The 127,340-nt window shown below is 43.0% G+C and overlaps 4 protein-coding genes, 1 long non-coding RNA gene and 1 other non-coding gene across 15 annotated transcripts in view; 4 read left to right on the plus strand and 2 right to left on the minus strand.

Annotated features, from left to right (window-relative positions):
* CHEK2 (checkpoint kinase 2) overlaps window positions 1-4,326 on the minus strand; it is a 47,470-nt gene extending 43,144 nt beyond the window's left edge. Inside the window, exons 1-2 of one of the 3 annotated variants that reach the window (XM_049619786.1) lie at window positions 4,196-4,326; window positions 1,723-2,053 (exon numbers count right to left, since the gene is read on the minus strand). In XM_049619786.1, coding sequence (XP_049475743.1) covers window positions 1,723-2,047 — 325 coding nt within the window. In that variant the 5' untranslated portion in view covers window positions 2,048-2,053; window positions 4,196-4,326. Of the gene's footprint in view, window positions 1-393; window positions 479-1,722; window positions 2,054-4,195 lie in introns of those variants that run through there. The other 2 variants (XM_049619785.1, XM_049619788.1) reach the window with 2 other exon arrangements.
* A 112-nt stretch (window positions 4,327-4,438) lies between these two features.
* Window positions 4,439-20,408, plus strand: HSCB (HscB mitochondrial iron-sulfur cluster cochaperone). Of its 6 annotated transcripts, none has more exons than XM_049619802.1 (6): window positions 4,439-4,763; window positions 6,488-6,584; window positions 6,935-7,024; window positions 7,647-7,791; window positions 11,683-11,730; window positions 20,166-20,401. In XM_049619802.1, exons 1-6 carry the CDS (start codon window positions 4,528-4,530, stop codon window positions 20,255-20,257), a joined length of 708 nt encoding a protein of 235 aa, XP_049475759.1. In that variant the 5' UTR covers window positions 4,439-4,527; the 3' UTR covers window positions 20,258-20,401. The 6 variants fall into 6 exon arrangements, with proteins under 6 accessions (XP_049475759.1, XP_049475760.1, XP_049475761.1 ...); XM_049619805.1 differs by lacking the exon at window positions 4,439-4,763 and adding an exon at window positions 4,784-4,872 and having other exon boundaries at window positions 20,166-20,322; XM_049619803.1 differs by lacking the exon at window positions 11,683-11,730 and having other exon boundaries at window positions 20,166-20,408.
* Window positions 20,409-35,203: 14,795 nt separating this feature from the next.
* CCDC117 (coiled-coil domain containing 117) lies at window positions 35,204-48,031 on the plus strand. Its single transcript, XM_049619801.1, has 5 exons — window positions 35,204-35,529; window positions 36,202-36,252; window positions 40,950-41,174; window positions 41,617-41,754; window positions 45,050-48,031. Exons 1-5 carry the CDS (start codon window positions 35,348-35,350, stop codon window positions 45,285-45,287), a joined length of 834 nt encoding a protein of 277 aa, XP_049475758.1. The 5' UTR covers window positions 35,204-35,347; the 3' UTR covers window positions 45,288-48,031.
* On the plus strand, window positions 39,657-39,760 carry LOC125914940 (U6 spliceosomal RNA). Its single transcript, XR_007455492.1, has one exon. It is a non-coding gene; the product is annotated as a U6 spliceosomal RNA (small nuclear RNA).
* Window positions 48,032-50,657: 2,626 nt separating the features above from the next.
* XBP1 (X-box binding protein 1) lies at window positions 50,658-55,512 on the minus strand. Its single transcript, XM_049619791.1, is given in 6 exon segments — window positions 50,658-51,799; window positions 52,114-52,197; window positions 52,200-52,259; window positions 53,268-53,402; window positions 54,180-54,276; window positions 55,232-55,512. Coding segments are annotated over 6 exon segments (1,176 nt in total). The 5' UTR covers window positions 55,474-55,512; the 3' UTR covers window positions 50,658-51,241.
* A 10,941-nt stretch (window positions 55,513-66,453) lies between these two features.
* On the plus strand, window positions 66,454-97,305 carry LOC125914501 (uncharacterized). 3 transcript variants are annotated; one of them, XR_007455323.1, is made up of 3 exons: window positions 66,454-66,585; window positions 89,964-90,041; window positions 97,091-97,305. It is a non-coding gene; the product is annotated as an uncharacterized LOC125914501 (long non-coding RNA). The 3 variants fall into 3 exon arrangements; XR_007455325.1 differs by lacking the exon at window positions 66,454-66,585 and adding an exon at window positions 82,854-82,934; XR_007455324.1 differs by lacking the exon at window positions 66,454-66,585 and adding an exon at window positions 87,408-87,572.
* The last annotated feature ends 30,035 nt before the right edge of the window (window positions 97,306-127,340 follow it).

A 127,340-nucleotide genomic window follows, 5' to 3' on the forward strand; every position in this document is an offset into this window, starting at 1 on the left:
TAAAAAAAAAAAAAAAAAGAATAGACATAGATCAATAAAATATTATTGAAAAGTCCAGAAATAGACCCTCGGATTTATGGCCAAATAATTTTTGACAAGGGTGCCAAGACCATTCAACAGAAAAAGAATAGTCTCTTCAAGAAAGTGCTCAAACACGGGGTGCCTGAGTGGCTCAGTCGGTTGGGCAACTGATTCTTGATCTTGGCTCAGGTCATTATCTCACGGTTCATGAATTTGAGCCCCATGTCAGGCTCTGTGCTGACAGTGTGGAACCTGCTTGGAATTCTCTCCCCTGTTCTCTCTACCCCTACCCCACCCTCTCTCTCTCTCTCAAAATAAATAAACAAAATAAAATTTGAAAAAAGGATGTGCTCAAACAACTAGGATACTCACATGCAAAAGAATAAATGTGGACCTCTGCCTCATACCATAAACAAAAAGCAACTCAAAATGGATCAGGGTAAGGTCTAAACATATAAAACATCTAGAAGAAAACAGGTGTGAATCAATAACTAATTATGATAGCTCCTAATGGAGCATCATATACTTTATGCTGTTCACCCTATCAGGATCCTCAGATATATGTAATCTCACTTTTAAAACTACATGGATGGAACTAGAGGGTATTGTGCTAAATGAAATTAGCCAAAAAAAGACAAATATCATATGCCTTCACTCATATGAGGAATTAAAGATACAAAACAGATGAACATGCAGAAGGGAAGCAAAAAGAATATAAAAACAGGGAGGGGGACAAAACATAAGGGACTCTTAAATATAGAGAGTAAACAAAGGGTTTCAGGAGGGGTTGTAGGGGAGGGGGGGAATGGGCTAAATGCATAAGGGGCATTAAGGAATCTACTCCTGAAATCATCGTTGCACTATATGCTAACTAACTTGGGTGTAAATTCAAAAAAAAAAAATTTAAGTAATTAATTAAAAATAAATAAATAATAAGTAAATCAATAAAAGTGATGCAGCCCACTCACCCTTTCTCCCCTTATCTGTTTCCCACCCACCATACATCAGCCCCACCCCTATCTTAAAACTATGGCTTAAATGAGTACAAAATAGCTTCAGATACTTACTTCTCAATTTAAAGTTGTACCTATAAACATTCCTATATTATTTCTCCATTTTCTACTGTTTCTTTTTCAGGTCATCAAAGTTGGACATGAAATAAAGAGTGATAAGGTACAAATAATACATTAATCATTCACTTTTAATATTAAAATGCTATTTCAAACACACACATAGCAAGGCCTTCCTACTGGAATCAGGAAGTGTCAGAGAGGATGAATGTATTTAAACTGCAGGGTTGACTATTTTGAGATAAAATCAAGTAACAGTCAACAAACAGCCTTACATATTCTGAAACTGTAAGAGGGATGTTCTAAAGCTGCCACAGGAGGGGTTAAGTGGTGAAGTTTCTGTGATGAGTTCAAAACTGTCTGCAAGTTTGAATGAATCAGCATTTTTCTTGGGAAAGGGTCCACTGCTCTCCTCAGACAGACAGAACATTACAGACGCCCAATAATACCTGTTGAAAGAATAAATGAAGGGGGATCCACAGCAAGTGAGAGTCAGTAAACTCCCCCAAAACTGCTTTCTTGGTTCCAACTTTCATCACCTTCCAACTCCGGGATCATTCCAGATGGTCTTAAGCTTTCTGTTACAACTCTCTACAATTAAAATATTACACAATATAACCAAGGGTCTTACCAAGATTGGTGAATCCATCCTGAAGAGCCCACAATCGAGCCCAAGGGGCAGGGACAGGCTCCTCCGGTTCTTGGTCCTCGGGAATCGAACAGAGTTCCTGGGTGGATACCGTGTCTAAGGAGCTCAGAGTCCCCGAGCTGGAATGAGAGGACTGGCTGGATGTGGGTGCTGTGTTGGTGGAAGAGCTGGACGTGCCCTGCGAGTGTGAGGAGGAGCCATGTGTCTGGGAGGAGATGCCTTGAGACTGCGAGAAGCTGCCTTGGGACTGTGAACAGGCACCACTGCCATGGGGCGGCTGACCCTCCACATCCGTCTCCCGAGACATTACGACCTCAAAAATAAGTGGCCAATAATAAGATAAGTTTCAAGGAACAAGACTTGAAGGTCAAGAGTGAAGGACGGACATATTTACATCAGAAAAAAAAAAAATCCGGAGCATGCATGTTCTGCAAGAGTTAAAATTCTAACAGTCCATGGGAAGCCTGAGTGGCTTAGTCAGTTGAGCATCCGACCCGTGATTTCGGGTTAGGTCATGATCTCACGGTTTGTGAGATGGAGCCCCACATTGGGCTCTGTGCTGACATGGAAGAGTCTGCTCGGCTCTCTCTCCCCCCCTCTCTCTCTCTCTCCACCCCTCCCCCTCCACACATGAGTGCACACTCTCTTTCTCTCTCTCAAAATCAATCAACTTTAAAAAAAAATTAAATATTTCAAAAATATAGATCTAAATAGATCTATAGTTCTTGTGGGCTGAGGTTGCCATCAGATCACTTTCACCAGATGAGTGTTTTGTAGGGCAGCCACAAACCACAGGGAAAAGAAAGAAAAAAATTATTTGAAGGTTATAAATAAGCTAAAAGCAATTAACTAAGTTGGGGGTGGGAGGAAAGACTGATAACAGCTTACATTCATCTAATTTTTTTAATTTTTTTTTTTTTTTAATTAGGAATGAAACCTAAAAGGTATTCACTAATACAATCAACACTACACTTAAATTTCATGTTTTGGAACAAGAAAGAAAGGGAATGTTGGTGTGGATTGGAGTAGAAGATGATTAAAGAGAAACTATATACTAACTCACTGCACCACTCAAGAGGTGACCATTTATGTAAAATGTCACTAATGCCCCTCCTCCCCCAAACCTGCCCCAAGACTGTGCAGACCACATCCTGTTTGTTCATCTAGATTCCTTGACTCCTAACTAAGGGCCAGGCTACTTAATGAGACAGAACACAAAGAAGACTGCTCTAAACAACTCCACCTAGCACTTTGTGATGCTAAGTTACTATGCTCATCTTTTCAGCATCCTAAATGGCCTTCCAGCCCAACAAAATTCTGCAGAAACCATAAGAGGTTCCCACCCTTGTTTAGAATTAACTTGATGGACAGCTTAATAACAGAAATTATAACAAAGTCAATCCTTAACTTTAAATCCCTAATGTGATTTTTATAAAGAGGGGAGAGGGGCATTCTCTCTTCTCCCCAGATATCCATACTCAGGTATTCCTCCAGGAGAACATAGTAAACATTACTCACACTGACATTTATATAGCTTTCCAAATACAAAGATCCTGATGACTTCTTCTTAAGCCACACCAGTAAGGTGATGCCAGAGCTGAGTACGCCAGCTCTAATACTACCTCGGTCAAGGTTGCAACCTCTTTCAGCTTTTTGAGCGAGACTTCTCCACCCTGAAAACTGGGAAAAGACTGAGTCAAGTAGTGGCTGCTATCCTTGCTTATTGGTAAGGGTCCACCGAACGGAAAACACATTACTCTCAGCCATGAGGAGGAAGTATATGGAAAGGTTAGAGGCAAACAAATCTGGAGTAGATAGATCTTGAGGATTAAATGAGATGACACATGAACGTTCCTCCCCCAGCAATGCTTGATAATTGGGAGAACAGAATTCCAGTCCCAAAGAATCAGACAACCGGAAAAGGGTTTACAAGTGTAACACATTTTTTTTTTTTTCCAAATAGAGAAACTGAATCCCATGGTGGACTGGTGCCCTCCTACCCTCTCCTCGCCAAGCCATCCCACACACTTACTTATGGACACTCGCAGGGCATCCTCTTACACAGGTCAGTGTGTTTCCAGTTCCTGCAGCGCCTAGCAGCTAAGAGTGAGTTCTCAATAGGTTTTTTTTCGAAATTGAATCTAAAATATGGTAATAATTACTAACATTTATATAATCTTTACAAAGCAACTTCCCTCTGATTTTGAAGAACACAACTTTGTTCTTTCTTACCATGCACGTCTGGGCCAGTTTCAGCTTGTAAGCAACAGGGGAAGTGAACTTCACCTCGAAGTTCATCTACGAAGGAAGACAGTCGCCCACGCGTTCCTCTCCTCCCCCAAACCAAGCTCAAAAACCAAAGTGAAAATTCGGGAGATTCAGCTCGCATCAAGACCCCAAGAACGGGAATCGAACCCCCCAAACACCCAAGAGAAAGTTCCCCGCTACGACTCACCGCGTGAGCCCACCTGCAGCCACACGACTCACAGCAGCCGCAGCCAGCACTGTGGCGCTAAACAAGCACATACGAACTCCACCCTCAGCCAATCAAAACAGCCCTCCGCCGCCGCCAGACCAATGAAGAGCAGCCGATGTGGTCGTCTACGCGTAGCCTCAATGCTTTCTGGGAGTTGTAGTTTAATATGAGGAGCGGGATTCCCAGAATCCAGGTTCCCCCGGGTTATCCCGCCCCCTTAGCTGCCCAGCCAATCAGCAGCAGTAGTCTGGTTGGGCCCTCGCTCACGGTTTCCCCCCACAGGTGACCGTGGCGAGACAGGCCGCGGCCAGATGTGGGGCGGAAGGACCGGCGCCTTGCTGCGGGTGTGGGGGCTGTGGCCCGCAGGGGTCCGCGGGCGGAGACCTCTAGGCTGCAATGCTGCGTCTCTGGCCGGAAACAATTCCCCCCAGTGTTGGAACTGCGGCGGCCCAGGGGTCCCCAAGCGGGGAGACGGGTTCTTCTGCCCACAGTGCCGCGCGCTGCAGCCACCTGACCTCACTCGAGATTACTTCAGCCTCATGGACTGGTACGAAAGGCGGTTTCAGGAAATGCGCCGGGCGAGAGACACATCCGGGACTGGCGAACTAGCGTGGAGGGCCGATCATGCTTGGGAAGGAGAAGGCGGGACCTGTTAGGTCGATGGGCGGAGCCCTGGAAAACTGGGGGCGGGGACTGGGAGGGTGGGATTGCGGCCGGTGAGAGAGGAAATTGAGGGGTGGGCCTAAGGATAGGCTTTTGATCGATAGAGACCAGAATGGAGGGAGGACTGAAAGGGCGGGGATGGAGTTCTGGGGGAACTGAAGGAGGCTTCAGTGGAGGGAGGGTTGGGACCTGAGAAGAGAAGCTGAGGGGCGGGGCCTGAGGGAAATGAACTGGAGTGCCAGGGAAAGCAGACTTGAAGGACAGGGTCAAAATGGTTAAAGTTGGAGTGAGGATTTTCAGAAAGGGGTACTGAGGTGTTATGCAAAATAAGGGAGTAAATGAGCTTCCAGGTTTGTGAACACATGGAGATGTTGGGAGAATAGTGCGCCTAGAGGGCTTGGGAGCTCCCCGGAACTTTCCACCTACGCATCTCTTCCATCTGACTGCTCCCGAGTTACATCCCTTTATAATAAATGGGTAATCTAGTAAGAAAAACAAACAAAATAGGGTGTAAAAGCACCGAAAAACTGAACGTTGTGGTCTGAGTCTGAGAGAGAAGGGAGATTTGGAAGGAGAGAGACTGAGAAATGACTTTTTCCTGTTTTCCTCCAATGGTCGAGGAGCTTGGAGAGAGGTGAAGTTTGGACCGAGCTAAACTATTATGACAGGGCAGACTCCACGAATAGAAAGTGAAAGGGACTGGGTTAAAATAAAGTGGGAGACCAAGATGAAGGGACCTCGCCTCTCAAAAGATCTGGTGGGATTCGAAATGGTCCCCTTAACTCTGGGATCTGCCCCTGCCAGTCACTGCATACTTATGATGGGCTGCAGTAACACTATCCTTTAAGTTCTTGGAACATGCCCATCTCGTTCGCACCTCAGGGCCTTTGCATGTTCCCTCTGCCTCTGCATGACTTTTTCCTCTCATCTTTGATTATTTTTTTTTAAGTGTATTTATTTACGTGGTGGGGTTGGGCTGGGCAGAGAGAGAGGATCCCAGGCAGCTTCCAGAACACAGGGCTCAAACTCATGAAGCCTGAGATAATGACCAAGAGTGTGTCGCCTAACTGTGCCAACCAGGCACCCCTGATTATTTTTCATCATTATTCAGGTCTCAGCTCAAATGTCATCTCTTTGTCCACCACATCTACCCCTTTCTCTGACCTTTTTCTCTTTTTTTTTTTTTTTAATTTTTTTAACGTTTATTTATTTTTGAGACAGAGAGAGGCAGAGCATGAACGGGGGAGGGTCAGAGAGAGAGGGAGACACAGAATCGGAAGCAGGCTCCAGGCTCTGAGCTGTCAGCACAGAGCCCGACGTGGGGCTCGAACTCACGGACGGCAAGATCATGACCTGAGCCGAAGTCGGCCGCTTAACCAACCGAGCCACCCAGGCACCCCTTTTCTTTCCTTTTTTTTTTTTTTTTTTTTTTTTTTTTTTTTTAATTTTTTCGACCCTTTTGTCTTTCATAGCACCTACCACTTTTTAAGGTTATCTCTCTCTCTACATGTTTATTGCATCTTCCCCCATGAGAACAGGAACCAGGCCCACAGTATAAAAATACAAAAATGTTTGAGGCATGAATTTTATCTCCCAATTTCCTTACAGCAACCGTGCCTTCGCAGTGGACACAGCGAAGCTCCAGAATAGGTACCAGCAGCTACAGCGTCTTGTCCACCCTGATTTCTTCAGCCAGAGGTCTCAGGTAGCCTGTTAGCCACCCCTAATCATACCCAAACACTAGTGCGTGGTGGGGTGGGTAGCCGTGGCTTTGCAGTGATGTGATTATCAGAGACAGAGCTAAACAGCCAGCTCCTCCCGGGGACAGCTTGACCCCAGACTGCCAGGCCCTGGATCTACCCTGCACTCACAGCTTTTACCTGACTTCCCAGAAGAGTTAGAACCCATCTGTTGAAAATAAAGACAGCTCATCCCACACCAGTTCTACTTTGATGACTTCCTTAGGTGCCGGCCCATCAGCATTTTATGAAACAGTTTGTGAATGTAATGTGGCTATACCGATGGTAATAAGATTATCTTCATCTCCACTAACAGACTGAAAAAGACTTCTCAGAGAAGCATGCGACCCTGGTGAATGATGCCTATAAGACCCTCCTGGCCCCGCTGAGCAGGGGACTATACCTTGTAAGGTGATTTCCCAACCCTTCTATGCCTGCCTACATGGTATCCATTGTGCTGTGGGACAGCTGCTCCCCTGTATTCAGCAGAAGGGTGCTTGAGACCTGAGTTAGTCTAGGGATCCAAAAATAATTAGCCTCAAAGATACTGAATGGAGATAGTTTTCTCTGAATACTTGTAAATCTGCTTGCCTGATTGCATTTTTTTTTTTTTTACCATTTTCTCTAAATTTCAAGGGTTGGATGGTGATGGCATTTAGGGAAGAGTAATTTGGGTTTTTGTTTGTTTGGTTTTTTGGTGGGGAGGAGCAGAGGGAAGAGTTTAGCACCTTAGCATTTTAGGATTTAGTAGAATCTTTACAAACATCTAGTTCAGTCTCCCGAGTGGAGGAATGACTCCTCCAGGGTTACACAGTCCCAGGGAGCAGAGAGGAATCCTGTCCCAGCTCTCTTATGTCAGTGTGACTTTCTCATACCCTACCTTCACACTCTCACTATTAAGACAGTTCCGTGTTTTGTTTTGTTTTGTTTTTATGCATGGTATTCTGTTCTGAAGGGTGAGTAGGATTTATGACTCTGGCCACAGTTTCTTCAACTAACCTTACTTTCTCTGCTTCATGTCCCAATAGCTAAAGCTCCATGGAGTAGAGATTGCCGAAGGGACAGATTATGCAATGGACCAACAATTCCTCATGGAAATAATGGAAATCAATGAAAAACTTGCAGAAGCTCAAAGTGAAGCTGCTATGAAAGAGATTGAATCTATTGTCAGAGGTAAAAGATAAAATACCACTGAATGCATTTTATTGCTGTTGTGAGTACATGCCCAAGGTTAAGTGGAGAACGAATATGAAAACTACATATTGGTCATCATAATGATTCAGGGAGTGTGTTTTTTCTTGATTATACTGAAAGCAATTTTGTCTGAAGTTTAGACTTGCAACATCCGTAGCTTGCCGGAAGGCAGCCCTAAACCAAGAATGTAATAGTATTTTGCAGATTGCAATCCTCCTTCCTACCCATGACATCATTTAAAAAAAATGTTTTTATTTACTCTTGAAGGAGAGAGATAGAACATGAGTGGGGGTGGGGCAGAGAGAGAGGGAGACACAGAATCCCAAGCAGAATCCAGGCTCTGAGCTGACAGCACAGATCCCGATGCGGGGCTCAAACTCACAATCTGTGAGATCATGACCTGAGTGAAGTTGGTTGCCCAGCCGACTGAGCCACCCTGGCGCCCCCGCATGACATCATTTAGATGTTATTATTGTCTCTGACAAAGATAAATAGGGCTTTCTGTGCACTGACAGTGTGGAACCTGCTTCGGATTCTCTCTCTCTCCCTCTCTCTCTACTCCTTCCCCTGGTAAAATAAATGAATAAAAACTTAAAAAAAAAAAAAAAAAAAAAGAGCCTGGGTGGCTCAGTTGGTTGAACATCCAACTTGGTCTCAGGTCATAATCTCATGGTTCATGGGTTCGAGCCCTGCATCAGGCTCTACACTGACACCTCAAAGCCTGGAGCCTGCTTCAGATTCTGTGTCTCCCTCTCTCTCTGCCCCTTCCCCCCTTGTGCTCACTTGCTCTCTCTCTCATTGTCTCAGAAATAAGGAAATAAACATTAAAAAAAAAAAAAAAAAGAATAAATAGGCCTTAAAAGTTCATGGAAATGCCCAAGGTCACCTTGCAGAGCAAAGACTGAAAAACTGACTTCTGATCTCATTGCTTCGCTTTCCATCTTATTGCATAGTGTATCAGTCAGGGGTCTCCAGAGAAACAGAACCAATAGTATATATGTATACATGGAGAGAGAGAGAGAGGGAGAGAAAGAGAGAAACCTATTTTAAGGAATTGGCTTACATAATTGTGAGAGCTAGCAAGTCTAAAATATGGAGGGCAGACCAGCAGGCTGGGAAACTCAGGCAGGACTTCTATGCCCACATTATCAAAGCTAATCTTTACTTAAAGTCAACTGGCTGTAAATGTTAATCACATCTACAAAATACCTTCACGGCAACATCCAGACTAGCATTTGACAAGACAACTGGACCATAGCCCAACCAAGTTGACACATAAAATTAACCATGCCATGCACAAAAGTTTCCAAATTCTCCCGATTGTATGCACGTATGTACTTTCACAAACGTTTGTGGCATGCCTACTATGTATCAAGCATTGTGCACGACACAGTGAATAAGAAACACACCGCCGGCCCGTGTCTTCATGGAGTTTATATATTTCAACTCATTGTGTCCAAAATGGAGTTCATGAGCCTCTCCCCTCCCTCCTGAAAAAAACTACTCCTCTGCTGATGTTCCCTAAGTAAATGACACCATCCAGTTGCAAAGTCCAAAACACTGAGGAGGCATTCTTAACAACTTATCCTCCCTTACCCCCGTAGACAGTCATCACCAAATCTCGAAATGCCAACCTTCTAAATGTGACCCAAATCTGTGTTTTCACTGCCAGCACCCTGTTCCAAGCTACCATTCATTCTCACTGGGACAACTGCAGTAGCTCTAGACTGGTCTAGCTGTACCCTCAATCAAATATATTCCTACATTGTGATTTGTGTGATCTTTTGAAACCCAAGTCTAATCACATTACCCTTGGTCTTACTTTAAAATTTAACTGGCTTCCCAGTTAAAGATCAAAGTCTTATGGGCTTCCAGGGGCTTCTTCCTCCCAATTGCCTCTCCACCTTAGGCACACAGGCTATTTCTAGTTCTCCATCTGTATCAAGCACCTTTCTACCCTAGGGCCTTTGCACAGGCTGTTCTTTTACTTGAAACCCTCTTCTACTTCTAGTTAACTCTTCTTGCTCCAGATCTGGGGGCAATCATCCCTTCCTCAGAGAATCCTCAGCGAACCTCTTTATCTATACCTTTTGACAGTGGACACTCCCCCCTTGTAGGACCAATCACAGTTGTAACCTTACTGTTGTACATGAGATTATTTGACCAATTTCAACCTCCCTCCCTCCTTGGACTGGAAGTTCTGCAGAGGCAGAAATTGTATCTGCTTTTTGGTCCCCTCATATCCTCAGCCCATGGAATACTATTCCACAGGGTATATTGGTGTATAACAGGGACTCAGTAAATATTGAGTGAATCATGATCAAAGAATTACTTGTTTAAAAGCAGTAAAATGACAATTGGTGAGGGGAGGTCTATCAGCCAGGAGTGTATCAACAGCCTTACACCTGGGTGGTGTTGGGAGAAGAATTCAGTGCTTGCAATTAGAAGCCCCATCTGCACAGCTTTGGAAGGCAGAGGACTATGATGCTGTACTGTAAGGGAGTCTTGGGTGCACTGTCAACACTGCCACTGAATTTATGTGTGACCTTGAGCAAGTGACTTCACCCTCTGAGCCTCAGTTTCCTTATCTGTAAAATGGAGATAACATCAGTACTGGTTGTTACAAGGATTAAAGTAAATGAAATAAAACATGTAAAACGCTTAACAGTGTCTGGCCTGTAGCAGGTGCTCAGTCATTGGTGGAGGTTATTCTATCCCTAGAGTAAATGTCTGGTTTTGAGCAGGTCACTGACCTTCATTTAGATTAATTCCTAAGTTTCTTTCCCTATAGGCACCTGCTAAGGCCCAAGGTTAGTGAGTGCGTATTCGAGGGCATAGGGCTAGTTAGATCTGGGACAGAACTTCAGAGCCTCTAGACTCCTAAGCCAGTGTTCTTTTGCCAACACCACATTGCCAGTTTCCCGCCACTGTATGAGAATCTGGATACTTGGGGTCTGTTCCCAGCTCCTCCACTCAACCGACCATGTGACCATAGGGCCATCTCCCGATACCTGTAACTGCCTGCAATGCGGATATAACATGTTTGAAAATGCTTTGAAAGCAGGCACCATATAAATGATTGATACTATTTATATCTGGAAAACACACATAAAATTCTTCATTTTCTAATGAAGACCCAGCAGAAACATCAGGTGGCCACTTCTCTACCTCCTTTGGCATCTTCTCTCTTATGGTACAACATAATCTAAATGTTTCATTTTCCTGGGCGGCTGTAGAAGTTGCAAGAGATTGCTTGAAACACTGTAATGCCCTGCCCTAGGCAATCCTAGCTTGCTAATTTTCTCCTGCTTGAAATCTGGAAGATTCATACTACTTGATGGAGATAATCAAAGCATTTCCTTGTCCTGTTTATTTTATTTATTTATTTTTATGACTCTATAGCCATTTTACAAGACTTAGTGATTGCCCTTCAGACCTTTTTTTTTTTTTTTTATGTTTATTTATTTTTGAGAGAGAGAGAGAGAGGGACAGAGAAAGAGAGACAGAGGATCCCAAGAGGGCTCCATGCTGACAGCAAGGACCCTGATGTGGGGCTCGAACTCACAAACCGTGAGATCATGACCTGAGCTAGAATCTGCTGTTTAACCAACTGAGCCACCCGGACGCCCCACCCCTCAGACCTTTTGTAAGTAGAAAAACATAATGTAACTAGGGTCAGCTGCACCAAACAGGAGCTGTCTTCATGGGACATGTGGAGACAGAGTTTATGAGGCCTTACCCTGGAATCTAAGCTCCCTGTTGTGTTGTGTTGTGTTGTGTTGTGCTGTGCTGTAACCAGCTACAAAGTGTTACCCTGACATCATTAGTCTATTTGAATAGAAAAATTAAGATACTGATTTTCTCTTTCAGCTAAACAGAAGGAATTGAGTGACAATGTGAGCAAAGCTTTTGAACAAGGTACTTTCTTCATTTCTTGACTTTCTTAAATATGAAAATAGATTGTAAGCACTGAGGTATAACCATTCAATAAGTAGCTATTATATATCCATCCTAGGATAGGTACATGAGGAGCTATAAAATATAGGCAAGCCTACATTTCTCCCTTCAAGGATTCACAGCCTTGCTAGAGAACCAAGTGGTATGCCAAAAAACAGTGATATGCCAGAGAAAGATTAGATGAAAGTGCTTCTATTCCCCTTTAGCAAGTAGGAGAAGTGAAGGTGAGGGTTGTAGGCTGAAGCCAACAGAGACAGATCCTGAGGGCAAGGCTACACAATCAACATTTGGCAAAGCCTGCACACTCCTTTCTTCTGCAAAGCCCAGGAGGAGAAGCCCGTGGCAGAGCTGTGCCCAAATTACAAATATGGGCTATTCATCCTGGTCCCCATTGCTCCTGGTTCCCAGGTTGAAGAGATTGGGTCTTTTTCTAGCTATTTTGAAGCAAGAACAGTCTTTTTCTCCATCCCAGACTTATGCCACCCCTTAAATAACAAAATAATGGCCTTTTACCCTTTACCTGAGAGATCATTTGATTGTGGGAAGAAAAAGGCCACTCAAGCTAGCCCAGATCAAAAGGAGATTATTATAATGAATTGGGACTATCTCCCAGAATCCAAAGAGAAAGTCCCTGTGATGATTATAGTACATAGTGTGATAAGAGCTCTTCTGGGGCAAAGCCTGGGGACCAGAAAACAGTCTGGAACCAAAGCTGTGGTCACGGACTCGGTGCCTCTGGCAATTCCTTTCCATCCTCTCCTCACTGTAAACCAGCTCCATCACCTTCCTCATTAGTGTGCAGTGCTCCAAAATGCCCTCCCCCATGGGATGACTCTTTAGTCCTCCTTGGTCTATTACCTTATAAGAACAAAGACTTTGACCATCTGATTAGAGTCCCCTAGACCCATCTCCGGATTCCTGAGAGAGGGGATTTGATGGAGCCAGATGCCCATTGCAGTCCAGCTAGTGCTGAGGGCATAGGCTTATACAGTGTGCCGCCCAGTTTGCAGGGACTGTAGGAGCCCATTCTGAGGCATAGGCAGAGGGAAGGTCTCTAAAAAGATGTGAGAGAAAGCTAGATTAACAGCAGAAAAGTCTGGAACCTAGCCTGATACATCTGCCTGAAATCCATGAACCCAGCCCACTGGCTAAGATGTTCACGTATTCCACCATCTCCTAGCACATGTTGGCAGATTTTTATGTTTTTGATTATGAAATATAATTTTTAAGAAGACTACACAATACATAAGTACAATTTAAGGAATAAAAACAAAAACACCCATGTCCCTACCGCTCAGCTTAAGAAATAGAACATGCACAGAAGATATACAAATGGCCAATAAGCACATGGGAAGATGTGCAGCATCACTAATGATTAGGCAAATGGAAATCAAAACCACAGTGAGATACTACCTCATACTCATTAGGATGGCTATTAGAAAACCCAGAAAATGACCAGTATTGGTGAGGGTCTAGAGACATTGAAACCCTTGTGCACTAGTGAAGGGGATGTAATACAGTGCAGCCACCGTGGAAAACAGTACGGTATTTCCTCAAAAAGTTAAAAATAGAATTACCATACAATCCAGTAATTCCACTTCTTTTTTTTTTCTTTTTTTAAGTTTATTTATTTGTTGGAGTGGGAGGAGAGGGAGGGAGAGAGAGAAATCCAAAGAAGGCTCTGCGCAGAGCCCGATGTGGGGGTCAGACTCACCAACTGTGAGATCACGACCTGAGCCGAAATCAAGAGTCAGAGGCTTAACTGACTGAGCCACCCAGGCACCCCCAGCAATTCCACTTCTGAGTTTACCCCTGAAGAATTGACTCAAAGAGATACTTGCATACTGTCAAAGATAAAGCCATATACTAGTTAAAGTTGTAAGGATAGGTTTTAATCAGTAATAACTATCGCCATAGGGAAAAGAGTGCGGTGTGAACCGAACTCCAATTTGTACAGAGATGACTGAGCATTTTAAATTAAAGGGAGAAGGAGGGAGTAGGGAGGGGGGTGAGTGTTGTCTCAGTAGAGTCTGGGAAATGAAAATTACAAAAATGGGAAGGTAGTGGGGGTTGGTCCATGTGAAACCGACCTGGATTGCTAACTGGGGCTTAATTAGAGTGGGGCTCAGACACTAAGAGACAGGCCCTATTTTCTAGTGTTGGCTGCAACAAACAGTATGAAAGAGACAGCAAGAGACATTCTTCTTTCTCGGAACAATGGAAGTCCATTTCTCATTCGATCTCCCTTTGTTTATTAAGGTCTAGCTGAACCATCTGTTGCTACTTGGTAGGAGAAGATATTTACTGGATGACATGAGCAGTCAGGCATTTAATGAGGAGCATCTCTATGGAAACAAAAAGAAAAACAAAGATTAATGGTGGGAGCAGACTATAAAGCCAGTTTCTGAGTCCAGAGGGTGGGCAGTCACTTAAGACTCTGAACTCTTAAGCATCTTTACGTGGTGGTATGAGGATGGCAATGACAATCTGATAGATATCTTAGTTTATAGTTTGAATGCCAGTAGTGATGGCCTAGACATCAATGTCACAGTCATGGCTACTTCCCAGAGCAGAGCATGGAAGACACAGGAGTTCTGGTGGATTTTCTGGGTAGCCCAAGTGGCAGCAATGGTTGCCCACACGTGATTTGTAGTGACAGGTTCTTTGATGTTTATATCAAGTTGTCTGGCATCAGCTTACAGGGCTTTTTCAGATCCTGGAGGAAAGGGCAACCACAAGACAAGCTGAGTCCCAATAAGGACCTGGGCAGTCAGGTTTTAGTTCTCAGTGATGCCAAGTCAGGAGAGAAGGAGAAAAATGGGAAACAGAAATTTGGAGAGTTGTAGGCAAATATTGAAGGAAACTAGGAGGATTAAGAATTTGCTAAGGGCTAAAAAAAAAAAAAAAAAAAAAGAATTTGCTAAGGGCTGACAAAATGTGTAAGATGGCAGGAAAGATCCAGTTCGGTTTTCAGGAAGATAATAACCTCAGAGACAATGAGCAGAAATAGATTCCGGGTGTGACATACTTTTCCACTGTCATGAAATTTCTCTCTACAGTCACCCCCCTTTTTAATCAAATGTTATCAGTGGGGTGCCTGGGTGGCTCAGTCAGTTAAGGCTCCGACTCTTGATTTCAGCTCAGGTCATGATCTCACGGTTTGTGAGTTCAACCCCCACATTGGGCTCTGTGCTGGCAGCTCAGAGACTGCTTGGGATTCTCTCTCTCCCTCTTTCTCTGCCCCTCCCTCCCCCCAAATAAAATTAAAAACTTAAAAAAAAAGGTTATCAGAGTAAGAATAGTTTTGTTTGCAAAATAATTTTAGTTTCATTAAAGTTGGCCTAATTATTAGCATGAGTGAAATGAGAATGGTAATCACCCATACAGATTAAGTTTCCTTTATGGAACCTTTTATAAGGAATCTCAGATTGGACTTTAAAAAGCCTCTTAATGCTAGGAATTCAAGTGAAGAATTCACTGTCAGACATCACCTGCACTACCTATGGACTTGGGTGAATTCCTCTTTTCTCGAGGTTTCCCAAAACATCCTAAATTTCCTGGGCCTATTGGGAAATGACCTACTTTACTCACCTGTAAGGCTGGGAACCCTATAAGCCAGGTGCCAGCCCAGTTTTTTCCTAGAGGGCTTTGTAAGCTTGGCTCCATAAAGTCAACCTTACCTCCTTAAAATTGTCCATTCTGTCTGATTTTATGCATCATTTTCAAATGTGACATTCCTATCAAAGCTTTGGTCATAAAACCAATGTTTTAAATTATGTTCTATTCTATTGACTATTTTCCTGAGCCTAGCAAATAGATATAGTGCCATGAAAATAATAGTGTCTTTCTCTGATGGACTTATTTTGCTATGCATTATACTCTCTAGTTCCATCCATGTTGTTGCATATGGCAAGATTTCATTCTTTTTTTATGGCTGAGAAATATCCCATTGTGTATATGTATATACCACTTATTTACCCATTCATCAGTCGTGGACACTCGGGCTGTTTCCATAATTTGGCTATTGTGGACAATGCTGCTATAAACATCAGGGCGCATGTCTCCCTTCGAATTAGTATTTTTGTATTCTTTGGGTTAATACCTTGTAGTGTGCAATTGCTGGGTCATAAGGTGGTTCTATTTTTAACTTTTTGAGGAATCTCCATCCTGTTTTCCAGAGTGGCTGTACCAGTTTGCATTTAAGAAACAAAACAAATGAGAAGTGCCTGGGTGTCTCAGTCAGTTAAGCATCTGACTTCAGCTCAGGTCATGATCTCATGGTTCATGAGTCTGAACCCTGCATTGGACTCTCTGCTGTAAGAGCAGAGCCCACTTGGGATCCTCTGTCCCAATCTTTCTCTGCCCCTCCACCGCTCCCACATGTGTGTGTGTGGTGGGAGGGGGGGCAGTTATGTGCACTCTCTTAGAAATAAATAAACGTTAAGAGTTTTTTTTTAATAAATCAAACAAATGATTATATGGGAAAAAAAGAGGAAGACAAACCAAGAAACACACTTCTAACTATAGAGAACAAACTGATGGTTACCAGAGGGAAGGTGGGTGAGGGGATGGGTTAAGTAGGTGACAGGGATTAAGGAGATGAGCATTGGGTGTTGTATTTAAGTGCTGAATCACTAAATTGTATACCCGAAACTAATATGACACGTTATGTTAGCTAACTGGAATTTAAGTAAAAACTTAAATAAATACATAAATATTTTTTAAATGTTTATTTATTTATTTATTTATTTATTTATTTATTTTTAAGAGAGAGCACACACACAAGCAGGGAAGGAGCAGGCATAAAGGGACACAGAGAATCCCAAGCAGGCTTGCTGTCAGCACAGAGCTCACTGCAGGGTTCTAACCCATGAACCATGAGATCATGACCTGAGCCAATATCAAGAATCTGTGCTCAATCAACTGAGCCCCTAAATATTTTTTTAAAAACAAGACTAAAACTTCCTGGATCGTTAAGTCATAAACCCATAGGCTTTTTTTGGTATTTTTTTTTTAGTATGTATGTATGTATGTATGTATGTATTTTTATTTTAAAGAGAGAGAGCACAAGTGGGGAGAGAGACAGAGAGAAAGAATCTTAAGCAGGCTGCACCATCAGTATGGAGCCCAACACAGGGCTCGATCCTGTGACCCTGGGATCACGACCTGAGCCAAAATCAAGAGTCAGACGCTCAACCAACTGAGCCACCCAGGAATGCCCCCCCCCCGCCCCAATGGCTTTTTCTTTAGAGTTTTGAAAATCCTAACTTCGTTTATCATTTTAGTCTCAGGGTTATTTAAGCAATGCCATCAGAAGGCTATACCTCAGGAGTACCTGGTACAATCTTTTTTCGAGGGTCTCTGAGACAGGCCCTTTTTGTTAACTACAGTAGTCTGCCATGCCATGTAGCTGGTTGCAAGAGCTTGTAGGAAAGCATCAGCGTAAAGCAACAACTCTCTGTGGATATCAGAAGACTTAAAGTGACCACAATTAAAGACCTGATGAAAGATCATTGTAAAAATACTACGGTTGACAGGGAAATGTGGTTGTTTCTGTAAGTCAGCACATTGTGAAGTAATAACTAGGCTTATCACAATATGCAAGAACCTATTATAGATAGAGCATTGACAAATTTCTGGGAACTTTATAAGATTTCTAAAATAATAGCATTCTACCCATACAAATATAACCTCCAGAAAGTTAAGTATCTCTTCTTTGACAATGCTTCCCATGTAATATAATTTCATCGAATAAACCTAATTAGTTTAACATCTCTCCTTTTAGAAGGTGAGAGAACAAATCCTTTGAGGTTCTCCAGGGACCCTCAGAAAATTCAAACTTAGTTTTAGGTCAGGAAGACTTTATTTAGAATTTGATTTTGGGAAGTTGTCTGAAGTGTCGAATGCTTTAAATATTTTAGGATCATAGGTCATTGTGAAACAATACTTAGTTATCCACTTAACAATGTGATGATAAAATATTTCAAAGGCAAATACAAGCGGTAACATGAAAAATAAAGATCCTTAGCTCCAAATAGAGAGAAGACTCTTCTCTGAAGCAATGAAGGACATGATAAAGACAACATGAAGCACAGGAAGTTACTTTGATAAGACACACAATGTTTGTTTCCTAGGCAGATTACTCAAAAGGTTAAGAAAAATATTTTGCAGTCTTTTATTAAGAGCAGACCAATGACCCAAGGAACTTTGTCATTTTAACAGAACGAAAACCAAACTCTGGTTTTCTATCAGTGCCCTATTGACGTTAAAGTTCATTTCAAGGGGCGCCTGGCTGGCTCAGTCAGTGGAGTGTGCGACTCTTGATCTTAGGGGTATGAGTTTGAGCCCACATTGGGTGTAGAGATTACTTGAGAAAAATAAAATCTTAAAAAAAAATAAAACTAAAAAACTGAAATTCATTTCAAAAATATGTATAAATCCACTTAATCTTAACCAGCTTTGACCTCACAACATAAAATTCCTTTTCCACAAATGCTCTACAACTTTCAATATCCATTCATATTTTGTTGTATTCCTTCCTTCCTTCACATTCTACTTTAGGACAAAATTACTCCTTTATCTTAACAGAAACATATTCTTCATTCTTCGTGTACTTTTCATATAAAAACATATCCTACGTTTCTTCCAATCTTTGTACCCTGAAGTTGTAGTCATATTTTTTTATATATTGATTATAAGTTTTAACCATTAGTAAGCTTTATTTTACTAGGAAGTAGACAATTGAGAACTATAATATGCCAGTATTCTGTAGTAGTAAGCAAATTTATGACTATACCATCTCATAAACTGTAGAGGTATATATGCTTCCTGTAATACATTTTTTTTTTTTTAATATGGCAAGAACATGTTTATTAAGAGACTCAAAATCCTTGGCCTCTCTGGACCATATAAAAATAAATAGCCAATGGACACCTAGGTGGCTCAGTCAGTTAAGCATCCGACTCTTGATTTCCACTCAGGTCATGGGATTGAGCCCCAAGTTGGGCCCTGCACTGGCAGCATGGAGCCTGCTTGGAATTCTCTCTCTCCCGCTCTCTCTCTCTGCCCCACCCCAGGTCACACACTCTCTCTCTCTCTCTCTCTCTCAAAGTAAATAAACATTTAAATATATATATAAATAAATAAATAAATAGACAAAAATATATAAATTTCGGGGTATCTGGGTGGCTCAGTCAGTTAAGCGTCCGACTCTTGATTTCAGCTCAGGTCATGATCTCACGGTTTCGGTTTCATGAGTTTGAGCCTGGCCTGGGCTCTGTGCTGACAGCAGGGAGCCTGCTTTAGATTCTGCCCCTCCCCTCTTTCTCTCTAAAATAAATTAACTTAAAAAAAAAAAAAAGTATATAAACTTAAACTTTTGCTTAATAGTAAATGTTTTAGTAGTGCCTGTGTGGCTCATACAGTTAAGCATCATTCTTCAGCTCAGGTCACGATCTCAGCCCCGTGCCATCAGGCAGGGTGAGTTCAAGCCCCACACATCAGGCTCTCTGCTGTCAGCGCAGAGTCCACTTGGGATCTTCTGTCCCCCTCTCTCTGCCCTTCCTCCGCTCTCTCTCTCTCTCTAAACAATAAATAAACGTTTAAAAAATAGTAAATGTTTTAGCACTTTATCTTATTTAGAAATTATTTAGATATTTCATGAATATCCATTATTTAACTTAGTTTACTTAGCAAGACTAAGATTTCAAGTTGCCAGGAAGATTTTGGACATGATTTTTAGGCAGCATATTATAAAACATATTTTTTGTTGGGATAAATAAAGTTTGTCAGAATGATTTTAATTTGAGTAATATCAGATTTACCATCTCTAGAATCTTAAACATCTAGTTAAATATAATATTAGGTTATTTGACCAGTAAGTCCAAATAGAATGAAAATGTATGTTTGCATTATATTTAATGTTAGCAACTCTATAAACATGCCTATTTTATTAAACCCAACAATATCAAGTTAGTCTTATTTACCAAAGATTTATACAAATTACGTGGCAATGAAAAATATTTGAGTTGGCTCCTATAATTCTGGAAGTTTTAGAAGACTTCGTTTACATAAGAACTTCTTTCTAAGCAAATTAAGATACAACTCCTTTAAGGGATTTTATAAATTAATTTGGTAATCCCATCTGGAGATAGAGAAATATCATTCATATATATACATATATATATATGTGTATATATATATATATATATATAGATAGATATAGATATAGATATAGATATATGTATATATATAGATATATATATAGACACAAATACAGATAGTTCAGTTTTCATTTTTAAATTTTATCTGTAAGTCAGACTGGCTACCTTGGTCAACAGAGTTGGTTTATTCTTGTCTGAAATGAAGCCTCACATTAATGTCTCTGTTTATTTCAGATGATTTTGAAAAAGCCAAGGAAATTTTAACAAAGATGAGATACTTTTCAAATGTAGAAGAAAAGATCAAGTTAAAGAAGATACCTCTCTAATGATTACTAGTTTAAAAGTTTTAAAAATAAAGTTCTTATATATTTCTTTTCTGGCTTCTGCTAATTGAGACTAGAGATGCTTTGACCGCTTATAGCATCTTAGTTAAACCCGTGGCTCAAACATCACGGGATGTCAAAGTTTGTCATGAGAGGAAACAGTGTAGGGAGAGCTTGGGTGGTCCATTCTTTGTGTGATATTTAATACAGCATGCTCCCCCTCTAGGCCAGTAAGTGAGGAAGTGGGGATGTGGCCAGCTCGAGGCCCTGGAGAAGGGGTTGGCAAGTTTTTACTACAAAGGGCCAGATAGCAAATACTTCAGGCCCTGTGGCCCATACTGCCTCTGTTGTAACTACTCAACTCTGTCATTGCAGCTTTTGGTCTACAAAACAGGCAGGGGACTAGATTTGGTCCAGGCTTTCCCAACGTCCACCCTAGAACTACATCTTCTTTCTAATTAGTAGTGCCCTTGTTACCACAAATTGCATTCAGTTTGGTAACCATGCAGAGCTGCCTAAGAATCTCTCAGGCCTACATTTCAGAATGTAGACAATATTTATTACCAGTTAGTCTGGTATTTAACACCAACCCCATTTCCAGCTCCACCTTGGTGGGGTTGGAGCAGTTTTAATTTCTTTCTGGACAGTTGACCTCTCTTCTCTATTCCCCCACTCCTCTAATCCACCCAAAGAGCAACTCCTGCTTACTCTTTTGGATCCTTGGAAATTCAGATTAAGTTCTTTTTTTTTTTTTTTTTTTTTTTAAATTTTTTTTTTCAACGTTTTTTATTTATTTTTGGGACAGAGAGAGACAGAGCATGAACGGGGGAGGGGAGAGAGAGAGGGAGACACAGAATCAGAAACAGGCTCCAGGCTCCGAGCCATCAGCCCAGAGCCTGACGCGGGGCTCGAACTCACAGACCACGAGATCGTGACCTGGCTGAAGTCGGACGCTTAACCGACTGCGCCACCCAGGCGCCCCTCAGATTAAGTTCTTGATTCATTTCTAGAAAGAAAAAAATGTCCCCCCTTTTTTTAAATCTCTGGATTAAGGAAGATTAAAATAGAAAATTCTGCTTAAAAAATTCCAAGAACTGAATGGGTGGGTCAGTCATTTAAGCATCCAACTTTTGATTTTGGCTCAGGTCATGATCCCAGGGTCATGGGATCAAGCCCCACATCGGGCTCTGCTCGGAGTCTGGAGCCTGCTTAAGATTTTCTCTCTTTCCCTCTGCCCTTGTCCCCCACTGGTGTGCTCGCACTCTCTCTCTCTCTCTCTCTCTCTCTCAAATAAAAATAATAATAAATAGAAACAAATTCCAAGATGGGTGCCTGGCTGGCTCAGTCGGAGGGACATGTGACTCAATCTCAAGAGTTGTGAGTTTGAGGCCCACATTGGGTGTAGAGATTACTAAAAAATCAATAAACTTGAAAGAAAGGAAAGGAGAGGAGGGGAAGGGAGGGGAGGAAGGAAGGAAGGAATCTGAAGAAATGACAACTCTTGGAGAGAATTACTTGTTTATAATTGAAAAGTGAGAACCAAGGTTTAACTCCTAGAGCTTAAAGCTGCGGCTCTTTGGGGCACCTGGGTGGCTCAGTCAGTTGAATGTCTGACTTCAGCTCAGGTCATGATCTTTGGATTCATGAGTTCGAGCCCTGCATCAGGCTCTGTGCTGACAGCTCAGAGCCTGGAGCCTGCTTCCGATTCTGTGTCCCCCTCTCTCTCTGCTCCTCCCCCACTCATGCTCTGTCTCTCAAAGATAAATAAACGTTAAAAGAATTTTAAAAATTTTTTTAAAAACTGACTCCTTTGCATCCTCCCTCATCCTTGTCTAAGAAATTTACATCTCATGAATCCTAATCCTGTTACACTGAGTTTGTTAACATTTTAGGATTTATGGATCTTCTGAAGGCAAATTAACCACAGCAGCTGTCTGGCTTAATGGTATTTAGGAATATCAGCACGATCACCAACTCTCTCACATTTTAGGAGGAGAATGAGTGATTTGTCTAAAAACACACAGGGAGTCTTTAAGTAAACAATTACAATGCAAGCAAATGTCCTGATTAAATTGGGTGCTTCTGCAAAGGAATAGGAGATGACAGCAGTGCTTGAAGTACTTCTGCAGACAATCTTCATTCCTCCTTCAGAACAATGACCAGAACCAGCACAATCTGACCACAAAAGGAGATCAGATAAACATCTTTGGAGGAATTTCAAAGAAACTTTTCCCCTACCTGTTGCCATGAGTTAGGAAGCTCACTATGCCTCCCGGCAAACTACTTCTGATTTAAGGGATTAAAAAAAAAAAAAAAATTATTTCTGAGTCTGGGATTACTTTTTTTTGTTTTTCCTTCACTCTTTCAAATTCTTTCCCTGTTAGTGTAAAGTCTAAGTTTAGTGGGACTTCTAAATCCAGGAACCTTTGCACGTATTCCCTGACAAAGCCCTTATGGGGAAGTATACTTCCTGGCATCTGCAAGGTTAGTAGCCCTATTTGGATTAAAGGTTTTTTTTATTTTTTTATTTTTTTAATGTTTATTTATATTTGAGAAAGAGAGAGACAGAGTGCAAGCAGGGGAGGGGCTGAGAGAAGGAGACAGAACCTGAAGCAGGCTCCATCCAGGCTCTGAGCTGTCAGCACAGAGCCTGAAGTGGGGCTCCAACTCACGGACCACGAGATAATGACCTGAGCCAAAGTCAGACGCTTAACTGACTGAGCCACCCAGGCACCCCTCTTTTTTTTTTTAAGTTAAGTAATCTCTACACCCACTGTGGAGCTGGAACTCACAACCCCAAGATCAGGAGTCACATACTCTTCAGACTGAGCCAGCCAGGTACCAAGTGAAACAAATTAAGCACTCACCTCCCTCCCCACATTATTCCCAGTACAGAAAAAAATTATCAGAACAATAAGAGGTTTTGATTAATTTGTGATTATTTCTTCTCCAACTCTGCTGTTCAGACAGGCCCAGTCTTGTGGATTGGATGGGTCCCCCCAAAAATTTACATGGTGAAGCCCTAACCCCCAATGTGGCTATACTCAGAGATGGTACCTCCAAGGCATTAAGGTTAAATGAGGTCATAAGGGTAAGACTCTCATCAGACAGGATTCATGTCCTTATGAGAAAAGATACTTTCTCCCTACACTCATGCACTAGGGAAAAATCTTGTGAGAAAGCCAGAGAGAAGGCAGCCAGGAACAGACTCCTCACCGGAAATAGAAACTAACCATGCTGGCACCTTGATCTTGGATTTCCAGCCTCCAGACCATGAGAAAATTAACTTCTATTGTTTAAGTCACCCAGTCTGAGGTATTTTGTTATGGGATCTGACCTGTCTGATACACCTGGATTTGAATCCTAACTCTGCCACCCATTTGCTTGAGTCCACAATTACGCTAAGCTTCATTTCCTATCTTTAAAATGGTGATAATAATACCTGTTTCACAGGATTGTTGTAAGGATCAAATGAAATAAATTATCTAAACAAATTGTTTAGCCCAGTGCATCGCATATGGGAAGCACTGAAATGTGACTTTTAAAATTATAATAACTACTGGGGCACCTAAGTGGCTCAGTTAGGTGACTGACTTTGGCTCAGGGTCATGATCTCACAGTCCATGAGTTCAAGCCCCATGTTGGGCTCTGTGCTGACAGCTCAGAGCCTGGAGCTTGCTTCAGATTCTGTGTCTCCCTCTCTCTCTGGCCCTCCCCAGCTTTCACTCTGTCTCTCTTTCTCTCAAAATTAAACAAAAATTAATTAATTAATTAATTAATTAAAAAAAAAAGTTCTTTAACATTTTATTTATTTTTGAGACAGAGAGAAACAGAGCATGAACGGGGGAGGGGCAGAGAGAGAGGGAGACACAGAATCGGAAGCAGGCTCCAGGCTCTGAGCCATCAGCCCAGAGCCCGACGCGGGGGCTCGAACTCATGGACCGCGAGATCGTGACCTGAGCTGAAGTCGGCTGCTTAACTGACTGAGCCACCCAGGCGCCCAATTAATTAATTAATTAAAATAAAATTATAATGACTACTTTTATTATTTGGCAACAAAGTCATATCTTTTCGCATCAGAGTAAACAATACCCCTTCAGCAGAGTTTCAAGCACCTATTTTGTGCAAGAGAATGTTCAGCCCTGGAAGAAATACATAAACAGATGCTTCTTGTCTATTTGAGGATTATACCAATAATCAAAACAATAATAAAAGTTCCCATTTGCTGGGGAGACTGGTTGGCTCAGTCAGTAGAGCATGTGACTCTTGATCTTGGGGTCATGAGTTTGAGCCCCATATTAGGTTCAGAGATTAGTTTTAAAAAATCAGTAAAAAAAAAAAAAGTTCCTATTTGCTCCATAGTTACTATGTGTAATATTTTGCATGAATCCATCAAATTACACCCAATTCAGCTCATTTCACAGATGAAGAAACAAGCTCCCAGAATATAAGAGTCAAGAGCCATGATTCAAACCCAAGTCTACCTCAGCCTGTGCTCTTAGGGAGGCTGAACCCACCAGATTAAGTACCAGCCAAGAAGATAAAACAATTTGTACACCAGGGGCCATTTACCAGGGCCCACATCATGCCAAACAGAAGCAGGACTTGACCCAAGTCCCTATTTCCAAGGCCTGCATATACAGCTTCACTGGGCATAGGGAGGGATCGCTCTCAGGTAAGAAGGTTTCAGGGAAGAGGGGGAGTGGAGTCCAGACAGGCAGAGAGAAGCTGTATCATGTGTCCCCAAGCCCCATCCCCTGGTTGAATGACTCTCTAGGAAATCTCACAGGACTTGGTATATCGTCCTTACTCATGGCTACGATGTATTACAATGAAAGGATCAAAAGCCAACTCAACAAAGGGAAAAGGCACATGGGATGAAGTCCAATGGCAACCAGGCACAGGCTTTTAGGGGTCCTCTCCCAGGAAGTCCCACAGGGCACGCTCATTCTGCCAGCAACAAGCTATGACAACCTCTGTGAAAATGTCATCTTCAAGGGAAGCTCATTAGAGACTCAGGACCCGGACTGTTTCTTGAGCACTGGTCATATGAGCACTGATTGCCTAGCATGTGCCAGAATTCTAGACTCCCAGAAGGAAAAACAGGTAGTCAGCATAAACTACATTGTTTCTACAATTTAGGTACAGTGGGCCAGTCTTATCAATCCTGGGAATAACTACACTCTCCCCAAATCCAAATTCCCAGCCAAGGGCCAACCTTGTCAGCAGGCCTTTCTAAGGATACGCAATCTCAGGACTGCTATGTTAACTTTTTTTCTGCGCAAAAGCCAAGGGCATTCGCATCAGAGCAGAGGGAATTCTATAACAAATAATCCAAAAGCAGAGAGGAAGGCGCCTCCATTGCTGAAGGGCTTTTTCCCATCTCTGTGGCTGCCACCAAGCAAAGAGAAGGATACTGCTCTGAGTCAAGATAGCAGTCAGGCCTCCTAGGGTGTTCAATAGCAGGTGACAGAGCCTGTGCCTGACTTGCAGGTAAAGCTTTACTTTGACAAAGAATTCTTCTGGTTCTGTCACTTGTTATGTCACATGTAGAATGTATCAGAGGTGGTCAGATAAAAAAAATACAACACACCATCTTGTCCTTTCTCGGGGTCACAGTCAGGAGGCAGAAGAATCATCAGAAATGAATCATCAGGGGCTCCTGGGTGGCTCAATCGGTTAATGTCCAACTTCGGCTCAGATCATGATCTCACAGTTCATGAGTTCAAGCCCCGCGTCAGGCTCTGTGCTAACAGCTCGGAGGGTGGAGCCTGCTTCAGATTCTGTGTGTCTCTCTCTCTGCCCCTCCCCCGCTAATACTCTGTCTCTGTCTCAAAAATAAAATAAACATTAAAAAAAATTGTAGTTGGTTAAGCATCCAACTCTTAGTTTCGGCTCAGGTCGTGATCTCACGGCTTCGTGGGTTGGAGCCCGGCATCAGGCTCTGTGCTGGCAGCATGGAGCCTGCTTGGGATTCTCTCTCTCTTCTCTCTCCCTCTCTCTTTCTCTGACCCTTCCCCACTCATGCTGTCTCTGTCTCTCTCTCAAAATAAATAAACTAAAAAAAAACAAATTATAGACCACATCACCGTATTATGCAGGTAAAACATCTCTGGGTAAAACTTCATTAATAAAGTTTTGGGTTTTTTAAAACACACGCGAGGACTGTGAAAACCAAGTTTAATGAGTAGCTAAGAATTTGTACAGTAGCCCTTCCATTGTTCTTGGAACAATGTGGAAACAAGGAAGGTATTTCATTTCTCAGACTAATTGCCCATTTATTCTGCCCCGGTAATGGACACCGAAGAAACCAAGGAATTTCGTGGGTATTCTCATTGACATTAACTCCAAAGAGCCGTGTGAGAATCCCTAATTTCAAGCCTACTCTTGCCAGAATCCATTCTACAAGGTGCTCCAAGAGTTTAGAGTGGGAGCGCTTGTCATTGCCTGCAATCTACAGTAACTCCCCTTCTGGCTCCAAAAACACCACAAACACTTCCTATACTGGAAAGGTCTGTTTGCATGCAAAAGATGGCAGTTGTTATTCGAGAAAAGGACAAATGTATGCAAAAATTTGGAGGTGAGAGGGAGGAACAGAGAAATTCAATGGAAAACAGAGGAAAATCCAAACTGCTGGCTGCAGACATCAGGTAAGGAGTGGGAAGAGATGAAGCTGGGAGGTAGGCAGGGGAGGGATCCTGAAGGAATAGGAGTCTGGTAAGGAAGCTAGACCTTCACCCGAGAGTAATAGGGAGTCATGGAAGGGTTTAAGGCAGGGGAGGAACACATCAGGATTGCATAGTGGACAAATATCTCTGTCTGTGCTATGGCTAACAGGCTGGAGGAGCTAGAGTAGAGCAGGAAGACTGGCTAGGCGGTTCCAGCAAGGTTCATGGAGCCTGCAGGGTCATAGTGGTACCAATATCCCGCTTTCTGCAAAGTCCTACTTGCTTATGGGAGGAAGCTGCCACCCACTGGGACTGTGCTTACCAAGCAAGTGATATTATCTGTCTTGCCCCTTCTCTTCTGCCCCAGGCTCTCTTGTTGATGTTGACCTGAGAAGCCACGTGTAGATGCCTCATCACCACGATCAGTGCTCACCATGACCATGCCAATGTCAAGATGACCCAGTTAGTCAACTAATAATAAACAAGGAAAAAAGTGGACAGGAGACCTAGACTAAAGGAGACTCGAGAGACAAGGAAACCTAATGCAGTGTTGAATCATGATGCCATCTATAAAAAGACATTTAGAGACACTTGGGAAAATGTGATTACAGATTAGGTGATTTTATTTTTTATACATATTTTAAAAATTCATGTATTTATTTTGAAAGAAAGAGTGAGAGCAGGGGAGGGGCAGAGAGAGAGGGAGAAAGAGAGAATCTCAAGCAGGCTCCACACTGTCATCACAGAGTCCAATGTGGGGCTTGAACTCACCAACTCCGAGATCATGACCTGAACCAAAATCAAGAGTTGGACACTTAACCAACTGAGCCACCCATGTGCCATGGGTGTTTTTAAAGAATTATTACTTTTGTTACGTGTGATAATAGCATTTGGTTACTTTTCTTTCTTTTTTAAGCATTTGTTAGAGATAAACACTAAAACATTCACAGATAAAATATGACTCTGGGATTTGATTTAAAATAATCATGAAAAACTCCCATGACCTAATACAGTATTTCCTATTTACATATCATACCCCCTTATTATCCTCATATGAACTTTTTTATTTTTTAACTTTAGAGAGAGAGCGTACACAAGTCGGGAAGAGTGGCAGAGGGGGAGAGAGACAATCCCAAGCAGGAGAGCCTGACACAGGGCTCAATCCCTGACCCTGGGACCATGACCCAAGCTGAAATCAAGAGTCAGACGCTTAACTGACTGAGCCACCCAAGCACTCTTGTACACATTTTTTTCATACCTGTAGTCAAAATATATCAATACTTTTATGATCTGAACATTTATGAACAAATGCTGCTTTTGAGAAGGTGCCCTTTGGTGGCTGGGTGGCTCAGTTGGTTAAGTGTCTCTTTGTTTCAGCTCAGGTCATGATCTTATGGTTTGTGAGTTCAAGCCCCACGTCAGGCTCTATGCTGACAGCACAGAGCCTGCTTAGGATTGTCTCTCTTCTTCTCTCTCTGCCCCTCCCCTGCTCACACACACACTCTCTCTCTCAAAATAAATAAATAAACTTTAAAAATAAGATAAAGTAAAAAGTTCCAGTTATTTTACCTCCAAAAGATGCATTTATTCAGGAATAAAAGAAAATTGCAATTTGGGTGAAAAAAGCTGCAGCAAAACCATAGGCAAGTCCAGGGAACAAAAAGTCCCTTTTTAAGGAGAAAAGGGATATGTCGTGGGGGCTGTTACAAACTAGAAGTCCATTGGAGTAAACTGGGAGTTCAAAGTATGGTGGCTTTTCATTGGCTGAGCTGTTGCCTGATGAGGAAAGCATCTCTTCCTGGGCTGGAATAGTAGAGTAGTATCTACCTGCAAGATCAAGTCTGGCTTTTCCTGTTGGGTTTGCAATTGACTACAAGTAGTAGGGCATGAGAGCTCCCCCTGCTAAAACCCCCCCGACTTCATTTTTTGGTGTGGTTTCCCATTACTGATTTTTCACACGACCCATTTCCTAGTTCATAGATGGCCATCTTTTTGCTGTGTCCTCACCTAATGTGAGGGGCAAGGGAGTTTCTTTCATAAGAGTATTAATCCCATTCATGAAGTTTCCACCCTCATGACCTAATCACCTCCCAGAAGCCCCAACTTCTAATGCCACTACATTAGGGGTTCATATTTCAACATATGAATTTGGTGGTGGGGGGGTAGGGGTGGAGGGAATAACACAAACATTCAGTCCATTGCACTTGTCATATTGAACATATTTATTTTGAAAACATTTATCTGGGGTACCTGGCTGGCTTGGTGGGTGAATCATGCAACTCTTAATCTCAAGGTTGTGAGTCTGAGCCCCACACTGGGTAGAGACTACTTAAAAATGAAAAAAAAAACCTTGGGGCAACTTGGTGGCTAGTTGGTTAAGTGTCCGGCTTTGGCTCAAGCCATGATCTGACAGTTCATGAGTTTGAGCCCTGCATCAGGTTCTGTGTGGACAACTCAGAGCCTGGAGCCTGCTTTGGATTCTGTGCCTCCCTCTCTCTCTGCCCCTCCCCTGCTCATGTTCTGTCTCTGTCTCAAAAATAAATAAACATTAAAAAATTTTTAAAATTAAATAACATTTAAAAAATCTTAAGTAAAAACTAAAACCATGTATCCTTTGTCTGACTACAAAGTAACACATATTCCTTGGAAAAAATAAAAGCTTAAAATTTACACCCACAAAGTGCAAGTTCTGATAACCCCACCCCTCATGGGTCATTGCCATCAAGTTTGGTTTGGTATCTTTTCTTCCAGAAAGGATGAAGCTTAATACTTTTGTATTAATATCCTGTGAAGGTTGTTTCTTGCTAAATTCTATTAACTACTGTGATTAATTAGGTAGACAAATTACTTATCCTCTCTAAGCTTTAGCTTTATCACCTTTATATAGAATCGTACGTGTACCTGTGGCCCTGTTATGAGAGTAAAATGAGAAAATGTGGAGTTTGTGTGTGTGTGTTATTCACTAGCACACAGATATGTGTGTGCACATGTTACTGAATGATCTGTCACAGCCACTGACTCAGGAAATGAACAGGTGAGCTCTGGCGAGCTGCTCAAACAACTGCTCTGTCCCGGGATATCCCATGGGGGCTGGACAAATCAAAAGCATAGCTGCTGCTTGGGTTTGCCAACACGGTTGCTAAACAAACTCTGATAAACTCATTGCAAGGAAAGCTGATCACTCAAAAGTCAAGGATCTGGAAAAGAGAGAGAAATTTATTTTGGCAGAGGTAGAAGACTCAAGCCTTAACACCTGACCTTTCCAATTGCAAGATGGATACCTAGAGTTTTATAGAAAGAGTTTCAGGGGGGTACCTGTAAGAAAACAAGCAGAGAGCACGTGATCGTGGGTGGGATTTGGAGTGTTCAGCCTACCAAGGGCAGGGAAAGGGATGTGTGGGGTGTGGAGGTCTTCTAGGCATTCCACTGCTATCAGGGTTTTACTGGTCTCGTAAATGGAATGTTCTGGTAATTGTGAATGCCTCAAGAAAGGGCAATAAGAAATAACTGTTTGAAGTCTATAAATGAGCAAGACAGCTTCTGTGTACACATGCACGCAAATAAGAAAAAAGACTAGAGGTGGGCCTGGGTGAATCAGTCGAGAGTCAGACTCTTGATTTTGGCTCAGGTCATGATCCCAGAGTCTTGGGATCAAGCCCCACGCTGGGCTCTGCACTGAGTGTGAAGTCTGCTTGGGATTCTCTCTCCTCTCTCTCTCTCTCTTTCTCTCTCTCCCTCTGCCCCTCTCCCTACTTGCACGATCTCTCTCTCTCTAAAATAAAATTTAAAAACAACAAAATTAAAAAAGAAAAAAAGACTCGGAGGATATTCATATAATGGAGCTCCCTGTGGGATGGTACTAAGGCTTTTTATTTTTATTTTTTGGCTCTCTATATTTTTATCACCACCTCCACTCATTTTCTACTAGAGTCTGTGTTAGTTTTATAACCAGAAAATACTGGTTTTGTTCTTAAAGACGACAGATAAGATGAGTCACCAGGAGAAGAGTCAGGAGGGTATTGTCTAAATGTCTGTATGTCTGACCCAGCAACTGCATGAGAGATTGACTGGAAGTCACTTCAAAGAGGCAGGCCTGGATTGTCACTGAAAAGAAGAGATGCTCTCAGCAGCCACCATCAAATTCTGTACCCGCTCTTCCCAGTCTACTGTAGGAGACGATGCACAATAATCCTCAGTCTTTTGCTTCTAGGGTCTGAAGTCCCAAGGAGTCTGTGTCTCACAGAGACACAGGGCTTTCTGCCAGGGAATTCAAACAGATGGAGCAAAGCCTAGCATGTTACGTCAGTGTCTAAGGTTGACGTGGGGTTGAACTCCTTCACTTATACATAAGGAAACTGGGAACCGCAACTTGCCTCAATGTTCTTATCTGTAAAATGGGGAGTAATAAAAGCATCTAACTCATGGCGTTATTGTGAAGAATACTTGACCTAATATTCGACCTGCAAATTGGAAGAACCTAATAAATTATTAATTCTAGTACATTGCCTGATAAGGGATATACAACTTAGTATAGAAGTGTGAACTAAAGAATGAATTTGGATGGGCTTTCAAGAAATACAATTAGGTGGGGGCGCCTGGGTGGCTCAGTCGGTTAAGCAGCCGACTTCAGCTCAGGTCACCATCTCGCGGTCCGTGAGTTCGAGCCCCGCGTCGGGCTCTGGGCTGATGGCTCAGAGCCTGGAGCCTGCTTCCGATTCTGTGTCTCCCTCTCTCTCTGCTCCTCCCCCGTTCATGCTCTGTCTCTGTCTCAAAAATAAATAAAACGTTAAAAAAAAAATACAATTAGGTGGACAGTGGTTTTACAATGATATTTAGAGTATGACAATTGTAGAGGTCAATGCCACAAAACAAGCCACTTTTGCGTGAATGTTATTTTAAGTTAAAATAGAGCGTCTGGGTGGCTCAGTCGGTTAAGTGTCCGACATGGGCTCGGGTCATGATCTCCCGGTCTGTGAGTTCCAGCCCCACGTCGGGCTCTGTGCTGACAGCTCAGAGCTCAGAGCCTGGAGCCCACTTCTGATTCTGTGTCTCCCTCTCTCTCTGGCCCTCCCCGCTCATGCTCTCTCTCTGTGAAAAATAAACATTAAAAAAAATTTAAAAAATCAAAAAAAGAGAGCGAAACCCAACAGATTTAAGAAAAGCTCTTTACCACCCCCTAAACTGCTTGCTTTACCAGGAAGAGAGCCATTAACAGAGATTCTTCTTTACCAAGAAACTTACATACATAATAAGGGAACCTTTGTTTTCCAGAAACATCTCCCTACACCTTTTTGCTAATGGTCTCCCTCTCACTTTGTATCCTTTTTGTTTCGTTTTATTTTTATTTTATTTTATTAAATTTTTAAAAATGTTTATTTATTTTTGAGAGAGACAGATTGCGCATGAGTGGGGGAGGTACAGAGAGAGAGAGACGCACACAGAATCTGAAGCAGACTCCAGGCTCTGAGCTGTCAGCTCAGACACTCAGGCTCAAACCTAGGAATCACAAATTCATGACCTGAGACAAAGTCAGATGCTTAACTGACTGAGCCACCCAGGTGCCCCTATTTTTTTTATTTTTGAGGGGGGGGGTGTTGGAGGGGCAGAGGGGGGGCGGATAGAGGATCTGAAGCAGGCTGTGTGCTGACAGCAGAGAGCCTGATGTGGGGCTTGAACTCAGGCACCGGAAGCTTATGACATGAGCTGAAGTCAGCCACTTAACTGTCTGATCCACTGAGGAGACCCCCCCCCTTTGTGTCCTTGACCCCCACCCCTCTCTTTACCTCATATAAGCCCCTTTTGTTGCCTATGTTTGGAATTTCTTATCTATGCGGATTCCCCTATGCACAAAATTAAGTCTGATATTCTCTTGTTAATCTGTCCCATGTCAATTTGATTCAGTCCAGCTAGAGGGACTTGAAGGGCAGGAGAAAATTCTTCCTCCCCAACACTCCCTTTTCATAAATATATATTTATATTTACATGTGTATATAATATCATCTGAAAGGGTATTTTTTCAGGGGAAGAATGAGGTGGCCATTTGCAGAAATGACCCAGGAGACTATCTTTTATATCCAATTGAGGTAAGTAGGGTGTTACCTTATGGAGGCAAAACTGGATTCTAAATGCCACTAAGAAAACTTAAACCTAATCTAGGATATTACATTAGGCAAAAGAGGTTCATTCTTTTCTTTTTTTTTTTTTTTTTTCCTTAGACTATAATGAGGGCAAGGGAAATGGAGAAAGATGAAGAGAATTTGGAAGCATTTCACAAATAAAGCCCATAGGAATTTCTAAGTGATTAAGTATGGGGGTGAACAAGAAGGAGGCATCAATGATGACGCTTAGGTTTTGGGTTAGAAACAGAAAAGCATCTTCTGACAGCTGTAACTGGCTTGGTACTATCTACAACATAGACTTTGGTGTCTTCCTTTTAAATTTTTTTTTAGTGTTTATTTTTGAGAGAGAGAGACAGAGCATGAATGGGGGAGGAGCAGAGAGGGGGAGACACAGAATCTGAAGCAGCCTCCAGGCTCTGAGCTGTCAGCACAGAGCCCAATGCCGGGTTGGAACTCACGAACCCCGAGATCATGATCTGAGCCAAAGTCGGACGCTCAACTGACTGAGCCACCCAGGGGCCCCAGTATCTTCCTTTTAAACAACTTCACAGGACATCACCATCAAACAAGGACTGAGACATGACTTTGACGGATCAAGATAGAAACAAGACCACTTCGTAATCGTGTCTGAACACAGACAAAAATGTGAACATCATGCAAACCACAAAATTGGCCAAACATCCCCCTAGCTAATATGAAGGACTGTTGCTTCCTCACCAGGTTTAGCTTGCCTTCATTCTTCCCACCTTCTTGAAAAGACTAAGTTACCCAATCATAGAATTATCCTTGTTTTCTGACAATATAATTTCTAGAACAAAGCCCTGCTTCCTTGATCCTTCCCCCCAAATCACCTAAGACAGTCCCAAATCCTAAAAGAAGCTTTTCCTTTTTCTTCTCTTTTTCTTTTTCTTTCTTTTTTTTTTTTATGTTTTCAGAGAAAGAGAAAGAGAGCGAGTAAGCAGGGGAAGTACAGAGAGGGGGGAGGACAGAGACTCCGATGTGGGCTCTGCGCTGTCAGCAAAGCGCCCAGTGCCGGGCTGGAATCCGCAGACCGTGAGACTTTGACCTGAGCCGAAGTCGACGCTAAACCAACCGAGCCACCCAGGTGGCCCTTGAAGAAGCTTTTTCTTTTCTTTTTTTTTTAATTTTTTTTTTTAACATTTATTCATTTTTGAGACAAAGAGAGACAGAGCATCAATGGGGGAGGGTCAGAGAGAGGGAGACACAGAATCCGAAACAGGCTCCAGGCTCTGAGCTGTCAGCACAGAGCCCGATGCGGGGCTCGAACCCACAGACCGCGAGATCATGACCTGAGCCGAAGTCGGCCGCTTAACCGACTGAGCCACCCAGGGGCCCCAGAAGAAGCTTTTTCTAACACCTTCTTACCGAGACACTCCCTCACTGTAAGCAATCAGTAAATCTATCTTTGTTCAATTACAGGTATGTTCTTGGTGGTCTTTGGCTAAAGGGCATTTAAGCAACTAGACTGGATGATACTGTCATTCTGAGATGGGAAAAATGGTATGATCAGTGGTTGCGGTGGAATAACTCTGCTGGGCCCTCTGGCCAGAGTGTCTGTGGATCCAGTCACAGGCTGGAAGACTTGCCAGTACCTCTCACAAGCCTCCTGAGGTTTTTCCTGATCCGCCAAGCAGGTCTCACTAAGGAAACACTAACTTCATTTACATTAAAACGTGGAAAGAAATAATAGCTGATGTTTAACGAATATGTGCTATGTGCCAAGAATTGTTCTGGTGCCAAGCATTGTTCTAAGGGATCTATTCTTTGCTTGTTTTTTAAAGTAGGATTTACGCCTAGTGTGTGGCTCGAACTCATGACCTGGAGATCAAGCGTCGCAAGCTCGCTGAGCCAGTCAGCCACCCCAAGGGCTACATGTTTTTATTCATTTAATTCTCTCATCAACCCTAAGAAGATAGGTACTATTATTACCAGGTTTTACTATTGAGAAAACTGAGGTACAAAGGTGTGAGAATTGGAACCCGTTTCACACTCAAGGCCCTTCAGAGCCACCCTCCAACCCCTGCCAGCTAAGCCGAGGCAGCCATCTTGTTTGTAGTCCTCTTCGACTGCAACTCCCAGCACCCTTCGCGACGGCAGCTCTCCACACACAACAAATCCCGGCGTGCCCCTCGGCGGCCCGGGGTGGAGGGTTCTAGAAGGCGTGACGTGGGGTCGAGAGCGGGCTCAGAGGCGGGCGCCTCTCGGCAGTCGCTGTGGCCGCAGCTGCCGGGCCTGGGGACGCGGGCGGCCGGGGCCGCGGACGCAGCCTCCTCGTCTCCCCGGCCATGGCCGCGCTCGGCCGGCCCTTCAGCGGCCTCCCTCTGAGCGGCGGCCCGGACTTCCTGCAGCCGCCGCCGGCCTTCCCCGGCCGGGCCTTCACGCCGGGAGTGGACGGCGCCGAGCTGGCCCCGCGGCCGGGACCCCGCGCCTCCCCGAGCAGCCCCGGCGGGAGCGCGGCGCGCGGACGGTGAGGAGCCGGCGGGGCGGGCGGGCGCGGAGCTCCGGCTCATTAATCCTCACGACCCTCCGCGGGGAGGGTGGGGGGGGGCTCCTGAGCCCCCACATAGCAGATGAGAAACTGATCCCCAGGGACGTTAACTGTAAGTCGCTTGGGGCCACACAGCCCGGGAGTCCGGGGAGGACCGCGGCAGGCCTGCGCTTCCGAAAAGTGAGCAGACTTTGCCGAGCTTGTCCACTTCGGGCCGGGGGTGGAACCCGGGCCGCCCGGAGCCCGGCCGTCCCCTCGGCGCGGCCGCCAGTGCTAACTTTCAGGGCTTCTCAGACACACACTCGGTCTCTCATCTGCAAAGAGGGACAGAAATGGGTCCTGCTAGTGAGACCGTGGAAGCAAAGTGCTTAGCACAGTGCCTGCCCCTAGAAACGTTTTCCCCACGTCGGCCCCTCCGGATTCATTTCCCACTCTCTCGACAAAGTGGGAAGTTGAGATTTCAACTTCTGACTCGGTCGGGACCACCCAACCAGACCGACCTTGTGATCTGGATATCCAATCCCAGTCAGGAAGGAAGGGGACAAGCCAGTACTTGTGGCATTGGCAAGGTTATTGGGGAAAGGAAGAGTGGATGCCGAAAGCCCGGGCTCAGTAAATTTCTCAATTGACTGATTTTGTTTGTTTCAACAGTGTTTCAGTTCGCTGTAAAAAGAAACACAAGCGAGAGGAGGAGGAGGATGAGTAAGTTTCAGGTGCCATTTATTCACTTTATGGTCATTTCATCTATTTTATATTCCCAGTTACCTAAAAGTGAAAAGGTGAAACATTAGGTATCTGTGCAAGGAGGCACAGGGAACTGCTAACGTCTGTCGCCTTTTAGGGAAAGTAACTGGGTAGCTGGCCTGCCGGAGGGAGACTTCTCTCCGTAATCCTTAGCAATGTTTGAGTTTTCATCCATGTAAATATTATTACGTGCAGAAAGTAAAAGAATTTCAAGTGTGCAAAAGGGTAAAAATTGTAAAGTGTTAGAGTGCATGCTCCCCTTTTCTCCACAGATGCGACCCCTGTTACCTGTTTCCAATTTCTCCTTTGGAAGATAATCTAAAAACTTAACGAGTTTATAACTGTATATACCTCAGGTTTTCTACATTTCTAAGAAGGTAACTTCACATTGTGTAACACTTGGATCTTTCCATTTTGCTATCCTGTGGCTTGTTGCATATGGGCAGGTAGACTTCTACCTAATTTCTTCTGCAACATTGAATAGAATTCTGTTGTAAGTAGGTATAGATCATTAACCATTCTCCTGTCCATGGCTTTCTAAATTCTTTCTAGTCTTTTGCTTTTACTGTAGGTTAAATCTACCATGCCCTTCTTTTTTAAAGTTCCTTGTAGGGGCGCCTCGGTGACTCAGTCAGTTAAGCGTCCGACTTAGGCTCAGGTCATGATCTCTCGGTTGCTGAGTTCAAGCCCCACGTCGGGCTGTGTGCTGACAGCTCAGAGCCTGGAGCCTGCCGGATTCTGTGTCTCCCTCTCTCTCTGCTCCTCCCCTGCTTGCGCTCGCTCTGTCTGTCTGTCTCTCTCTCTCTCTGTCTCAAAAATAAACATTAAAGGGGCACCCAGGTGGCTCAGTCGGTTAAGCGGCCGACTTCAGCTCAGGTCATGATCTCGCGGTCCGTGAGTTCGAGCCCCACGTCGGGCTCTGTGCTGACAGCTCAGAGCCTGGATCCTGTTTCAGATTCTGTGTCTCCCTCTCTCTCTGCCCCTCCCCCGTTCATGCTCTGTCTCTCCCTGTCTCAAAAATAAATAAACGTTAAAAAAAAATTAAAAAAAAAGAAATAAAAACAAGATTTAAAAAAAAAAAACATTAAAAAAAAAAGTTCCTCGTATATATGTACAAGTAGGTTAATGGATTTCTAGATGGGGTATGGCATGCATTTTAAATTTGAACAAGAGTTGTTGCCAACTTATATTCCTTTTAACAGTGGAAATGGTTGCTTCTCCATCTTGTCACCAGAACTGTATTTTCAAACTGTTTGTTTGTTTGTTTTCAAACTTTTTTTTTTTTTACCCTCACTTCCGGGTAAATAATTACATCTCCTAGACAGGCAGTGTAATAGAAAAATGAGTGAAAGAATCTCTCAAAGAAGATATCGAAATGACCAACCAAAAGAAAGGTGTTCGTTTAACTTTATCAGTCTTTAGGAAAATGCCTAGTAAAAGCCGCAGTGTGATCTACTTTACCACCAGATATTGGAGCACCCGGTAACTCTGCAATACTATAGATGAGAATGTAAATTGGTACAAGCACTTTGGGAAATAGTTTGGCATTATCTAGTAAGTTGAAGGCATACCTACTCTGTTACCCAAACGTTCCACTCTTGAGTAGGTACACACTCGCAGCAGGAGGCACGTACAAGAAGGTTCATAGCATCCTTGTTCATAATAGCTCTAAACTGGAAAAGACCCATAGGTCCCTCAACAGTAAAATGGGTAAATTAAATTCATACAAAGGAATTCTATTCAGTACAAAGGGGCAAAAGAGAATGTATTGCATTTATCAACATGGATATGTCTTATAAGCATAATATGAGCAAAAAAAAAAAAATCCCAAGAATGTATACAGTACAATTTCCTAAGTATAAGGTTGAAAGCCAGGCATAGTTTTGCCCTAAACATTGTTTAGGGATGCATATTTACGTGCTTGATAATGTATTTTTTAAAAGAAGTAAATACTGTAATACAGTGTTTACCTGTAGGATGGAGAATATAGAGTACCATTTTGGGATGTTGGCAGAGGTCTGTATCTTGAATGTTATTATTTTTTTAATGCTTATTATTTTGAGAGAGAGCAGAGGAGGGGCAGAGAGTGAGAAGGGAGAATCCCAAGCAGGCTCTGCACTGTCAGCACAGAGCCTGATGTGGGGCTCAAATTCACAAACTGAGATCATGACCTGCACCAAAACCAAGAGTCAGATGCTTAACCGACTGAACCACCCAGGCGCTCCTACAAATGTTATCTTTATGGATGCATATTTTCTAATTATTCATTGAATTGTGTAAGTGTAGGATTTCATAGTTAAAATATGATCACTGTTTTAACTTATATCTTGTAAATTAAAGTTACGTCGAACATCTTTTCATTTAATGCATTCGTGTTTCATTGTGTCAGTTCATGTTTGTGCAGATTTCCTATTGCCGTATTGATCTTTTTCTTGTTCATCCATAAGAAATCTTTACGAAAGAAATCAGTAGTTTGTTATGTGTGTTATGCTTCCCCAAAATTTGTCATTTGCCTTTTAACTTTGTGTAGGTTTTGTTTGTTTTTTGGCCAGCAGAAACTTTGGATTTTCTAACTTTTTGAAGCACGCTAAATAGATTTGTAAGTTGTGTCAGTTTAAAAACCATCAGGCCAGACAGGATTTAGGTTCTTAATTGCCTTGGGATTGCTGCGCATACATAGGGACCTCTTTGCCCTTGTCTTTTGGAGTACTCTATAAGACATACTTGAATAAAGAGTCCCAGTGTTAAAAGTTTGAAGCGTAAAATCTGTTGGCTTAAAAAGTTAACCACCTTTGGGGTGCCTGTCTGGCTCAGTTGGTAGAGCATGCAATGGGGTTGACAGTCCAAGCTCCACATTGGGTGTAAAGCTTACTTTAAAAAATAAACAAAACCATCTTTAATTTACAGATGAAGAGATTGAGGCCCTGAGACTGAGGAACTTGACATTTGGATATCTAATGCGTACTGCCCACCTGCCACTTCCATAGCTCTTATCTGTACTTTGAAGTCTTTTAAATCACATTTTCTTTGGAGCTTAATTATCATTGATCTCTAATTACTTGCAAATGGACCTACAAGGCATGAGATAATTTAGTCCAAATTGTTGGAGGTTAGAGATCAGAACGCAACTCTTACACTCAGTTGCATTTCGTAGTTGAATTATTGGATGTGCTAGGAAATTATCTGTTCTCTCCAGATAGATGTATTCTTTTTCTTAGCTGGTTTTGTGTGTATAGTTTCTCCTGCTTTCCAAAACACCACACCATAAAACTATCCACTATTACAGAAATATTTGATGTATAGCTAGACATTTTTAATACTTTCTTATCAGTTAAAACCAACTATAAACTAAACATATTATTGTGCTCACTTCAGCAGCATGTGTACTAAAAATTGGAATGATAACAGAGATTAGCGTGGCTCCTGTGCAAGGATGATACACAGATTCGTGGAGTTACATATATTCAGATTATAGCTACAGTTGTGAGCATAGCATAAGATTTAGAGTTGTTGAATCACTATGTTGTACCGTAAACTAATGTAACACTGTATGTCAACTATGCTAAAAAGAAAAAAAGACCTCAAAAAACTAAACCATTTTTTAAAAACATTTAATAGTTGATTCCAATAAAAGTCTAGGTTCAAGAGAGCATTGTCAGATTTTATATTGCCAGAGACTTTAATGTTGTTTTTTGTATCCTTTTTTTTAAAGTTGATTTTTGTAGTTGTACCGTGAACAGAAATTTCTTGTAAAATACATACCACTTCCTTTGACCTTCAGTTTAGAGAGTCAGAAGCTGTGGTAACCATTAACAAATTTTTTTTTTTTTTTTTTTTTTTTTTTTTTTTAGTTGCAGAGCTGTGTTCTGTTTCTGACACTGCACTTGCTGATGCCCAAGCAATAAAGTACTTCTGGTCTAAATACTTAAATAGAATAGGACCAGTTGTCTATTTTATCTGCTTCAGAGTGTTTTCAACTAAATTGGGCATGTTGTAGTACATGCAAATACTAGTTCATGGCATAAGCTTGAACTGTTGAACTTCCTGTAAGGAGGCCGCAAGTTCCAGTGAGAATGGCATAAGAGCTAGGACTTGGGAGCTTTGGTGTCTGGTGCCCAACGTGTAACTCTACCTTATATGACAAAGAGACTCAGAGCCAAATCATAGTCTCTGACATTCTGGAGAGGATCAAGAGAATCATCTACAGCCTATTGGAACATACCTGATCAAGCATGTATTTTCGTCCTGCAGGAGTATAGAACACCTGTAGACTATCTCCCCATGTGGAGCAAGCAGAATTGTGACAAAATATGGCTGGTGCTGAATTGCTGCCTTGTGGTTTTGGTTTCTGTACTTTCCACGTGACCTACCCAGAGCCAAGTAGGAATGACTTTAAGTTCCCACATTGACTACTTCTGATCTGAGAAAGCAAAATCTTGCAGGTACAGTCTGATACAGTAGAGAGCAGTAGAAGAAAACATCTCAAGGAGGCTGTCAAAATGGCAAAATGCAAAATTCTCCATCTTGCAATCACACACTATCAAAAATTAGAGTTTTTTGTATAAGAGTTTAGGCATAGGGATTAGACATAGGGATGATAAATGTTTTATTTATATGATTCTGAATTTTCATTGATTTTTTTTTTTTTTTTTCAGTTGTCCAGTAAGAAAGAAAAGGCTAACTGAAGCAGGGCTGTGTGCTGGTCCTAATGACTGGATTCTTTGTGCACATCAGGATATAGAGAGTCATGGAGTAAATCCGTGTACTAGTGGTCTCTCTGCACCTGGCATGTTAGATGTAATTTGTGAAGAAATGGATCAGACAACGGGAGAACCACAGTGTGAAGTTGCCCGAAGGAGGCTTCAGGAAATTGAGGACAGGTAAATGGGTAGTGTATGTTGCTGGCTTCTTGTTGGTCTCATGTGCCATCTCTGCTCTCTTAAGCTAGTCTAATTAGTCAGTTTGGTCATAATGGTGATCCTCAATCTCTCAGACTATGAACTCAAAGTTTACACATTCAATGTTAAAGTAAGTTCTTCTCATAGAACTTTGCTGGATGTTAGTGTTTCTGAATATTAATTTTTGGTTTATGGGAGTTTTCAGGGACATGTTCTTCAAATTTGATTGCATCTGATGTAAAACTTGTGTTAAATACTGAGTAACTCTTCTGCCTGTACTTTCTTCACTCAGCCTCATGTTTTACTTGATCTTTTCCTATAGCATCTGTTGCTTTTATTATTATTTTTAAAATTTTGTTCAATTGCTACAGTACATAACAGCTTGACTAATTTTTCTTTCTCTGCTTCTGCTGCCTTTATTTAGGATAATTGATGAAGATGAAGAAGTTGAAGCTGACAGAAATATTAACCATCTCCCCAGTCTTGTTCTTTCTGACACCATGAAAACAGGTTTGAAGAGGGAATTTGATGAAGTCTTTACAAAGAAAATGATTGAGTCCATGTAAGTGTTGGTTCCTGGTTTCCTTTTAATTGTGATCTTGAAGGGAGACCTGGTGGTGTCTCCTGACAAGGCCCGTGCTATCCTAGTCTTGTCTCCTGCTCGCCATGTCTCCTGCTCACCAGCCCAATGAAAGTACAATAGGTTTTCTATTTAGCTTAGTCTGGATACAGACTTTTTTCTTAGTTAACTGTGGGTGAACAAGATACTGTGCATGGACAAGTTTGAAGTATACATACCTTCTTAACCTCAGATTCTTTTGAAGTTCTGAAGTGGGTGACCATCTAATACTTCGGGATGGGAGGATTGACAATATACTATTCTCTTAAAGTATTGTCGTAGGATATGGAACCACATTTCAAAAGCTCTTGTTTACCAGCCTCTCTCAGTTGTTCAGGAACACCATTAAGACCTAGAAAACAGGTGCCTGGGTGGCTCAGTTAAGTGTCCGACTTCGGCTTAGGTCATGATTTCACCACTCATGAGCCCTGCATCAGGCTCTGTGCTGACAGCTCAGAGCCTGGAGTCTGTTTTGGATTCTGTGTCTCCCTCTCTCTCTGCCCCTTTCCCACTCTCTCTCTCTCTCTCTCTTTCTCAAAAATAAATAGCATTAAAGAAAAAATTTTTTTAATAAAAATAAAAAATAAAAAGACCTTAAAAATAAACCAGAAGAAATCTACCATCAGCCAAAACAGTTACCACAAAGGCCACAATCCAAAGCTCGTGTTCTTGTCTCACAGTGGATAGTCTCTCAGGGCTTTAGCTCTAAGCCAGTTTGCTCTTAAGTTAGACCCAGTTTACTGACCTCAGGTACCTGGATTCTTAGAGCATCAGAGTAGAAACGAAGAAACAGCAAGTGAGAGCAGTACAAACTCATAGTAGTGAGTAGTGACAATACAGTGTGAGGACTAGAGCGGAAACTAGAAAGCACACATAACCTAAAAAGCAAAGCAGCCTGGGGCCATTAACGTAAAAACTAATGCTAGTCTGTAATTCCTATAGTCCTTGAGCTTACAAGATCTGAAGCCATCATTATCCACGTGTAAAGTAATAGTCAAGTCACAAAGTGCCATTTAGGTGTTGCCTGGAAAATACCGTAGACAGATTTGATACTTTGTGAGGGTAAGTGTCAGATATCTAAAAAAACCTCTTAGGACACCAGCCCCAGTGATGCCAAGCAGATGAGGCATTATTGCCTTTGGCCACAGTGGGTTCAGCTGCTGCTTGATGTTAGATCACAGAGGTTTTGCATTAGCCCCCTAGCTTGAGCTTATAATTAACTAACCAGCCCTGAGAGTGGGTAAATAGCCAAGAGTAAACAGGTCATTTTGCCCTACAACCTAAAAAAAATAGCACTTTCTGCTCTCAGTAGTTTTCCAGAAGCTAACCTTTGGGAGTATTCTTCATTGTGGTTTATTTAGTTTTATTTGCCTTTAGGTTCCAGAAACCATCAAACCATCACTGGATGGAGGAGGACTGAGGGGCAGGCAGGCCCTGGCAACATAAATCGTTTAGACTTATTGCAAAAAGCATTATACTTCATAGTTATACTAAGCAAAAGGTATACAGAGATGCTTTTAATGTGTTTGGTCAGTGTTTCATTTATAGTTTAGGGGCACCTGGGTGGCTCAGTCGGTTGAGCATCTATCTGACTTCGGCTCCGGTTATGATCTCATGGATCGTGGATTCGAGCCCCACATCGGGCTCTGTGCTGACTGCTCAGAACCTGGAGCCTGCTTCGGATTCTGTGTCTCCCTCTCTCTCTGCCCCTCCCCCTCTTGTGCTCTCTCTCTCTCTCTCTCTCTCTCTCTCAAAAATAAATAAACATAAACAAATTTATAATAGTTTAGTAGAAGATGGTAGCTCATATCTACTAATATTAACCACAATTTGAGAAACGTATAACGGCATTGAATCAAGGGCCTCTGTTTTTCTTTTTTTAATCTAATTTATTTTTTATAGTTTACATCCAAGTTAGCATATGGTGCAACAATCATTTCAGGAATAGAATCCTTAAGCCCCTTACCCATTTAGCCCATCCCCCACAACCTCTCCAGCAACCCTCTGTTTATTCTCTATATTTAAGAGTCTCTTATGTTTTGTCTCCCTCCCTGTTTTTATATTGCTTTTGCTTCCCTTCCCTTATGTTCATCTGTTTCGTATCTTAAAGTCCTCACATGAGTGAAGTCATATATTTGTCTTTCTCTGACTAATTTCACTTAGCATAATAAGGGGCCTCTTTTTCACATTGCATGTTTATATTGCTTTTATTTTTAAATATTTTAAGTAATCTCGGGGCACCTGGGTGGCTCAGTCGGTTAAGTGCCCGACTTCGGCTCAGGTCATGATCTCATGGTTTGTGAGTTCGATCCCCACGTGGGGCTCTGTGCTGATGGCTCAGAGCCTGGAGCCTGCCTCAGATTGTCTCCCTCTCTTTCTGTCCTTCCCCCACTTGCCCTCTGTCTCTTTCTGTCTCTCAAATATAAACAAACATTAAAAAAAAATTTTTTTTAAGTAATCTCTATGCCCAGTGTGGGGCTTGAACTTAACAACCCTGAGATCAAGAGTCACATGCTCTTCTGACTGAGCCAGTCAGTTACCCCTGTGTTAGTTTTAATCACAGCATCAGTACAGCTGGTTGGTTTGGTTAAAAATGCATGCAGAACTGTAAAATTATATGTATTTGAGTGTCTTTCTAAAGATCTGTTTGGATCATCACAAGTCTATTTTTTTTTTTTCTTTCTGTTTTTAGTTTATGTACTTGGGGCACGTGGGTGGCTCAGTCAGATAAGCGTCTGACTCTTGACTTCTGTTCAGATCATGATCTCACGATTTGTGAGTTTGAGCCCTGCATGGGTCTTAGCGCTGACAGTGCAGAGCCTGCTTGGGATTCTCTCTCTCTCTGCCACCCCCACCCTTTCCCCTCTCACTCGCACTCTCTCTCAAAATAAATAAAATTTAAAAAAAAAAAAATAAAGTTTGCTTACTTATTTTTGAGAGAGAAAGAGAACGAGCAGGGGAGGGACAAAGAGAGGGAGAGAGGATCTGAAGTGGGCTTTGTGCTGATAGCAGAGAGCCGGATGCAGGGCTCGAACTCAAGAACCATGAGATCATGACCTGAGCTGAAGTTGGATGCTCAACTGACTGAGCCATCCAGGTACCCTACCCCATAAGTTTCCTAGTTTGATGCCATCAGTTCTTAACTCTAGATATTTGGTAGCAAACGTTAGCTTTTCAACATGTATCCTTTATTTCCGTATCCTAAAAGTTTTGATAAAGTCTGTGTTTTATGTCTTAGGAGCCGTCCTTCCATGGAGCTTGTGCTCTGGAAACCTCTCCCTGAACTCCTTTCTGATAAGCCAAAGCCGTCATCTAATGCTAAGAACTACACAGGAGAGAGCCAAACCAAGCATGCAGCTGCCGGCACTGCCTTCCCTGGGAGAACTGAACTGTTCTTGGAACCTCGGCAAACAGGGATGCCTGTTTACAGTGGTTTGGAGACAGCCGCTTGCACAGAAGAAGAGATGGAACTCTAGAAACCAGTTTCTATGCTAAAGTTGTCAAATTTTAGAAGGCTCATGTATTTAGTCGTGAGCCTACTTGTATAGTATAGGGACTTGAAAGTTTTATAAAACGGGTGTAATAATATCTCCACCTGTGATTTGGGGTGGGACTCTCATTTTGGGTAGCCATTTCTTGAATCCAACTTTTTGCCAAGGAAGCTTGTCTCAAGGGAAAAGCAGTTTTCCAGGGGGCTTATTAAGGGAATGTGAAATTGCGGCCTGCAGAGGCAAGTATAAAAGCTGTGTATCCAAGGGTGACTTCAGTCATCTGTTACATTATCTAAACCATTCAGATAATCAGAGAAAATGCAGATGCTTGAATCTGAAAAAGATGCATTAAGAAAGAAGGATGCTCCTACTATGACTGTGCCCTGACAGTTGAGTCACAACTTCCATCTATGGATATAGGAGCTCTGTTTACAATGGTGACTGTGTATGATTGGGAAGAGGAGGGAGAAAAGCAGTAGCTTAAGCCTATTGCTAAGAGATTTAACAGAGGCTCTGAAACTTGTATGTTGTCCGTTCTGTGTATCTATATTGATTTAATAGCTGGTAGCACTGTGGCTCACCTCTTAGCCTCTGCAAATGCAGTGAAAATAGAAAGAAAAGGTTTTTCCTTCAAGGCTTTTTTGCCTTGTGCTACTGTTGCTCCTTGGTTTCCCTTGCACAACACTTCAGGAGTGTTTACAACGTAATTAACTTTGAACGATAGTTAAAAAGTGATTGTGAGGTAACCCATGTGTAAATTGGCTACGGAAGAAAGTTCCCTTAAGTAATCCCAAGGAACTGCCGTGTCAGCTAAGCCCAGCATTGATAGATATTTTTAAAAGGTTATGCCTATGTTAGCAAGTCGAGTATTTTAGTGTTAACGTAGAAAACAGTGACAGAATAATGAACTGAGAACATATGGGTGAGTGACATTGAGATGTACTGAACTAGCCACTTTGCCCGGTGCTTCAGCTGTTGGTGCAGTAAACCTCAGAGTTAATAGAGAACAGCTTCCTGCTAATAGGACATCTTCATCTTGAGGAACTAAACCAGGCTCAAGGTGTCCTTTGGGGATAACCAGGATTGAAGTTTTTTTATTTCTCAGGAAGGGCTCTTCTGTGTGGCAAGGACTCAGTAGTGCCGATTAAAACAACACTTCCTTTAGTGCTACAGAATCTCCACTATAACTTATTAAATGAGTGTAATAGTGTAATACTGGCCCTTAAAACACAATGGGAGACCACCCCAGTTCTTTTTGTTCTGTTTTGTTTTCCGGGTTTCTTCCTCCTTTGTAGGAATCAGATATCTTATGTAGAAAAAAAAAATGGTTTATGCCAAGTAGAGGTGACTTTTGAGAAACCAGCTCCCAGGCATTTTTGAAACCCATGCTGAAATCCCTCCCCTTGTAACAGATGGCGTAGAAGTAACAAGTCTGTTCATTGGACTGTTTCTTCCTTTGCCTGTTGTTCCTGCTTTCTCTATTTCTGTCTGGACAGTCAGGAAAAGATTTAATGTTTAATATTTAAACAATATTTAATGTCTACACAGTAAAATTATTCGAACTTCAAACCAGTATTAAAACCAGTTGGAAACCAGCTAATAGTTTCTTAATCTCAGATTTAGAGATGAATGTAAACTGTATTCTGTTGAAATGTGCAAGTGTTTGATTCATGCTGTTTGAAAAACTCCTGCCTTTAGGTCACTGTTTAATGGGACCAACTTACAAAGTTTGTAGCCTTAAAGAAATCGCCGTGCTAAAAAATTTTGTTCTGGTGTAACTTAAAAACGTGAAGTGACCATCCAGAATTTGGAGTTCGTCCCAGTGTTAGGGTGGAAGGGGTGACGACTTTCCAGAGAAGGACCCAAAACACACTAAGAGTGTCTTCGATAGGAATTGTGGGGCAAGCCTCTGCTCGAAGGTCTGTATGAGGAAAAGGAGGAACAGCTCCAAAACAAGGCTCTGATACCACTGGTAACTATAGGAGAGAATTAAGAATCTGTTCATTAAAATCCAAACAACTTGTTTCAGGAGTCAGATTATCTGACGTGATTAATTATTTCTGCAGGAAAATGGATGTTTAATGCTCCTTTTTAAACTTTATCCTTTTGCATATGTTTGTACAGAAATTTTCTTCATCCTTGTGGTGCTTATTCATCTGAGCCGTTTCCACAGTCTCCATGCCTCTGCTTTGTTTTTCTTTGTTTTTCTTTTATAGTGTAAGGCTTTTGCTTTTGCCTTAAGGTTTCCCTAGGGAATCAATAGGTCTTTTCGTACAGCTTTGAAGCATGGATCAAACATTGGCTTATTATGCTAATGTGTGAAGAGAAAAACTATCTAAAGCAGGTGAGCTTTAATGAACAAATGTATATTTTCTCTGAGTTTGAGTAGGTGTGTGTGGGTTTTTTTTTTTTAATATAAAGTTAAGTCCAGTTCTCAAAAATATTAATCAGTCGTTAAAAAAAAAAAAAACTCATTTTCAAAAAAGGTGCAAATGTAAAATTTAGAAAAAAACAAACAAACTAGGGTGTGGGGCTAGAACCATGAGAAGAAATGCTTATTTATAAGCAGGTTCGTTAATTATTTTGGATTTGAAATTTGGTTTCATTATTTAATAGTGACAAGAATGGTGTAGTACTAGGAAGGTTCTGGAAGATGCTGTCAACTTTAAAATGAGAATCTGGTGTTTCTGTATTTTATTGTTTTCAATAAAACTTCTTAAGTGTTTTGATTTTGAGGTATTTGTATTCCTGCACATAAGTAAACAAAATTAGCGACCTCTTTCTTTTAAATTGTATTTAAAGCAGCATTCATATTAGTGAGGGGCTTAAGTTTATTTTGAAGAGATGACTGTGTTGGGTTATAAGTAAGCTTCATAAATGAATTAGCTATTTCCAAAATAAACTAGGTTTTGCCGTTCTAAAACCCACAGAATGCTTTCCACTCTACTTAGCAATTTGCTGCTGTCAGTCACTAGCATTGATTGGCAGTCGTGACTGATTGCCAGTATTCAGATGGCAGTAGTGACAGTCTTCAAAACTGTTTAAATATAGAGTTGGAAACAGTATATGGACTTCACAGCATTTTTGTTTTTACAAGTTGGGGACCTTTAAAAATAGGGAATAAGAAAATTGCATGGTATTTGGTTAGTGGTCATTCCCTATGAGTTGACAGGTCACTGGGTGGCAGTGTTGCCTGCATATTTACAATCTTGATAACCTTGAATCCCTGAATCGTGGGCAGGCGGAGTTAAGTTTGGGGTGCAGTTGTGGAAAATTCAGGATATTGTTTTTCACTAAAATTTGGAAATCACAGCTAAAAGTTACCTACCCTCGTTATTTTACAGATTTGGAAACTAAAGCTTAATTAGTGAATGACCTTTTAGTATTAGAATCAAACTCAGCAGGTTCAGTGTTCTTCCTACTTGACCACTGGTTTTACAGTCTTCTCATAGAATACCTTAAAATGTCATTTAAATTTCATTGAAATAATCTACGATAGAGTGTGGTTCAGTCAGTGTGATACTAAACTCCTTGAGAAAATACAGTTTTGTGTATATCTGTCTGGTCCAAATACTCTGCCAGTGGCATTTTAGAGCTCAGTTGCATGCATTTAGACTACAGCTCCAGCAAGACAAGGATGTTGTCTTTCAACAACTGATTAGTGGGTAAACAGGCCCGTCTTCCTGTCCTTTAATGAACTTGAGAAGTCCCCAGGTAAAGATTTCATTCTTAGCATATTAGAATTTAACTGATAAAATCTTTCTGGAGTAGGCAGGGTTACCTTTTGCCTACAGTTCTGTTCCTACCTTATGTCTGCTCCAGTAGAATACCTAGTAGAAAAGCAAGGGGGCACATATACATTGGTGTTACAAGACCCAGGAAAATGGTGTGCAGACATTTGTCGCCTGATTCACTTTCAGTTATGGACAGCCCTCTGCATCTAATAGAAATCTTGCTTTGGTTTTGCAGAAGGAGATCTTGATTTTTATTTCTGACCAATTTGTTTCAGTAAGATATCCTTAAATAACAGGTGTTTTGTCAAGGCTGAGCAGTGTTGAGTCATTTTCACCCATCTGTGCAGGAAATGAAAACCCTGAAGATCAACGCAGGTTATGTATGTCCTGTGTTATCCCTGTTCGTACAGCTGACTCTTTCATGTGATGTCATTCAATGTAAATTATTTGAGCCTCAATCTCCAGATGCTTCTGCAATTATGATGGAGAGTGGCTAAAATGCATCTGTAATTGCATTTGCCTAGACAATCCCTAAATAGACACCCAGCACTTAGGTTTTCAGTTATAGAAAATCAGGTGATCAGATTTTTAATCATGGGGACAGCTGGAGGCTGTTGTACATTTATAATACAGAAACTGAGCCTAAGCAAGCTTGCATTGCTAATAATAGGATTGAGCTCTGGCCTTAGTGACCAGGGATTTTAGGCTGTCGTGTGGACATGCCTCCAATCACACCAAACATATTCCCTTATACTTGGCTGAAAGTATAGCCTGCTTTGTCTTGCTGCTTGGGATTCTTTGAATCCTTTTGTCTACACTCCTTTACTTTGACCTCTCCAGTGGTAGGCTTAATATTGGCACAGGATGCTGGCATAGGTGAAATGATTTCTGAGGGAAGCCCTTCAGTACCTTTTAAGAGGATTCCCAAGGAAAAACGCACATGAAGGATGAGGTTATCATCTCTATAGCTTTGGGGTAATGTTGATGTGTCGGATTTTTCCTTGAACAGGTTCATTCTGTGAAACAAATTCCAGGGTATATAAAATACTGTAAGATTAAAATCCCTAAGTGGATTAGGGGAAAATAGCTAACTTTTGAGTGCTTGGGATGGTGCCTAAGTGTACATATACCAAGAGCTTATAATGTATCACCTCTAGCAACCTTTAGATAGTGACTATTATGCCCCTTTACAGGTGAGAAAGTGATATTACATGTCCAGGATTATCTGGCAAACCAGTGGCAGACTTAAACTTGAGTCTAGAAAACGTTTATCCCTGTAAAAATGCCAAGAGAATCTTGATATGTAATGGCATGTTTTTCTCTTAAGATGGTATATAGCAAAATAATGGTTAAGTGTTCTAGCTTGGTCACTTAACGTCTGTAATATTGGCCAGTAAAGCTAAAGAAGCTCAGAAATACAGTAACTACTCAAAGAATAGGTTCCTATCACTTATGGCAGCCAAGAATCAAAGCAGGCAGTAATTAAGGGGGTAAAACTTTCCATCGCTTTAAAAAGTGGCATGCTATGCTCCCTGAAGTTGGATAAATTACTATCGTGGCAATCAGTGAAACAAAACAGTAAGACTTAAAAAGCCCAAGAAGAAATCAAAGAACAAAGACATTGCATTGCACTTTTTAATTGCACAGGTAGTTTTAAATAAATGGAGAAAGCACCTTCCAAAAGTTACACTAGCAGGGAAAGATTTCATCAAGCATTTACATAGTAAATTTCCATAGTTTTACAAAAGATTCTTGATCTTTACTTGAACTGTACATGAGGGAAAGGAGTCCCCTCAGGTAGGTGTTCTGCTTGCAGAAGCAAACTAAAGGACCTAAAATCGGAGACAAGCCTGGGATGCCAAGAAGGGAGAAAAATTATAAAGGGCCATTCATAAATTCCATGTCTAAGACACTTGTCCAGTGACCCTTACAGGAGAATTTTAGGGCAAACTTCTGCCCTTAAGATAAAGGTACAACCTCAAAAGCTGTGATTCTAGATTATAGTAATAAATCTGAGTACCTTGGACTGCTGGATGACAAAAGACAATACTTGGGGTGACCTATAAAGTTTGAACAAATACTTTAGAGGAATTCCCTAGGACTGTACACCCTCTACTTTGGCTTTTTGAATGAAGCATAGGCTTCTCTGCTATCTTCCAGGCAGTGTAATAGTCAAGGAAAAGGGCAACAGCATTGGATCATTCCTTAGACACTAATCAGCTGGGGAAAGAGTTCATTGGCAAAAGTGTCCTCCCAAGAATGGTCTACACCAAGCAGAGAGGACATGTCGCTGAAGGGGGAAGGGGAGCCCTCATATCCACAGTCACTATAAGCATCCAGTAGACAGGAAGATGGCTTCGGGCAGTGGCTGGGTGAAAGTAGATCTGAGGTGCCCAGTTCTGGAATGAAGTCATCTTCTACAAGTTCTTCCTTCACTGAGACAGTGAATTCAGGGTGATCTTTCTCTGAGGGGCTGAAAGGTGCTTCCTCAATTTTCACTACCACATTTGCTTGGCTCTCTGTCTCAGAGGGTATCTCTAAGACGAGGGGCTTGGTATACACGTGGTCAAAACGAATCAGTTCATTAATGGCTTCCAGCTTGGCTGATGACGTCCCCAGTGACGGAGAAGAGGAGGCCGGTAAGGAACTGGGTCCTTCTGGGTAGACCTCTGGTTGTTCCTCCAGGCTGGTAGACTCTGGGGAAGGACATCTGAAGAACATGACTGGATCCAAGTTGAACAGAATGCCCAACAGGATATCAGACTGCAAGAGGCAAAAATTCAATGGAATCCAATCATTAGAATGCACCCAAGAATCTACCTTAGAACACTACTAGGTCCCACAATGTAAGTTAATTATTACGCAATAGGACGACCTCCTAGACCCACAGACCCATTTACCTACGCTTCACTCTGTGCTCTAAACCATCCGCAGATAGGGAAGACCGTCAATATTCACTTCTAACCCAACCAAAACCAACTTCTCCTGCCCTCCTCTGCCTGGTTAGGGATATCAGCCATCAAACAGATGGAATTAACAAGTTATAGACCTCTTCACTAAATCCCGATAACCCCTACCTCAGAGTCTGAAGAGTCAACACCGTCAGAATCCATGGGGAGATGTTCTGGAGGGGTGACAACTGGGCCTGCACCTGCTGCAGAGGTGCACGTAGTCTGAGTGCTGCGGACTCAGCAGACCCGGCCACCGGCCTCGCTCCATTCCCCTAGGAGGAAAGACCACCGTGGATGAACAGCTCAAACTGCTGAGTCCTCAAGGAAACACTCACCAGGCAACTGTGGTTCTCTACTTTCAAGAAAGCTAGAAAACTATTCTTTAGAGCTGAAACCTTTCCCTTACCTTTGTTACCTTTCCATTTTATGGAGTCCTCCACAAGAAGAGGAGGAAAGGTTAAGACTAACTTCATTGTCATTTTCTATGCAATGAAACATTTTCACTCCCCAAGAAAAGATTCACAAAGGACTGAAATTCTTAAATAATATCTTCAGAGATGTTCTCCATAATGTTGTTTTTTTTTTTAATTTTTTTTATGTCTTTATTTTGAGAGCGAGACAGAGCACAAGCAGGGGGAGGGGCAGAGAGAGGGAGATACAGAATTCCAAGCAGGCTCCAGGCTCTGAGCTGTCAGCACAGAGCCTCACACAGGGCTTGAACCCACAGACTGTGAGATTCTGACCTGAGCTGAAGATTCTGACTCACTCTGACCGACTGAGCCACCCAGGGCCCCCATCCATAATAATGTCCTTAATAAAGTACTGCAGTGCATTTAGGCCCCAAATCTTTCTGGACAGCAATTTCTTACAGACTAGAACGGCCCTACTGTCAATCTTAGACCACTTAAGTGATCTCAATAAATGGGCCAGGTCCATACATTAAAACCCATGCATCACCTTCTATCAGAGGGGTGTCACCATCAAAATGAATCCTTTCCCTACTTATTCATATTCATCAAAAAACCACTCTAGTTTTAGTAGCGTTCAGTCAGATTTGACTGGCTCTGTTTCTCTAGTTCTCCTTAATGCTGACATGGTACATTCTGTTGGCTATCAGTATTTGTTAGTACTTGCTTTGAGAGAGCTGTGTAACTTATTTTAATTATTAGGCTCTAGTACTATTCACTACCCAGTTGAAAAATGAGTTTAAGTGTCATTAAGGGGTCATGTCACTTAGAACCAGTTCTCACACAGGACATCAGATATAGGAGACAACTCACCTTGGTCTGGGTCTCTGCCTCCTCTTCAGTAACCAGGGCATCCATCCCCAACCGCTGTCTTAACTCTTGGTTCTCCACTACAAGGCCATGCGTCTTCTCTCGTAAAAGCTGATTTTCTAGCAAGAGTTTCTGGTTCTGTGAAAAAGTTCGTAAGAAGCTTTTAAAACATCCAGTTCTTTCACTTAAGGGTCCACCTGGTGAAGTTTCACTACAGCTCGTTTCCTTTCCTTCTCCTTCACCTTTTGGAAAACAGACAGTTGTTCACAGTAGGTACTCTAAGGAAAGGTCATAGTTATGAAAAATAATCTAAGAAGTGCCATTTTGTGGGGTCACAAATACCACAATGCCTCTAACTACTAATATAGACCCAGCAAAGGGTGACTTGTGACTTTAAATATAATGGCAAAAAAAACCCCTATCTTGAACTAGCAAGTAATAGAAGTGACAACAGCGAACCATAAAATCAAAATATGTTTGCTGGCAACAATTTAAGATTAGGTAATCAGTGGACCACGGAAGGGGAAGGGAAACGTTAGCAGACTTTTGGCCAAGCCAGGAAGGGTCTCAGGTTTAAGCGACAATTTCCTATCTGCTTTTAGGAATTTCTTAGTACTAACTTGATAAACGTAATGTTGTTGTAATGTTGTAACTGGTCAACTTTGAGACAGATCTCACATGGATGGATGCCAGCAGGTCGAAGCGGGTGATCACGTCTGCTCTCCTCAAGCTTCACCACTTAACCACTTAATTACCTAGCTCCCCTAATTTAGACTAGTTTAACTTCCAATTAACTGTCCAATTGTATTCTAAAGAGACGGAAACAACTTGGGATAGGCAGCAAACATCAGAATATTCACCAAGGAAGGATGTACGAGCAATAAAAGGTAAGAGTTCGACCTTAAGTATTTTTACCTCTTCCTCCAAATCTACCACTTGCTGCTCCAGCTCACTCATTCGAGCTTTCTTTCGGTCTCTGGCAGTCTGAGCTGCCACTCTGTTTTTCAGTTTCCTGAGAACAGAAGAGACATACCACAGAGTCATTCCCAAACCTTATTTATATCTTTATTTGAAAACTTGGCCAGCTGCTGCTTTCATTTTCGCTTACAGTATACGGTAGACTAAGGTAAAATACACTCCAGGCTCCTCCCCTCAATGAAACGAAACAAAAAATACAGCATTTTTCATGGATTAGCTTGAAAAACTGCTTCATTCTTCCCCATATTGCGTCATCCACACCCCCGTCGCATCCCGGCCACAGCAAGGACGCTGGACACAAATACTACTCATCTTGCATCATAAGAGATTTCCTCCTCCCCTTTTTTCACTCCCTCGTAGAACTCAAATAAGGGAGAGGCGGATGCCTCTCGCCCTTGCCGATATTCTGGGCAGTCCCGGGACGCCTGGGCCCGTGTCTGCTCAAGGAGGCATTTATGTCACAAAAGGCACACTGATCACAGAAGAACTAACATTTGAGGAGAGGTGAATACGTGGCATTTCTCGGCCGATCTTTCCAAAGACCTCATGAAATAGATACCATCTTAAGAACGCGGAGACTAAGTTTGACTAGTGAGCCTCACAGACCTTCCAACAATTGTCATTTCGGCTCCGCGCCTTCCCAAAATAGTAGGTAAACCAGGAAAAGGCTCCTCGACTCCCTGCTACTGCCCAAATTCAGAAACACTGAATGACAGGTCTGCGGTCACAGAGCATGAGGACTCGGAACCCATGTGCCCGAACACCCAGCTCTATGTATCTCTGACATTAGAGACAAAATTGGGCTAGTGGGGGATTAAAAAAAAAAAAAAAAAAAAAAGGCCTAGGCGGCCCCGCACTCCCGACTTCCTGCCCCGCCCCGCCCCACGCCACGCTGGCACCGCACCGGTCAGGCCAAGGGCGCCCAAGCGCGGCAGGCGGCCAGTCCCCGGCCCCTCGCCCTCAGCGTCCGCGCTCCGACCCTCGCCCACCTCCGCAGCGCCTTCTCCTCGGGACTCAGGTGCGTGAGGCGCTGTCGCTTGCGCGCCTGGGGTGGCCCTCCGCTCGCCGCCTCCGGGCTGGCCCCTCGTTGGTCCGGCACCATAAGTGGCAGAGCCCGGCCGGCCGGGGCTCTGGCGGCGGCAGCGGCAGCGGCGGCGGCGGGCTTGCCGGACAGAAGCAGCACTTTGGGGGCCCCGGCGGCCGGGCTCTGCGCGGACGCCACCACCACCATGGCCCGAGAGTGTGCACGCCAGTGCGCGCCGCCGCCGCCGTCCTCGGGGCGGCCCCGCCGCACCCAGACTTTCTACGGTCGTGGCCCCCCGCGATTGGCCAGCGCCGCGTGACGCGTGGCCGCTCTCGGCACCCATTGGTCCGGCCGGCCCCTAGCAGGCGGGGCCTGAGCGTCCAGCGTGGCGGCTGCGAGGCCCAAGCAGGAGGGGGCGGGGGCGGACCGGGAGGACCCCGGGATGCGGCCTGGAGGGCCTGGAGTTTCCGGGTCTCTTCTGCAAGGGCCCGGAGCCCCGCGGAATTTCCTCGTCGGACGGGTTTTTACCCCCTAGGCTGAAGCAATTCCACTTAGAACGACTGTGTTTAATTCCAAACGAAGAGATTTCCAGACTGATGATTTTATACCAAGACCGCTTGTCACCAGCAGGCTGTCACCTCTGCCCAAACATATTTTATGTCGTGCGCCACGTCGGGCTCCAAGTGGAGCGGAAAGTCGGGAGAGCGCGCCAGCGGGGCCTTGGATTAGAGAAAAGCCTGCAAGGAATTCCGCGAAATAAAGAGTGTTTAGGGAATGAGATAGCGCGTTTTATAACTAGGCTTGGCTCTTAGGTGAGGTTTCATAAACTGAGGCTTGTGATCTCCAAGTGGAAGGAATACATGCAATTTTAATTTGCATTTCTAAATTTTCTATTATGAGCATACTTTTTTCATTTCAGGTGTTAAAACGAGGGTCCCGGGGTCTACCTTCATCCCCCCTGGCATGCGGAGAGGATCGAGGCTCCTGCCCTGACAGCTCAGGAGCAATTTAGGCACATAAATTTATTAGACTCGAGAAATCCGTGGAATCACTCCCCACAGGCATGTTCACTTCTTTTGAAGCAAATTACAAAATGTTAAGTTCCCTGGAATTACAAAGTGATACTTAACTTTAGCAAGTACTTACCGCTTCCCCTGTGCTTAGCACCGTAATGGGTTTCCAGGGATGCAAACATTAGTGAAACTAGCTGGTGGCTGGCACTACTCAAAAAGTGAAAAGATAGAATGGGTCTAGGTAATTTTTCAGTGTCATTAAGTCGGATTAGCTCTTCAATTATATTTTGGTGGGGAGGAAACAGGATAGGAAGAGGGAACTAAATCAAATCAGTCTTTTGATATACAGATCCGTTCTCAAGAGGCACAATTTCTGTTATTCCCAGAACTGGGCCATGAGTCTCCCACAGTACACTGAGCTTGTGCACCTCAGGGCGACCTGAACATACACTGCTTCAGAGAACTGGAGAAGAGGGTTGGGAGGTGATCAGAGAAGCCCCTGTTAGTTCAGCAGGGTGTACCTGAGTAACCATGTGGAGAAGGGCAGAGAAGAAGAGGTGGATGGAGTGCGTTTTGGTCTTGGTTAATGGGGTAGAAATGGAATGTTGAAATTGACTCCTCCAGTTTTGTTTTCAAGGCTTTTTCAAGGCTTTTATCTTTTTTTAATTTTTTTTTTTTAACGTTTATTTATTTTTGAGACAGAGAGAGACAGAGCATGAACGGGGGAGGGGCAGAGAGAGAGGGAGACACAGAATCGGAAGCAGGCTCCAGGCTCCGAGCCATCAGCCCAGAGCCCTACGGGGGCTCGAACTCACTGACCGTGAGATCGTGACCTGAGCTGAAGTCGGCCGCTTAACTGACTGAGCCACCCAGGCGCCCCAAAGGCTTTTATCTTTTTGATAAACATTTAAAATCATGCTCAAAAACAGTAATTTGACCCAATGCAGATTACTATCCATGAAGTCTCAAACACTGAAGACCAAACCTTTGAACAGTTTCATATCCTCTTTGTAAGAGTAATCTGATGTTTCTTGCATCAGGTGCCATTAATATTTTAAAACATTTACTAGGCACTTGTGATAAGAGATATATAAAACACAAAGTTCTTAGTCTTTGTGAAATGCAGGAAACAGTAATGAGAAGCCATAGGTCATTAAGTCTAAATAGATGTCAGTGTAAAACAAAACAAAACAAAACAAAACCCAGTTGCAATTTGAAACTAAAATTCAAAAACTGCTCTAATGTGGTAGCCACTAACCACATGTGGCTATTAAGCACTTGAAATGTTGCTAATCTGAATTAAAATTTGCTGCAAATGTGAAATACATCCTCAGTTTGAAAACTTAGTATGAAAAAAAAGAATGTAAAATATCTGGTTGATCAATTTTTATATCGGTTATATGTTGAAGTGATAGTATGTGTGATATTTTGAGTTAAACTGCTTTTTAGAAATTGGTTTCACCTGTTTCTTTTTTTAAATTGGCTACTGGAACATCAAAAAATTTTTTTTTAAATCTTTATTTATTTTTGGGAGAGAGAGAATGTGTTAGCAGGGGAGGAGCAGAAAGAGAGGGAGATACAGAATCCAAACCAGGCTCCAGGCTCTGAGCTGTCAGCACAGAGTCCAACAGGGGGCTCGAACTCATGAACCATGAGATCGTGACCTGGGTTGAAGTCAGACACTCAACCGACTGAGCCACCCAGGCATCCCTGGAACATTTTAAATTATGCAAGTGGCTTGCAACTGTTTCTGTTGGATAGCACTGGTCTATATGATATCAATGTGGGAGATGACACAGATAAAGAGAAGAAAGGGAAATGAAAGTGTGCTAAGGTTCTTGCCTGCCTCATTCAGGGAAAAGCAATGCATAATGATTAATCCTAGATGCTATTAGAATAAGTAGATGTGTTAATATTGATTTTAGAATTGGGGTGCATGTACCCCTAAGGATATACAAAGGTTTCCCAAGCAACATGTGGGTACATGGATAAAATCTCTTTTCCAAGGTCCAAATCCTTGAGAATGGTACCTCTGAAGCAGATTCTTTTTCCTACCTTGTTTTTTTGGTTTGTTTTGTCTTTAAATGTTTATTTTTGAGAGAGACAGAGTGCAAGTGGGAGAGGGGCAGAGAGAGAGGGAGACACAGAATCTGAAACAGGCCCCAGGCTCTGAGCTGTCAGCACAGAGCCCAATGCAGGGCTCCAACTCGTGAACCTCGAGATCATGACTTGAGCCAAAGTTGGACGCCCAACCGACTGAGCCATCCAGGCGCCCTTGTTTTGTTTTGTTTTTTAAGTAAGCTCTACACCCAATGTGGGGGTCAAACTCATGTCCTCCAGATCAAGAGTCACATGCTGTAACTACTGAGCCAACCAGGCACCCCTCACCTTGTTTTTTGAGTTACCATTCTTGCATTCTGCAGAATGCAGAATGCTCTTCTCACTCATGTTTAATCTTCCTACGGTGCTTTGCCCTGAGGTAGAAAAATCTCAGGAGGTCTATGGGGTACCTGGCTGGCTCATTGGTAGGACACGTGACTCTTGATCTCGGGAGTTGGGGTTGACAATTCAAGCCCCACGTTGGGTGCAGAGATTACTTAAAAATAAAATCTTAAAAAAAAAAAAAAAAAAAAAAAGGAAAAGAAAAATCTCTGAGGGTCCAAACAAATAGGTCAGTTTAACTATTAGTGATGGTGTTGAGAAAGGAAATGACAGTCATCAGTGAGTATCAAATCTCTTTCCAGCTGCACTGGTTCTGATTTTTTGTTTTCTTCTTCTTTTAAATATTTATTTATTTATTTTGAGAAAGAGAGAGAGCACAAGCGGGAGAGGAGCAGAGAGAGAGCGACAGAGGGAACAAAGAGCTCTGACATACTTCTCACTCAGATGCCTTACTCAGACTCCCCAATTAACTTTTTACTGTGTTTGCCTGATCAATCCCTCTCTCCCTTCTCTGTCTGTCTGTATGTATGTAAGAGTGTATTCGTTTTTTTCCTGAACAATTTATGAATAAGTTGCAGATAAGATGCCCCATTACTCCTAACTACTTCGCACATATTTCCTAAAAACCAAGGCATATTCTCTTCATAACTGCAGCACAACCATCAAAATCAGGAAATTAACATATGTATAGATGCAACATCACCATCTGGTCCTCGCACTCCATTCAAATTTCTCTGATTGTTCCAATAATGTCTAAAGTCCCATATCCAGTCAAAGATCAAATATGGCATATCGTGATGACCATGTCTCTTTAGTGTCCTTTCATTGGGAACAATTCCTTGGTCTTTTCTTGTCTTTTCTGACCTTGACATTTTTGAAATGTACAGACAAGCCACAGGTTGGGTTTGTCTGATGTTACTTCATGATTTATGCATTTAGGGCAGCAATATCACAGTGTTGCTGTGTTCTTCTTAGTGCATCATATCAGGAGGTACATGATGTTGACTTGTCCCATAACCAGTGATTATACCTATAACTATAAATTGGTTAAGATGTCTGTTAAGTTTCTCCACTCTGAAGTTAATTATTAAGTATTACACTTATTAATAAGTATTTTATCGAAAGATATTTTAAGATATCTACCTATCCTGTTTTTTTTTTTTAATTTTTTTTAACGTTTATTTATTTTTGAGACAGAGGGAGACAGAGCATGAACGGGGGAGGGGCAGAGAGAGAGGGAGACACAGAATCAGAAGCAGGCTCCAGGCTCTGAGCCATCAGCCCAGAGCCCGACGCGGGGCTCGAACTCACAGACCGTGAGATCGTGACCTGGGTCGAAGTCGGACGTCTAACCGACTGAGCCACCCAGGCGCCCCCCATCCTAGTTTTTATTAGACTTTCACCCACAGTTTTAGTATCCATTGATGCTTCTTGCCTAAATTAATTGTTACTATAATGATTACCAAATAGCGATTTCCTAATTCCATCATTCCTTCTCCATTTTTACCTGGAATTCTACCATGAAGTAGAACTTTCTTTTCTTATTTATTTACTTATATCATTATCCACTCATAAAGTCTTATTTTACTCAGTGGGTTAAAAAGACTCTATTACTGGGGCGCCTGGGTGGCTTGGTCGGTTAAGCGTCCGACTTCGGCTCAGGTCATGATCTCACGGCCGGTGAGTTCGAGCCCCACATCGGGCTCTGTGCTGACCACTCAGAGCCTGCAGCCTGTTTCAGATTCTGTGTCTCCCTCTCTCTCTGCCCCTCCTCTGTTCATGCTCTGTCTCTCTCTGTCTCAAAAATAAATAAACGTTAAAAAGACTCTATTACTACATTATTTTATTCTCAAACTGCCTCAGGCTCAGCCAATGAGAACCCGCCTTTTAAAGTTGTGGTAAAATATACATAACATAAAATCTACCATCATAACCATTTTTAGGCATGCAATTCAGTGGCCTTAAGTACTTTCACATTGTTGTAAAACCACCACCACCATCCATCTCCAGAACTCTTGCATCATCCCAAACAGAAACTCTGTGTCCATGAAACAATAATTCTCCAGCCCTCCAGCCCCTAGTTATTCTTAGACTAGCCCCTCTATTCTATTTTCTGTCTCTGTTAATTTGCCTCTTCTAGGTGCCTTGTGTAAGTGGAATTATACAACATTTGTCCCTTTGTATCTGATTCATTTCACTTAATATAATGTCTTCAAGGCTATGTGTGTTGTAGCATGTATCAGAGTCTCTTTTTGACATGTGTCCTCTCTGACATGTCCTAATCCCTGTTTGAGCATATCTTTATTTTCTGGTAAAATAAGATATTCCATACTCATTCTTTCACAGGCCCCACCTTGGAATTGGCCATTTCTCCAATGAGCTCTGACTCCTTTTAGTGGAAAATGGTGTTTAGTGACACAGATATGGGCACTAGGTGTGCTCCCTGCTCTAGGGGATCATCGCTTCTAGGTCCTCTCAGTGGATAGAATTAGGAGATATATTTATTGTGCATGCATATGCATATCCACATATATAGAGAGATATAGAAAGAGACTTATGTACATTTATACTTATTTTTATATTCATCTATCTGTATTAAAAGCTCATGAGTGCACACCAATGACTCCAATCCAGTCCAGCACCAAAGAGTTTATTCTAGCCTTTCCTCTTTTCATAATTTTAACTCAGTTAATTGACACAGGCTCCCATTAATCTCAATATGGTTACTTATTTGCTAAATCCTCATGTATGCGAATATTTTTAACCACCCTATTAGCAATGGTTAGTTGAATCCTCAGACCTGGAACGTACCAACCCTCCACCACAGCCAGCCACTCTTGGTCAAATCCTTGGCTCATATTTTAAAATGCGTATTCACATTTCATTGAACACATTTAAAAGAATGATTTGAAAAAGTTTTATTTTAAAATGTCAATACTCCCAGTTATGTTAGAAATGACATTTAAGCTTATGATTGAGGAACTTTAGGTGTTAAATTTAAAATATACGGGGGGGTATGTAGTTTTACTAAATTATTTTAGGGACCAGGTGAACAAAAAAGTTTTAAGACCCTTGTTGCAGAACCAAAACATTAGGAAAGACAAAGACAGGTGAGCAACTGAGGCAAAGAACAAGAAAGCATCATTCCAGAAATTACAAGGAAAGAGGAAAACATGAGAAACATAGTAAGTACAAAACAGGAAATAATATGGAAGGAATAAGGCCAAGTATATAAATAATAAAAATTAAATGGGAATGGATTATATTATCTTTGTAAAAGAGAAAGCCTCTCTTGAGTGAAAAATCCAAGATCTAACCATATGCTGTCTACAATTGATACACATAAAACCAAATAGGGTAAGAATGGAAAATGGCTTATTGGACAGATGTTCACAGTACGAAAGCCTACGTAGCAATATTAACAATCAGACAAAGTAGAGTTTAAGGCAAAGGCATTAAAAAAGGACAAAAAACGGTATTTCATGATGATTAAAGGCACAAGTTATCAGTCATAAATCTTTATAGAGTAACATCATTTTGAAATGAACAAAACAGAGACTGAAAATAAATGGTGACAGTGACAGATCCGCAGTCACAAGGGGAGACGAATACACCTCTCTCAGAAACAACGGATGGAGCAGACAGACAAGTTGGAATAGCGCAATTAGCAAGCTTGATCGAACAGAGAACTTTCTCCCTGTTAAAAGATAAACTGAGGCATATTAAACATTTTTAAGAGTTTGAGCAAAAATCGAATGGGGCAGTGCCCAGCTGGAAGTGGTTAGGAGGATACCACCCACAGGAGTTGGGGAAAGACTTTGGTGGAGAAGAGGTAGAAGCAAAGCAAGAATTGTTCGGTTGGCCGGAGTTTAAAATGGTTGCATAATGGGGCGCCTGGGTGGCTCAGTCGGTTAAGCATCCGACTTCAGCTCAGGTCGTGATCTCACAGTCCATGAATTCGAGCCCCATGTCGGGCTCTGCTGGCAGTGCACAGCCTGGAGCTTGCTTTGGATTCTGTGGTCTTCCTCTCTCTCCGCCCCTCCCCCATTCATGCTCTTTTTCTCAAAAATAATAAACATTTAATAAATAAATAAAATCGTTGCATTATTTGGGAAGGCTTAGTAGGCTATTAGTGATTTGTTGTCTTTAGGTTTTGATTTGTTTGTTTTTAATTTTTTTTAATTTTTTTTTTTTTTTTTTTTTTTTTTTTTTTTTTTTTTTTGAGAGAGGACAGAGACAGAATGCAAGCAGGGGAGGGGCAGAGAGAGAGGGAGACACAGAATCTGAAGCAGGCTCCAGGCTCTGAGCTGTCAGCACAGAGCCTGACCTGGAGCTTGAACTACTGAACCACAAGATCATGACCCGAGCAGAAGTCGGGCACTTAACTGACTGAGCCACCCAGGCGTGCCCCCTTTTTGTTAAATTTTTTTTTTAATGTTAGGTTTTGATTTCTTAACATCAAGACATTACGGCCCTAGGTTTTAGTTTGCCTACATGCTTACATAGGCTACTAAAGCATTAGAGCCACCCCAGGCTAATAGCCCCTTGTTTAATTAATGTAACACCCCCAACCAAGAACAAGTTGTGTTTTTTTAAGTTTATGTATTTATTTTGAGAAAGAGAGTGTGCGTGCACAAGTGGGGAAAGGACAGAGAGAGAGAGGGAGAGAGAGAATCCCAAGCAAGCTCAGCACTATCAGCTCAGAGCCCGACATGAGGTCGGATCTCACAAACTATGAGACCATGACCTCAGCTGAAATCAAGAGTCAGATGCTTAACCGACTGAGTTACCCAGGTGCCGCTAACCAAAAACATGTTTTTATTCAAATGAGAAACATTTCCAAAATTTGATCCCATTTTACTCTTTTTATTATTATTAAAGTGTAGTTGGCACCCAATGTTACATTAGTTATAGGTGTATAACATAATGGTTGACAACTCAATACATTCGTTATTCTGTGCTCACCACAAGCAGAGCTGACATCTGTCACACACATCACTATTATAATATCATTGACTATATTCCCTATGCTGAATTTTTCCTCCTCATGACTGATCCCATTTTACTCTTGAAGAATGAGACTGACCATTGTGCTATAGGTTTAGAAATGGAATTGCTGGGGTGCCTGAGTGGCTCCATTGGTTTAACTTGTGGTTCCTGATCTCATGGTTCATGAGTTCAAGCCTCAGGTCGGGCTCTGTGTTGACAGCTCAGAGCCCAGAGCCTGCTTTGGATTCTGTGTGTGGCTCTGTGCCCCTCCCCCTGGGCATGCTCGCTCGCGCTCTCTCTCTCTCAAAGAATGAATAAACATTAAAAAAAATTTTTTTTTAATGGAATTGTTTTCACGTTTTGACTTCTGTGAATAAAGCTGTGGTGAGCATTTGTGTATAAATCTTTTTTTTTTTTTTTTTTTTTTTTTTTTAGTGTTTATTTATCTGAGAGAGAGAGAGAGAGACCGAGCGTAAGCAAGGGAGGGACAGAGAGAGAGGAAGACACAGAATCCGAAGCAGGATCCAGGCTCTGAGCTGTCAGCACAGAGCCCAAGGCAGGGCTGGAACCCTCGAACCTGGAGATCATGACCTGAGCCGAAGTCAGACGCTTAACTGACTGAGCCACCTAGGCGCCCCTGGGTACAAATCTTTGTGTGAAAGAAATCCTTGTATTTTCATTTCTTTTGACTAAATACCTAGGAATGAAATTGTGAGATGGTGTGGTAGGTGTATGTTTAACTTTTTTAGAAACTGCCAGTTTTCCACACTGGTTTTACCATTTTACATTCCCACTAGTGATGTACTGTTTTCTTTTTCTTTTTTTCTAATGTTTATTTATTTTTGAGAGAGAGAGAGAGAGAGAGAGAGACGGAGGGAGGGAGGGAGGGAAGGAATGAGTGGGGGAGGGGCAGAGAGAGAGGGAGACAGAGGATCCAAAGCGGACTCTACACTGAGAGTGGAGAGCCCAATGCAGGGCTCAAACTCCCAAACCTTGAGATCATGACCTGAGCGGAAGTCAGATGCTTAACCCACTGAGCCAGTCAGGCACCCCTCGATGTACTGTTTATTTTCTTATGTCATTAATGTAGATAGTTATTTAACTTTTCATTAATACTCAACTTTTCATCATGTTGTATGTTTTTTCCAACTGGATTTCAATATGCTCAGTAGAAGTAGAAGCCATGTGCTAACCTCCTTTGCTCATCTATGTTTAATATAGTCTTGAGTACTAGGCATTCAATAAATATTTTGGGGGGGCCACCTGGGTGGCTCAGTCAGTTGAGCATTCAACTCTTCATTTCAGCTCAGGTTTGTGGGATCAAACCCACACTGATTGTAGAGCCTACTTGAGATTCTCTCTCTCACTCCCTCTGCCCCTCTCACCAGCTCATGTGCTCTCTCTCTCTCTCTCTCAAATAAACAAGTAAATAAAATTTTAAAAATGTTTTTTGAATGATTATTCAACTATTAGGTTGTCTGCAATATGTTTTGTTTTTTTTTTTGGCAATATATTTTAAAAGATAGAAAATCTTTTATATTACCCTGGAAGATTGCTACATAATACCATTTTCTTAAACGCAGAATTCAACATAAGATTGGTTTATACTGGACTCATTACAAAAAGCCTGGAATGTGCTCATTTTAAGACACTAAGGCAATCTTCCTTATTAAGAAAAAAACAATTGTTCAAAGTGTCCAGCTGAAAGCATTCAGTTTCCAGATTCTCTTGAAACTATGGATAGCCATGTAATAATACAATTTATGCTAATGGAAAGTGGAAGTTCTAGGCAGAGAGGATTCCAGAAAAGTTGTTACATGTAGACTCAACTGGGATTCCTTTCGTATTTTGCCTGTTGCCCTTTTCCTCCTAACCCTTTCTTCTTGCCTGGAATGCCGATAAAAGGGCAAACGACTAAGAAGTCAGCAGCCATCTTGCAATATGAGGAAGGAGGCCACTTGCTAAGGATGACAGAGAAGAAAGACAGAAGGAGTCTGGGTTCCTGATGGCATCATGGAGTGACCCTCAAGCCGAACCTAGCTCTTCCCAATCCCAAGTCATGCGAGAAATAGTGGTGGCTAGGTTGTTGATACACACCATACAACGCAGTCCTCACTTCATACGGGCACTTTTCCCACCACATTGCCCTAAGTGAGATTTCCCAAACACTGTCCTTATTTTTCTTGTGAATGGGTTACTAGCCCTGCTGGGGAACAAGTATTCTTAAATAGGACAACTGGAAGTAGATGGGTCCCAGGGACATAATTTTTATCAGTGGCACTTTCTTCTGATACCAGGAAAAGAGATGAGTCATTTACCATCACTATTTTGTGGCTGGGAAAATTGGGGTTCAAAAGGACAAAATAATCAGCCTAAGGCTGTAGATTACTTTTCCAGTTTATTTGTCCATCCCACACACCAGTCCTACCATTTTTCCTGGAATGTCCTTTCCCCCTGAGTTTGCTTGGCAAACGCATGTTTCTCTCCCTGTTTAAACCATAGTTTCTCAACCTCGACATTATTGACATTTGGGGCCACACAGTTCTTTGTTGTGGGGTGGGGTGGGAGGACTATCCTGTGCATCATAGGATTTTAGCAGCATCTCAGACCTCTACCCGCTGGATGTCAGCGGCACCCCCCACCCAGTTATGACAACCAAAATTGTCTCCAAACATTACCAATGCCCACTGAGAGCCAAGATCTGCCCCCCACCCATCAAGAACCACTGCTTTAAACTTGTGCCAAAAATCACTCCACTCTGCACCTGCTTCGTTCCCATGTGGTCCTCCACAGATGCCCAGCAAAACACCTGTGACACTTGACGGTTCAAATTTACCTGCCTGGATCTCCCTATTGGGCCATAAGCTCCTTGAAGGTGAGGATTGCATCTCACTCATCTTAATATTCCCCTGTTTGTTGACTCAATAGATTTAAAGATGGTTCAGGGGCGCCTGGGTGGCTCAGGTGTTAAGTGTCTGACTCCTGATTTCGGCTCAGGTCATGATCTCACTCTCCGTGGGTTCAAGCCCTGAGTCGGGCTCTGCGCTGTCAGCATAGAGCCTACTTGAGATTCTCTGTCTCTCTCTGCCTCTCCTCTGCTCACACGCTCTCTCCCTCTCTCTCTCTCTCTCTCAAAGATAAATAAATACACATTTAAAAAATGGTTCAGGAGAAGAATGGGAATAAAATTCAGGAATTCTGGCTTTCTGATGCCATGATTTTGATACTCATTGTTAAAGACTCATGTGTCCCCTTGCTTTGCTTGGCATCATATTTTATAGACTCCCATACTGTAGTCAAGAGGCAGATTCTAGCAAAAATGTGCTAATTGTTCTTGTTTTAAACACCAACTACACTGGAAAAGGGAAGCAAATATTCTAAGACAACTTTATATTCTCACAAGGAAAAATGAAAAACTTATTTACTTATTTATTTATTTTTGAGAGAGAGAGTGCACAAGCACAAGCAGGGAGGGGCAGAGATGGAGAGAGAGAATCCCAAGCAGGCTCCACAGTGCCAGTGCAGAGCCCGATGTGGGGCTCCATCTCATGAACTGTGAGATCATGACCTGCATGGAAGTCAAGAGTCAGACACTTAACTGACTGAGCCACCCAGGCGCCCCCGAAAACTTTTTTTTGAATGTTTATTCATTTTTGAGAGAGACAGCATGAGCAAGGGAGGAGCAGAGAGAGAGGGGGGACAGAGGATCTGAAGTGGACTCTGTGCAAACATCAGCGAGAGGTCGATGTGGGGCTCGATCTCATGAACTGTGAGATCATGACCTGAGCCAAAATCAGATACTCAACCAGCTGAGCCACCCAGGTGCCTCTGAAAAACTTAATGATACAGGGAAGCTTGAAGAGCAGAGTCCTATATAATATTTTTGTTTCCCTAATGAAATCAAAGTTGCATCTTAGCCTTGCAGAAAGAGCTATGTACACCCTCTCCAGTTCCAGTTTCCCCTAAATGTTGTCATTTTACAAGACCGTGGTACATCTGTCACAACTAAGAAACCAATCTTGAATGCACAGGGCTTCCTTACCTGCTAGGAATGAAGTCTTTTGGTTTGTAGGACTAGTGAACCAAGTGCTTTTAATTTTACTAGTGTGTTTTTAAAGCAGGACATTTGTGAACTGTTTAAGTTATGTTGAGACTCTGAGCCTGTGGACAGGAAATCCTCCTGGTCACGTTGATGAATGTTCCCTTCAATCCTGCGGCTGCCCGCCCCTTTCTGGAGAATGGTTGCAACACTTCCTGACTTTTATTTGTGTGTATTAAGGTTCTAAGAAATTCAATACTCCTGTGGTTTCTGCAAAACGCTGCAGTTCATTTGCCCAGTAAGCTAAACAGGGGCTAAAGGACACAACAACAAAAGGAAAAGATTCGTTTGAGAAGTGGAAAGATATCACTTGCCTCTCTTCTTTCACCTGGCATTGACCCAGAGCAGTAAATGGCTCTGCATCGGTGTTGTCTCTTTAAAGAAAGTGCAAACACTCCATTGTCCACACCTCTATTGACACCAAGGTTCAAAGGCGGCAAGAGAAGCAAGTCTTATCTTACTTGAAAGGAGTTTGAGTGCTGCAGGCTCCCTGCATTAGTACTGGGAGAATAAATATCAATTCACTGGTTTCAAAAAAACATTTTTAAGTTTTTTTAATGTTTGTTTATTTTTGAGAGAGAGACCGAGTGTGAGCGGGGGTGGGGCAGAGAGAGACGGAGACACAGAATCCGAAGCAGGCTCCAGGCTCTGAACCGTCAGCACAGAGCCTGACATGGGGCTTGAACTCACAAACCGTGAGATCATGACCTGAGCCGAAGTCGGATGCTTAACTGACTGAGCCACCCAGGCACCCCTGTTTTCAAACATTCAACTTTTTGTTTTGGCTTCATTTTAGATTTACAGAAAAGCTGCAAAGCCAGTACAGTGTACGATAAAAAAAATACAGTAAAACCTTGGATTGGAACTTGTTCTGCGAGTGCTCCACCAAATGAGCAAACATTTCTAATAAGTTTTTAACTTGATAAATGAGCGATGACTTACAATATGAGTAGTACTTGATAACGAACATCACATGATCACAGCTGAGCCAATGGTTCTTCTCTCTCTCTCTCTCTCTCTCTCTCTCTTTCTCTCTCTCTCTCTCTCTGGGGGATTGTGGGTGATCATCTTCCATGCTCAGATGCTCGGTCTCAGGCCATGGTGTTTGGCAAAAATCAGTGATTTTTCGGAACGTCGGAACGGGCCCACAACTGGCACTAGTGTGTTTTTTGTCCCTTCGAAGCACCTAGGGACAGTCCTTTGCTTTTCCTACAAGAGCAAGCTTAGGAATGCTTTGCTTCATTCTGGGTCAGGCTGCCTGCAGGTACAGACCCTTTCCTCTGCTGCCTTATTGCCGGGTACATTAAATGCAGTAGATGACAAGAGTTTATTAATACTGTACTGTAGTCAGCGTCAGTTAGTGATAGTGAAAGTTTTCCTGCACAATAATAACCCTCCTCTCTCTTGTCTCCCTCACACCAGCCACGAAGGTTTTCAAAGGTAAGTGCAGGTTAATATATTTTTCTTTATTTTTTTTTGTATTTTCTTTATTATTTTGTATTATATTACAGTATTGTAATAATTTTTAAATAATTTTTTTTAATTTTTTTTTTTTTTTGCGTTTTATTTTTGAGACAGAGAGAGACAGAGCATGAATGGGGCAGGGGCAGAGAGAGAGGGAGACACAGAATCGGAAGCAGGCTCCGGGCTCTGAGCCATCAGCCCAGAGCCCGACGCGGGGCTCAAACTCACGGACCGCGAGATCATGACCTGAGCCAAAGTCGGACGCTTAAGCGACTGAGCCACCCAGGCACCTCTTAAATAATTTTTTTAATGTTCATTTATTTTTGAGAGAGAGAGAGACAGAAAAAGCTTGAGCAGGGGAGGGGCAGAGAGAGAGAGAGAGAGAGAGAGAGAGAGAGACACAGAATCTGAAGCAGGCTCCAGGCTCTGAACTGTCAGCACAGAGCCTGTCTGGGGCTCAAATTCATGAACCTCGGGATCATGACCTGAACCGAAGTCAGGCACTTAACCGACTGAGCCACCAAGGAGCCCCTGTAATCATGTTTATATGAATATTTTTGGGTTGTGAAACGAATCATCTGAGTTTCCATCATTCCTTATGGGGAAATTTGCTTTCATATACGAGTGCTTTGGCTTACAAGCATGTTTCCAGAACGAGTTATGTTCGCAAACCAAGGTTTTACTGTATTCCCATACACCCTTCCCCACCCAGGACCAGTTCCCCCTAATGTTATCTACCTGCCATTACCAGTGGTACATTGGTCAAAGTTAAGCAACCAACACTCACACATTGCTATTAACTAAACTCGAGACTTTATTTGGACTTCACCAGTTTTTCCCTTAATATCTGTTTTCCGTTTCGGGATCCTTTGTTTTTGATTCCTTAGCTTCTGTGTGGTATATCTGTTTTTCCAAAATATTTCATGATTAACTTCAGTAAAGGATATTTATTTGAGGAACTGACTTGACTCAGGTTCAACCTTCTGAGACACATACATAACCCGAGGCTTTGACTCCAAAATAATAGACTGAATCTCCCCCCACCCCACCCCCCTTTGGTCAGGTGGCTTTGTCTGCAGGTGATGCTGTGAGCTTTTACATGAGCCAAAGGGAGAATGGCCTAGGGGTTCCCAACAACAACAACAAAATCCCGGGGCACCTGGCTGGCTCAGTTGGTAGAGCTTACAACTCTTGATCTCCTGCTGTGATTCTGAGACCCACATTGGGGACAGAATTCACTAAAAATAAATATATAAGTACATAAATACATAAATCATCTTTAAAAATTAATTAATTAGAGAGAGAGCACGAGTAGGGGAGAGGGGCAGAGGGAGAGAGAGAGAATTTTAAGCAGGCTCCACATTCAGTGTGGAGCCTAAATCAGGGCTTGATCCCATGACCCTGGGATCATGACCTGAGCTGAAATCAAGAGTCGGATGCTCAACAGACTGAGCCACCCAGGTGTCCCATTCCTCTTTTTTATTTATAGCTGACTTTGTACATTTGATATTCATGTACCATTGAAAAGACAGCAAGCCATACCATTTCATTCTGTCATAAACTTTTTTTTTTTTCTCATGAAAACAGCCAAGATTTATGTGGTTCCAAGAGCCAGTTGGGTAAAATATAGACCAAACTCTGGTTTGGTGAATAAAGGGGATGTGAGAAGAGAAAAGCTTTAAGAGAGGAGGAAGAAAAAGAATTATGTTTGCTTCAGAGAACATCAAGACAGAGGCCATCCATCTTCCATTTCTAGGCCCTGTAAGAATGGTCATTGCAGCCTGGGGATGGAAAGGGGGGAGTGTGGGCCTTGGCTTGTGACATGGATGGACACAGTGTAGGTTTTCAGCTCTAGCACATACTAGTTAGGTAACCTTGGACAAGTTACTTAACCTCTGAGCCTCAGTTTCCTTCTCAGTAAAATGAGACTCAAGTAATTTTTTTTAATGTTTACTTTTGAGAGAGAGAGCACACATGCATGAGCACGAGTTGGGGAGAGACAGAGAGAGAGGGGAGGGGGGGACAGAGGATCCAAAGTGGACTCTGCCAATAGCAGACAGCCCGATGTGGGGCTCAAATTCACAAACTGTGAGATCATGACCTGAGCTGAAGTCAGATGATTAACCGACTGAGCCGCCCAGGTGCCCCTGAGAATCAAATATTGAACAAGATAATGCACTTAACACAGTGGGTAACACAGGGAAAGCATGAATATGTGTGTGAAGCGTTATAGTTATCAAGGGCCGTCTACCCTAATGCCACCTGGCATTCTCACATTTTCTCTAGCTTACCATTAATCTCATCCTTTCTTCCATCTTTTGGTATTTGGTAGCCCAGAGGTTTGACAGGTCCCAGAAGGCTAAGCAGAACAATTGAGGGTCTAGTCTTTAAAAACATATGAGTAACTATAAAATTTGGTCACCCGTCGTAAGCAGGGACAGAGTCTACAAAGCAGGAAAAGTGTCATAGCAATGGACACCAGGTGAGCGTTCCCCAGTTATTCCCTCCCCCACCCTGAGAACAATTGATCCCTGGTCTGGCCACAGGCTGCCAATGATCTACCCTGTTAGTGTGACCTGGGATAACATTCCCAGCAGAGGGCTGCAAACATTTGCTGAGCACACGGACCCGTGACCTATGGTGAGATTCCGGGGGTTGAGTTTGGCTTACACCATAGCTGAGGGTTGGTGGCTTGTGGGGCCTGCTCTGCACAGAACAGGCAAGCAAAGCTGTGTGGTCTGGGGAAGAAGAAGTTGGGATTTTCAAGTGGGACCCCATTGTGTTTTACAAGACACAATCATTTTCTGTTTGCAAATGACTTGTATTTTCCAGCATATATTCTCGGAATTATAGAATTTATTATAGCCCTTAAGACCTACCATGTTTTCCGGGCACCTGGGTGGCTCAGTCCATAAAACGTCGGGCTGACTCTTGGTTTCAGCTCAGGTCATGATCTTCCAGTTTCGTGAGTTCAAGCCCCAGGTTGGGCTCTGCGCTGGCACCATAGAGCCTGCTTGGGATTCTCTGTCTCCCTCTCTCTCTGCCCCTCCCCCACTCATGCTGTCTCTGTCTCTCTCTCAAAATAAATAAATAAACTTAAAAAGCAAAAAAGACCTACACTGTTTTTCCAAAAACACTTATCGTTGTCTGTACCTGTGGCAACCTGCAGCCTCTTGGGGAGCTGAGGGGTAGAGGACCCATCGCTGCACCTGAGCTATGGGTACGATGGAGGTTAGCACCTGAGTGATGCATACAATGGAGGTTAGAGCTTGGCTCTAACTCCAGGAGGACCTGGAGTACACTGCGAACCTCTTCAAAAGATTCCTTTGTTGTTGTTGTTTGAAGAGGCAGGAACGTGCGTGCATGAAAGCAACCCAACAGAGTGCCCGGAACACAGGAAGGAGCTTGTTTTTGTTTAGTTCCAGGCTTCAGAGCAAGTGCAGCTCACCCAGCCTGAGCCACTCTGACTTCACTTCAGGAGGCTCTGCCTTGATATGTAAAGGAAGGTGGTTGCAACAGGAACAAACACCTGCTCCTGAGCTCTCCCTGCCCACAAATGGCCTCCTGGGCACGTGGCAATGCTGTGTAGGGGACGGGAGGGCGCACCGATTTGGTCTCTGAGCCCACCCAGGGGGGCAGCTCTGTACAGAGACAGGTGCGGCAGCCGAAGGAATGAACTCAGATTCTCTGACATCCCACAGATGCAAACTAGGGGGCAGGGTGTCTTTTAGAGTCACCTCCCAGGTGACCAGATGACTTTAAAGCTCAAAGGGCCTGTGAGTCTGACTTTTTCCTACCTTCTGGGACAGATAAAGGAGGACAGAGATAGCTTTCCTGGCTACAGCTCCGGATGGGAATAAACATTTCTCAATTGACGTGTTTCACCTGGGTCTTGAAAACTCAGAATTCTCAGGCTAGGGTTGCCTGGGTGGCTCAGTCAGTTAAGCGTCTGACTTCAGCTCAGGTCATGATCTCATGGTTTTTGAGTTCAGGCCCTGTGTCGTGTTCTGTGCTGACAGCTCAGAGCCTGGAGCCTGCTTTGGATTCTGTGTCTCCCTCTCTCTCTGCCCCTCCCCCTCTTGTATTCTCTCTCTCTCTCTCTCTCTCTCTCTCTCTCTCAAAAATAAATAAATAAATATTTTTTAAAAATTAGAAAAAGAAAGAAATCTCGGGCTTTCAGGAAGTGGATTGTCTAAGTTTTACTTGAAACTTTGGGGTGGGGGGATTCACAACAAAGTTTTCTAAAGGGACTCTCTCATCTTGATCATCCAAGAGTCCCACACCCCCCAGTTACCAGCAAGAAGAGAGAGAACAATTTGCCTTTGTATCGACTTGAGGTTCTCCTGAACATCTCCACCCTGACCCAATGTATAACCATTTGCTTTTGATGATTTTTACTTGGTTTCCAGGAACTGGGTGTCCACACACAGTACACTGTTATTTCCAGCATCATGATCGGATTCACTGCCAGAAAACCTTGATTTCAGCTCATTCATTCATCCTGGGCTCTGTCCTACCTCTCCCTTGCTCTCAAGGGAGAAGAGCCTAGAAGAGCAAAGAGACAAATAAATAATTTCCAGTGCAGTATAACTGCACCCAGCCCTATGGTGGTACTGAGGCAGAGGGCCATAAGGAAAGGCTTCATAAAGGAGATATTCTCATGGGCTTTGAAGGATGAGTAGGAGTTTGCACAAGGTTTAGCTTTTCTTTTACCCCTGACCCTTCTCTTTTCTAGAGAAGCTTAGACGCCACCTGGCCCCTGAGATAGAGAAGCGCTGATAGTTCATCTGGTGCTAAAAAAGACCTGAAACTAACACACACAAAATATATTCAGCCTTTAACATCTGTGAATATTCTCAAAACTAAGTGGGTAAGAAGATCCTTCTGAATTTCTTTGTACTTATTTTAACCCTCCTGAGACATGCCTTGCTCCTCCTCTCTCCTCATCCTCAGCACTCTTGAAGGTGTCCTTAATATTTCTCATTTAACCAACAACTATTCCTAAAAACTGGAAGTAAGGATACAAGGGAGAAAAGGTGGGGGAGGATTTCTTTACCCCCACCCCCACTCTGCCCTTGTTTGGCTTTTCAATTCTGCAGTCACTCCCTCTCCTGTTTCCTGCTCTCTTTCTCTAAAGCAGCCAGAAGGGACTTTTGGGTGTCTGAGCTCACATCCTTCTGTTACTCTCCCTTGGAGTCCCAGGGAGAGGCTATCTCTTGGGGTCAGGAGTTGGCATGGGAACTCAGGGCTCCTAAGACCGTGCTCCCTGGACCTATCCTGCCTCCTCACTTTGCACAGTGAGGTAGCTCTGACCTTTTCTATTTCATCCTGTTTTGTTTTTTCCTCTACATCCCACGTGGTGGCTTGGCAATCAGAAATCAACACTATTTCTTCCTTGGCGTTTCTTGGATTTAATTAATTATTTAATTAATTTTATTATTAAAAAATATTTTTTAAGTTTATTTGTTTATTTTGAGAGAGAGAGAGAGAGAACATGGTGGGGAGGAACAGAGAGAGGGAGAGAGAGAATCCCAAGCAGGCCTCACGCTGTCAGCTCAAGCCTGATGCAGGGCTTGAACTCAGGAGTCGTGAGATCATGACCTGAGCCAAAATCAAGAGCCCGTTGTTCAAGTGACTGAGGCACCCAGGCACCCCTATTTACTTATTTTAAGTAGTCTCCATGGTATGGAGTCCAACATGGGCCTGAATTCACAGCTGTGAGATCGTGACCCGAGCTGAGATCAAGAGTCAGACGGCTCAACAGACTGAGCCACCCAGGCGCCCCCAACCTCCCTGGCATTTCTTAAATGTATCGCACTTCAGTTAAAAACTCAAAAGACAGAGGCCCCATAGACTTTGAAACGTTCTGCTTGCCTTCTGGGCTCAGCCACTGGCTTGACAGGTCCCGCTGGCTCTCCTGGGAGAGTGGGCAGCTGATGAAATCCAGAGGCCCTGAAACCTCCCTTCTGGAAAGTGCCCTTGTTTGCATATCCTGGTTCCAGAACAGGAACCTCCTGTTGGAAATCTATCGGGGAGGTAACGTTCGTTCGTTCGGGATTGAGTGGATTTGCTTAGAGCTGCAGGCAGCCGCCTCCCCAGAGAAAGACAGAACCTGTTTTTACTGATTAAAATCTCCCTTGTTTGTTCACTTTCTACTTTGAAAAGTTCTTGGAACCTTTTTCCAGGAAGAAGCCTGGTAGGAGGAAGTCAGGGCAGCGAAGAACATCAAGCCTTGTTTTTGTCCTCCTGAGTCTAAAGCTCCTTTTTATTGTCAAGGAAACAGGCACGAGGGTGTGTGAAATAAGTCAGTAGTGCAAACAATAGCAGACGAGCACGGGGTGTGTACCAGATGCCGTGCAAGGCCCTGGCATCCGTTCTGACTTTTATTCCTGCGGGGTACGAACTGCCTCTATTTCTCAGAGGAGGAAGGTTGAGAGGTCAAGCCCAAGGTCATGCCACTCGTCAGTGGTAGAATGGGGACTGGAGCCTAGATCCCTGTGACTTCAGCTATTGCCTGGAATCCTGGAGGTTACACACAGGCCAGGCTCATTGCTTATAGGCCGTGAGGCTTCTGAGGCGACCACCCCCTCCCCTTTCAGTGATTTGCATTTTATTCGATAGAAACTGAAAACTGAAGCCAAGGTGTCTGAAACCAGCAAAAGGATGTACCTTTCTGTCTCTTTTGCCATTGTCCTTCCTTGGTTGGGGAGTAGATGGTGGGGCCTAGGTGACATTTACTGTGCAAACAGACTGGGAACCAGGCAGAGCCCACACCTAGCTGAGTAAATAGCACCTGGAGGCCCAGGCAGGGCCTGCAAGGTCCCAAAGCGCGGCCTTGCTTTGAGAGACAACCAAGAGAATGTACCCTTGGGCTAGAAGCCAGAAGCTCAGAGCTCTGGTCCCGGTGCTGCCATTATTAACACGCGTGCCTCTCCGTCCCTCCTCTCGAGGTAGAGGAACTCAGCCTGATGAGGTCTCGGGTCCAATGTGGCTGCAGGAGTTTGGCGGGAGCAGTGCAGCACAGTGGTTGGGCATGCAGAGAGTAGAAGAATCCAGTTGCCTGGGTTCAAGCATCAGCTTCACCTCTTACAAACTCTGTGACTCTAGACAAGTCCTTAACTTTTCAGAGACCCTGTCTTCCTATCATACATCTAAGAATACTAGTAGAACCCACCCCATAGGGTTGCCAAGACGTTACGTAAGAATGCCCAGCACAATTCTAGAATATACTGTCATGGCCACAAGGGTCCTTTCCTTAGACTCTGTTTTGGTGGGGAGTTAGAAATGCAATTAAAGCAAAAGTGAACAAACTAGAAGGAGGAGGAGGAGAAGTTAGAAGTTACAGCTGACGTCTCATAGTTAAGTCTCAGTTCAGCGCTGGCACATAGGAAACACGGCATGTTGGGAACTATTAGTGGTTCTCTAATTCTGCGGATATTCACAGAATGCTTGGCAGATGTGGGGCTTTTTACTAGTTCTGGTGGTTATAAAAAGATATTTACACATGGACCTTTCCCCAAACAACCCCCAGTCTAGGAAGAGACACACACAAATACCTATGACAGAGAAGTAACAGGGTCATGAGGGGATTAGGAATCTGCCCTGATGCTTCAGGAAATTCTCCGGAGGCCCAGACGCAGTAAGACTCCTGGGAGGACATGGCCTTTGTGGTCACACATAGCACTTTTTCAGTCCCAACTTTGACACTAATCAGCTGGATAATCTTGGACAATTTACATCACTTCTTTTTTTTTTAATTTTTGTTTTTTTAACGTTTATTCATTTTTGAGAGATAGAGACAGAGCATGAGCGGGGAAGGGGCAGAGAGAGGGAGACACAGAATCTGAAGTAGGCTCCAGGCTCTGAGCTGTCAGCACAGAGCTCGACGCGGGGCTTGAACCCACGAACTGCGAGATCATGACCCGAGCTGAAGTGGACGCTCAACCAACTGAGCCACCAAGGTGCCCCCAATTTACATAACTTCTCTGAGCTATCTTCTCCTCTTGTGATGGTTAATCTTATGAGTCGATCTGGCTAAACTGTAAGACCCAGTTATTCTATTGAGAGTAATCTAGACGTTGCTGTGGAAATATTTTGTAGACATGGTCGACATCTCAATCGGCTGACTTTAGGTAAAGGAGACTGTCCTGAGTGGGTCTCATCCAATCAGTGAAAGGCCTTAAGAGCAAAGCTAAGGTTTCTCTGAAGAAGAAGAAATTTCACCTATGGATTGCTGTGTTGGCTGGCTCCTGCACCAAGTCTCCAGCCTGCCAATCTGCCCTAAAAATTTCAAACATGTCAGCCCACAATCGTATAAGCCAATTCCTCAAGATAAATCATGTGTATGTAGGGGCACCTGGGTGGCTCAGTTGGTTGGACATCCGACTTCAGCTCAGGTCATGATCTCATGGTTCATGAGTTTAAGCCCCACATCAGGCTCCCGGCTGTCAGTGCAGAGCCCGTTTTGGATCCTCTGCCTCCTCTCTCTGCCCCTCCCCCACTTGCATTTTCTCTCTCTCTCTCTCTCTCTCTCAAAATTAAGCATTAAAATTTTTTTAAAAGGTTAAAAAATCATGTATATGTAGATCATATATATATCATTTATATATCATATGCGATTGTGTCTATACACACACATGCTGTATGATATATATCACATATCTATGATAGATGTAAAAATATCTTACTAGTTCTGTTTCTCTGAGAGTAGGCAAGCAGAAATGCTACTTCTCTTTCACTTCCCTGATTGTCCCCAACCTCATCTAGCCCTTGGTCCTCTCAGTTCCCTGACACCTCATCATGAAAGCAAAGAACTTGGACCTGGAAGGGCCATTAGTGGCTGTGTAGTTCGCCCTCCTCTATGTGTAGATGAAGACATTCAGATTGAGAATGCAAGCAATTTGTCCCAGGTCTCAAAGACTATACTGGAGACATGGGGCTAACATTTAGGGCTGCATTGCAAGGTTGGCATAGAGTAAAATTTGCCTTGGGTGCAAAATTTCAGAGAGTGCCCCCAAATTCAGTAATTGAGATTTTAAAATATTTTGCTGCAATATTTTTAAAAATCTAAATTAATGCAAAAAACTATAATGCACAAAATATCACATTTTCTCTTTAAGTAGGCTTCATACCCAATGTGGGGCTTGAACTCATGACCCTGAGGTTGAGAGTCACATGCTCTACCGAGTCAGCCAGGCACCCCCACAAAGTATCACTTTTTTTTTTTAGAGATAGAGCACAAGCTGGGGAGAGGGGCGAGGTGGGGGCGGGGGGGAGAGAGAGAGAGAGAGAGAGAGAGAGAGAGAGAGAGAGAGAATCTCAAGTAGGCTCCACCCTCTGCATGGAGCCCAACAATGGGGCTTGATCCCACGACCCTGCGATCATGACCTGAGCTGAAATCAACAATCGGATGCCCAACCAACTGAGCCACCCAGGCACCCCAAAGTATCACATTTTTAAACAAAGAAGGATCATGATTGTTGGATTTTCCTTTTGCTGTAGGCACTGATGTGGTCAGTTGCCTATGTCTGTTGGACACACTGTATTAGACACAGCATCACATGCTACTCATAGTATTCTTTATTACTGTGCATGTGGTTTCCTCTGCCCATCAAGTCCTCTCATAGGTGACCAGCTGTCCTGGTGTGCCCGGGACTGAGGGGTTTCCCAGGATATAGGACGTTTCTTGGGATAATCTGAGATAGTCTCAGCAAACCAGGATGGTTGTTTGTCCTATCAGAGAAGGAAGCAGGGACCGGATTTTAGGCGCTTGTGTACCCTTGAGCCCCTTGGTTACACTGAGTCATTATTATTGATTGAATTTGCCCTTTGTGGGGGAGTGCTTGGCAGGCACTGAGCACAGCCCTAATCAGTTGCTTATCTGAGGCACAGAAAGGCTGACTTGGCCAGGCTCCACTGGCAAATCCCTGATGCTCCAGAGCCAAGCCTGTTGGCCTCCCAAGTGTCCTGCCTGCTGCTGCTTATTCATGACCATCTCTGAGATTCCTAAAATATGAATCCACCTTGTGTAACCAGTAAAGGCTTATTTGCCTAAAACCTGCCCAGGAAGCTGTACTCCATTTTTTAAAAATGTTTATTTATTTTTCAGAGAGAGAGAGAGAACGAGCGAGCAGGGGAGGGGCAGACAGAGAGGGAGACACAGGATCCAAAGCAGGCTCCAGGCTCTGAGCTGTCAGCACAGAGCCCAATGTGGGGCTCCTGCTGACAAACCACGAGATCATGACATGAGCCAAAGTCGGATGTTTAACCTATTGAGCCACCCAGGCGCCCCTCCATCGTTTTTGTTTTGTTTTGTTTTGCTTTGCTTTGTTTTTTTTTTTTTTTACAAATACGCTGCCTTTTGAAACTTTCTGTGCTTTAGACACAAATGGGCATTTTGCTTCAAAGATCATTATATCGTGCCTTCAGCTAAGAACAGGATTAAATAGGATAATGTATAAAAACCACCTTGCATAGTCCCTTGTGAGAGATTATTCATTTTGTTTTCCTTCTCTCTAGTTCTCCTCTGAGTCTACAATGCAACAACTGGGGTGCCTGGGTGGCTCAGTTCGTTAAGCGACTGACTTCGGCTCCGGTCATGATCACGCAGTTTGTGAGTTCGAGCCCCACATCAGGCTCTGTGCTGACAGCTCAGAGTCTGGAGCCTACTTCAGATTCTGTGTCTCCGCCTCTCTCTACCACCCTCCCACCCTGCTCACACTCCGTGTCTCTCTGTCTCTCAATAATAAATAAATGTTAAAAAAAAATGCAACAACTGTATGATTCCATTTTTACAGTCGGTAGGATACATAATCAATTCATTTATTCGTTCATTTATTCCAAAATGTCTTATTGTTCACCTACTGTGCGCCAAGCATAACTTTAGGTAGTAGGTCCTAAGGGTATGGTGGTAAACAAACGCCCCCAAAACCAATAATAGGATGCACCTACAAGTCAGAAATCATCCCTATTATGACTGTTTCAAGTGAACTCTGAGTAGATGCAACTTAGCAGGTGGCCACAGTTCTCCCCAGTGCTGCTGCTATTCCTGTATTTAAAACACCTGCTATTGTTTGCGGGTTGCTAACATTTACTTTGGTCTTTATGTCAATGCCATTTGTAGAATGAGCCAGCTGTGGAGCTTTTTTTCTCTTTCCACATTGGCACTGAATTGTGCTTTATTGGTCAGAAAATAAAACACCGCTCGCGTAGATAGTGCCAGCCTAACCTTCAAGACTGATCTGAGCAGGGACCTTCCGCTTAAGATGAAGAGTAGGCTTCATGGCTGAAGAGTAGGGATCATGGCTTGATCATCTGGCTTAATTTTACTTTACCTAGTGTTGTTTCTGTCTTCCTCCCTTTCTTTAGAGCCCTTGTTAGTAATTCCCCTCTGCCTGTGGGATTTTACCAGACTGTTGAGAACTGATGAACCGTAGACAGTAAAGGTTAGACAGAAAGCAGATCAGTGGTTGCCAAGTGCTGGGGGTGGGGAAGAACCAGAGGGTGACTGCTGAGTGGGGAACGGGGTCTTCTCTAGGGGTGAATGAAAATAGAACTTTGGAACTAGATAGAGGTGGTGGTTTCACAACACTGAATGTACTAAATGCCACTGCCTTGTACACTTTATGTTATGTGAATTTCATTTAAATAAAAAAAGGAACAAAACATTATGTTAAATGAAAGGAGCCAGGTACAAAAGAGTATAACCTGTATGAATCTGTTTATATGAAGTTCAAGAACAGGCTAACCTAACCTATGGTGATAGAAATCAGAAAAATGGTTGCCATGAGGGGAGAGGAAAGAAGTTGGAAGGGACTTTCTGCAGTGGTGAAAATATTCTACATCTTGTTTTGGGCAGTGGTTACAGAGCCCCAAAGTATCAAATCATATGTCAAGATCTGTGAATTTGATCGTTTTTAAGATATGTGAATTGTTGGGGCACCTGGGTGGCTCAGTCCGTTGAGCATCCGACTTCGGCTCAGGTCATTATCTCGTGGTTCGTGAGTTTGAGCCCCGCATCAGGCTCTGTGCTGACAGCTCAGAGCCTGGAGCCTGCTTCTGTTTCTGTGTCTCCCTCTGTCTTTGCCCCTACCCCGCTTGTGCTCTGTCTCTCTCTCAAAGATAAATAAACATTAAAAAAAAAAAAAAAGATCTGTGAATTGTTGATGTTAATTATACCTCATTTAAAGAATAAAAATGGGAAAAAAAATAAATAAAAATAAAAATGGAGGGGCACCTGAGTGGCTCAGTTAGTGTCTGACTCTGGATTTTAGCTCAGGTCATGATCTCACCACCATGAGACTGAGCTCCTCATGATGCTCCGTGCTGTGAACACAGAGCCTGCTTGGGATTCTCTCTCTCTCCCTCTTGCTCTGCTCCTCCCCTATTTGCGTGTGTGCATGAGCTCTCTCTCACTCTCTCCAAATAAATAAATAAACTTAAAAATAAATAAATAAATAAAATGGGAGAAATTTTAAGTTGAAAAGAAAAGGAAAGGTGAATATCCTAGAGAAAAAAAAAAAAAAAAAAAAAGAAGGCAAGGACCCGGTGATATCTGACTCAAATTTCCCTGGAGTCGATTCATTCATTTTTAAATTTTTTTTTTAACGTTTATTTATTTTTGAGACAGAGAGAGACAGAGCATGAGCAGGAGAGGGTCAGAGAGAGAGGGAGACACAGAATCTGAAACGGGCTCCAGGCTCTGAGCTGTCAGCCCAGAGCCCGACGCGAGGCTTGAACTCATGGACCGTGAGATCATGACCTGAGCCGAAGTCGGCCACTTAACCACCTGAGCCACCCAGGCGCCCCGATTCATCCATTTTTAAATGTATTGCTCCAGGGGTGCCTGGGTGGCTCAGTCAGTTACGTGTCCTGCTCTTGGTTTCAGCTCAGGTCATGATCTCGCGGTTCATGAGTTTGAGCCCGACATCCGGCTCTGTGCTGTGTGGAGCCTGCTTGGGATTCTCTCTCTCCCTCTCCATGCCCCACTCATGCAGTCTCACCTCTCTTAAAATAAATAAATAAACTTAAAAAAAATTTTTTTAAATGTATTACTCTGAAGAACTGTCTTCTGACACTCACGGGCTTTTGGCTTTTGTACGTAATTTTATTTCTTTATTTTTTAGTTAATTTTTTTTTTAATTTAGGGAGAAAGAGATCGCAGGCAGAGGAGGGGGCAGAGGGAGGGAGAGAAAGAATCTTAAGCAGGCTCCACACTCAGAGCAGAGCCCGATGGGTGGTTCCACCCCATGATCCTGGGATCATGACCTGAGCCAAAATCAAAAGTCCAGTGCTCGACTGACTGAGCCACACAGGCGGCCCCATAGTTTTATTTCTGATAACTTCAGACACTTTGGGCTAAAAGAGCCTGGTCTCAAGCATGACATTGTGTTTAGAAAGACTTTAACAAAGTAGTTACCAGCCTTGGCTTGGCAGTCAGATGCTCTGGATTTGCTTCCGGAGTGGTTTGATTCTTGCCTCATCCATCCACCTTGGCCACTTGATGGTTGTGTGACTTTGGGTAAGTTGCCTAACCTCTCAAGGGGTGGCTTCCTCCTGAGGTAAAAGCAGGGACGGCATCTCCCTAGCAGTGCTGTTGTGAGGACTGAATGAACCAATGCCTGGGGCCTGGCACAGGGAAGGTGCACAGAAAGCATGGCCAGGTGAGTAGGATTGCCAGGTAAAATGCAGGATGTCTAGTTACATTTGAATTTCAAATAAACAGCAAATAATTTTTGGCATACGATTGTTATGAGTTGAATGTTTATACCCCACCCCCACCCCTAAATTTATATGTTGAAGCCCTAACCCCCAGTGTGGCTGTATTTGGAGGAAGGATTAAGTGAGACCTAAGAGTGAGGCCCTGATCCAATAGAATTAGTGTCTTCATAAGAAGACACACCAGGGGCACTGGGTGACTCAGTTGGTTGAGCATCTGACTCTTGATTTCGGTTCAGGTCATGATCCCAGAGTTATGGGATTGAGCCCCGAGTCCAGATCCATGCTGAGCATGGAGCCTGCTTAAAATTCTCTCTCTCTCTCTCTCTCTCTCTCTCTCTCTCATTCTGTCTCTCTCTCCCACTGCCCCTCTCCCCCACTCATGTGCTCTCTCTAAAAAAAAAAAAAAAAAAAAAAAGCACCAGAGAGTACTCACTTGTTCTCTCTGTGCCCCCAACACCCTGCACAAAGAGAGGTCATATGCGCACACAATGAGAGGGCAGCTACATGCAAGCTAGGAAGGGAGCCCTCATCAGAAACGGAATTGGCCCGGGGCGCCTGGGTGGCTCGGTCAGTTGGGCATCCGACTTCGGCTCAGGTCATGATCTCACGGTCCGTGAGTTCGAGCCCCTCGTCAGGCTCTGTGCTGACAGCTCAGAGCCTGGAGCCTGTTTCAGATTCTGTGTCTCCCTCTCTCTCTGCCCCTCCCCTGTTCATGCTCTGTCTCTCTCTGTCTCAAAAATAAATAAACGTTAAAAAAAAAAAAAAAAGAAAAGAAACGGAATTGGCCAAAATTTTGATCTTGGACTTCTCAGTCTCTAGAACTTTGAGACTCAGCCAAACCGACTAATCAAGTGTCAGGATAGAATAAAGAATTTCTTAAAACATTTGAGGACTCAAAAAGTGTATCTTAGGGCACCGGGGTGGCTCAGACAGTTAAGCATCTGACTCTTGATTTCAGTTTAGGTCACAATCTCACAGTTTGTGAGATGGAACCTTATATCAGGCTCTGTACTGACAGAGCCTGCTCTCTCTGCCCCTCCCCCATCTTTCTCTCTCTCAAAATAAATGAATAAACTTTAAAAAAATTGTGTCTTGCCATTCCCACAGAATGGGAGGGAAAAATGCACATTTGTATTTGATAATGGACTTGTATTTAGAATACATAAAGTATTACGATTCAATAATAAAAAGACAACCCAATAAAAAATAAGTAAAGGATCTGAGGAAAACATTTCTCCAAAGAAGACATACAAATGGCCAAAAAGCACATGAAAAGATGCTCAACATCATTAGTCATTAGGGAAATGCAAATTAAAAGCACAATGAGGTACCCACTTCATACCCAGAGGCTATAATAAAAAAGACAGATAATAACAAGCGTTGATGAGGATAGAAATTGGAATCAACCCTCACCCACTGCTAATAGGTACAGTATTTAAAATAGTGCAGCTGCTTTGGAAAACAGCCTGTCAGTTTCTCAAAACATGAAACATAGAGTTACCATATGACCTTGAAGTTCCACTCCTAGGTATATACCTAAGAAACATAATATGTCTGCACAAAAACTTGTACACAAATTTTCTTCCTTCCTTCCTTCCTTCCTTCCTTCCTTCCTTCCTTTTCTTTTCCTTTTCTTTCTTTCTTTCTTTCTTTCTTTCTTTCTTTCTTTCTTTCTTTCAAGATTTTATCTTTAAGTAATCTCTACACCCAACACAGGGCTTGAACCCACAACTCCAGGATCAAGAGTTGCATGCTCCTGAGTGAGCCAGCCAGGTGCCCCTGTACACAAATTTTCATAGCTGCATTATTTATAATAGCCAAAAATTGTGATAACCCAATGTCCATCAAATGATGGATGGAGGTATAAAATTTGGTATATCCAGATGTATGTATGGTATCCATACAATGGAATATTATTTGGCAATAAAAATTGAAAGCAGAGACTCAAGATATTTGTACATCCATATTCACAGCAACATTATTCACAAATAACCAAAAGGTGGAAGCAACCCAATGGATGAATGAATAAACAAAATGTACCATATACATACAATGGAATATTTTTCAGTCTTTAAAATGAAAGAAATTCTGATACAACAAGAGTGAACCTTGAGGTTATCATGCTAAGTGAAATAAGCCAGTCACAAGCCAGTGTATGATTCCACTGATATGAGGTACTCAGAGTAGCCAAGTTCATAGAGGCAGAAAGTAAAACGATGATTGCCAGGACCTGGGGGAAGGGAGAATAGGGGGCCATTTGATGGGTATAGAGTTTCAGTTTTATGAGATGAAAAGAATTCTAGAGATGGATAGTGGTGATGCTTGTACAACAGTGTGAATGTACTCAACATTACTAAACTATACACTTAAAAATGGTTAATATGGTAAGTTTTATGCTATGTGTATTTTACCATGATATAAATGAATGAATGAATAAATGAATGAATGAATTAATGAATGAAGTACTGATACAGGCTACAACATGGATGAATCCTGAAAACTTCATGCTGAGTGAAAGAAGTTAGTCACAAAGGGCCATATACTCTATGATTCCATATTATGAAATGTCCATAACAGGCAAATTTATACAGACAGAAAAGTGGTTGCCAGGAGCTGGGGTGGTGGTATGGTGAGAGGGGTTAGGAGGATAATTTTATACTTTAAGCCAGTTAATGGTATGGAATGTGACTTTTATCTAAATTGAGCTGTTAATAATGTATGTTGAATATGTTTAGAAAAGTAAAGACTGGGTGTGTTTTATGAGAATAAGGAACTATCCCAAGAAAGAATGGCATGGGATCCAGGAGACAGAGACTCCCCCATAGGATGGGATTGGGATAAAGGGAATCTGAGGAGAAAGGCAGTACCACGGGCTAAGAGAGCAAGTGGTCTGCATCGGAATAGGAGGGCTCTGGATAGGAATAGAAAAAAATCTACCAAAAAAAAAAAAAAGAAAGAAAAAAAATAAAAAGAAAAAAATCTACTAAGTGCTTGGTTAAAAAAAGAAAAACACAAAAAACAATAGATACATAGAAAAGTAAGGCAATGAAAAACCAAGGCAGTTATTAATTACAGGAAAAACAAAAAGCTGTAAAAGAAGAAGTTTAGGGGCAACTAGGTTGCTCAGTCAGTTAAGCATCTGACTCTTGATTACAGCTCAGGTCATGATGTCACGGTTCATGAGATTGAGCCCTGTGTCATCAGGCTCTGTACTGACAACAGAGAGCCTGTTTGGGATTCTCTCTCTCCCTCTTTCTCTGCCCCTCTCCCACTCACACACATGCACGCATTCTCTCTCTCAGAATACATAAATAAACTTAAAAAAAAGAAAATGTTTAATTATCATACACTATGCATCTCAGCTGTGAATAATTACATCATCATAACATTACTCACCATTAATAAAAATAATGACATAAAAATCATTGGGAGAATGAAGGAAGGTGGAAGAGGTTGTGAAAAGAGAATTAATTCCTCATGTGCAAGTCAATTAATGATGTCAAAGATTGATAATTGAGATAGAGCAATGTAAGGCTATTATTTAAGAAATGGAGATGATATAACAGGAAGTAATAGCAAGGAAGTTGCCTCTGAGGAGGAAGATTGGGAAGAGGAGAGGGATGGGATAGGCAAACCTGGATTTTGTTGTAAGCCTTTATTTTTTTTTAAGTAGACTTCATGCCCACTGTGGGGCCCAATGCAGGGCTTGAACTCATGACCCTGAGATCAAGACCTTAGCTGAGATCAAGAGTTGAACACTTAACTGACTGAGCCACCCAGGTGTCCCTGTTGTAAGCCTTTTAAATCTGCCTCAACTAAAAACAAAACAAGCTATATGCACGTGTTTTTAAATGTATTTTAAAAAATGGAAACTAGTACCTATTTTGCATGGCCATTTCCTATTCAGGAAACATGGGGTTAATTTTAGAGCTCAGAGCACCTAGAGGGAGGAGACCAATGGGAGAATTGGAAGAGAGTTGTCCCAGCAGAGGACATTGTCCTCCACCTTCTCAGCTGTGTCTAATGCCTGGGGCCTCCTACAGGAAACCCGACACTGGGCTAGCCTCTTTCCTTGCTCTTTTCTTCACCATCTGAAGTTACAGGTTCTGGGTGCCACACAGTGGCACACCCAGAACGCTCTTGCCCTTCAGCTCCTGTACCTCTGGGAATCTTTCCAGCACCTCTTCCCAAACTTGCTGGACCATCTTGCTTGCTCTCACGTGCCCAGCCTTGGCTTCCTATAGGACTCTTGCCCAACACCTACTTTCCTGAACTTGACGCTTGGGACTTCCCCTGGTTTTCCTCACTGGTACTCAGACTCTAAATTCTCTGATACTCCACCCCCCACAGCTACAGGCAACCCCACCTTCAAACCAGTCCCTGGAGCCCTGGCCTGGGTAGAAGCCAGGATCCACCTGCCTGACCAAGAAGAAATGTCATGCTGAGAGAACTGTCACATCTGTCTGTAATCACAGGCTCCTCACCGGTGACTTGGGAGAAATGATTTCTATTGTGAAGATTCAAAATGTATAGCAGTGAGAACTGTGACTGGCACATAGTAGGCTTGAGGAAATTATCAGGTAAAGAAACACTGAAGGGGTGCCTGAGTGGCTCAGTTGGTTGAGCATCTGACTTGGGCTCAGGTCATGATCTCATGGTTTGTAGGTTCAAGCCCCATGTCAGGCTTTCTGCTCTCAGTGGGGAGCCTGCTTTGGATCCTCTGCCTCTCTCTCTCTCTCTCTCTGCCCTTCCCCCATGCATGCTCTCTCTCTCTCTCTCTCTCTCTCTGTCTAGAAAGAAAGAAAGAAAGAAAGAGAAACACTGAAGTAGAATTTCAAGTAACACTGAGAAATAGCAACAGATAGCTGGCTTGGTGTGCATGACGGCAGCAGGAATAAATGGAAATTTCTAGAAGCAAATCCAAGCAGAAAGTTTAAGATTTCACAGTTCTGAATGAACAAAACAAAACAAAGCAGAGCTGTGTCTATAACTGGATGGTCTTCTATGCCCATCCTTGGGACCCTGACGCTTTTGGCCACAGAGACACAGAGAGTCACCATCTTTAAGAGCAAAACAAGGCTATATTCATCCAGGATTCCTCTTCCGCCTTGCCCTCCCTTCCATTTCAGAACATCTCCAGTCCCCTGTAGCAGGTCTGCGCCTTCTCCTCAACCCCTCAATTGTGCCTTGACCTTCGATGGGCTAAAAGACTTTTTGCTTTACTTTCTCTAGAATTGACTCCCCATTGACGGTCCAACTATTTAAGAATTCATGTCAGCATTTCCTTTGGGAAGTTCCTACTGACTCTGAGTTTCCTCAATTTCATGACTCTTTCATCAACATCTTTTCATGTCACTATCAATAAAAAATAAGAGAGCTTCTAAATATAATGTGCATGACTGTATTTAACTTTTGCAGCTTGTTTATTTCAAGAAATGCTGCTTGGAGGGCTAGGAATCTTTAAACCACATTAAGATATTTGACTTGGATCCATTTTTCATGGGAAGCTGGTACTTGACTGATTCCAGACTTCCAGAATTCACAGTTCAGTAAGAGGTTTTTAAAGTTTATTTATTTGGTTGAACGTCCGACTTCGGTTCAGGTCATGATCTCACGGTCCATGAGTTCAAGCCCTGCGTCGGGCTCTGTGCCGACAGCTCAGAGCCCGGAACCTGTTTCAGATTCTGTGTCTCCTTCTCTCTCTGACCCTCCCCCATTCATGCTCTGTCTCTCTCTGTCTCAAAAAAATAAATAAAAGTTAAAAAAAAAAAATAAAGTTTATTTATTTATTGGGGGGGGGGGGGGAGGGCAGAGAGAGAAGGAGAAAGAGAGAATCCCAAGCAGGCTCTGCACTATTAGTGCAGAGTCTGATGTGGGGCTTTAACTCACAAACTGGGAGATCATGACCTAAGCAGAAATCAAGAGTCAGATGCTTAACTGACTAAGCCACCCAGGCACCCTAGTAAGATTTTTTTTTTAAAGGTGGTGGTCAGGGAGGTCCTCACAATAGGAATACCCATCTATTACTACTCAGATAAAAAGGACACACTCTCAGAATATAGAATGGCCTTTTATTTTTATTCTTAATTTTTTAATGTTTTTTTTTTTTTTCTTTTTGAGAGAGCGCAAGCAGGAGCAGGGACGAGAGAGGGGGACAGAGGCTCTGACGTGGGCTTTGAGCTGACAGCAGGGAGCCTGATGTGGGACTTGAACTCACAAACCTCGAAACCATGACCTGAGCTGAAACTGGATGCTCAACCGACTAAGCCATTCAGGCGCCCCTATTTATTTTTATTTTTATTTGAGAGACAGAGAGAGAGTGGGGAAGGGGGCAGAGGGAGAGAGAGGGAGACTCTCATGCAGTCTCCATGCTCAGTGAGGAGCTCCAGAGCCGAATCCCCTGACCCTGGGATCATGACCTGAGCTGAAACCAAGACTCAGACACTGAACCAACTGAGCCACCCAGGCGCCCTTGACCTTGTAAATTTAGTATATTAAGCTTTTTTTTTTTTTTTTTTTTTTTTAATGCCCTACATTGTGCTTATTTTTCTCATTTCTCTGCTCTCCTTTGGTTTGGCCTCCAGAAACAAACCAACTAGGGCGCCTGGTGATGGCACTGAAAAGAGCTGCAAGGCCATCTAGTGGCCAGTTGTCCTCAATGCACATGCAAGTGACTGCCTTTCCTGCCAATAGTTCCCCCAAATGGTGAACTCACACCTTGGGTTTCTGGCATGAAGATCAATCTTTGCTACTTCATGGAAGTTTTGAAATTCATTTTATAAATGTTCCTACAGTCTCGGACTTCAAAAGATTGCTTCACCATAAATCTGAAGAGTGAGTTTCCAGCCACTGAATGATGATTCTGAGCAGTGTTTCCTGAGTTAGACAGGCCTGGGTTAGAATTTACTGTATGGGTGACTTTGGGCAATTTATTTAAACCCTCTGACCCTCCATTTCCTCTTGTACAACAGAGACAGTAACAGTGGACAGAGTTGTTCTGAAGATAAAGGGAAGTGTGCATGTCATGTATTTTTGGCTGTTCCTGATTGGTGAGCATTGCTATTGATTTGTTCAATGCTTATGGAAAGATGGCGTAGTCCAGGTAAGGGACAGAAAATCACCCCCCGAAACAGGCCTAAGTAAAAGGTTTGAGATGCCTGAGCAGTATCTCAAAAATCCTTCACTTCTTTTCAATAATGTTTTATCGGGTTTTGTTTGTTTTTGTTTTTGTTTGGTATAGAGATCATACGCAACTTAGAAAAAAAATTTTCAATAAAAAAATGTTTTAATGTTTATTTATGTTTGAGAGACACACACACAGAGAGAGAGAGAGAGAGAGAGCGGATGGGGGAAGAGCAGAGAGAGTTGGAGACAGAATCTGAAACATGCTCTGAGCTCCAAGCTGTCAGCAAAGAGCCAGATGGATATGGGGCTCGAACTCAAGAGCCGTGAGATCACGATCTGAGCCGAACTCAGTCACTTAACGGATTGAGCCACCCAGGCACCCCTAAAAAAATTTTTTTAATGTTTATTCTTTTTTTTTTTTTTTTTTTGAGAGAGAGAGACAGAGCATGAATGGGGGAGAGGCAGAGACAGAGGGAGACACAGAATCCAAAGCAGGCTCCAGGCTCTGAGCTGTCAGCACAGAGCCCAATGCAGGGCTCGAACTCACGAACTGCGAGATCATGACCTAAGCCAAAAATGCTTGCTTAACCAACCAAGCTACCTAGGTGCCCCACAACATTTTAAAAAAATATTTTATTTCATTTAATTTTTTTAAAGGTTTGTTTCTTTTTGAGAGAGAGATTACAAGCAGGAGAGGGGCAGAGGGAAGGGAGACAGAGGATCCGAAGCAGGCTCTGCACTGATAGCAGTGAGTCTGATGTGGGGCTCGAACCCTTGAACCACGAGACCATGATCTGAGCCAAAGTCGGTCGCTCAACAGACTGAGCCACCCAGGTGCCCCTTTAAGATTTTATTTTTAAGTAATCTTTATACCTAATGCAGGACTCAAACTCACAACCCTGAGGTCAAAGTTGCATGCTGTACAAATGAGCCAGCCAAGTGCCCCCATGCACAAATTTTTTTATATTGATTTCTAGATATTTTCATTTTTGATGCCATTGTATATTGTGTTTTTTTTACATTTCATTTTATAATTGGTGCTGTGTATAGAAGTAGGTTTTTGATCTGTACCTTGCAAACTTGTTAAAGTAATTTATTCTCCTACTTTATTTTTAGATTAATTTGGGCTTTCTCTGTGCACAATCATGTCACTATTAACAGTCGCAGTTTTACCTCTTTCTTTCCAAACTTTCCTTTTTAAAAAAAATATTTTATTTAGTTTTGAGAGAGGGCACATAGGTGAAGGTCAGAGAGAGAGGGGGACAGAGGATCCAAAGCGGGCTCCTCAGCGCCGACAGCAGTGAGCCTGATGTGGGGCTCCAACTCACGAACTGTGAGATGGTGACCTGAGCTGAAGTCGGACACTCAACCAACTGAGCCACCCAGGTGCCTCCAAACCTTTCTTAATTATTGCCATCTTGCATGGCCTAAGGCCTTTAGGACATTGGTAATATCTGTGATGAAAGCAGACACCTTTGTCTGGTTCTCCATCCCAGAAAGAGATCTTTCAAATTTACCATTAACTATGTTCGCTAAAAGTTTTTAGATCATATTTAATGAGATCTCTGCTTTCTAGGCCTTTTCAAACAATGATTTCTGTAGATAATACTGGAGGGAATATATTTCCAATTCTTGACAGTGGTCATCAAGGGCACCTGGCTGGCTCAGTTGGTAGAACGTGTGACTTTTTTTTTTTTAATGTTTTATTTATTTTTGAGAGAGAGAGACAGAGAATGAGTGGGGGAGGGGCAGAGAGAGGGAGACAGAATCCCAAGCAGGCTCCATGCTGTCAGCACAGAGCCTGATGTGGGACCTGAACCCACAAAACACGAGATCATGACCTGAGGTGAAACCAAGAGTCAGACACCCAACCAACTGAGCCACCCAGGCGCCCCGAACTTATGACTCTTGATCTCAGGGTTGTAAATTCAAGCCCCATGCTGGTTGTAGAGATTACTTAACAAAATAAAATCTTGAAAAAAAAAAAACCAAACAGCGGCTATATCAGAACGGGAGTGTGGGAAGAAGTTGTATGACATTATGGGGAGCTTTTTTTTTTTAAGTTGGCTTCACGCCTAGCACAGGGCCTGACATGGGGCTTGAACTCAGGACCCTGAGATCAAGACCTGAGCTGAGACCAAGGATCAGACACTTAACCAACTGAGCCACCCAGGTGTCCTGGCAAAGTTTTATTTTCTAGAAGATAAGTTACTTTAGCATCTGAATAATTGACAGCAAACAGATTTCTTTTGTCATCAGTAAAAATAAAGCCAAAGGACAATATAATTAAGCCAATAAAACGTTAACAAGCATCAAACAGTGAAACAGATCATTCTCAGAGCTGATGTGATGATCTGTCCAAGTACATATTTTTTTGCTAACTTTTTCTCGTCATCGTGTTTTCAGTCTCTGCTTAGACTCTTTCTTTCTAATTCACCCTGGATTGCAGCATATAGCGAGATTTGGCTTCTGTGCCGGATCCTCTTGGTGTCCTGCCCAGTCCTCTTCATAGGCCAGTGCACCTACCTTCCAGCTGGTGTGGGTGTTGGCCGCTAAAAGCGCAGGGCTCCAGGCTTCTTTGGAAGATTCTCTTAGCTAATGGGAGCTGCCCTGCCAGGAGATGCCTGGGAGGTTACACAGACGGCCAGCTTGGCCCATGGCCAATGACTGACTAACAGGGTGGGGTATAAAGCCCAGTTCCCTGGCCTCAAGGCAGGACAAACCACGCAGTGTAATAAATACCCCAGAGCTCCCTGTGGGGTCAGGCTGCGGCTAGACCTCTCCTGAAAGCTCTTACTTGCTTGGCTCCTTCCCCGGCTCCGTCCAGCTTCCCCTCACTTCTGCACAGGTTTCTCCCGAGGGCCCCCCTCAGTCAGTCACTTGCAAGAGAATCCCCACCTGCCTCAGTCTCTGCTTCTGGGGAGCCCGAATTTAAGTCTCTGAGGGTGGTCTCCCTTTGTCCAGGGCCCATCTGTGCCTTCTGTGATTTGGGGAGGGGATACCTGTTAGGCAGCCAGGGAAGAGCTGGGGCAGAGGTGGTTGGAGCAGGGCCTAGAAACGTTCCACTGGTTGAAGTAGCAACTTAAAAAAAAAAAAAAAAAAAGTTTATTTATTTATTTGGAGAGAGAGAGAGAAGGACAGAGAAGGGGAAGGGCAAAGAGAGAGGGAGAGAGAATCCCTAGCAGGCTAGGCACTGTCATGACGCACAGAGCCTAACGCGGGGCTCAAACCTACAAACCATGAGATCATGACCTGAGATGAAGTCAGATGCATAACCATCTGAGCCACCCAGGCGCCCCCAATTCACAACTTTTCTAAAAGCCGGAAGATGAGGGGGTGGCTGGCTGGCTCAGGAAGAAGGAGCGATCTCGGGATTACTTAAATAAATACATCAACTTCAAAACAAACAAACAAACAAAAAAAAACATGGAGCGCCTGGGTGGCTGAGCTGGTTGAGCGTCCGGCTCTTGATCTTGGCTCAGGTCATGATCTCAGAGTCGTGGGATCCAGCCCCTCATCAGGCTCCAAGCTGAGTGTGGAGCCTCTTGAGATTCTCTCTCTCCCCCTCTGCCCCTCTCCCCTGCTTGCACATGCTCTCTCTCTCTGAAAAAAAGTAAGAGGTGTCTTCCTTCATCGGCACAGCTTCTAAGGTGCTATGAGGCCAATATTTAACACCCAGGGGAGTGGCCTCCTCTAGCCTCCACTGACTCTACCTGGCTCACTGCAACTCAGCCCAGACATCACCAGACCAGCAGGTCAGGGGTGAAGGGGTGACATTGGGACAACAGATTATTCGTATGGAAAAAAATAGGGTGGCTTAGTCGGTTACGTGTCCGACTCTCGGTTTCGGCTCAGGTCACGACTTCACCGTTTGTGGGATCGAGCCCTGTGTCAGTCTCTGCACCAAGTGTATGGAGCCTGCCAGGGATCCTCTCTCTCCCTCTTTCTCTGCCTCTCTCACTCTCTCTCTAAAAATAAATACATAAACCTTTTGAAAAAAAGTGGAATTCGTTCCCTATGTCACATGAGACCACAAATGAACTTTAGATGTATCAAACCTCTAAATATGAAAAAATGATGGGGCGCCTGGGTGGCTCAGTCGGTTAAGCGTCCAACTTCGGCTCAGGTCATGATCTCACAGTCTGTGAGTTCGAGCCCCACGTCGGGCTCTGTGCTGGCAGCTCAGAGCCTGGAGCCTGTTTCAGATTCTGTGTCTCCCTCTCTCTGACCCTCCCCTGTTCATGCTCTGTCTCTCCCTGTCTCAAAAATAAATAAAACGTTTAAAAAAAAAAATGAAACCTGATGACTTCAGAAGAACTTTAGAAGAAAATGTAAGAAGCACATTTAAGGGCACCTGGATGACTCAGCTGGTTGAGCATCTGACTCTTGGTTTGGGCTCAGGGCATGATCTCACAGTTTATGAGAGCCCCACATCGGGCTCTGCGCTGACAGTGTGGAGCCTGCTTGGGATTCTCTCTCTCTCTCCCCCACCCTCTCTGCCCCTCCCCCGCTCATACTGTTTCTGTCTCTCCCAAAATAAATAAATAAACTTAAAAAAAAAGTATCTGTATGGCAGATGCATCATAAAATGAAAAGCAAAAGTCTTGACAGTATCAGATGGCGGCTTCCAGCTTACTTTGTGGGTCTCACTCACAGGGCTTCTGCCTGGAGGGGGGGTCTTACCCTTGAAGCCATATTGTCACCCTTCCCCTCCCCTGTTGTCCATGACCACCGATAATGGGCAAGACTGTGAACCAGATCCCCCCAAGGTTGGGCCAAGTTTGAGAACTGGTGAAGCAGGTGGCTGGAACCCAGTTGAAATCATTTTCACTTGGCTTTTCTATAGAAAAGCCTCTTTTCTATAGAAGCTGCACTCACAGCTGCAAAAGAGCTGTGAGTGAGAAGGGAATATTTGACACGGAAGGTGCCCTTGGCCCCGGTCCTCAGAGGTGCCCCTGAAGTCCCAGTGGCCTCAGCTTTTCTAGGGGGATGAGGAATGTTCCCCAGAAGAGGGATCTAGAACCTTGGGGATCGTGTGTCCCTTTTCATTCTGGAAGAGGGAGTATGTCAACCATTGTGATGTGAGCCTGTCTGTCTGACTTATAAATTCAAATCTCCTTGTTACCTGTCACATGTGGGCCTTATTTCTCGCTGCCCTGTAAAGCCTGCTTGAAGTTTCAGCTGCAGCAGGTCTGGCCTGGGTGGCCACAGATTATAGGTTTTTCTTTTTTTTTTTAATTAATAAAAAAAAAATTTTTTAATGTTTATTTTTGAAACAGAGAAAGAGAGAGACAGAGTGTGAGTGGGGGAGGAGCAGAGAGAGGGAGATGCAGAATCCGAAGCAGACTCCAGGCTCTGAGCTGTCAGCACAGAACCCGACATGGGGCTTGAACTCATGAACTGTGAGATCATGACCCAAGCCAAGTCGGATGCTTAACCGAATGAGCCACCCAGGCACCCCTACCTAATGTCCTTTTTCTGTTCTGGGATTCCATATGCAATACTGTAGTGCAGTTAGTTGTTGAGTCTCTCTGGGCCCCTCTTGACAGGAACAGTTTCTCAGACTCCCCTTGTTTTTGAAGACCTTGACTGTTTTTTGCTTTTGTTTTAGAAAGAGAAAGAGGGGATCCTGGGTGGCTCAGTTGGTTGGGTGTCTGACTTTGGCTCAGATCATGATCTCATGGTTTGTGTGTTTGAGCCCCACGTTGGGCTCTGGGCTGACAGCTCAGAGCCTGGAACCTGCTTCAGATTCTGTGTCTCTCTCTCTGCCCCTCCCCTGCTCACACTCTGTCTCTCTCTCTTGAGAATAAACATTTAAAAAAAAATTTTTTTTTAAATCTTTACTTATTGGGAATGCAAGCTAGAACAGCCACTCTGGAACACAGTATGGAGGTTCCTCAAAAAACTAAAAATAGACCTACCCTACGACCCAACAATTGCATACTAGGTATTTATCCAAGGGATACAGGTGTGCTGTTTTGAAGGGACACATGCACCGCAATGTTTATAGCAGCACTATCAACAATAGCCAAAGTATGGAAAGAGCTCAAATGTCCATCAATGGATGAATGGATAAAGAAGATGTGGTATATGTATATATATATATACACACACACACACACACACACACACACACAATGGAGTATTACTCGGCAATCAAAAAGAATGAAATCTTGCCATTTGCAGCTACATGGATAGAACTGGAGGGTATTATGCTAAGTGAAATTAGTCTGAGAAAGACAAATATCATATGACTTCACTCATATGAGGACTTTAAGAGACAAAACAGATGAACATAAGGGAAGGGAAACAAAAATAATATAAAAACAGGGAGGGGGACAAAGCATAAGAGACTCATAAATATGGAGAACAAACAGAGGGTTACTGGAGGAGGTGTGGGGGGGGGATGGGCTAAATGGATAAGGGATATTAAGGAATCTACTCCTGAAATCATTGTTACACTATATGCTAACTAATTTGGATGTAAATTTAAAAAATAAAATGAATTAAAAAAAATAAACAGCAAAAAAAAATCTTTATTTATTTTTAAATCATTTATTTTATTTAGATCATGACCTGATCCGATGTTGGATCAGGAGTCAACCAACTGAGCCACCCACGTACCCCTGGGCATGATTCATCTTTTTTTTTTTTTAATATTTATTTATTTTTGAGAAACAGAGATACAGAGTGCAAGTGGGGGAGGGGCAGAGAGAGAGAGGGAGACAGAGAGTCTGAAGCAGGCTCCAGGCTCTGAGCTGTCAGCACAGAGCCCAAAAAGGGGCTTGAACCCAGGAAGGGTGGGATCATGACCTGGGCCAAAGTCGGATGCTTAACTGACCTGAGACACCCAGGTGCCCCTGGACATGATTCATTTTTATGTCACTGTTGATGTTGACCTTGATTACCTGGCTGAGGTGGCACAGGTCAGCTTTCCCAAATGTTAAGATTCTCTTTTTGCCTGTTTTTCCAGACTTTACTCTTTGGAAGGGTGTCACTATGTACAGCCCACACCTAAGGAAGAAGGAGTTACACCCTCCTCGAGGACAGAGTTGCTACCTATTACTTAGAACTCTACTGCATGGGAGATTTGTCTTTTCTTTCCTATTTGTTTCTTTATTCAATCACTATATCAGTGTTGACTCAAGGGTAAATAAATATTTTACACTTTGGGCTATGATCTAACACTACGACTTTATTTATTTTATTGTTCAAATTGTTCCAGCCTCGATCGTTTTGATCTGTGTCCCTTTTACATGTCTCCATCAACGTATGATTGCTGCTGGGCTCTTCCTTATCCTGTCACTACAAGATGATCCAGGCTCATCTTGTATATTTCCTGCCCCAGTCCTAGGATCCCCTATTTCTCCAAAGAGTTCCGGTTCCTTTACTTGGAAAATGGTATTAGAAACCAAGATCTGGACTCAAGATGTGCTTAGTCATGGTCCTTTTTATTATTACAGATCTTAGGGCTACATTTGGATCTTTAAAATTTTTTTTACAGCAAAACCAATTCATTTGTTACTAAAGATGATCGTCTGTGCCTAACGAAAAAGTCCTTGCAAGCTGCCACAAAGCAGTAGTTGTGTGGCTGCATTTTTCAAAGATCAAAAATGAAGTGTGTATCAAATCAACATTTTGTACACCTTAAACTTACACAACATTATATGTCGATTATATTTCAGTAAAACTAGAGATGTAGGGAAATAAATAATAAAATGTTTTTAAAAAATGAAGTGAGGGGCACCTGGGTGGCTCAGTCGGTTAAGCATCTGACTGTCAGCTCAGGTCATGATCTCACAGATTGTGAGTTTGAGCCCCGCATCAGGCTCTGTGCTGACAGCTCAGAACCTGGGTCCTGCTTCAGATTCTGTGTCTCCCTCTCTCTCTCTCTGCCCCTCCCCTGCTCGTGCTCTGTGGCTCTCTCTCAAAAATAAACATTTAAAAAAATTAAAATAAATAAAAATAAAGTGAATTTAGGAATTATTCACAGAGAATTTCAATTACTAGTCTTCAAAAGGTGGAAAACAGGATGGAGAAAAAACAATATCAACCTCTGCCCACAGCCCCTATCCATCTACAAGTATTTATCTTACTCTGGGCTAAGCACCAAAAATTCAGGATGAAAGGCTCAATGGATCAGTCAGGATGATTTTGTTAACAAGTGACAAAACTCCATTTAAGCTAGCGTAAACAAAAGCAAACAAACAAAAACAAAACAAAAACAAACAAACAAAAAAACCCCACAACCCATTAATGATTCACATTAACTAAAAAGTCTAGAGATGGACTTCAGGCATGAATGGTTCCAGGCCCTTGAAAGATATCACCGTGGCTCCCCTGACCCCATCTTTATTTATTTCCCTTTGTGCATCGGCCTCATTCTTGCCTAATCAGATGGCTTTTTCCATGTGGTCTGAGAAAATGGCAAGAAGCTCCAGTTCACCTTGAGCTTATCACTTATGATCTTAAAGGAAGAGAAGTCCCTGTTTCCTTACATCAAAGCTCAGGGAAGACTTTGATTGGCCCTACTAGGCTTCCATACCCAGGCCTAAACCAGTCCCTGTGGACATGGGGATGGGTGTTCTGATTGGCCAGCCTAGACCACATGCTCAAGGCTCAGCTGGGTGGTGGTGGCGCAGGGACAGAGCCTTGTGAATGAGAGCCTTCCCTGGACCACAGGAGCTGGGAAAAGGTAGGCTGAGAGGGGAGAGCATGCTGTAATAGATATACGGCTAGCACTGGCTTTCAAATAATTCCTCTCCCCCCTACCCCAGCTTCATTCATCTGCTGTGCCCTCCATGGGACTCTGTACACCCATCTCTGCATCTTTCATGTCTGTCATCTTCCTCACCAGACCAGAAGTTTGTGTAGGGCAGCGATAGTGTCCATCACCTTTACCACCGAATCCCCAGGGCTCACAGGGCTGAATGGATAATGACCAGGACCCTGTGCATATGACCAAGGAGTTAAAACAGGGGGAGATAAACCTAAGCAATTATCACAGATATGGCCAAGGCCACAATAAGGACGTGGACCAGTTCCACTGGGGGGCAGGAGGGGAGATCGCAGCCCTGCCTAGATGAGGGTCCAAATCAGGAAAGGTAGAGGGGGCATTTCTCTTTCTTTCCTCCTCCCCCACCCCCCAACGACCCAGCATATGGACCTCCCCATCCCTTTCTGTGCTCATGCGGTTTCTTACTATGTAAGTTTTGGAAGAACCCACTCACTTCCCACCCCAGAAACCCCCAAACACCAGATACCAGCTTACCCCTGCCCCTAAGTGTCTAGGCTTAGCCACCCTACTGCAACCAAGGCAGTACTTGCTTTGCAGAATCACTTTGATGACTACATGGGGTCAAAAAGCACACAAAACAGCTCCAACACATACTTGACCCTCAGTAGTTGTGACTCCTTTCTCTATCTTGGGGAATGGTGGAAGGGGAGAGGAGCACAGAACATCCAGGATGTGTGTTTGAACTTCTGACTTCTTTTTTTTTTTTAATTTTTTAATGTTTATTTTTGAGATAGAGACACACACAGAGTGTGAGCAGGGGAGGGGCAGAGAGAGACGGACACACAGAATCCGAAGCAGGCTCCAGGCTCTGAGCTGTCGGCACAGAGCCTGATGTGGGGCTCGAACCCAAGGACTGTGAGATCATGACCCGAGCTGAAATCAGATACTTAACCAACTGAGCCACCCAGGCACCCATCTTCAGACTTGTTTCTGTTGGTATTGTTGGGGGAGGGTTTTTAGAGGTTCTTCTATCCAATGTTGTATGGCAGTCGTTAAACTGTCCCACTTAGAGCCTCTGCTGGGGGAGCATGTTTGACTGGCAGATCCAGGTGCTGCCCCTCTGAATCCACCCTGTGTTTGCTTGTCGAGGCTTCCCAGCCAATGAGCGAGCACAGTGTGGGTACTGGTGCCATTCCTGGGAGATATGGGATGCTTACTTTGGCTCAGGGACCCCTGATTGGCCTAGCTGAAACTACTAGAACTGTAGAGGCACCTGAGACTCTTCTTACCCAATTCTCTTTCCTTCCCCTCCCTTTTGCAGGTGTGAGGCCTGCATCAAGGCTCTCCCTGCCTTCTCTAGCCCCTGACCCTTTATTGTCCACAGGTGTCTCTCCCATAAATCTCTTGCGCATCTAATCCCATCCCGGTGTCTGCTCCTTGGAGCAGATGAACAGATATATTCGTATTTTTGGAACTTTTTGTTCCAATGCCAAGCAGGCATTGTCCAGGGTATGGAAATCCTGCTAATTTATTCAGCTTCACCAGAGAGAAGTATAGTCACCACCAGCAGGTAAGTGAGCCTTCAGGCATCAAGGGAAAAAGATTACAGAGATCTTGCCAATGCAACGTGAACAGAAGATGTTAAGAGGGGCTTTTTTTTTTTTTATTTTTTAATGTTTATTTTTGAGAGAGAGAGAGCGAGAGAGAGAGAGCAAGCAGGGGTGTGGCAGAGAGAGAGAGGGAGACACGGATTCTGAAGCAGGCTCCAGGCTCTGAACGGTCAGCACAGAGCCCGATGTGGGGCTCAAACCCATGGACCTCGAGATCATGACCCGAGCCGAACTCAGACGCTTAACCGACTGAGCCACTCAGGCACCCCAAGAGGGGCTTTCATAAAATTTTTTTAAGGAGGTCGACTCAACTGGCATGTCTTTTGCTCTTGCCTGGAATGTAGAGGAGGTGGTAGGGACAGAACAGCCGTCTTGTGACCAGGAGGAGATGATCCCGAGGTTGACAGCCTACACACTGAGGGTGAGGAATAATGGAGTGGGGGTATCTGCTGGCATCGAGGACCCACCGTTACAAGCTCTAGGCTTCCCACCTCCGGACTTCTTGTTACATGAGAGGAATAAGACCTCTACTTGGTTAAGCCAAGATTTTCTGTTATATGGAGCCAAACCAATTCCTAACTTGTACAAAGCTTGAGAAAGAAAGGTGGGGAGCGACAAGTGGTTCACAGGACTGGAGAGAAGGAAAGATAGAGATGATGAGGCTGGAGGCATGTACAGGGACCAGATCACAAAGAGTCTTTGAAGGCTTGCTTAGGAACTTAGGCTTTATCCTGGAGGCTTTTCCTCGAAACTGAAGGTGGACCGTTCTAAAGGGGAAAAACCGTCTTCCTGACCCTCTCGCCACCATAGTATTCACTGAAAGTACTTATATTGTAATGTCGAAGCTTAACACTAGATATGAACTCCTTACAGAACCATAGAACCACATTGACAAGTAAAAAGTGCAGTTGTCCACGATTTCATGTGACAGACAATGTTATTTTGCTGGAACTGAATTACCACTCACAGCGAGGAGATGCTGCTGACTGCAATGGCCCAGTTCTCTGAGTTTGCTCTGCTTATGAGACCTTGGTCAAGCTGGCTCTGTTTGCCCACAGCTTTCCTCCATTTGAGTATTTACAACATCTGTTCTTCGTAGTGTGGGCTCTGGAGTCACCTGCTGTGGTAGACCAGGGGCTCCCCCACTTACCAGCTGTGTGCTTTGGGCAGATGACTTCACATCGCACAGCCTCAGTTTCTCAAGAGTAGAATGGTGGTGATAATACCTACCTCATAGGGAGAGTGAAATGAAATAATTAGTGTAAAATGCTTAGGACAGTGTGTTTTCATTCGTGGTAGTATACGTTCTAGAAGGAAGGGAGAGAGAGAGGAGAAGGGGGTCTCCAAAACGCCCCACTGTATACCATGGTGGGATGGCACCAGATTTCACTTAATGCGAATATAAATTTGATTTATATAAAATGCAAATTTTAAGCATTAAGTGCAACTCTGTTCTTTTTTAATTAGCCCATGACAATTAAAGTAGTGCTATTTCCTCTCCACGGCGATAGCAAACACCAACAAAAACTGTTTTGGTGCATATTAACTTTGTTCATCAAAATTTCTGCTTCTGGGTCATGATCTCCCGGTCATGAGATTGAGCCCCTTGTCTGGCTCTGTGCTGGGCACAGAGCCTGCTTGAGATTCTCTCTCTTCCTCTTTCTCTGCCCCTCCCCAGCTTGTGCACACTCTCTCTCTCTCTCAAAATTAAAAAGTAACAATTAAAAATTTCCTGGGGCATCCTGGTGGCCCAGTTGGTTAAGTGTTTGGCTCTCGATTTCAGCTCAGGTCATGATCTCATGGTTGGTGAGTTCAAGCCCCACCTTGGGCTCTGTGCTGACAGTGTGGACATGCTTGGGATTCTCTGTCTCCCTCTCTCTCTCTCTCTGCCCCTCCCCTGCTCATGCACATGCTCTCTCTCTCTCTCAAAAATAAATAAATAAACTTAAAAAAATATTTCTGCCTCTGTCTTCTGAGCACCTATGGACTAATGAGTTGTGAGCTGGGCCAGAGCATTTAAGTGCTGGTGTGAGATCTTTCAGAGTTCTTTCCCTCTGTCATGGCAGCCAGTAATTTTCCAAATAGGGGCTACATTGGTATCATCCTGGCATTTGGAGGCAAGTGACATGGAGCAAAGCACCAGCCAGCATATAAAGGATATGTAGCATGAGATACTGGTAAACTCTGATTGTTACAAAACATTGAAGTTTGGGGACTATTTGTTACGGCGGCAAAATCTAGCCTATCCTGACTAATACAGGCACTGAATTTGAGTGGCAATACTGTAACATATAGAGGTCATTTGGATGATCCAGAATGTGTTTATATTAAGTTGTTTACATTATTAAAACAAAGCATTAAAATGCTCTTAAACATGATACTGCAGTTATGTAAGAAAACATCCTTATTCTTAAGAGATGTATTTTTAAGTAAATGGGAGTAGAATGTTTTCATATTAACAACTTACTTTCAAACAGCTCAGCAAAAATTAAACAGAAAGATAGGGCAAAATGTTGGTAAGTTGCGATTCTAAATGACAGCTATATACATTGTTTTGTCCACTTTTCTGTGAGTTTGAAATTTTAAAGAAATCTAGAGAACTCAGGGAGCCCCAAGAATAGGTTATTAGCTCCAGGTTTAAGAAGCAGTTGTGGCCAGTGGGGGGCAGTAGAGAAGGGACAGGATCAGATTTTTGATCCCAAACATGAGTTTGGCACCTGAAGAACACACCGGGCCAAGGTGTGGCCCAGAGTGATCTAGGCAAGAGTGGCAGTGGAATGGAGACGGGGCAGTGTATCTGAAGCACCTTCTGGAAGTAGAATGGATAGGGCTTGATGGCGGCTTCTGAGTGGCAGAGCTGGGAGTCAATTGCCTTCCTCCCAAGTCTATTCCTGTGCTGTCCAGTGGAGTGGCCAACAACCACACATGGCTATTAAAATTCAATTAACTACAATGAAAGAAAATTGAAAATTCCATTCTTCTGTCATACTGATCACATTTCAAGCACTCAATTGCCATCCCTGGCTTCTAGCCATAGTATTAGACAGGGCAAATATAGCCCATTTCCATCATCATAGAAATTCTGTTGGAATGTGGTGATCTATACCTCTTCTATTTTATTATTCTGTTCCCCTACCCAGTCTCAAATGAATAATATGGTTCCCTGCTCTCTAGAAGCTCACAACCAGGTAACCAAAAGACTTAAAAAAAATTTTTTTTTAAGTTTATTTATTTATTTTGAGAGAGAGAGCACACACATGCACAATCAGGAGCAGGAGGAGGGGAAGACAGAGAGGAGAGAGAATTCCAAGCAGGCTCCAGGCTGTTAGGGTGAAGCTCCATGTGGGGCTCGAACTCACGAACCATGAGATCATGACCTAGGCTGAAATGAAAAGTTGGTTGCCTAACTGACTGAGCCACCTAGGCACCCCCAAAAGACTTTAATATTATGTAGAACTGTGTTGAGATACATTCACAAGATGTGGAGAGCTTTCTGTGGGAGTTCAGAGGAGGAAGCAAGCATCCCTGGGAGAAAGTAACATTAACGGAACCTTGCAGATTACAAGAAAATGGAGAGGGACATGCAGGGAGGCATTTGAGCCTGATGGCAAGCAGGATATTTTCATGCTTCCCTGGAAAAAAAGATTGCAGATGGCCCATTACCTCTGTCAGTTCTCCCCAAATTGATCTATAGGGTCCAAATAATCCCAATCAAAATCCCGGCAGGGAGTGTGAGTGTGTGTGTATCAGCAAAGTGACTCTAAAATTTATATGAAAATGCAAAAGACCTAGGATAGCCAAGGTAATATCAAAGAAGAACAAAGCTGGAAGACAGAAACTACCAGATTTTGCAACGTTCTTTTTTTTTATTTTTTATTTTTATTAAAAGATTTTTTTTAATGTTTATTTATTTTTGAGACCGAGAGAGACAGAGCATGAGCAGGGGAGGGGCAGAGAGAGAGGGAGACACAGAATCCGAAGCAGGCTCCAGGCTCTGAGCTGTTAGCACAGAGCCCAACGCAGGGCTGGAACTTGTCAACCGCGAGATCATGACCTGAGCTGAAGTTGGACGCTCAACTGACTGAGCCACCCAGGCACCCGGGATTTTGAAATTTTCTAAAAAGCTACAGCAAATTAGACAATGTGGTACTGGTACAAGGTGGGCAAATAGGCCAACCCATGGAACATGGGGTCCAGAAACAGACCCCCACATAGACAGTCACCAGATTTATCACAAAAGTGACACTACAGTACTCTGGGAGAAACAATGGTCTTTTCAGTAAACAATCTGGATAAAGTTGATTTCTGTACGGAGGAAAATGAACCTTGACTCATACTTCACACCAATACACAAAAATTAATTAGAGATACATCATAGACTTAAATCTGAAACAAATCAAGCATCCAGAATAGGAGAACATTTCATGACCTCTGGGTAGGCAAAGATTCCTTAAATAGGACATGAAAAGCATAACTAGAAAAGTTTTGTGATTAAGAGGTCATTAAAATTAATAACTTCCACTCATCAAAATAGAACATTAAGAGAGTGAAAAGGTAAGGCCCAGAGAGAAAGAAATGTGTCTAGAAAAAGCCAAATATCCAGACCATATAAAGCACTCTTACAAATCAATAAGAAATGACAAGACAATCCATTTTTTTATTACGGTAAAATACACAAAACATAAAATTTACCATTGTAAAATTTTTGTGTTTTTTTAAGTTTTTATTTTTTTATTTTTTTAGAGTAATCTCTACCCCCAGTGTGGGACTCAAAGTCACCACCCTGAGATCAAGATTTGCATGCTCTATCAACTGAGCCAGCCAGGCACCACCACCACTCTAAATTTTAAAAAATGTGCCATTCAGTGATATTAAATACATCCACAATGTTGTGTGACCATCACCTCTGTCTAATTGCAGAACTTTTTAATCACCCAAAATAGAAACTCTATACCCATGAAGCAGTCACTCCCCGTTCACGCCTCCCCTCACACCCTGGTAACCACTGACTTGCTGTCTCTATGGGTTTGCCTACTCTGGACATTTCATATAAATGGAATCATATAATACATGGCCTTTTGGAACTGGCTTCTTTTATTTAACATAATGTTTTCAAGGTTCATCCATGTTGTACTTCATTTCTTTTTACGGCCAAATAATATTCCATCGTATGGATGTACCACATTTTGTTTTTCCATTCAACAGTTGATGGACGTTTGAGTTATTTCTGTATTCTGACTATTGTTAATAGAGTCACTATGAACATTTGTATACAAGTTTTTATACAAGTGTAGATGTATGTTTTCAATTCTTTTCTTGTTATTTTTTTTTAATGTTTATTTTTAAGAGAAAGAGAGAGAGAGTGACAGAGCACAAGTGAGGGAGGGACAGAGAGAGAAGGAGACACAGAATCCAAAGCAGGCTCCAGGCTTTGAGCTGTCAGCACAGAGCCCGACGTGGGGTTCGAACTCACAAACTGTGAGATCACGACTTGAGCCAAGGTTGGACGCTTAACTGACTGAGCCACCCAGTTGCCCCCCCCCGCCCCAGTTCTTTTGAGGATAATACCTAGGAGTGGAATTGCTAGGTTACATGCTAATTCTACATTTAACTTATTGTGGGACCACCAAGATGTTTTCCACAATGGTTATACCGTTATACATTCCCACCAACAATGTATGAGGGTTCTGACTTCTCTGCATTCTTGCCAATACTTGCTACTTTCCCTTCTTTGTTTTAATGGCCATCCTAGTGGGTGTGAAGTGGTAGCTCACTGTGGTTTTGATTTGCCTTTCCCTAATCACTAGTGACATCAAACATCTTTTCACGTGCTTGCTGGCTATGCGTATATCTTCTTTGAAATAATGTCCATTCAAGTTTTTGCCCATTTGTAATTGAGTTGTGGGAATTCTCTATATATTCTGGATACTAGACTCTTACGTATGATTTGCACATATTTCTTCCCATTCAATGGGTAGACAATTCACAGTTTTAACATGGGCAATGAACCTGCACAGATATTTCACAGAAAAGAATATCAAGATGACCAATACACTATAGGAAATGAGCAATAAAATATGAAAAGCTGCTCAACATCTTTTTTTCCACAAGAGAAAAGTAAATAGAAACCGTAAAAGGATACCATGGCATCCTTACCAGAATGGCTAAAACTAAAAAGACTGACTTCCAAAATGTTGATGAAGAACCATAATTCTCTTATTTGTTGATGGGAACACATATCGATACAACCACTTTGAAAAAATATTTGGCAGTAGTTACTAAGTCGAAATATGTGCATACTCTGACCCAGCAATTCCACTCATTGGCACGTACCCAACAGAAGTGAATGTTACGTCTACCAAAGGACATGTTCAAGAATGTTCTTTGCAGCTTCATTCATAATAGCTTCAAACTGGAAACAGCCCAAATGTCCATCAACATGCTATCAGATTCCACTACTATAAAGTTTAGAAACAGATAAACTGAATCCATGCTGATGGAAGTCAGAATAATGGCTACCCTTAGGTGAGAGCTGAGGGGGGGTGGGGCATGAGAGAACATGCTGGAAATGTTTCAAATCTTGATCTGAGTGGATATTACACGGGTGTGACAAACGTAAAATTCCTCGAGCTATACACTGGCACCTTTTCCTCAACACTTAAGTGGAAGGACCACATCCCCTCCATCGTCCTGATGCCCCGGCCCTGCCTTATTTCTCTCCATAGTAGTTACGGTTATTACTCAGCTGTCAGTCAGCTCAGGCTGCCATAACACAATAAGAGGTTTAAACAAGAGGCATCTATTCTCTCACAGTTCTGGAGGCTGGGAAGTCCAAGATCAATGTTCTGGCTGATCTGATTTCTGGTGAGAGTTCTCCCGTGGCTTTCATGCAGCCGCCTTCTGACTGTGTACTCACATGATCTCTTTGTGCACTTGGGGGCAGAGAGATCAAGTGAGTGCTCTCTGGTGTCTCTCCTTATAAGGATACTGATCCTATCGGATCAGGGCCTCGCTCATTTAACCTTATAGGCTCTATCTCCGAACACAGTCACACTGGGGTTTAGGGCTTCAATGTATGGATTGGGGGGGTGGGGGGGGCATGAATATCCAGTCGGTGACACCAACATGTTCGGCTACTGACTTATTTATCATTTATCTCCCCCCGTTGAAACGTAGTTTCCCTGAGGGTAGAGGTTCTGTTCTGGCTACTGTGGCAACCCCAATGCCAATGACAGTGCCCAGCAAGGAGAAGGAGCTCCATGAGTGTTTGTTGAATAAATGAAAGAAGGATGAGCTAAGTGCTACTAAGCCCAGCGTCTGGCACATGGAAATACGAAGTAGGTGATAAGGGCTACCATGGTCATTATTCTTTCTTTCTTTCTTTCTTTCTTTCTTTCTTTCTTTCTAAAAGTAATTTTTAAGTTTATTTATTTGTTTTGAGAAAGAGAGAGAGAGAGGCAGAGAGGGGGGAAAGAGAGAGAACCCCAAGCAGGCTCTGCGATATCAGCACAGAGGCTGTGGTGGGGCTCAAACTCATGAACTGTGAGATCACAACCAGAGCTGAGATCAAGAGTAGGATGCTTAACCAACTTAGCCACTGAGGCACCCTTTCTTTTTCTTTTTCTTTTTCCTTTTCTTTTTCCTTTTCCTTTTCTTCTTCTTCTTCTTCTTCTTTTTCTTTTTCTTTTCTTTTTTAAATCCGTAAGGGTGTATTTGTTTTGTTTTGGTTTTGAGAGTTGCCAACTTTTTATTTTCCATGAACAGATAAAAACCAAATCCGCTGTCATATACAACCTCCTCCTAAGAAGGTCACCTTAACAACAAAAGTGTAGGAGGGAAGTCATCTCAGAACAGCAGATTTATTGTTCCCAGACAGGACAGGTAGCAATGTTCATAAAACTATTTGGGTTTGTTTTTTGTTTTTGTTTTTTTGAGAGATAGAGCACGTAAGCTGGGGAGGTGCAGAGGGAGAGAGAGACAGAGAATTACAACCAGACTCCACACTCAATGTGGACGTGGGGCTCAATCCCACAACCATGAGATCATGACTTGAGCCAAAATCAAGAATCAGACCCTTAACTAACTGAACCACCCAGGTGCGTTGCTCCTTGTGCTTTCTTAAGCCTCAGGGTATTCAGTATATCACCCAAAGTTTCTGCCATCAAAGAATTTACATTCTAGAAGAAGAAAGATTTTTATGTTCATTTTGCTGTGTGTTTTATAGCATGTATTATGTTGGGTCATTACTTCTTTTAAGAAAATTATTTCTTTTTTAAAAAAATTTTTAACCTTTGTTAATTTTTGAGAGACAGAGAGAGACAGAGCATGAACAGGGGAGGGGCAGAGAGAGAGCGAGACACAGAATCCAAAGCAGACTCTAGGCTCCGAGCTGTCAGCACAGATCCCGACGCAGGGCTTGAACCCATGAACTGTGAGATCGTGACCTGAGCCGACGTTGGCCACTTAACCGAATGAGCCACCCAGGTGCCCCAAGAAAATCATTTCTTAGTTTATCATTCTGCTAAGTGGTCTGAGCACAGGAGCTAAACTTTAGGACTTGGTTCCACTTTTTTTACTTCATCACTACGTTGCCGTATGTTCTGGTGATTCCCTTTCCTTCCTGAACTTCCTTACTAATCTGTTAGGATTAGTGTCCTTATAAGAACTTGAAATAAAGGGTTTTGATTGAATTAAGATCTCTGAGATCACTTTGCAGCTGGAAAATGTTACAAGTCTCCTAGAGTGCTGTTTTTGTTTCTGCCACCAGGGGGCAATACAACCAGAGTATTGGCACGCATTCTGCTATTACAGTTCCTGCTGTTTGATAAAGGAGTTGATGCAGAAAAATGATTGCTCTCTGCTTTGGTCATTAGCCCACAAATTCAAGCCTTCTATGGCTGGTCAGAGATCAGACTTCCATCAAAGGGAACGGGGCTGGATCACGCACGAAATCTTGCACCCATCACTTTTCTGTCACGGAACATGGATGTGGTTGGAAAGATGGCATCTGAATAATGAATTGCCTGTGAATGACAGACACCCAGAAGGAAGAAAACTGAGATATGGACGGAGATGTTTCTTTGGAAGAGAGAATAGTTTAGTAATACTGTCTTGCTATGATGTCCAGATGAGACCCGTTTGTGGTGGGAAGGTCTACTGCATAGAGCCTGAAATGCTCATCCAGTGACACATTTGTGTGACCTTGGATAAGTGACTTCCCCTCCAAATATCAGTTTCTACATATTAAATAAGAAAAAGAGACCTATACATAGCAAATGCATATCCTGTATGCCTTCCCACCACCTCCTGTATCTGGCAGGTATCTCACCAGTCTTAAGAAACTTTCCCTACTGAGTCTAGACACAGCCTCAGAATATTTTTCAGCACTACATCTGGTGGGAGTTGGCCTGTGAGGTGAAACATTTTTTCCCTCTCTGTTGACCTTGAAATATTTCTCAAACTCTTTCCAGTGCCAGCATTTTATGGTAATGGGGTTTTAATAGCCGAGACCTCTCTGCATTGACCAACTTAGGCTGGTTCTGGGTTGTTTGGGTCAATATTTCAATGACTTTGTACATTGGGTAGAGACGGGAAAGTTTTTTTGCTTTATGTGATTATAATGCTTAGCAAGGGTTGAAGAATGTGATGCTGTAGCCCACTGGCTTAGCAAAAAGTCTTTACTTGTGTGGAGAGGTTGGTTGGCATGTTCCAAAGCAATTAAGAGGTAGGAGAGCATGTACTCAACTTTGCCCTGACCTTCAGATCTTAGCTTGAAATTTCCAGGTCCAGGTGCAGAATGTGGTACCTTTAGGCATGAAGATCAGGCTCTTCCAAGTAAATTTGGAATTAACTCGGACTCCATTCCTGGAAGATGTCTCTATTCTATGATATTACCACTATCCACTTAAAAATGGGTGCAAGAAAAATGCGTCCTCTTAATAGTATTACTGGAGTAGAAATCAGAACTGGGTTCTGTTCTTGGCATCACCCTTTACAAGCTGAGTGACTAAACATCTCAGAACCTCAGTCCTTCCACCTGTAAAATGGGAGTAATTGTACCTGTTCTATCTATCTGAGGTTCTGAGGGTCAAATGAGATTATATTGCAAAGGGCAATGCACGATACAGGATATGGAATTTTATAGGGACCATGGGGGACGTTTTTATCATCTTGCATTTGGTCAAGGAACTAAAGATTTTGGAGCTCTTATGCATTGCTGGCAGGAATGTACATCAGGGCAACTTTCCAGAGGCAATATGAATCAAAAGCCTTAAAAATGTGTGTGCCTGCCATATACCCACTAGATTGGCTCAGATAAAAAAGGCACACAAGGGGCATCTGGGTGGCTTAGCTGGTACAGCACATACTCAGTCTGACTCTTGATTTCGGCTCGGGTCATGGGATGGAGCCCCACACCAGGCTCTGCGCTGAGCTTGGAGCCTGCTTACTATCCTCTCTCTCTCTCTCTCTCTCTCTCTCTCTCTCCCCCTGCCCCACTCCCCCCCTTCTCTCTCTCTGAAAATTATAAAAAATGTTTAGAAAATACACAAAAGTACCATCTCAGGCGCCTGGCTGGCTCAGTCGGTAGAGCATGTGACTCTTGATCTCCGGGTCATGAGTTTGAGCCCCACATTGGATATAGAGATTACTTAAAAAAGAAAAAAGTGCCACCTCAAAAAACTATATATCATCTAATTCCATTCATACAAAGTTGAAAAACAGGCAAAACTCCTTTGGGGTATCGAAGTCAGGATGCTGGTTACACCTACAGGGAAGGTAGGGCAAGGAGTAAGTATTAAGAGGGCTGCTGGTAAGGCAGGATAATGTTGTTTCTTGATTTAGTTTCTTGATTTAGTTCCACAGATATGTTCATTGTATAAAACTTTATCAAGCTGTGCGCTTAGGATTTTTGTACCTCTTGGCAAGTATATTAACCTTCAATAAAAAGTTTAGTAAATAATGTTCATGCCCTGACCAGAAACTCTACTTTCTTTTTTTTTTTAATTAAAACTTTTTTTTTTTTTTTTTTTTTTTTTTTTTTTTAGAGTGAGTGCAAGTAGGGGAGAGGGGCAGAGGGAGAGAGAGAGAATCTTAAGCAGGCTCCCTACTCAGTGCAGAGCCCAACACAGAGCTCAATCCCACCACCCTGGGATCATGACCTAAACTGAAGTCAAGAGTAGGATGCTCAACCGACTGAGCCACTCAGGTGCCCCCAGAAACTTTATTTTCAAGACTTAATTTTTCAGGGGCACCAGACTGGCTCAGGTGGCAGGGCATGTGACTCTTGGTCTCAGGGCTCTAATTTTGAGCCCCACATTGGGTGTAGAGATCACTTGAAAATAAAAAAAAATCTTAAAAAAGAGTTAATTTTTTAAGCTAAAATATTTATTAAGCAAATATTGGTGATAACTAGCTTGGATTCAGAGGTGTGCCTCTTTGTTATAGTTTCTTTTTTTTTTTTTTTTTTTTTTTTTTTAAGTAGTCTTCACTCCCAGCATGGGGCTTGAACTCCTAACCCTAAGATCAAGACCTGAGCTGAGATCAAGAGTTGGATGCTTGGGTCACCTGGGTGGCTTAGTCAGTTAAGTGTCTGACTTCAGCTCAGGTCATGATCTCACGGTTTGTGAATTTGAGCTCCACATTGGGCTGTGTGCTGACAGCTCAGAGCCTGGAATCTGCTTTGGATTCTGTGTCTCCCTCTCTCTCTGCCCTTCCCCTGCTCATGCTCTGTCTCTCTCAAAAATAAATAAACATAAAAAAAAAAAGATTTGGATGTTTAACCAACTGAGCCACCAGGCGCCCCTCTATAGTGTCTTTTTTTTTTTTTTAATATAGTCACTACAGGTTTTTTTCCTTAGAATTTACTTGGTATATATTTTTTCCCATCCTTTTATTTTTTTTATGAATTTTTATGATAAAATTTACCATATTAGCCATTTTGAGTACACAATTAATTTGGTGCCATTAAGTACATTCACAATGTTGTACAGCAACCATCGCTATCCACTTCCAGAACATTTTCATCATCCCAAACCAAAAACCCTGTCCCCGTTAAGCAATGACTTTCACAGCCCCTGGAAACCACTATTCATTCACTTTTCTGTCTCTGCAAATTTCTGTCTGTGTATGTGCCTATTCTAGGTACTTCACACAAGTGGAATAACATAACGTTTGTCTTTCTGTGTTTGGCTTATTTCACTATGCATGATGTTTTCACAGTTCATCCACATTGTAGCATGTATCAAGACTTAATTTTTTAAGGCTGCACAATATTCCATTGTGTGGATATACCACATTTTGTTTTTCCATTCATCTGTTGATAAACATTGGGTTGATCCACTTTTTGCTTATTGTGAATAATGCTGCCATGAATGTTGGTGTACAAATTCCTGCTTTCAATTCTTTTGCGAATGTACCTAGAGGTGGAATTGCTGGATCATACAGTGATTTTATGCTTAACTTTTTGAGTACCTGCCAAACTTTTGTGCACATGCTGCAATTTTACATTACCACAAGCAGTGCAAGAATGTTCCAATTTATCTACATCCTCACTGGCACTGGTTATTTTATGTTTTTTGTTTTTGTTGGTCTGTCTTTGGGTTTGTTGTTTTTGGTTATGGCCAGACTATTGGGTAGGAAGTAGAATCTCATCATGTGTTTTTTTTTTAATGTTTATTTATTTGTTTTGAAGAGGGGGGAGGGCAGAGAAAGAGGGGGGAGAGAGAATCCCAAGCACTCTGTGCGCTGTCAGCACAGAGTCCGATGTGGGGCTCAAACTCATAAACTGTGAGATCATGACCTGAGGTACAGTCGGATGCTTAACTGACTGAGCCACCCAGGCATCCCTTTTTAATTTTATTTTTAAGTAATTTCTACATCTAACGTGGGGCTCAAACTTACAACCCTGAGATCAACAGTTGCATGCTCTACCAAATGAGCCAACCCAGCCCCCAGTGTCTTTTTTTTTTTTTTTAAACAGAAGATTTAAAGTTTGATTTGTCTCTTTTTTCCTTTATGGTATGACTTGTTTAAGAAATCTTTTCCTACTCCAAAGTCAAAACAATATTCATCTCTATTTCCTTCAAAAACTTTTGAAGTTTTGCTTTTCAAGTTCAGGAATTTGACCTCCTTGGAATTGATTTGTGGGTATGTGGTGATGCAGGGGATCTCCCTCGTTTTCCTATTTGGATAATAAGTTGTCTGTTCACCAGATGCTCAGCAATCAGTGACATTGACTAATGTCATTCTCCTACTTAAAATTCTCCCGTGGCTTTCCAGTGCTGCAAGGGGAAGCTTGAGTCTTCTTGCCTCACTCTACTGGGCATTGCACAAACTCCCTCCTACCATCTTCCTGTGCGCCAACCAACCAGACTATTCCCTCCAACCTCCACTGGCTTTGTTCCTATACTACTTGGCATGTCCATAATCTTCTGGTGTCAGTTCTAGTTGTATTGGGTTGAATGGTGGCTCCTCCAAAGATATATCCACCCAGAATCTGTAAATTTGATCTTACCTGTTTTTTTTCATTTTATTTTAATTACAGTATAGTTGACCTACATACAGTGTTATGTTAGTTTCAGGTGTGTAATATAGTGATTCAGCAATTCCATATTTAACTCAGTGCTCATCAAGGTAAGTGTACCCTTTTTTTTTTTTTTTACATGCATCCTTTTGTTTATTGCAGCATTATTTACAATAGCCAAGATATGGAATCCATCAGTGGAAGTGCCCATCGATAGATGAATAGATAAAGAAGGCATGATACACCCACACACTGGAATATTACTCAGCCATAAAAAAGAATGAGATCAAGGTAAGGGTACTCTTAATCCCCTCCACCTATTTCACCCCTCCCCCATCCACCTCCTCTCTGGTAACCCCATCTGTTTGTTTTTAGTAGTTAGGAGTCTGTATTTTTGTTTGTCTCTTTTTTTCCCTTTGTTCATTTGTTTTGTTTCTTAGATTCCACATGAGTGAAACCAGTGGTATTTATCTTTCTCTGACTGACTTCTTTCACTTAGCATTATATCCTCTAGATTCATCCATGTTGTTGCAAATGGCAAGATTTCACTCTTTTTAATGGCTGAGTAATATTCCATTATATATATGTATATATATTCTTTTACATTTTCTTTTTCCATTCATATTATATATGTATATATTTCCATCCATATTCCATTATATATATATTCCATTATATATATATGTTCCATTATGTATATATATATACTCAATTACATATATATATGGATATATATATATATATATCCATATCCATATATATACATATATTCTTTCACATTTTCTTTTTCCATTTATCTATCAATGAACACTGGGGCTGCTTCCATAATCTGGCAATTATAAGTAATGCTGCAATAAACATAGGAGTTCAGGTATCCTTTTGTTTTTTTCATGTATCCTTTTGAATTAGTGTTTTCATATTCTTTGGGTAAATACCCAGTAGTGTGATTACTGGGTCATAGGGTAGTTCTATTTTTAACTTTTTGAGGAAACTCCATACTGTTATCCACAGTGGCTGCCCAGTTTGTATTCCCACCAACAGTTCAAGAGGGTTCCTTTTTCTCCACATCCTTGCCAACACTTGTTGTTTCTTGTGTTTTTTATTTTAGCCATTCTGACAGGTGTGAGGTGATATCTCGTTGTAGTTTTATTTGTCTTTTCTGGATGATGAATGATGTTGAGCATCTTTCCATGTGTCTGTTGGCCATCTGGATGTCTTCTTTGGAAAAATGTCTGCCCGTTTTAGTTGGATTATTTGGGGTTTTTTGGCATTGAGTTGTACAAGTTTCTTATATATTTTGGATACTAATCCTTTATCAGATATGTCATTTGCAAATATCTTCTCCCATTCAGTGGGTTGCCTTTTAGCTTTGCTGTGCAGAAGCTTTTTATTTTGATGTAGTCCCAAGAGTTTATTTTTGCTTTAGTTTCCCTGGCCTCAGGAGACATATCTAGAAAAATGTTGTTATGGCCACTGTCAAAGAAATTACTGTCTATGCTCTTTCTGGGACTTTTATTGGGAAGAGGGTCTCTGCAAAGGTAACTAAGATAAGATTCTCAAGATGAGATCATCCTGAATTACCTGGGGGAACTTGAATCCAATAGCAGGTGTCCTTATAAGAAACTGAAGATGAAGAGACACACAGAGAGAAGAGAAGTCCATGCGAAGATGGAGACAGAGACTAGAGGGATGCAGTCAAGGGAACTCTTCAAGCCAGGGAACCCTAGAAGCCACCAGAAGCTGGGAGAGTCAAGGAAGGATCCTCCCCTAGAGTCTTTGGAGGGAGCATGGTCCTGGTGACACCCTGATTTCAGACTTCTGGTCCTCAGAACTGTGAGAGAATATACTGCTGTCACTGTAAGCCACCGAGTTTGTGGTGATTTGTGATGGCAGCCCTAGGACACTAATATAAGCTGGAGTAGGGAGCCGGAAAGGCTGGGGGACAGGGAGCCTTGACTAGAGGGCTGGAGAAGATGAGGTAGGTCCAAATCCCCAGCCAGGAGGCAAGTTCGCTCCCCCAGGCTGAGGAGGGGAAACAGCAGCCATAAATGTAAATCACAGGGCCACACTGGAGGGACCCTGGGCTCCCAGTATCCTCAGTGGAATGAGTGAATACACTCCAGACACCTTGAGATACCTCATTTACAGTAGAGAGAGGCCGTAGGGACCCCAAAGAGGCTCAGGGAGCACTGGGCAGTGAGGAAGTCGACATGTCGACTGCTGCGGTGGACCACAGAGGTGGAATAATCTCAAAGAGAAGCTAAGGGCTAGCCGAGCATGGCTGAAAGCAGGGTGGGGAAGGTCAAGAGGGCAACGAGGCAGGGGTAGATGCCAGCAGGCTAAAGGACAATTCTGGGACAGGGCAGGGGGAGGGCTCTCTGTGTCTTTGGGCTTCTTTGATCCCTGGGCCACTTTGGCAGGAACAGAGCCTTGAGCACCAATGGGGTCATGTCTGTTTAAACAAAATCAAACACCGGAGGTAAATTATTAACTCATTGAAGAAACAAACAGGAGTGTAGGCCATATCGCCAGCGCCAGGAGCCTCATGGAAGTTAAGAAGTGCTGCTTATCAGGAGTGGTTCCCCTAGGCTAGTCCAAGTATGGCCTGAGAAACTTCTACGAGTGAGTCATGGTGCCAGGCTCTAGGAGAACAGATGCATAAAGACAGTCAGCATCGGCCCTCCGCTCCAAACTGGAGGTAATCAAAACTCACAGCCTCTCACTGTGCCCTCCACGGCCCATGCATCATCTCTCATCATCCTCATGCTGATCCCCTGAGTTGTGTGAGGATTGCCTACATTTCATAGACCAGGAAACCCAAGCCCAGAGAGGGAGAGAACCTGTCCAGCCACACAGCTCACCAGTGGTGGAGGAAGACAAAGGGGGCTGGCTTCAGCAAAAAGAAGGATGAGTTGTTAGGATTCAGGGTGTGTTTAGGAACCTCAGGATAGTAAGTAGAGCTGGGCCTCCTAGAAAACAGGGGTCAGGACCAGCAAAGCCATCATGGGGTAAGGTAGCCACTGTCCCCTTGTCTTCCTCTTTCTGGGATTGCTGAGTCTCCCAATTCTACTTGCCACTTATTTTGTTCTTCCCTCTTTTTTGGGGACAAGAGCAAGGGTTCTGGCATCAGAGTGGGATCCAGTCCTGGCCTCACTATTTATTACCTCTGTGACCTCAGGCAAGCCGCTTCCTCCCCACTTCCCCACCTATAAAATGAGGATTCTATGGTCCCCGTGTGGGGATCAAAGGAGAAAACATGCACAAAGGCCTAGGCACAGGCTGGGTGCATTATAAATGCTCAATATTGGTGTTGCTGTTATCATTTTGCATGATAGGAAATAGCCTCCCCAGCCCTCTTGGCTTTAGCACTACCCATCAAGTTACTAGCACCCGGCTATGACTTCTTCAGCCAGAGAACCAACCACAGCAAGGGAGAGTGGCAGGGTCCTTTTGTTCACGCACAGTCTTGGGTGTGTGGGGGCTAGTTTTAAGAAAAGTGGAGTCAAGAAGCTGAGCAGACTAAAGGGTTTCTGTTATAGAAATCTCCACTGCAAGGTCTTGTGATCAGAAAACTGATTGGCCAACTTTCCAGCTCCCTCCATCATGATCCCTTTGAGTATAGGGGGAGGGCAGTCAAGCTGGGGGAAGAGCAGGATGAAGGCTTAAAGGTGGGAAAAGGTCTGTTGGCTGCTCACCTATGGGCCATGGAAAGTACAGAAGGGGCAGGAAGGATGGTGTGGGGCCCCATCAGGAAAAACCTTGAATGTCAGGACTTTATTTTGGCATAGACTCAAGAGCCATTCATTCATTTAGCAAATATTTATCGTGTGCCAACTGTATGTAAGGCGTTTTGCCAGGGATTACCTACCAAAGCAAAAGGCATGGTTCTTGTCCTGAAGGAGTTGAATGGTTTATAGGAGGAAACAGACAGAAATGGATGCATGTTGGGCAACAGGATCCAGATTCTAAAAGAGATCTGCTTAAGGTGCCACAGGAGCAGGGGGAGAAGCATCTGCCCACCCAGGGGTGGGGAGCCAGGCAAAGAGAAGGCAACGGCTGCATCTGATTTTGCTTTGGTGGGTTCTGCCTGCCCAGCATCCATTCAACCATTCCTAAGAGGAAACAGTCAGCCAATCTCTCTTCATGTGGTTAAAAGGGACTGACCCCGGTCTGTCCTGCTTGGGAGAAGGGCAAATGAGCCAGGTCTAGTTAATCAGCATATCCCATTGCCTTGGCTAAAGTGATTGGTTCAGTGAGATGTGTCAACCAATTCTGGCCAATGAGAGTCAGTGCATGACTTGGGTTGGAGCTGAGAGGAAAGAAGCTCTCTTCCCTGGGAGTGTTGGCAGGATGGATAATATGAGCCTGGAAGAGAGGGGCCAAGGTGTAGAAACCAAGAAAAATGACATCTCAGAGGCAAGTGGAGTGGAGAGCTGGAGAGAGGAGACACTAACAAACATCCTTGGAGCCCCTGGACCAGCTCCTGGGTATCCTTGGACCTTGAAGTTATATAAGTCATTAAATTCCCTTCTTTGGTTAGGGCAGGTTTGAGTTGAATTTCTGTTGCTGTGAGAGAAAAGATTCAATCAGTCTCTCTCCCAGCCCAGACTTCCAGTTTTCTTATTGTCAAACAATTCTGGTAACAGTTTCTTCTGTACATTCCATATGTTGTAAATCATTAAAGTCCACTCATTTGGACTCTTATGTAATATTTCATTGCATGGATATGTCAGATGTTACTCATTTCATTCTTCTGTGGATGGGCATTTGGGCTCTTTCCTAGTTTTTGCTCTTGTGAATAGGGCTTCTCTTAACATACGGTACATGTCTTACTTACAATAGCCTGTGGGTTAGTTTCAAGGTCCTAGTTTTCAATTTGGATGATAGGATCATGGGTGTTATTATATTATTAAAAATAATTAACTAACCAACTAAATGAAAGTGGGCCAATGATGTGTGTGTCATGACTAACCTAATTCCATTCATGTGGAGTTCAGAGAGAAACTGGAAAATACTATGTATATGCTGTGATGTACCCTGTATTTTGTGTATAGCAACAGGTCTTGGACCTCTTACTATACTGGCACATAGAGATCTCTTTCATTTTTAACTGTTGCAGAATATTCTGCTAATGGACATCTCTTTATTTATTTATGTTTAAGATTTTACTTTTAAGTAATCTCTACACCCAACGTAGGGCTTGAACTCACAACCCCAAGATCGAGAGTCACGTGCTCTACTGACTGAGCTCGCCAGGTGCCCCACAACATATCATAATTTAAATGTTTAAGCATTCTATCATGGAAAATTTCAAACATATACAAAAGAAGGCATGTGGTATGACGGAGTTCCATGTATCCAACAGCCAGCTTCAGTAATTATCAACATCTGGCTAATCCTGTTTCGTCTCTGTCTCTACACACACCCATACTCCCTCCCCCCACTGTGTCTATTTTAAAGCAAATCTAGGCTTATTATATGACTGTCCATAACTTCTCCTCTGTTGGGGTTGCAGGTTGTTAACACTCTGTGGCTTCTGTGAACAGTGATGAAATGAAGGTCCCATATAAATAAATCTTTGCATGCAGGTATAAAAGAAACTGAAGAATAAGCTTATATTAGTGAACTTGTTTGATCTAAAGGGCAGATGAAAAAAAAAAAAAAAGAGAGACAAACAAAAACAAAACCGAAATCAAAGAATGGATGAATTCCACATTCGGACAGAATTTGCCTGGCTGTCCTCCGAAAGAGTTGCCCAGTTCATACTTTGCATCAATTCTTTGGTATTTTTCAAATTTCAGTCTCATAATTGCTTCATTTTGGGCTACTCTTTCTTTCTCTCTCTCTTTCTTTCCTTTCTTTCTTTCTTTCTTTCTTTCTTCCCTTTCTTCCTTTTTCCTTTCCTTCTTCCCTTCCTTCCTTCCTCCCCCTTCCCTCCATCTCTCTCTCTCTTTCTTTTTTTCTTTCTCTTTCTTTCATTGAACTATAGCTGACACATGGTGTTACATTAGTTTTGGATGTACAATATAGTGATTCAACAACTCTATATCCTATGCTATGCTCACAAGGGTAGCTGACCATCTGCCACCATGTATACAACCATACATTTTGTAACTGGAAGCGTGTATCTCCCACTCCCCTGTACACATTTTGCTTCCTGTTTCTTGATTTTTCTCTTTTCTCTTAGGTGGAAACAGGGAAGATGCTCAGAACAAGGAGAGCAGTAAAGCCACTCTCACAGCTGTTCTTGGGAAGGGATTGTCAACTTCTTGGTACCTGGTGGCTGTGGCTTCCAAAAGCCTCAAGGCTTTAGCTGACTAAGGTGGGAAAATGTGGCACTGCAACAAGCCAGTGCCCCTTCCCCCAAACAAATAAAGCAAACTTGTGGGATGTATTTCTTCCACATTGCATCTGTGTCCAGTGTTTAATTGTTCCAGACAGCACCTGCTTGTAAATTAGAACGTAGAAGCTAGAGAAGGCTGTGCTGGATAATTTTTATTGATCTAAGGTTCGGGATCTTGATTTTCTCAGCCATCATGTGAACAACTATGTTATATAATCTCTAGGGTGTCTTCTGGCAATAAAATGCAAGGCCTCTCTGAATCCTACATCATATTTGGAGATTACACTTTTGTTGCTTTCTAAATAAGAGTTTATTTCTTCTAAGTGTTCTCAAGTTGAAATAAGGAACTTTAGTCTGAGTATTCATTCATTCATCTATCCATTCACTTAATATATTGAACATGTCTTTATTGGAAATCTTTGGTTTTATAATTCTTTCTCATTTTTCTTGATTAGCAAAATTTGTGGCAGAAGGAGAAGGTTTGAAGATCTCAAGATAAAATTATGTTTGACTCAATTGCTTTTAGTAAAATTTGGGTTTCTTGACCTACTTTGATTTCAGAGTTTCAGAGATTTCAGAGTTGGTTTTATGGTGTATGTGTCTGTTTATTCCCTATTGCCACTGAAGCTGTCATTGAACTAGTCGACTTCGCTGTTATATTTGTCTGGAGTCTTTTGTTATAAGGGTGGATCCAGGGGCTCCAATGATGAAACCAAGTATCTTCCCTCTTCTTGCTTGTCTCCTCTCAGATTATCTCTACTTCTCTTCTATAGCAGCAGTGTTTTCCAGATGGTTGGGGGAAAATACCCACAAATAGCTTAAATTTACCTAATCCTGCGGTTTCAAATCCCATAGGAGAAGACAGACCTTCTCTCTCCCAGTTTCCAATGGATGAAAGTTCAGAGAAGACTCTGATTGCCCTTGCTTTGGTCACATATCTACTTCTGAACATATTGTAGCTAGGGGAGCAGAGTACTTTGATTGGTAATTTGGGGTCACATGCCTCTGTGATTGACAGCCCCAGAGAGATGAGGTCAGCTAGGAAGTGGTGATTACCCTTAGGAAGGGATGCTGAATCAACAATTTCTGTTCATTACCATCTCCCCTCAAATGGGTGTTGCTTTCTACCTAGCATGAATGGAGTGTAGCTTTCCACATTCTCATCCATTCTCTCTTCTCTCCTGGTAACTCACCTCTGTGCTAAGCTACCCTGTCCTGTACAGCTGGACAAAAGCAAGTGATTAGTCATTATTTTCTTCTAGTGTTTTCTCTCAGCCCCCCCCCCCCTTTTTTTAACATTTCAAATAGAGGTATAATCAATGCAACCCGTCTTATCTTTCAAAGCTCTAATGACCCCTCATCTGCTATCAGCCTTTCGTGGTCAGGTAGGCATGTGATTACATTTCCACTTCAGTTAAATACTGCATCCTGAAGGCAGGTGCCTCTTATGGTTTAGGGTACTGCCCGCTCCCCCCCCCCCCCAACTGTCTCCTTTATATGGTGCAGTATTTACATTTCTCAGATCTTGGAATCCACCCTACCAATCTAGCCATGATAGTTTTACGACCTGGTTCCATCAGCATCTACTTTGTCAGACTCCTCTTCTGTGTCTTCTGGACCAACAAATGGCCTATGGATGTGCTTATTTGGCCCCACCTAGCAATACAAATTTTTAAAATCTGTTGTAAACTTCTTAAAAACCAGAAGATGCTAAAAATATACCTGCTTTTTTGCTTCTTTTGAACAAATCACAAGATCTGTGAATCCTGGACCCACATTCCCCAGAGCAACAATGTGTGGTAATAGCCCTCTGGATGGACCATGTATTCTGAGGCCACCGCTCCCAAGATGTCCCTGCCCCAGGCCCCTTTGCCATTTACCTTCTCACTGGGGGTTATTTTAGCTTACACCTGGCCACCTCACTCAGTCACATTCCCTGCATGGCCCCTGGAGCATTGTTTGAATTTGTGACTCCTGGTTGGGTGGCCATTGCAAATCAGGGACAGGTTGAAGCAGGGTTTAAACCACTGATGAATCGGGGCCCAGATTGGCCTTCTGCCTCAAGGCTCAAAGTAGACATAGATTGATGGTATACTTCAAAGGTGGAAGAGACACTTCTAAGAGTTTTGAAATCATTGCCACTACTTGTCTGTCGAATATCTATTGTACCTTTCAAGAGAATTATATGATGTTTAAATACAATCAATGAAAGTTTACAGAAATAGATATAAATACTGTGGAAGAATGCTAGCACGTTTCAAATTTGAATCACCTTAACGAAGCAAGAGGCGTTTAAAACTCGCAGAATTGGGGCACCTGGGTGGCTCAGTCGGTTGGGCGTCCGACTTCAGCTCAGGTCATGATCTCACTGTCCATGAGTTCGAGCCCCATGTCGGGCTCTGTGCTGACAGCTCAGAGCCTGGAGCCTGCTTCCGATTCTGTGTCTCCCTCTCTCTGGCCCTCCCCCACTCACACTCTGTCTCACTCTCTCTCTCAAAAATAAATAAACTTAAAAAAAAAAAACTCGCAGAATTACTTTGTAAAAGAAAGTGCTTTCTATCATCATGCTGTAGGATTCCTCTGTCCCATACAGTAATAAGTGTTTGCAGAAGGAGGGAAGAAAGGAAAGAAACTACTTGGTTACAGGGATTGGCTCATCCAGTATTTTTAAATTTAGTTTTTATTTGCAAATAATTAGAAGAAGAAGTTGCAAAAGTAGTACTGAGAGGTCCTGTGTTAGTTTTCCGTAATGCTAGCATCTTCCATAACTATAGGCCAATCCCTTTTCGTATTCCAGTGACACGTAGTAGGTGTTCAGTCAAGTTTATTGAACGAATACGTTTGCATATAGAACATGAATGTTATCATCTATTGATTTAGTAGGCCAGTCTATTTTATTACCTTTGAATAGGTAGCATATGCTCATGGAGCTAATTCAATAGGTACAAAAGGTATACAGGGAAAAATAGGTCTCCCTCCTTTCCCTGCCTCCCAGTCACCCAGATGCCTCTTCAGAGGCAACTGTTTATTCATTTCTTATGTCTCCTTCCACACATAGTTAATGTTTGCAAACCTTCATGAATATGTTGTCTACTTACCCACGCCCATCTATTGTAACATAGCATATACACATCTTTTTCACTTAGCAGTATATACTGAAGATCATTCAATATAAGTTCTTTATTTTTTTATGTTTTTTAATTTATTTTTGAAAGAGAGAGAGAGAGAGATGGAGTATGAGTGGGGAAGAGGCAGAGAGAGAGAGGGAGACACAGAATCTGAAGCAGGATTCAGGCTCTGAGCTGTCAGCACAGAGCCGGACATGGGACTTGAACTCGCAGACTGCAAGATCATGACCTGAGCTGAAGTGGGATGCTTAACTGACTGAGCCACCCAAGCACCTGGTTCTTTATTTTTTAAATGGCTATTCAATATGGGTTCTCTTATATGTTAAGTGAGTATACCATAATTTATTTAACTAATTCCCTATTGATGGACATTTAGGTTATTTCTTGCCTTTTATTACTAAAAACAATACTGCAGTGAATATCCATGTCTGTTTTTATTTAGCACAGATATAGTTTCTTTAGGTACTAAAGGATACTTCCCTATTTGGTTATTTATTTATTTATTTATGTTCATTTTTGAGAGAGAGAGAAACTGAGCACAAGAGGAGGAGGGACAGAGAGAAAGGGAGACACAGAATCTGAAGCAGGCTCCTGGCTCTGAGCTGCCAGCACAGAGCCTGAGGTGGGGCTTGAACCCATGGACTGCAAGATCATGACCTGAACTGAAATCGGATGCTTTACTGACTGAGCCACCCAGGTGCCCCCCATTTGGTCATTTAAATAGAACTTCGATGGCAGAAAGTTTCCCAAAGCTTTGTGAGGTTTTTGGCCTAAGTCAGTGAGATTTACCAAAGATCTGGCACCTTTAACTGATGCTGATGCACCTGTTCTTGGTTATTTTCATCTGAGCTGCGTCTGATAAGCAGAGAAGAGCACAAGATAAGTTACGCTCAGGATGGCCTCACTAGGGATGTTCCATGAAAAATAATGAATACTACTTCTCTTCACTCCTATCACTTGATTCGCTTACCCTAGCCAATGGGTCTTATCTCTCATTTGAAGTTATTTCCCATCTCCCCTCACTGCCCATCAGATTTTGGTGAAATTTCATTACTCAGTAAGTATCTCCATTTCTAAACAGCTTTACACTGGTGAGAGATGAATTGTGTTACCTTTGTGTTGCTGGCCTGTGGCCTGGTTAACTAACCATGTATTTCTTTTAAGCAGAGTTTTAAATATTGAAGCCAGTTTCTTTTTTGACCCTTGTCTGGGTTTTCTTTATCGCAATCCTTAAGAGGAAGGATTGCTGCCCTTCTCCACATTCAGAATTTATTTTGGTCCCATGAAGTCCAGTGCTCCTAAACAGCTGTTAGTTAACAAGCTGCCCCAAATGTCCTGGAAAATGGGAGGGATACAAAACGATGAGCTTATCACTCATTCATTTAGTCATTAATTCATGCAACAAATATGTATTGAGTGCCTACTCTGGGCCAGGCAGCCTTGGCCTAAGTCAGTGACCAAGACAAGATCCTTGCCATTATAGAGTTTGTTCTCTGGCATGTGTGTATGTGGGGCGTGGAAGAGAGACAAAAATAAATAAGCAAATTATTTCGTATGTTAGAAGGTGATAAATGCCAGGGGGGTGGCCGACTAAGGGAGATTGGGATTTGGGGACGGCGACACACCACCATTTTAAATAGAGCAGCCTGCGTACTGAGGGTGTGAGCCTTCAAAGAGTAGAGAATATCCTTACACAGTATCCCGTGTGTATATGTGTGTGTGTGTGTGTGTGTGTGTGTGTGTGTGTTTGCATGAAAATACCACTAAAGACTTTGAATTTTTTTAACAACTGTATTGAGATATAATTGGCATACCATTAAATTCATCATTTTACAGTGTATAATTCAGTGGGTTTTAGTATATTTACAGAGTTGTGCAACCATCAGCATTATCTAATTCCAGAACATTTTCATCACCCCCGAAAGAAACCCATTAGCAGTCACTACCCATTCCTGCCTCCCTTCAGCCTCTTGGCAACCACTAATTTACTTTCTGTCTCTGTAGATTTGCCTATTCTGGACATTTCATATAAATGGAATCACACACTATGTGGTCCTTTGTGACTGGCTTCTTTCACTTACCCTAATGTTCATTCATGTTGTAGCTTGTATCAGTACTTCATTCCATTATATGGATATACAGTTTTTGTTGACTCATTCATCAGTGGATGGTAACCTTGAATTTTAAATATTGCAGTTGTCATGGGTGGGCTGTAGTAATTGACTTCCCTTTTAATGACTGGACTGTGCCACCTCTGGGGAGATTTCAGGACTGATGTTGCCCAGATCCAGCCGGCACCGGTTAGGCTTGATTCTGAGGAAACTAAGAGGCTGCTGTATATGCAAAGCCCTGCTTTCCCAGGTGCCTCCCTCCTAAGCAGAAACTCTGGGTGGTCCAAATGCGGCAACGCAGATCCATGGGTTTTTTCATGTATTTTCTATTCCACGTTTTGAAAATATTTTTTCTATTTTAAAATGTAACCTTGGTAAGTTGTTTATTCAAGACAATGCTCAATGAGTTTTCTTTTCTTTTCGTCTTTTTAATATTTTGGGTGTGGTAGCAAGTAGAAGCAGATCATCCTAACCAAATATTTGCTAATATCTGAACAAAGCCATTTTGCTGAAAGAAAGAAAACTCCACGGGGGAAGTGGGAATTGAATCCCAGTTTTGAGGGGTTCGATTCTCATAGGACTAGATGAGGAAGAAAAAGGCATGCTCCAAAGAGGAGCAAGTTGTTGAAAGTTTATCTTCTGGGAGATTGGGGACCCCTGGGACCTGGAGCACGTCTTTGGTACATTAATTTGGCAGCCATCATTCTGTGCACAAAGAGTGATGGTGTTGGAATCCTCTGGCCTTCTGCACACGGATAGACTCAGTTTCAGAACCCCTCTGGGGGCTGTTTGAGTTACAGTCTCTGGGGCTGCAGAAAGATGAACTCCATCAGAATCCAACGGCTAAAAGCCTCCCCTCGCTGCCCCCCACCACCAAACAGTTGAGAGTAACTGTCTTAGTGACACCGGTGCAGAACCACACGCTGCCCTGCAAGGCTGAGTTGCAAACGGCCCTGACCCGCGGGGGCCTTTCTCATTCGATCCCATTCAAGGTGGGGGTGAGAGTGGAGAGCCGGGTGCGGGCTCCCAGGAACTGTGGATTGGGGTCGCAGAGCCGGGAAGGGCAAGGCCCTAACTACCACACCGGACCAGGAGGCGTGGGGCCTCCAGAGAGAATGCAGTCGCCCGGGAGCAGGATGCTGTCCGGGTTCCCGCCGAACTCTGGCAACCGTAAGGAGAAATGTCTGCCGCCGAGGGCGGAGCGCGGACGAAGGGGTGGAGCTAGAGCGTTAGGGCGGAGCGAGGACGAGGGGGCGGGGTAGGGACGGTGGGGAGGGGGCGGAGCGAGGATGATGGGGCGGAGCAAGACGGTGGGCGGTGGGCGGGGCGAGAACAATGGGGTGGGGCGCAGGCGGCGAGGGGCGGGGCGGGGCGAGGGGGCGGGGCGAGCGCGGGGGCGTGTCCGGCCGTCGGGCCGCCCCCCGCCGCGCCTGCCCCGCCTTCCCGCTCCCCCCCTCCGGCGGCCGCGGCGGTCGAGTGCGGGGAGGGAGGGGAGAGCGGGTCACGACGTTGCCGGGGCGGGGATAACCCCTCACGTGGAGCAGATGAAAGGGCCGCGGCGCGACGGCCGGGGGAGCCGAGCCGAGCCTGCGACCCACAAAGCCGCCGCCGCCGCCGCGATGGGGCTGTGAGGCGTCCGCCCGCGCTCGGTCCTCCGCCGGCCCGCGACTATGCTCGGCCGCGCCCGCCCTCCGCGCCCTCCCGCCGCAGGACCATGAGGCCGCGCTCGGGCGGGCGCCCAGGGGCCCCGGGCCGCCGCCGCCACCGCCTCC

Source organism: Panthera uncia (genome assembly GCF_023721935.1).
Source record: "Panthera uncia isolate 11264 chromosome D3 unlocalized genomic scaffold, Puncia_PCG_1.0 HiC_scaffold_8, whole genome shotgun sequence".
NCBI classification, from domain to species: Eukaryota; Metazoa; Chordata; class Mammalia; order Carnivora; family Felidae; genus Panthera; species Panthera uncia.

Bases quoted from the DNA above. Each gene is read 5' to 3' on its own strand.
- CCDC117 (XM_049619801.1), top strand. From the start codon at position 35,348: ATGGCCGCGCTCGGCCGGCCCTTCAGCGGCCTCCCTCTGAGCGGCGGC. The intron at 41,175-41,616 runs GTAAATGGGTAG...GCCTTTATTTAG, and splicing joins CTTCAGGAAATTGAGGACAG to GATAATTGATGAAGATGAAG. The intron at 41,755-45,049 runs GTAAGTGTTGGT...TTTATGTCTTAG, and splicing joins AAGAAAATGATTGAGTCCAT to GAGCCGTCCTTCCATGGAGC.
- HSCB (XM_049619802.1), top strand. From the start codon at position 4,528: ATGTGGGGCGGAAGGACCGGCGCCTTGCTGCGGGTGTGGGGGCTGTGG. The intron at 6,585-6,934 runs GTAGCCTGTTAG...CTCCACTAACAG, and splicing joins TCTTCAGCCAGAGGTCTCAG to ACTGAAAAAGACTTCTCAGA. The intron at 11,731-20,165 runs GTACTTTCTTCA...TGTTTATTTCAG, and splicing joins GAGCAAAGCTTTTGAACAAG to ATGATTTTGAAAAAGCCAAG.